Genomic DNA, 144,179 nt, shown 5'->3' on the forward strand with positions numbered 1-144,179 from the left:
ATTGACTCAGACTAGAAGTACCTCTTGCAGCTACACACAGACACAATTGAGTACACGAAGACTAGCTTGTATGTCCAATGATGTTGGAAATGATTTTGCTCATTTGGATCAAGATGATCAAAATGGTGCAGTAGTGTTCCTGTCTGACTGGTCTGCTGTTCACCAGTGCCAGTCTGAGCAGTGATGCTGTTTAGACAGTGTGCTTAGCTGTGACAATCTGACAATCATACAAGATTTACCTCAATTCAAACAATTTACAAAGATTAATAAAAATAAACTTGAAATCTTATACACGTTTTCTATTGCAGTATAACATTTTTTAATTACAACTGATACACCCATATACATTTCAACATATATATATATACTGTGTGATTTCAGATTTTAGATACTGATTAGTTCCATTATTGTACTCCAATTACCAGTAGAAATACAATGTTTTTATATTAAGATAAAGCTCTTTCAGTGAAGTAGCAGCATCCTACTGGCATGAGCAGGAGTCAAGAGGAGGTCTTGGCCATGAGAACAGGGTACAGAACAGTCACAGAGGAATCTGGCGTCTATCCGGAGGGCAGGTGGACGATCAGCCACCATTAATCTGAAAGGGGTAAGAAAAGAAGTGGGTTTAGGTGATCGCACTTAAGACGTGTTGAAGATTACACTATGGTGTGGTATTAACCTACACCACTAGGGGGCACATTTCCTGGAACAAAACCTTTTGCATTAAAGTAGTTCAGGTGGGTAGCTGTGTCAGCATGCGTAGGCTGCAAAGGAACAAGTAATAGGTTTATTCCATGCTGAAAAAAGAAGAAAGAAAACACAACGTTTTGGCCGTGGAGCCTTCTTCAGGTGTGAGCCCTGTCTTTCTCACACCTGAATAAACCTATTACTTGTTCTTTTACAATAAATCTGTTTTCATGTAAATGTGGTACTTCCCGTGTACAGGGAGCCCTACAGAAGCTTGGTCGCTGTCAGAAATGCGAACTGCAGCCCTGTCCTCCACACTGGTGTCAGGAGTTACTGAATAACAATGACTGAGCTGAAGTGTTACACTGTCACAACACTTTCCCACATGTCGTCCCAACGTTGTGATTAGGTTGTCTGTTCATATTCCACCACTGGGACTCCCCAGTGCAGGTCCTCCTGACCCTAGGATATGCTCTCCCCAGCATGGTGGTTTTACTCACTGGTGGATGCCGCCGTTGCCGAGGGTGTCGTGCTGCAAGTGAACTTGCTGTCGGCGTCCGTGCCTCTCGAAGTGTAAGGCACAAAGCCCGGAGTGACCGACCCAACCTGTTCGGAAATCCAGTCCTGGTACTGGGACACCCTGGTGTACACCCCGGGGAGGTTGGGACGGACACAGCCCTCTCCGACACTCACTACGCCAGCTTGGACCCAGAAGAAGTCCTGCTTGCAGACCAGGGGCCCCCCCGATTCTCCCTGTCCAGAGAAATGGAGACACAGCGCCGTCAGCAAAGAGGCAAGCGAGGCGCAGGTGAGGACAGAGACGAAAGAGGAGGACAAGCAATTGTATGACAATTTACATGACAGGTGGCTGCCTGCAGCGCTCCGGCACAGATCATGTTGGCAGTGACGCTGTTCGCTCCGAGCGCCACATCGTTCAGGCACCCGCACTGCCTGTTCCCAATGACGGGCAGCTGCACGTCCTGCAGGTTCTGGTTCCCTGGCAAAGGCAAGACAAGACCTGTTGTTCACTCTTGCAAAACCCCGACACTTCCACAGGGGTTTGCATCCTTTGTAAAAGAACCCAGGCTCATGTGTCTCCTGCCTTATCCACGATGTTGAGGAATCTTAAAGAAGTCTCATGGATCACCAGCAGTGCGTGTGCGGTTGACCGCAAGGGCCAGGCAGATGGCCCTGGAAGAGTGCGCTACCTCCATCGGCTGTGGTCCCCCAGCCGGTGACCCAGCAGTTGGTCCCGTTGTAGAAGGAGCTGCTCTTGTCGGCCAGACAGACGGGCTGGATGTAGCTGGTGAAGGTGACAGGACTGCTCAATCTCAGCAGGGCGATGTCATTGTTCCTGGACTGGGAGTTGTAGTGTGGGTGCACGACGATCCGGTGGACCCCTCTGGACACTTCAGTGGGGTTAGGGCCCACCTGTGTTAGCCTGCCCAGGTACACTGTCCACTGACGGACAAAAGTGGAGCTGAAGAGAGAGGGATCATGATTGTCAGAATTCACAGCCCCCCCATCACTTCTTTCATTGAAAGATGGGGTCCGTGTTTCTGCCTACCTTTGGAAGCAGTTGGCGGCTGTCAGCACCCACTGATTGTTGATCAGAGACCCTCCACACATGTGTCTCTTGTTCAGGTGCAGACTAGCCTGCCAGGGCCAGTACCCCTCCTGGACAGAGTGGTCCCCCACACTCCTGCTGCTGAGAACTGCCCAGCCACACACTGGAGGAATTGGGCAGAGACATAAAGGGAAGGAGTCATCTGCTACTTACGGAAGCCAAACAAGCCTGACGGATGAACAGTGGGAGTGGATTGTCACTTACCGACTGGTATTATGACAGGTGCTGCTGGTGTAAAAAGAGGGGTGGTCACAGGTGCTTTGGTAGTAATGTTCGGCATGCAATTAAAACTGCTGTCAGGGTCTGTGCCATTGGAAGTGAAGGTCACAAAGCCCACACTGGCCGACCCAACCTGCTCATTAATCCAGTCCTTGTACTGGGACACCCTGGTGTACACCCCTGGGAGACTGGGCTGGGCACAACCCTCTCCGAAACTTACAACACCAGCCTGAATCCAGGAAGAGCCCTGCTTGCAGACCAGGGGTCCCCCTCCATCTCCCTAGAAGGAGAACAAGCATATTTTGCACTACCCTTTATCTATGAATATGCAGACACATCTTAATTGAAAACTTATACAGACACATACTTTCCAGACACACAAGAAGAAGTTAAACGTGAAAAGGCTTTAATTTAATGTTTCCTTGTTGTAAATTAAACTGAAAGAAATTCTAAAGTGAACAGATACACATAACAAGGAGCAGAATAACAAAAACCCTAATAAACTCATGCAAAGAGATTAAATCAGACCCTATTATATACCACCAAAGTCATACCTAACTCACCAACATCAACACAGACCCTAAAACAGACCCGACTCATGAGACACTCCTCACACAGAGAGATTAATACAGACCCTCATACAGATCCCACAGACACTCCTCACACAGAGAGATGAATGCAGACCCTAATGCACTCCTCACACAGAGAGATAAATACAGACCCCAGTATAGACCCAGAGACACTCCTCACACAGAAAGATTAATACAGACCCTCATACAGATCCCTCAGACACTCCTCACAACACTAATACTGTATAGGCTTAATTAAAACTAATGCAGACTCGTATACACATATTTTACCATTTAAATATCACGCCAATTCTGAAAGAGTAAGAAGCAGAAGAGAGGACAGAATCTCAGAGGCAGTCAGGCTGTGCCTGTGCTACCTGGCAGGAGTCTTTGCCCCCCTGTCTCAGTCCAGCGCAGATCATGTTACTGGTGATGGTGAATTCAGAGTTCAGGCAGCTGCACTCCTGGTTTCCAATTACTGGCAGCTGCACCTCCTGTAGGGCACCTTGTTCTGGCAAAGAGCCTGCAAGAGACGAGAGGCTCCCACAGTTAGTCCTAAGAAGAACTCCTTTGACCTTGAGGGTTAGGAAGAAGAAGGTTGCAGGTTCCCCAGAACAGACTGCTGTATCCTAAGAACAACTGTTTTATGCATGTCAGAGCAGAGAGTTCAAGTCAGTTTTCAATGGCTTTGAGATTTCTGAATCAGCACTGCCTTAGGTGCCAACTGTAAAACATTTTGGAACAGCCAAGTTCACTTTTTCTCCTGCCATTCTGATTATGATGAAGGTGGTTATTAGCACTACCTGCTAAGTAGACGTGATGTGCTTTTATGATGGTAGTATAGCTTTTGAAGCACATCAGTCAGTTCATCGATCTGACTTCAGACTGCTCTTTCAATCCTGAATTGTGCATGTCTTGCAGATACTACTAGTATTCCAGCTACAATACTAGTGGTGATCAGAAACACACCTGGTTAGCTACAGTGCGAAGAGGAAGCACGACAGTTTGTGGACACTAACACAGAGGAAGAGCTGAAGGAAGACAAACATGAAGTGACTGTATGCAGATGAGACACTGACAAGGTGCGTTTGACTACAGCGTGTGAAGATGATGTTGTATTCCGGGGTTAGTGTGAAAGAAACAGTGGTGGTGGAGCTGTTTACTCAGGTTTTCAAGCGGGCTGCCCACCAATGTAGTTGAATCAGACTCACTGGAATCAATGGAAAAATGGAGAACTACTAGCAGCCAAACTACTGTTCATATGTCCAGATCAAACCTGATGAGAACCGGGCTCTGTATGTCAAGCAAAGCGCCAAGGATTACGATCTTTGATTGTGGCCACCATCAAAAATGAACGTAAGAACAGTGCAAAAATGTAGGATCCTAGTCTCTTACTATAACAGAAAAAAACAGTGGCTGAATTAAAGGAATTCCATAAAGCCAGACATTAAGATAGAAGCCTCAAATTAATGAAACCACGCCTGCTGGAGCACTGTAATTCTTCGTGTCCAGTCTGCTCAGCCCTGGCAGCAGTGGGGACTCACCTCCCTCTGCAGTCGTGCCATAGCCAGTGACCCAGCAGCTGGTGCCAGTGTAGAAGGAGCTGCTGCTGTCGGCCAGACAGACGGGCTGGATGTAGTTGGTGAAGGAGACGGGGCTGCTCAGCTTCAATAGTGCAATGTCATTTGTGAAGGTCTCAATGTTGTAGTTTGGGTGAACAATGATTTGCTGGACCACCCTGGATACTTCAGTGGTGCTGGACATAAATAACCTCTGCCGGCCCAGATACATCGTCCAGCTGCTGGGAGCACTATTTCTGCACAGAGAGAGCAGCTGTGAGTGTTAGTCTGTCTTCTGTCAACCGTGGTCAGGTTCCTCAGGGTCAACAATGATACTGTAAGGAAGTGTCGGAAAGTGTAGAGCCAGTGACTCAGTGAATGCACCAGTATAGCTGCATTCATGTCATTTGCAAATGGCATTTTTCGCATTGTATAGTGGTGTTCAAAGATAAAATAAGTAGATATAATAAGAGCTGTTCTTGACTAATTCTCTAACATTGATTTTCAATCCTCCAGCTGTAAGCGGGTGATTTAGCTTCTTCTAAAGCCATCTTCCCAATTAGTCATTTAATTACTCCTACTTGTGTCCATTTAAACTAACAGTGATGTAAATGGCTAAACATACTTAATCACACAAGCAGAAAAGCACAAAAAGGCTGCAATAAAATGACATCATCAAAAACATATATAATGGATCAACAGAATAGAGTAGGACTGTGTTGAAGAGAAACAAACACCTAAATCATGAAATGATTGTGGTCATGAAATGAAGCTGCAGTAGCTTGTGTTAAAACAGCGTAAGGTGAAAAAGGAAAAAGCAGTTTCAAGGAGTTCATGAATGTCACACTTCATGGGCATCTGGGAGATAACTGCTGGTGAACTGCTGGTTCCAAGCCTCAGGTCGTTCTTGTCACGGTTAGTTAAGATCTTCTTGTGTCTCCTTACCCTTCGAAGCAGTGCGCAGCAGACAGCACCCACTGACTGTTGATCAGAGACCCTCCACAAGTGTGATTTCCCCTCAGCTGCAGGATGGCCTGCCAGGGCCAGTAGCCCTCCAGGGCAGGCTGGCCCCCTACGATGCGGGTGTTGAGGGGCACCTGTCCGCACACGGGATAATCTGGACAGAGACCAAGATCAAATTTCAGGCGTTGAGTACGTGAATGAAAGCAAGCTCATGTGTCAAGTTAGTGACTGAGCCAAACTAGCGTCTACTACCTGGTGTAGGTGGGGCAGATGTGGTTGGAGTGGCTGTGGTGTTGCCTATGAGGGGCAGGCTGGAGCCCATAACGCTCCTCAGGAAGATCTCATACCGAGACACCCTGGTGAACACCATTGGGCTGAGGGTGTCAGTGCTGGCCGTGTGCTCAACATCAATGACGCTGGCCTGAATCCAGACAGAGCCCCGCTTACAGACCAGGGGACCCCCCGAGTCTCTCTGCAGGAGGAGCCGGAGATAGATGGTGAGAAAGAGACAGATACAGGTTGAGAGTATCGAAAGATCATGATTCATTGATTTGTTACCTGCTCCAGGTTCAGTGGCTCTGTGCAGATACTGTCGGCTGAGGCTGTATTCTCACAAGGGGTGATAGTTGTTTTCACTTGCTTGAGAGCCCAAGGGTCTGTAAAAACAGATACACGCGTGAGGTTTTTGAGCCCATAGGGAACAATGATCACTTCTTCTTTTCTTCTGGACAGAATCAATGCATCAAAGCCCCACTCTAAAAATGCTGGTAGTCAAGTATAAGTGATTAAGAAATGGCTGGATGAGTCTTTGGATCAATTAACTACTGAGTACCAAAGGTCTGTTATGAGCCAAATGACCTCCTCTTGTTGTTGCCTTTCTTATGTTCTGAGATGCAGATGGGTTTGATTAACTGGTAGGAGACACCTTTGTCAAGGATACAGTCTGTTCTGGGGAACCTGCAGACTCCTTCTTCCTAACCCCCCAAGGTCAAATTTCATTCTTTCATGTACCCCAGACATAGACAGGACAGTGGCACAGTGGTAAGCATTGCTGCCTCATAGCGCTGCCGCCCTGAGTTCAGTTTGTATGTTCTCCCGGTGTTCACGTGGGTTTTCTCCTGGTGCTCCAGTTTCCTCCCACAGTCCAAAGAGAGTGGTGGGTTAACTGGCCTTTGGGAAAGCTGGCCGTGGTGTGAGTGTAGGTGTGTCTGTGTTTGTGTGTTGTATCTGGCCCGCGATGGGCTGGTGCCTCATCCAGGGTGTACCCTGCCTTGCGCACATGGCTTACTGGGATAGGCTCCGGCTCTCCCGCGACCCAGAATTGGAAGAAGCAGTTAGAAAAAGGGTGGATGGACATACCCCATCCAGTAACCCAGCACTCAGTGCCAGTGGGGAAGGAGACGCTCGCCCCTGCCAGGCAGACGGGCAGGATGAAGCCAGTGTAGGAGACGTTCGTGTCCAGTCTCAGGAGAGCGATGTTGGTGCCACTGAGGCCACTGATCATAATATTCAGAACCCCCGCTGGTTTCTTGAAGACGTAAGACATGTTATTGAACATCCAGCCCAGATGCACACTCCATTCACTGACGTTGACAGGGCTGGAGAGACGGGGGACAGAGAAAGAAAATAAGAAAGGGAGTGGAATGGGAATAAACACGTGGCTGACATCACATTGGATGTCAAGTGGTGTTACAACAAGTGGAGCCTGGCTCCCCTTTGAGGGCAGTGTTGACTAGCGACTGTATCTGGTTCCTCCCAGAGCAAGAGTAAGGAGCAGCTGGAAAAGGCAGCATGGCCCGAGCTCTTGCACAGATTCAAGTGAGAGGCATCAGAGGAGATGGGCCAGCTCCAGTCTACCCATACATCTCAACATGCATCCTGTAGGAACAACTCTTGGATGCTGTGGCACTCCGCCTCCTCTAACCCTCTCTTTCCAGTGTCTTTGGTCCTCTTTTCCCAAAGCTTTCTGAAATACGGGGGCGGCCTACATAGCGTCTCCAGCCCCTTGAACCAGTCCCATACGTACTTGCAAAACTAGAGGGTCACTGCGGTGAGGGCAGCACTTCTTCAGGCCACAACTGTCTCATGCTGGAAATAAAATGTCTTCTGCAGCAAAAGCATCCATGATGAGCAGATTCCCACATCATTCATTCCAGAAAGTTAGCAGGCAGATTTTTTTTCCAATCCCATAATGCAGCACGAAGATCAACATTTTTGCTTACTCTCACCTTGTACATGTGCACTATGCATCTCGAAAGCACAAGCTGGCACTGTCAGTAATTATACTAATTAGTCATACGGTAATTATGCTGCCCTTATCTGATCACTAACAGACATGTTGTGTTGCCGGTGAGTACACAGGTTACCAGACATACCTCCTACAGCTGCTATTTGAATCTTGACAGGAGAGATGTGGGTATTAAGGATTTACATCATTTTCAACACAAATTAAAAATGTCTGTGAATGGGAGGCACTCTTGTTGCAAGAACTCCCACTGGTGATTGAGAAACACAGGTTCCCTGTCATCAGCACTAGCCTGTGGAAGTACAGAGAGATTGTGTTTCCTCTACCTGGGTAAGCACTGAGCAGCTGTCATCACCCAGTCACTGGAGATGAGGGTCCCTCCACACACATAATTCCCATTCTGGTGCAGGCTGACCATCCAGGGCCAGTACTCCTCCTGGGCATACTGACCCCCAGTGAGTAGTGGGTTGAGTCTGGGTCTCCCACAGACTTCAGCTTAAAGATACATTGAGAGAGAAGAGGTTTTAATACATCCTTCCTGACTCCTGGTCTACTGTGGATGCAGTGTCATTCTGTGTCATCTAAGGTATCTTTCTTTGTTCCTCCATTGTATCACCATTTTATGTCAGGTTACGGACACTGACTCAGCTCTGGAGTCTTACCTGTCCATCAGGAGGAGCTGTTGGGTGAAAGTTCATTGATCCTGGTACTCGTGGTGTAGCAGTTAGTCTTTCATCTTTGGGCCTATCCTTGTCTGTCAAACTTGTTACATAGCTTGGGTTTATCTTCGTCTAGTACCTCTTAAACTGGAACTTTGGTATTTGTTGAACATGTGTTTTTCTTTTGCAAATATTTGTCCTTAGCATATAGGGTACCTAAGCCCAAAGTTGACCAACAGTGGTTTTACACTTCATTTTTGCAACTGGTTTATTTTTTCTACGGCTTCTGTTACTATACTGGTCTTACTAAAGAGCGGCAGGCTTGTCTATATCTTTTGTGTTTCAGTGGGCCTTTTACAGGTGGGTCTTTACCTCCAATGATTTTATTTAGCAACTTTCTGAGATTCTTTCTGGTTTCACTCACTTGGGTTTGCAGTTGTTGTGGATCTGCAGGTAAAACTGCTGTCCGGGTCCGTGTCGTTGGAAGCAAAGGTGACAAATCCTGGAGTGGCCATCTCCACCTGCCTGTTGATCCAGTCTTGGTACTGGGACACCCTGGTGTACACCTCTGGGAGATTGGGCCGGGCACAGCCATAACCAAAACTCACAATACCGGCCTGGACCCAGGCGGAGCCCTGCTTACAGACCAGGGGCCCCCCTGAGTCTCCCTGGAAACAAAGAGATAAGGGAAAGTTGTTATAGATATAATTATAGTAAACATTCTCAAAGTTTCTTAACACTCTGCTCAGTCTGAGACAAGAAGAGAGTATTGTAGGATAAGGATGAGAAAAAGACAAAGTGTTCTTACATAGCAGGGGCTCTTCCTGTTATCCAGCAGTCCAGCACAGATCATGTCGTCAGTGATGAAGTTCACACCAAAGGTCAAGTTACTTATACAGCCACACTGACTCTTGCCAATGATCGGAAGTTGGGCCTCTTGTAGGGTCCAATTAGCTCGCAGAGATCCTGGAAGACAAGGCAGGTTATCAGTTCCTTGACTGTGCTTCAGATTTTTCATCTGTTACCAAGACCAGTGATTGCTCTTTGAAGTAGATCTCCCAATTCCCAACGCCCAGTTCCAGTTTTACCACTAGGCCACGAGCTGCAAGTTATGGAAAGTGTGTTCCCACTTCAGAAAACGTGGTTAAGTACACATACTGCAGGAGTTCTACACTTTTGCTGCCATTTTCATCCTAGATTTGTTTTGGGTTCATCACGTTATTAAGGTGCTTCACTAGAGTGAGTCAGAAGAATGTGGAACAAGCTGCCCAGCCATGTTGTTGGAGCTGATCCCCTGGCTTCATTCAAGACACAGCTGAATAAGGTCCTCCAGTCAGGGCAGCCGGTGTTTCTTTACACAGAGGGTGGTGGGATTGTGGAACTTTGTTCGTAACTCTTTGTTACGAACCTCGGAACTTACCTTCAACTACGTCTACTGTCTTGCCCGTCGGATTAGGAAGCCTTCTCGTTGGCCTTCACCATTTGGATCCCTGAACTGCCTTTTGACTATGACCTCAGCCTCGCCCTCTTCTGGATTGGAAACCTACTCGCCTACCAATTTTCTATTAACCTCGGAACTCGACTTGGACTTCGCTTCTTGTCTAGCCCTCCTAAGGTACCACAGGTTTCCTCAGCAGGTCACCCGTGACTCCAGCCATGTTGTTGAAGCCGATAGCCTGACTGCTCTCAAGACACATCTGGATGAGAACTACTGTAAATTCCAAACAGGTGAGATGGGTTGAAAGGCCTCCTCTCATTTGTATCCTTTCTGTGATTAACTTTGGGGCTGAGCGACCCATGTAAAAAGGTACAGTATATTTTCTTCATACATACTTTCAAAAGCAAGTTTATTCTTTTATTAAAATTTTTATGTATTTCTTCTTGTGAAGAAATGCCAATGAGAAATACCCATTGTACTCAGCTTTGTAACTCTACCCAACCCTCACCTAGCAAATTGGCAAATATTGCTATAAAAAAATAAGACTTTCTCCCTTAAAAACCATCATGCAATTGCAGGTGTGGTATTTTGTTTTAATTAAATGATACCTATCATTTATACCAACCACTTTCAGATGTGTCTCCCCAGCCAGCGACCCAGCAGTTGGTCCCGGTGTGGAAGGAGCTGCTGCTGTCGGCCAGACAGACGGGCTGGATGTAGTCCGTGAAGGTGACGGGGCTGCTCAGCCTCAGCAGGGCGATGTCATTGTTAAAATTCCTGATGTCAGAGTCAGGGTGCAAGATGACCTGTGTGACTGTTCTGAACTCCTCGTGGGGGCTGGAGTCCTCCTGGCTCTGCCTGCCCAGGTATACCCTCCACTTCCTGGTTTCAAGGTACCTGGAGAGAGAGAGGTCCTTGGAGGTCTAAAAGCACTTTAAAATCACGTTTGTTTCTGATCATGTAGAGTGCTAAGACGATAGGGTAAACAATCAACATTAGGGGGAATTCTACTAGCTTACCGATAGAAGTAAACACAGTGCGTTGCTGTCAGCACCCACTGGTGGTTGATCAGAGATCCTCCACACCTGTGTTGCCCATGGTAATGTATGCTGACCTGCCAGGGCCAGTACCCCTCTGGGGCAGAGTCACCCCCTACAATCCTGATATTGAGGGGTGCTCTCCCACACTCTGGAGGAACAGGACACAGAGACATTATTCTGGGTCAAGTGTTATACAAGCACATTTTCTATTAAACGTTTAATTAAACAGTCACCTACCACTGGGAGCTATTGGAGTCGCGTTGAATGGAGAGCAGGTGAAGTTGCTGTCCGGGTCCGGGCCAGTGGAAGTGAAGGTCACAAAACCTGGAGTTGCCGACCCAACCTGCTCATTAATCCAGTCCTTGTACTGGGACACTCTAGTGTTCACTCCTGGGAGACTGGAACTGATACAGCCATCTCTGTAACCCACAACACCAGCCTGAACCCAGGAAGAGTCCTGCTTACAGACCAGGGGACCCCCTGAGTCTCCCTGTTGGCAGAGAGACAGACAACAAGATGTGCTTAACAAGAGCATTTCTCAGAACGCAAAAAGAAATAAAAATTGAAAACATGTTATCATTTTCCTACAGCAAACTGCAGACCTTCATATCCAGTAAATGACTTTTGCTCATATACTGTAGATGATGTTTCCTGTGGGGAAGAAGTATTTTTAGAGGAGGTGCAGTTTGTACTGCATTGCCGTGTTCTGTGCACTGATCTTTATGGAGACTCCACGGGCCACCCAATTCACTATCACAGAACCCGAGACCCTGAGGAATAATAGGTTTCATATTGAGACTCTAAATCCTTTATGGATGATTTATAGACACTAGCTCACTGCGAGAGGAAGACCAATGATGGGCATCCTGACTGAACGCAAGCCTTAATGCTACAATGAGAAGCAGAGTTTGTACCTGGCAGGAGTCCTTGCCCCCCTGCACCTCTCCAGCACAGATCATGTTGTCAGTGGTGCTGTTCGCTCCGAAGGCCATGTCGTTCAGACACCCACACTGCCTGTTCCCAATGATGGGCAGCTGGACCTCCTGTAGGGTCTGGTTCCCTGGTAAAGGCACTGAGACAGATTGCTACTGCTGAAATCATGAGCACATTTGGAGACTGAGAGACTTCTGAAGCACAATCTAGCAGGTCAGGGTGACTTATATTGTTAGATGATTATTATTAGATTATTATTAGGAGAACCTCACAATTAACTGAGTTGATGAGTGTGCATTAGGCTTCTTCTCATGAGGGAAAAAGAGGGGTGGACAGAGAGTTGCTGCTTCACAGCATCTGACTCTATTTGACCATTCCCCAGATCAGAGTTCTCAGACTCAGCTCTTGGAAGGTATAGTGCAGAGGTGCACAATTCCAGTCCTCGATGGCCAGAAGACATACTTGAGTCTGACACCCTTGTTCTAGACTTGGAGCACATGCCATCCATAGGGTAGATGTACATATCTCTACTGCTTGAATCCATGGTACCAGGTAAGAGAATGGTCTTTATTTTAGGGGCTTTTGGTAACATAACGGAGCAACTGAGCTCTGCAAGACAGCTTTTGAACCTGTGTCATCTGGACAATGGAGCTGATACATGCAGAGTCAGTGAGTTGCTTGAGAACAGCCAGCATCCATATCACCCTGCAACACATAACTGGCAACCCACTGAAGCTAAGCAGGTTTGAGGTCTGTGTGGGTCCTAGTGCCCCAGTATAGTGACGGGGACACTCAACTGTAAAAAGGTGCCATCTTTCAGATGAGACGTAAAACCAACGTCCAGACTCTCTGTGGTCATTAAAAATCCCAGGGTGTTTTTTTAAAAGAGTAAGGGTGTTACCTGGATGTCCTGGCCAAATTTCCCCCTGGTCTTTACCCATCATGGCCTCCTAATAACCCCCATCTCTGAACTGGCTTCATCACTCTGCTCTCCTCCCCACTGAGAGCTGCTGTGTGTGAGCAGACTGGAGTTTCATCGAGGTGGGGGGACACACTGGTGGGGGTGGAGGGGATCCCCATGACCTGTAAAGAGCTCTGAGTGGAGTGTCCAGAAGAGCGCTATGGAACTGTAAGCAATTATTATTATTAAAACTCAGAGCTGCCCCATCACAGTGAGTACTGTACAGTATGTCATTAGAATACACACCATCTCCTACTGTGTAGCCCCAGCCAGTGACCCAGCAGCTGGTCCCACTATGGAAGGAGCTGCTCTTGTCAGCCAGACAGATGGGCTGGATGTAGTCTGTGAAGGAGACGGGGCTGTCCAGCATCACCAGGGCGATGTCGTTTTCAAAAGTCAAATCGTAACCAGGGTGCATGGTGATCTTCAAGACCCCCCTGACCACTTCATTGGGGTTGGAGCCCACCTGTCTCTGCCTGCCCAGATACACTCTCCACAGATGGGTACCAACATACCTGGAATAAGAGAGAGGTTACTCGCACAGAAATAAGTACCAAGAGCACGACCATGAATTCACTTGTGTTATTCTGATACAATCAACGAAATGTCACTGGGGCGATTGTGATATGGATACGATATGGATCACAGATCCCGGAGGGATATCACTCAGTTCTATGTACAAGGTGTACAAGGTGAAGCTGAAAACTGCAATGCATGTGTTATGCTGCAGTCCCCGAGAATCAGAGCCGTGGGGAAAAGCGAGCTAAGCTCCAAGCGCTGGGTATCAGAGTATCGGAGAGTATTGGCGTATCGGAGCAGCCTCAGGGATCTTCGGACGGAATGAGAGAAATGAGAGATTGATGAAGGCAGATGTGAGCAACGGAAGAAGGGATAAGCTGTTAACAAGAAGTAGAGAGAGGTAGAAAGTGCCTGGTAAACAGCAGTGGGGAAAACACTGAAACTGACTGTCTCCCTGTCGGCACTAGAGGGGACCGGCGAGCTGATGCCAACAGGCGACCGCAGGAGTGGTGTGGAAAGGAAAAAGAAACGGCCGTCAGCTTTCAGGCTGATTCCCTCAGCAAAAGTAACCGGCACAATCCTGGAAACCCTGGACAAGCTATGGAAAATGAAATGTCATTTTTCCAGACCTGGAAAAGTTTTGAAAAATTATCAAATGGTCTGGTAACACTGACGCCCTGTACAAGAAAGGTCAGAGCCAACTCTACTTTCTTAGGAGACTCAGGTCCTTTGGTGTGTGTGGAACACTGCTACACATTTTTTATGAATCAGTGGTGGCGGCGGCCATCTTCTACGCTGTTGTGTGCGGTGGCAGCAGCATCATGACAAAAGATGCAAATAGGCTCAATAAACTTATCAAGAAGGCTGGCACTGTGTTGGGGATGAGCCTTGACCCCATGGAGGTGGTGGCTGAGAGGAGAATGCTGACCAAGCTCACAGCCATCATGAACAACACCTCTCATCCGCTTCATGGGACTGTTACTGGGCAGCGGAGCACCTTTAGCAACAGACTGCTCCAGCTATGGTGTTCAAGGGAACGTTTCCGCAGGTCTTTCCTGCCAGCGGCTGTCAGGGTGTATAACGCTGCCCTAGGCTAGGACTGTTAGCCCTTCATTTGCTCGTCTATGGACAGCATGTTTGCTCCATTGTACTTTTTGGACAATCAGTCTGTATAAACCTATGCACATTTTGCACATATTTTATTGTTTTTACAGTGACTATGATCAGCACATTTTGCACACACCTATGTATTTATTTATTTTTATTTATTTTGTTGTCTTTTGTTTTATAACTATTCTGATGTCTGTTTTGGTTGTCTTGGGCTGGACTGCTGTAACACATCAATTTCCCTACGGGATTAATAAAGTATTATCTATCTATCTAAATACCCATGAAGTTTTGGAGAAGCCATGGAAGTGTGTCTTAATTGACCCAAAATGATCACGGCTGCATCATTTAACTTGGTTCATAAGTTGGCAAACTTTTAAAAAGAGGGGGCAACATTGCCGTTGCTGACTTGACACAGGATAGTGTGGCGCTAGACCCTCTCGCGGGAATTTTACAGTGAGCCGTGAGCTAGCCGTGCGCCCGGGTCAAAATGCAGGGTAAATGTGTTTTCAGTGACCCCTGGTTAGCAGATGGAAAATACAAGGTATGGCTCCAAAAAGATGAAAACCCAGGACATGTGAAATGTAAATTATGCAGGAAAAGAAGTTATGGATAAGTCATGGAACAGTTTGGGAAGTTTGAGTGGGAACTCTGCCGGCAGTAAAAGGGGCTGGTGAGCTTACGCTGATAAGGCAACTATAGGAGTGGAAAAATCCAAAAGGGCAGGAAAATGCAGCAGGGGGGAAAAAATCCCAGCTCATTCAGAGCTCGGGGACGAAAGGCTGGAGGCTGCAGCTCACTCAGTGAGGTGAGCAGAGGGAAAGCCTTAAAACACCTGATCCTGGAGCGGATAGCGGAACCATTGGCTGCCCGATTGCAGAAAAGGACGGATGCCTGGCAACCTGTCCCGACTGTGTCCACACGGGCACAGACTGGGGTTGAGACCATGAGTGGATGTGCTGGTTATCAACACCGGGCTGTGAGCCACTCCCAGCCTGGGAGGAGCAGGATGTGCACAGATGAGGGACTGGTTGTCCTGCAGAAGAAATCCAGTACTGATGAGACTGGATGGATGAGATGGGTGGAGTACCACAAAGATCTGTGTTTGGCCTACCACCCCTATTTTGCTAACATGGCAGAGCAGCTGAGCTTTCCATGTTGGATTTAAACCTGTGTCACCCATACCACGGAGATAATATGTACTGAGTCAGCGAGTTGCATACAAATGGCACGAATGCACAGACAGACACCCTGGACAGGACGCCAGTCCATCACAAGACATACACACACAGACACACACACACCCTAGACAGGATTCCAGTCCATCACAGGCCACACACACTCACACCAGGGCCAGTTTTCCCAGACGTCAATTAACCTACAGTACCAGCATGTCTTTGGACTGCGGAAGAAAAGTAGCCATGCCAGGTCTGGAATTGAACCCAGAGCTACAAGGCAGCACAGCCAAGCACTCCTAACCACTGCACCACCAATGAACACACACGGACTATAGAATTTAGACAAGCAATGTAATAATACATGCAGATATTAGCCCCGTGCAGGATGGCACATGGATGGGGGTGCGAACTGCATCATCGATATAAACGTGCAGTGGATTATGAGGGCTGGCCATGAGAAGAGGCATATTTCAAGGAAAGGAAGGAAAGTGAAGAGAATGCAATGTGTTAAAGGAAAAGAACAGGAAAAGGTTCATTCCATGCCAGAAGGTAAAGAAAAGAAACACAACGTTCCAGCTCTGGAGCTTTCGCCCTGTGTTTCTTTACCTCTCGGTGTGGAATGAACATTTACCATTTTCCTTTTTGTAGCCTGCACATGCTGACATAGCCCCCTACTTGAACCCTGTCAAATTACAGCTCACTTAGGATACTGCACCGCAGAAGGATATTACATCTCCAGAACCTGCAGCCAGAATAACTCCAGGTGTCCCGTACAGCTGCGCGGTAGATAAAGAACATTTCTGCAGCAGTGAACCGGAGAGATTATGGGGGCCCTTCATGAGGACACCACACAGTCCTGAGAGGTGTGGGTGTCAGGATAGCTTTCTTTCCGGACCCTATGAAGACGACTCAATCCAGGGATAAGGGAAGAAATCACAGAGAAAAAGGCATGCAGGAGACGGGAATGAGAACAGGGGGGGGCATGTCCATGGAGTGCTGGTGGTCGGGGGAGGACACGCCCCCCTGTTCTCAGGGATGAGTCCAAAGGGAAATCCAAAATGGGGCAAAAGTCCAAAGCCGGGTGATCTATCCAAGACAGACGATTAAAACCAGAACCAGGTTGGGACCGGCAGGGGAAACGGGAACAGGAACAGGAACAGGAACTAAAACCTTGACGGGACCGGGCACTTCCAGGTCCCGGGCTCACCTGGTACGGGAACCAATGCAGAGCCTGGAATAGCGGCAGCGTCTGGCTTTTAAGGGGGAACTGAAAAGGGGGCTGGAACAGGGAGCAGGTGCTGGAGATGAGTGGAAAAACAAGGGAGGGCTGGAGCGCCCTTAAGCGGAGGGGTTTGCGACCGTGACAGCGGGCATCTCTAGTTCAGCAGTGAAGCAGTGAAGCAAGGATTCGAGGCACTGCTATGAGTTATGAAGAGCGAATTGAGTATCTGCGTTACCAGATCAGCCGCCTAGAGCAGGAAACTGCTACTCAGAAAGCAGTATCTCTTTTTACTGAAAAAAAATCTTTGATCGGTTAGCTTTAGTCCACCATATACTGTAAGCATGGTAGGTCAAAGGAAATTGCTTGTTTGTACTCATTATTACGTTCATATACATTCTGAACATTTATTATTATCTTGGGGTGATGCAATTAATGGGGTGCTGCAAGGGCTTGTATCAGGACCACTGATTTCTCATTTAGAAACCTGATATAGTAAGAAAACAAAAGAGAAGCTGCAAGGGAAGATCAGAAAGATGTAGATAAAATTCAGGACTGGATAAACACCTTGAAAATGTTGATTAACATAACATAGAGAAGAGTGTGACGTGCAGGTAGCACGAAATGTACAGACTGTACGCAATGAGAAGAGTGGAGTTTGAAGAAGCTACACATAATTAACGCACATCATTTACATGTTCTGCACCCTGGAGGTCTACACAGGCACTACATGTACTACTTCGTCACACAGAAAGTGCACAATTAAAAATCAAATTGATTTTACGTAGGTTACTAAATCTACAGCTGTGTGAATTTTTATACAACTGCATTTTTTGTAGTATAGTTGCATTTTGGGGAAAAAAACAGCTAAGGTTTAATTCCGTGCTGAAAGGAAAAGAAATGTAATGTTTCGGCTGTGGGGCCTTCTTCAGAAGGTTGTAGTTCTTGTTTTGTTCTGTGGTAAAAAGAACAGGTCATTTATGACATCTAACAACATTAGAATCAGAGATCTGAAGTCCAGGCAGGATGAAATGCAGAAGACTGAAAGAACTGAAGCCAAGACTGAGAATAATGATTAAAACGCAGAAATCTCTATGGCCTCTAAAATAAATGTATACTTTACAATTTAGCCAATTTAACGTCTAGAGGTGCTGTTTCTGTTTTTTGCTTACTCTGTGAAGCAGTGTCCAGCCGACAGCACCCACTGGTGGTTGATCAGCGACCCCCCACACACATGGCTCCCACTCCAGTGCAGGCTGGCCTGCCAGGGCCAGTACCCCTCCTGAGCAGAGTCACCCCCCATGATCCTGGGACTGAGGGGCACCTGACCACACTCTTCAAGAACAAGACAGAGAGAGGAAACACGAAGACAAAAGCGATATATCGGCACTGCAATAGGAGTGGAAACAAGAGTGTCTGTTTCATGCACAACAGAATCAACCTGTTACCTACCAAATGCTGTTATGGGAAGACTACAGTTAATTGTCAGTGTCTGTGCCACTGGACGTGAAGGTCACAAAAGCCTTCATAGTTTCGTAATGTGTTTGTTAACTAACTGGATTAAGTGTAGTCAAATTTGGTGGTCAAACAACATGAGAAAGCAGTCTGTCATAATTGCTCTCAGTCTTGCTATTGCATGACCCTTGGATCCCCAGAATATGATTCTATCATCTGAATCTAAATGGAGTCACTTGATGTCGCATGCACCTTTTTAGAGCAGAACTAGAGACCACATCCAGCTGCAAAGTAATTCCAACTCTTGGAGAGCTCTGGAAACGCTTTATGTCATTATTACTGAAGGGCCCTGGCAAAAAGCTGAAGAAATTACAGCTCGACTGAATGGCCTGCAAGAGCTTTCCACAGAAAGCCTATAAGAAGAAACTAGGTGAGTGGTGTTGTTAACTGGAAAATATGACCTATTTTGTTATGGACATTCATATTTAATATATTGATTCACGAGGGACGGTGTTCAATCCCTTCTGCTGTTTATTAGAGGTGGATGGGTGGATTTGTGTTATCCTTTTCTCATACCACACACTCTCACGTTGGATATATCCTGGATTTTACTCACTGGGGCCTGCAGTCGGGGGGCTGGCAGTAGTTGTAGTTGTGGGACGGGCAGTGGTTACTGCTGCTGTGGCACCACAGGTGAAGCTGCTGTCAACGTCTGTGCCACTGGAGGTGAAGGTCACAAAGCCTGTTGCTCCCGACCCCACTTGTCCGTTAATCCAGTCCCGGTACTGGGACACCCTGGTGTACACTCCTGGGAGATTGGGACGAGCACAGCCCTCTCCAAAACTCACAATACCAGCCTGAACCCAGGCAGAGCCCTGCTTGCAGACCAGGGGACCCCCTGAGTCTCCCTAAAGACAGATAAAAGATTGTTAAAACAGGCAGACTGTCCACATAGTGTTGTCCACTGACACCAGTCTTGTGTCTGGTGAAACACCAGTACAGAGCATTGACCCAACAAGTGTGGTGCAGCTCATCACTTGTTTTAAACAGTGAGATGCTTAGAGAAAAGGCTTTTCCAGCTACCTGGCAGGAGTCCTTGCCCCCCTGCAGCACTCCCGCACAGATCATGTTGCCAGTGACACTGTTCGCTCTGAAGACCACATCATTCAGACACCCACACTGCCTGTTCCCAATGATGGGCAGCTGGACCTCCTGCAGGGTCGAGGGTAGAGTTGTCCCTAGAAGACAAGAGAGTCTGTTACTACCATAAAGTGCCCACAAGCTGGAACTCATCTCTGGGAAGGACAACTGTAGCAGGATCTGCTGAGCCATCATCTTTTAACCCTCCAGTGTCCCAGAAGATAAGATCTTTACAGGAATTTGAACATGTCGACCATAACAACCTTTACAAAGGTGTAAAAATCATGTACTCAAATGATCTGCAAATAGAGTGCAAGTGTTTATTTTCTGTGCTGATATTCCAGTAGGCCTTCTGGTGTGGTATATTATGTCAGTTCAGCTTGAAACCATCAGTTGAATTGGAAGAAAGGTTTTGGCAAAGGAGTGTGTTTCGTTGGGATACACTCACCACCTTCAACTGTGTCTCCCCAGCCAGTGACCCAGCAGCTGGTCCCATTGTAGAAGGTGCTGCTGGTATTAGCCAGACAGACGGGCTGGATGTAGTTGTTGAAGGAGACAGAACTGCTCAGTTTCATCAGGGCGATGTCGTTGTTGTTGGTTGAGGAGTCATAGTTTGGATGCTTGATGATCTGCTGGACCCCCCTGGACACCATGTTGGTGCTAGAGCCCATGTCTGTCACTCCCAGATACACTGTCCACTGACTTGGAGTCGTGGAGCTGGAGAGTGAAAGAGGGGAGAACGTGAGAAGACTGGAAATGTTTCTGACGGCACAAATAGTTCCTCACTAGCCAGTGTGACGTTACGCTCTTTTTACTTATTTTGTTTTACTCCCCTCCCTTGCAGGAATCCATTTTATTAAAAAGATTTAAGTTTCTCTCTCTGGATGGGTTGGAGAGAGAGTTACAGTTTTAAATGCCGCTACGGGACGTCCTGTGAAGAGAAGTGTGGAATAAACTACGGTGAATTTCTGGTTTGTAGTTTTTGGTAAACGTGAGACCTGTCAGGTTTGTCTATTTGGCTGCGGTGGGGATTGGGATTGTTGTGGCTCCTGTGTATTATTTTGTTTTCTGTTACAGCTCGGTTTAGTGTAGTAAGTTAGCTTGCGGAAGACTTTTCTTTGGCTTTGCCACCTTTTTTCTTCGGGAATCGGGTTTAGCGGGTTTTGGGGTGATAGTTAGTGTAGGAGTTGTTTGTTTTTCGTTCACTTTACCCCTGTGTTTTTTTTTACCTTAGCGTTTTCCCCATCCTACATCCTGTTGTTTGTATTCGCGTCTTATTAACCCTGACTCATCTGTTAGTCCCCATTTGCCCCCAGACTGAGCCATTTTGGGGACATAACAGTGAATGGACAGTGCAGGAAGAGAAATAGAGCTAATTCATCACTTATAATCATGAAACTCAGTAAGTCAGATTTACTCTGACACTTTAAGAGCTCATCAGCATTTTTCCAGTCTGTACTTTTCCCACTCAGTCCACAGTCATCACAATCTGCTGTTCCTGTCAGCACTGACAGAGGGGGTCCTGTTTCTTTCCTACCCTGAAAAGCAGTGCGCTGCAGTCAGCACCCACTGGCTGTTGATGAGGGTCCCCCCACATCTGTGAGCCCCATTCAGACGCAGACTGGCCTGCCAGGGCCAGGACCCCGGCTGGGCAGACTGGCCCCCAACGATCCTGGTGTTGAGGACAGCCTGTCCACAGACTGGAGGAACAAGACGACAACAGGAAAGATAAGTGATCTAATTATGTCTGAGTCTGGTATTTTATGAACAGATGAATCAAGCTGTGACCTACCAGGTGGTGTTAAGGTAGTTGGCAGTGTACTAGTTGGTGGAGGTGTCGTTGTTGTTGTCGTTGTAGAGAAAAGACTACAGTTATAATTGTCAGAGTCTGTGCCACTGGATGTGAAGGTCACATAGCCTGGAGAAGAAGCCGACCCCACCACTCCATTAATCCACTCCTGGAACCAGGAGACTCTGGTGTAAATCCAGGGAAAACTGGACTGGTAACATTCATAGCTCACAATACCAGCTTGTACCCAGGCAGAGCCCTGCTTACAGACCAGTGGACCCCCTGAATCTCCCTGAGAGAGAGAAACAGAGGCAGGTTACTACACACTTATTCACTTACTACAGTGTATGCACATGCAGGGAGAGAGTCAGGGATGAAGAAGCACTGTCAGAATGCTTTAATAGAGAGACTGAGTGTCTCTCTGAGAAGAAAGACAAGATGAAGACTGATAGTCCCGCAACACTGGAACTTCAGCAAGGCCGTGTGACAATACCCACACTCACAGTCTTGCCTCCTTCATGTGCACGTTCCTGCTCAAGTCTGCAAGGGCTCGGGGTGCCCCATTTCTATATTTGTGTTTCACAAGAGTGCTCAGGAGTGCCCCCAATGGGCCCTTACTGCTCCCTTCTCTGAAGTCTGCATCAGAGTGGACTCCCCTGAAGGGAATCACCCCCAATTCCTCAGGAGTGGAGTTAGAATTAGTGTTAGTAATTTTTTTTTTACAGATTTAAAACTCATTTTACATAAAAACAAATTCCATTATGCTATGTTCCTCATACTGTTGTTTCTGTACTGGGACAGATTAGATGAAATGTACAATATTTAGTACTGCAAAGCTTAAGTAGCATCAATGGACAGGATTTTGACTCGTGTGACCAGCAAGAGACTTTACCCAAGGGTGTCCCATTACCCTGTTTATAACGGTGAAGACTCACACACTTGAAATCCACACTCACACTACGTCACACAAGGGCGGTCTTGGAGGAAGGGCTGATGGCACAGTGTGAGGATTGGGACACGCCCTGAATTAGAAAAAGGAACAGAGGAACAGAGGAGGGGAGGAATAAGATGATGGAAAACACAAGGAGCAGCAAGTTTTCGTACATAGCAGGGGCCCTTCCTGTCTACCAGCACTCCAGCACAGATCATGCGGTCAGTGACAACATTCCTTCCATAGGTCAGGTTGCTGGCACAGCCACACTCTCCGTTCCCAATGATAGGCAGCTGGATCTCCTGGAGGGTCTGGTTCCCAGACAGAGGTGCTGGAAGACAAGAGAGATCCCAAACAGTGTGTGAGATTGATGGCTGATTGCTATTACCCAATTCTTCCTACTTTAAGGCATCTCCCACCTACCCAGTCTAACAGTAACAGTATCCCAGCAGCTGTTCAGTCTAATTCTTATAATGATGAACTGAGACAATGGCATATAAAGGGATAGTGTACTTTTTAGTTTTTGCATTATCTCTGGTAAGATCAGCGCTTTAAAAACCTCCCTCACTTACAGGAATGAACCAGGGAGACAGCTATAAGAGTGAAGTTAAGGTGGAGGGAGTGCAAGACTAGAATTTGACCTCCTCTTGAATTTCTGTTAAATATCATGAGTTGAATGTGACAGAACTAATATTTCCTTTTGGGATCTCACTCAATAAAGTTTAACATACCACAGGATGACCACATTTATTTAGAACATCTCTGTGGTGCTTTAAAAATTTTAGAGATATTGTGAAGCATCCAGTTATCACACAATAACACAGAATACTGGAAAAGCTCATATCTGCTCACAACTACAAACCCTACAACTACACACAAGGAGAATGAGAAAGTATTCTGCCCTGTCCATTTGAGTGCAGGTTGTTGCTTCCTCCCCAATGTCACCAGGACCCGAGAAACACTGTGCTGACCCATCCTACCCTAGGTCAATGACACTCAGTGAACTGAGTCGACAGCTGCTGGGAGCCACAGTCACAGAGCCCAGCCTGTGCTTGGAAGAACATCTTGACCAGTTGAGTCACTGCAGAAACACAGGCCTATCATCTTTTCACACGCTGCAAGTGCAAGACACTATGTGTTTGAGGAGGACATACTGTACTTTTATACAACAAGCACATCAGTCAAGTAGACTATTAATCAAGGAGATAAACTCACAGTTTCCAGCAGTGTATCCCCAGCCTGAGACCCAGCAGCTGGTCCCAGTGAAGAAGGAGCTGCTGTTGTCTGCCAGACAGATGGGCTGGATGTAAGCAGTGAAGGTGACGGGGCTGCTCAGTTTCACCAGAGCGATATTGTTCTCCCAATTCGAATAGTAAGATTCAGGGTGCAAGATGATCTGTGACACCTTCCTGGACACTTCGTGAGGGTTAGAGCCCACCTGTCTCTGCCGGCCCAGATACACTGTCACTTGACTGAAACCATACCTGGAGAAAGATGAGGGAAATTGCTAGCAGAAAATGGTATAAAGTAATTTGTGATCCTGCATGAATTCTAAAAGCTGCAGCTAGATCATTAACCTAATTTTCTCTATAGACTTCTACAGATACTGAGATCAGAATCTCTTTTGGTGCAGGACACTCCACCCAGAGCTGGGAAAGTGACTTCTTATGTCATTGTTAAATGCTAGATCTGAACACTGGAGCTGTGTTCACACTGCTGAAGTATAGTTCTGAAAGATCTTTAATTGGTCCAATTAATAGAATTTTTCTTCCAGTAATCTGAAGAAAGTCAGTACGTGTTTGGTTCAGGGATACAAGCAGATGTTTCGTAAATGCCACTGACAGTCCCAAAGACCAATAAAAACTTCACATACTTACCAGTACCAGTTCAAACAGCTGGCGGAAGTCAGGACCCACTGGTGGTTGATCAGAGATCCTCCACACCTGTGTTGCCCATAGTAATGTATGCTGACCTGCCAGGGCCAGTACCCCTCTGGGGAAGAGTCACCTCCCAATATCCTGGTACTGAGAGGCGCCTGCCCACACTCTGGAGGAAGAGGACAGCGAGACAAGAATAGTCGTGGCTACCTGTTTACTCTAAAACTAGTACGCCGGTATTAGTCTATAGTGAGTCAGTTACTTGACTACACCATCACCTACCACTGGGAGCTATTGGAGTTACGTTGAATGGAGAGCAGGTGAAGTTGCTGTCGGGGTCCGGGCCATTGGAAGTGAAGGTCACAAAGCCCGGAGTGGCCAATCCCACCTGATCTTTAATCCAGTCTTTGTATTGGGACACCCTGGTATACACTCCAGGAATACTGGAACTGATACAGCCCCTCTCAAAACTCACGATTCCAGCCTGAACCCAGGAAGAGCCCTCCTTACAGATCAAGGGACCTCCTCCATCTCCCTGGAGAGAGACACAGTCTTAATACAGACACACTGACTGGACACTCCAGTACATTAACACTGCACTGAGAGAGAGAGGGGTTAATACAGACACACTGAATGGACACTCCAGTACATTAACACTGCACTGAGAGAGAGGGGTTAATACAGACAAACTGACTGGACACTCCAGTACATTAACACTGCACTGAGAGAGAGGGGTTAATACAAACACACTGACTGGACACTCCAGTACATTAACACTGCACTGAGAGAGAGAGGGGTTAATACAGACACACTGACTGGACACTCCAGCACATTAACACTGCACTGAGAGAGAGGGTTTAATACAGACACCCTGACTGGACACTAAAGACAGGAGTATATACAGTACGTGTATATACTACTGTTTGTGTTACAGTACATTAATATAATTATATCGTTATTAATTTCTTTAGATTCCATATTATATTCCCTATTAATCAAATTCTAAAAGTATGCTTTTGTTTACTCTGATAATGAGCGTATTCGCAGAAAAGGTTAAAATGATCACTTTTCACAAAGTATATAAACATACAGTAATGTGGTTTATATACATGTAAGACTTTGATAAATAAAATGTTTAGGCAGAAATGACATACTGGTGTTTATTTTATCTTTAAACTACCAATACCAGCAATATACATTTTACATAATATGTTTATGTTCCTAAATTAATATCGTTTATGAGCATGTGAAAGGCATGGTGAATCGGAGATTCTCAAGACTTACTTTGCATGATCGGAAGCGAATGCGTGATTGGAACAACGAAATGCTGTGGTGTTACTTTTTGTCAATGAAAAAATATTATTTTTGTTTACAAAGACAGTTACAAAAATGTGGACCAGGGTTATACTTTGAGTTTACAGCTTGTCCAGGGTCATTCATTATTAAAACTATTAGTAATATCTTCGGTAAAGACTTTGATGCATAAAATATTTCTGCATAATTAAAATATTTATGATGAAGGTGGGAGGTTGTGTACTTTTGTCCAACTGAGCAATCTTGCTTTCATAAAATATATGAACTTCTTAATGTATAATGATTAACATGCTGTAATACATAGTTTAAATTTAAAAGTCTAAAGAGTATACAACTTAAATTCTTAATTGAATAAAGATTGTCCCTCAGCAGTGATCGGGATTCGAAACTGGGTGTTTTCTGGTGACAGCTCAAATGCAGTACATGAGAGGTTAAGCTTTATTAGCTCCTCCTGCCGGTTTTACAAGGTGATTCTGAATACTATTAAACATAATTTCATTTACATACGGTAATTTTAGGTATGACGTGTTAAAACGCGTTTGGATGCGACACGCCCACTGCTTTATACCGCAAGGTACCCCGCTCATTTTGAATGGCTGCATCTGTATATGTTACATTCCACATTTCTCCTCTAGAGGGCGTTTCTACCCGTTTCTGTAATTGATTCAGTTCTATTACCTCGCGGTGTGTCTTGTTTATATTTTGCTTTATAAGCCTGGCGTCTCCGCTGTTCCGGGCTCATCTTTGGAAGCCCGCCTAGCCCCAGGCCAGGAGATAGCCCGAGGGCATAGGCTTTCATCCTGACCTCCTGACCTCTGAGCCCGGGGCTCGGAGCGCCATATCCTCTGTGTTCCTTGTCCACGTTTCCCGTTCCCTGGATTTTAATTGTCGTCGTCTTGAATGGATCTCCTGGCGCTCAGATTACGGACTGTGCCCTGGGTGCCCCTTTCGGACCTGGTTGCCTTGGCGTTTCCTCCCGTGACCCAGATCACTACTGTCACCGCCCACTGTCTGTCTACCCAAATAAACCCTGCTGTGTTTTCCCCTGAAGTCCGTCTCTAGTCTCTTCCGGATTATACCGTCACGCGTAGGGTCTTTACAACACACCCCGCGGGTGTCTGACCTGGCTTCCGTGACAATATGAAGATGTGATGGTTGGATATACTTGGATAGAGAGGGACACAGGGACAGAGCAGTGTAAAAGACAAAGGAAGAGTTGGTACCATGCAGACGTCCTTCCTCCCCTCCAGCTCTCCAGCACAGATCATGTTTTCAGTCACGGCTTTTGGTCCGTAAACGGGGTCGATGTCACACCCACACTGCCTCTTCCCAATGATGGGCAGCTGGACCTCCAGGAGCGTCCGGTTCCCTGACAGACCAGCTGAAATACAAGAGGGGCTGTCAGACCTCCACGGGTCTCCCTGGTGATTGTTATACAAATCTGTAATTGTGATGAAAGCCAGTTTCTAATGAAACACAGCTGTTATATCAGATACTTATAGTTGCATATAGAATTACTGCATATGTATATAAATGCTTACACAGGTGGGTAGCTGTGTCAGCATGCGTAGTCTGTAAAGGAAAAAGGAATAAGTTTTATCCGTGCTAAAGAGAGAAGAAAGAAAACACAACGTTTCAGCTATGGAGCCTTCTTCGGGTGTCACACCACAGCAGAAACGTTGTGTTTTCTTTCTTCTCTTTTTAGCATGAAATAAACCCATTACTTTTTCCTGTATTGTAACAGGCTGTTGTACTGCACTGGGACTGTAGCTCCTATTGTAACAGGCTGTTGTACTGTACTGGGACTGTAGCTCCTATTGTAACAGGAGTGTTGTACTGTACTGGGATTGCAGCTCCTATTGTAACAGGACTGTTCTACTGTACTGGGACTGTAGCTCCTATTGTAACAGGACTGTTCTACTACACTGGGACTGGAGCTCCTACTGTAACAGGACTTTTGTACTGTACAGGGACTGTAGCTCCTATTGTAAGAGGACTGTTGTACTGTACTGGGACTGTAGCTCCTATTGTAACAGAACGTTTGTACTGTACTGGGACTGTAGCTCCTATTGTAACAGGACTGTTGTAGTGTAATAAAAAGAGCTCACACCTGAAGAAGGCTTCTCAGCCAAAACATTGTGTTTTCTCTTTTCTCTTTTCAATATGGAATAAACCTTTTACTTGTTCCTAAATGCTTACACAGATCACCATGGACGCTGTTCTACAAGAGATCACCATGTATCATATAATTAAAATTTTATACAACAATAAAAGTGCAAATAATCTGTGTAAAAGTGAAGAAGCTAAATTTGCGAGAGAGAAGATTTCTGTGAGGTCTGTGCAGTTTATATGCACCTTAAACTGAGCGTTGTAGGTTTTTAACAATTATTGAGGGGTTACACTCACTTTGTTCATCTGTGTTTCCCCAGCCTGCAACCCAGCAGCTGGTCCCAGTGTGGAAGGAGCTGCTGTTGTCGGCCAGACAGATGGGCTGGATGTAGCTGGTGAAGTTGACAGGGCTACTCAGCTTCAGCAGGGCGATGTCGTTGTTCAGAGTCCAAGAATCAAAGTTAGGGTGTATGATGATCTGGGTGACCCTTCTAGACACTTCATGTGGGTTAGAGGCCACCTGGGTCAACCTGCCCAGAAGCACTCGGTAGAAACTGATACCACTGTAGCTGTATGAGAAAGAGAGGCAAGATGTCAGAAAATAGAGAAATACCATCCCTGAGAGCACAGGGCCACCATAATTTAATAGTCCTTTCATGCACCATTAAATTCATGAAAGGCTTTAACTGGTCAAGTTACCTGTAGATGCAGTGTGCAGCTGTCAGCGCCCACTGGTGGTTGATCAGAGACCCTCCACACATGTGTTGTCCATAATAATACAGGTTAACTTGCCAGGGCCAGTACCCCTCTGGGGCAGCGTCACCCTGCATGATCCTGGTACTGAGAGGCGCCCGCCCACACTCTGCAGAAAGGGAACACAGTCCTCAGCTGTTGAGTGTCAGAATACAGCAAACCTCTGAATTTTGCGAACAGTTAACTGATACCCACCACTGGATACTACAGGAGTCACATTGAATGAGCTGCAGATAAAACTGCTGTCAGGGTCTGTACCGCTAGAGGTGAAGGTCACGAAGCCTGGACTGGCCAATCCAACCAGCTGGTTAATCCAGTTTTGGAACTGGGACACTCTGGTGTAAACTCCTGGGAGACTGGTACTGGCACAGCTCTCAGTGAAACTGACAACACCAGCCTGAACCCAGGAAGATCCCTGCTTACAGACCAGAGGACCGCCTGTATCACCCTGAATAAATAGAGAGACAGATCAATAAAGACATAAACACTGCGTTGAGAGAGAGGGTTTAATACAGACACAGACTGGACACTCCAGTACATTAACACTGCACTGAGAGAGAGGGGTTAATACAGACACTTATTGGACACTCCAGTACATTAACACTGCACTGAGAGAGACGGGTTAGTACAGACACACTGCAATATTAAAGGGTTCTTCAGTCTGTAGTGAGGAGGTGGCAGGAGAATGACATCATGTAAAATTGTAGATACAGCACTATAATTTGAACCTGGCAGAAGTCTTTCCTTCCCTCCAGCGCTCCAGCACAGATCATGCTGTCAGTGATGTTCTTTGGTCCCAAAGCCTCATCGTTCAGACAGTTGCACTGCCTGTTCCCCATGATGGGCACCTGGACCTCCTGCAGGGTCTGGGGATATGGCAGGGACACTGAAAGACAAGAGAGATCCAGCCCGGCGGTTTTCCTCTGAGATCAAAACTCAGTTTCTTTATAGGAGGATGCCTGAGACAAACTTGTTCGATCCATTAAAAGAGCAGAGGTTGATCTGGAAAAACAAGCATTGCTGGCTCTTTTGGGATATGACATCTGTATTTTCCTCAATTGTTAATTTGTAATAAATTGAAATAGCATAGTAGTGCCAAGATTTCAGTTTCCTGCTCCTGAATGACTGTTGGTTTAGCAATAGGTGCTTTGTAAATTCAATGAACATACAGTATCTCTGGTTTTGACACATCAAGGTGAAGAAAGGACTTATTATACAATTAGAAAAAGTAACACCTCAGGACGATGATCAGTATCTACATCTTGCAGGATACTGATTGCGAAAGATTAGCAAACGTATGATGTACAGTATCTTTTCTCCAAAAAGACCTCTTCTGTTGCCAGTATAAAGAATGCAAAGAGAGTACAGAATATGCTATTTTTATACAGATAGGACACAGCCCTGAGGAGACCCAACACAATTAAATTGTGATAGAAATCCATTTACCCTCACTCTTTGTATACCGTTGTTCAGAAACTCAAAAATTCAACCTACAATATCTAGTATATATACATTTCAGCAACTACGGGGTTCCTGTGTGTTAACCAAGGGACATATACAAACTCACCAAACTCATCTAAATTTCCCCAGCCGGTGACCCAGCAGCTGGTCCCAGTTTGGAAGGAGCTGCTGTTGTCGGCCAGACAGATGGGCTGGATGTAGCTGGTGAAGGACACAGGGCTGCGCAGTCTCACCAGGGCGATGTCGTTGTTCAGAGTCTGGTAGTTGAAATCTGGGTGTGGGAAGATCCGGGCGACTCTTCTGGAAATCTCGGTGGGGTTATAAAACATCAGACTCCTCCTGCCCAGGTACACTGTCCACAGCCTGGCCTCAATGTTCCTGCAGAGAGAGGTCACAGTTACGAGCGGTTATGTGTTAACCGCTGACACAGAGTTCCTTAACTGCAGTCCACAATTACACTTGTTCAGAGTGATTTAAGATCTTTCACCATCAAAAGAGATCAAATCTAAATCAAACCAGGAAAGGAGTCTTGATAATCTAAGTACCTATAGAAACAGCGTGCAGCTGTCAAAACCCACTGCTGGCTGATCAGAGACCCTCCACATGTGTGTTGCCCATTGTAATACAGGCTGGCCTGCCAGGGCCAGGACCCCTCTGGAGCAGAGTCACCTCCCACAATCCTGGGACTGAGGGGAGCCTTTCCACACTCTGGAGGAACAGGACAGACATAAGATCACTGGAGTTGAGTACAAGCAAACTATTCAATTTCTTTAAAGCAAACCGTTACCTACCATTGGGTGCGATTGGAGTGACGTTCACTGGAGCGCAGGTGAAGCTGCTGTCAGGGTCGGTGCCATTGGAAGTGAACGTTACGAAGCCCGGAGTGGCCAACCCAACCTGCTGGGTAATCCAGTCCTGGTACTGGGAGACCTTGAGGTAAACGCCTGGGAGACTGGGCTGATGACAGTCCAGCTCAGCTCTCACAATACCAGCCTGAACCCAAGCAGAGCCCTGCTTGCAGACAAGGGGACCTCCTGAGTCCCTCTGGAGAAATCAAAAGGAATCATTAATGCACAGACCAGCTTCCTGTTTAATTGTTAATTTAATGTGTTATTACAGAGACAGGTAATAGGTAATCAACATGCTACATGTTCAAACTACTGCATGAGCCTGTGACAATAATGAACCTGAAATGAGTGAGATATGGCTGACTGAGACTGATAGTGAGTAATTCTGTATTGTACTTTCAGGCAGAGCAACATAAGGTAACAGTGGTCTCAGAATCTACACTGGAGATCGAATCTACATAAGGAGAAAGAAAGCACTTTAAAGAATGATTAAAAAAAGCACAGGATCAAGTTTAAAAAAGCAATTTGAATGATTTGAAAGCTGAAATAAAAATGATTTTATCTTTAGAAGATTAAGAAGATTTTTATCTCAAGAATTCAATAGCACCCCTCAGGCAGGGGAATGAAAAAGTGCTGCATTAAATAATATCCACACTGAAGAGCCACAAGTGCTCGAAACACTAAAGATAATTCCCAGGGTCTTAATGAAAGCAGGAGTGTGTGTACCTGGCAGGTGTCCTTGCTCCCCTCCTGGACTCCAGCACAGAACATGTTGTCAGTGGTGCTGTTTGGCCCAAAGACCTCTGCGTTCAGACAGTCGCACTGCCTGCTCCCCATGATGGACACCTGGAGCTCCTGTAAGGTCTGAGGGTAGGGCAGGGAGCCTGGAAGAGAAGAGACACTGTCAGTCCCAGGACTAGGGGCTGAGGTCCTTCTCTCAGGCCAGCAGAGGATCTTCCAGGCATCTGTGTCACAACCTGCCCAACAGTGTCTTGCCACTGGGAACACTGCTCCCACGGAGGTGATAGTCATGGGGTTCTTGATTCTCTTTCTACATGACAATGATACACTAGGATGCCAGTTTTACTGTCGTAATTCACACGTTTAAGTGTAACCCAGCATGATAATCCAGTTCATCATTCAATTATTTTTCTGTTTCTGAGCTCTACTTCAGGTAGGAAACTATGGAATATGCCCTGTCTTTTTAACTCTTAAGATCTGAAGTCCACAGTGTACACAAGATTGATCCTCTCTCTATGAACTTTTATTGATCAATATCCCGTACTTCAGCAAAACTAGCAAACTGATGTGATCAGCTCCTCAACGCGTCCCACACACTGAAGAATAAGGAACAAAACATCTTCCCTTTCGTTCAGACTCTTCTACCGCCCAGATTCCACACCTCAGCTGTGGCTGATGCCCAAAGTAATTGATACCTCAAGAATGATGCTGTTTCCAGGAAGGGGTTATGTGAACAGCACTGAACTACACTCACCACCCTCATAAATGTTTCCCCAGCCTGCGACCCAGCAGCTGGTGCCTTTGAGGAAGGAGCTGCTGCTGTCGGCCAGACAGATGGGCTGGATGTAGCTTGTGAAGGAGACAGGGCTGCTCAGCTTCAGCAGGGCGATATCGTTGTTCAAAGTCCAGTAGTCAAAGTGAGGGTGCAGGACGATCTGTCTGACCCTCCTGGACACTTCATGAGGGTTAGAGCCGTATTGTGTCTGCCGGCCCAGATACACTGTCCACTGACTGAGATCACTGGTCCTGTAGAAAGAGATGAGCAGAACTATGTCTAAGATATTGCTTACCCTGCAACAGCAAACATAATGCAGTAAATCTCACTCGTAATGCAGATCTCAATTTAAACCATGAAAATCAGGAAAAAATCTAATTAATCTTACCTGAAGACACACTGGGCAGCTGTTAAGACCCACTGATGGTTGATCAGGGATCCTCCACACATGTGATAAGAATAATGCAGACTGGCCAGCCAGGGCCAGTACCCCTCTGGGGCAGACACCCCCCCCATGATCCTGGTGCTCCGAGGGGCTTGCCCACACTCTGCAGGACATGGACAGAGAAAGAGATGAGAGAGGACACCCTCAAGTGAACTGAGCAGAAACTAATGTGTCAGTTTCTCAATGGTTTTAATGGAAGTGTCACCTACCGCTCGGTGCTACAGCAGTAACACTAAGAGAGCTACAGTTAAAACCGCTGTCAGGGTCTGTGCCGTTGGAGCTGAAGGTCACAAAACCTGGAGTGGCCGACGCAACCTGAGTGTTAATCCAGTCCTTGTACTGGGACACTCTGGTGTACACATCCGGGAGACTGGAACGAGCACAACCCTGCCTAGAGCTCACAACACCAGCCTGAACCCAGGAGGAGTCCTGCTTACAGATCAGGGGTCCTCCTGTGTCTCCCTGGACATAACAGAGAGAGAGATGGACAGACATGGGGGTTAATACAGACACACTGACTGGACACCCCAGTATATTTACACTGCACTGAGAGAGAGAGGTTAATACAGACACTCTGACTGGACACTCCAGTACATTAACACTGCACTGAGAGAGAGAGGGGTTAATACAGACACACTGACTGGACACTCCAGTACATTAACACTGCACTGAGAGAGAGGGGTTAATACACACACACTGACTGGACACTCCAGTACATTAACACTGCACTGAGAGAGAGAGGTTAATACAGACACACTGAGTGGACACCCCAGTACATTAACACTGCACTGAGACAGAGGGGTTAATATAGAAAAAAAAGGTGAATAGTACACATTAAGGTTTTTTTTTAAAGAAAAGATAGAGAAAGTATAAAACCGAAAAGTATTTGTAAAGTGGTGTCTGTACCCAGCAGGTATCCTTGCCACCATCCAGCTCTCCAGCACAGATCATGTTTTCAGTGATGGTGATGGGGTTATTGGCATCTTCAGTAGTCAGACACCCACACTGCCTGTTCCCAATGATGGGCACCTGGACCTCCTTTAGCGTCTGGTTCCCTGACAGAGACACTGAGGGACGAGAGATTGACTTGCTGTTGGAATGGTGGCTGAAGTCCATTAGTGTGAATATCCCCGAGATGACCTAACACTAAGACCTGTAATTTTATTCTTAGCAGCTCCTAACCCCACAGTGTCTGGACATTACAGATGCAGCCACGTAAAACGCACCATGCAGCCAGTCAGATTGGGTGTCAAAACTCGTTGCCATGACAAGATGACTTTGCTGTCCCATGGTGTCACCCTGCCCAGAAAACTGCACTCCCAAAGAAGACTGATGGGTGGCCCTTGTGGAGCATTAGTAGGCAGTGAAAGTCAGCAGCATCACAATGAGCATGATATTTCTTGGACAACCACTCTGCAGTTCACAGTCAAAATGCTTTCTTGTTTTTGCTGATTTCACTCCCACTTCTTATCCAATGGCAGATAATTTTTTAAGAAGTTTTTCGTTCTCCCTTGACAGTTTGATGAATCTTAATGCAGTGTCACCTGTTCCTATACGCACTCAAGTGGTGATGTACTGTGTTCACTCATATTGGGGAAAACTTGGCGAATACCGCTCCCTGACTATTCAGATCTTTGTTTTGTCATAAACAGTACGTTTAATCTCATCTGTTCCCGTAGAAAAATGTAAGCATGGGGAACATAAACATCTTCATTCATGTTAAACAGGAGTGATTTAATTGGTTAAAAACTAAATAAGGTAAACCTGGCAATACATTTCTCAGTTTATTCAAAACTATGTGCTCTTGAATGTACAAAATACAACTATGTGCTCTTTCCATGTACAAAATACAGTACATACATGCCTTTTTCTACAGTAAACAGTGTTTTGAGTATGTGTTCTAAAATGAGGGGACTCAGCTAAATATTTATTAACTTTAACCTTTCTGAAATAATTTTCAGTTTTTGAAGGGTCTGTTTAAAATGGGACTGGAAGTACAAAGTGAAGAAGTTTGTAGGAATCTGGAACATGAGCTGAATACCTGGGCACCAACAAGCACATTTTCAGATGTCACACAGGAACGCAGAATATCCACAGATATCCGTACTGTACATCAACTGCAGTATTACTACCATTCATGTACACTGCCTAGATCAACAGTATAATGGCAAAGTGCAATATTATTCAATTTAATTGTTTTAAACTCCATGAAACTCCTGGTCTGATCCAAGCTTCATTCATAGCATGTACAGCAATCCTCTTTTCAGAAAAGCTTTTCAAAGCTAGGGTCTGTATTTTGTGTATTTATATAACATATGTTATGTTGTGAAGACGTATGATTATTAGTCTAAGAAAGTCTCAGATTAGATGCCGCTGTCATTTCAGGAACACCTAACACAACACTATCAATCTGTTTTGAGCTCTGAATGGCTGATTGCAGTGTTCCAGCCACAGCTGCAGTATACCACAGTTCCCGTTAATCCGAGATTTGACGAGCATTATGGATGTTCTACCAAGGTGACTTAGAAATTTACTCTTAGTGCCTCTCAGAGAAATCCAAAGCATGTTATCCAAAGCATGTTACTATGGGGCCCAAGTATGCAGCTACAGACTAAGGTAGGCTGAATATGAGCCTCGCTCAAGGGTACAACTGCACTGTTTCACCTGGGACCTGAACCCATAGCCCACCAGGTGAGAGCAGATACCTGACCACCAGCCCAGACCTGACAGTTCAGTCCAGCCAATCATGTCTGACCGGCATGAGGCGTTCACAGGCAGGACACGGAGACTCCACCCTGAAGGCAACCCAGCCTGGAATCGAACCCAGAGCTGTACTACGCCACTTCAAAATCACATGATGTGTAATTGGAAAAAAAAAAGGAGTAAGGAGAGTGGGGTGTTCGTGTTGTATCTACAGAGGATACAGCAAATAGCCCACAGTTGTTTTTAAGGGGTACGGCTGTTCTGCTTTAGCAAAGGGATGCAGTACGTATAAGAAATGAGCTCACCGCCATCAGCTGTGTATCCCCAGCCTGCGACCCAGCAGCTGGTCCCAGTGTGGAAGGAGCTGCTGTTGTCGGCCAGACAGATGGGCTGGATGTAGCTGGTGAAGTTGACAGGGCTGTCCAGCATCACGAGGGCGATGTCATTGTCTTGCCTGGAACTGTAATAATAAAATCCAGGGTGTATAATGATCGACTGGATCCTCCTAGACACTTCATAGGGGTTAGAGCCCACTTGTTGCTGCCTGCCCAGATACACCTGCCACTCAGCAAGAGTGTAGTACCTGTGGAAAGGAAAAGGATGTCAGCAGATCTGTGTATATCAACTGTGCTAATATAGTACTGAACTGTACTTTTCAAATACTGTCCTGGACAGCACTGATCCAGAATGACTAGTCTGTCCCTCAGAAAACTTACCAGGACCAGTACCAGTAGATATAGCTGGCAGACGTCAGGACCCACTGGTGGTTGATCAGAGATCCTCCACACCTGTGTTGCCCATAGTAATGTATGCTGACCTGCCACGGCCAGTACCCCTTTGGGGCAGAGTCACCCCCTACAATCCTGGGACTGAGGGGCGCTCTCCCACACTCTGGAGGAACAGGACACAGGGAGAAGAAACTGAATAGTGACCCAAGGAATATAGTATGAATCTGAACACATCTCCTTCATTAAAATGACAACCAACCTCCTGGCGCTATGGGGGCTGGCGCAGGGGTCGGGTAAGTGATTGATGGGGCAACAGGAGTGGTCAGTGGTGCTCTTGTAGTAACTGTAGGATCCGGACCACAGGTAAAGCTGCTATCAGCGTCTGTGCCACTGGAGGTGAAGGTCACAAAGCCTGTGACTCCCGACCCCACTTGTCTGTTAATCCAGTCCTTGTACTGGGACACCCTGGTGTACACCCCTGGGAGACTGGGACGGGCACAGCCCCTTCCGAAACTCACAACACCAGCTTGAACCCAGCCAGAGCCCCGCTTGCAGACCAGGGGACCCCCTGAGTCTCCCTGCAGACAGAGAAAATGATTAGAAGTGGCACTAACTGGCAGACAGCCCAGTTCTGTCCACTAACACTGAAAACAAGGCAGGAGATATGCAATGTCTGATTGATCAGACAATGTAGTGTGGGTGTAGCTTTGACGAAAATATGTTAACAATTTACCTGGCAGGAGTCTTTGCCCCCCTGCAGCTCTCCAGCACAGATCATGTTGGCTGTGATACTGCCTGAGCCAAAGGCCACGTCGTTCAGACACCCACACTGCCTGTTCCCCATGATGGGCAGCTGGACCTCCTGCAGGGTCTGGTTCCCCGACAGAGATCCTAAGAGGCAAGACAGTGTGATAGTACTGTACCTAACCTGTGAGCCCTCATGGATCAGAAAAGCCAGCACAAAAGTCATCCCAATAACCATTCCCAGTTCCCAGTTATGGGAAGCTTGACTCCCTGGAGGGTTTGGTTCCCTGACAGAGGAGCTGGAAGGTCGCTGTCATATTTGTGATACTCAGTCCAGTATCTAGGGCCACGAGGTGGGGCTACAATATCTCAGAAGGCTAAAGGAATAGTCCAGCCTCAATTACAGTTCAACAGATATTAGTAGCTCTTCACTAGATGCCAATGAGATACACTCACCACCTTCAGCTGTGTCTCCCCAGCCAGTGACCCAGCAGCTGGTCCCAGTGAAGAAGGAGCTGCTTCTGTCAGCCAGACAAATGGGCTGGATGTAGTTGGTGAAGGAGACGGAGCTGCTCAGTCTCAGCAGGGCAATGTCATTGTTGTTGGTTGAAGAGTCATAGTCTGGATGCACGATGATTTGCTGGAGCCCCCTGGACACTTCGTGGATGTTGGGACCCGTCTGTGTCAGCCGCCCCAGATACACTTTCCACTGACTCGCAACCACAGGGCTGAAGAGAGAGGGAGGAGAATAAACTGTTATAATGGCCTGATTGGGAACTGGAGCTGCATGGAGAAAACTAACAGGAAGAAGAAAGCGGAGACATGGGAATTGTTCATGTGTCCTGAAGCTTCATTATTCAGTATTGCTGTCTTTAAAGCCATTCCTGTCACTGGAAAACGACCTGTAAGTCAGAAATCACCTCTGTTACACTGCCAGCAGTTTCAATCTGCAGTGATCACTGTGAACATTGATACAGTATAAACCACCTATGTTACACTGTGAGCAGTTTCAATCTGCATGATCACTGTGAACATTGATACAGTATAAATCACCTCTGTTACACTGCCAGCAGTTTCAATCTGCAGTGATCACTCTGTAAACTGATATGGTATAAATCACCACTGTTACACTGTGTGTTACACTTTCTGTCCTACCTTCCAAAGCAGTGAGCAGCTGACAGCACCCACTCAATGTTGATCAGAGTCCCCCCACATGTGTGGGACCCATTCCAGTGCAGGCTAGCCTGCCAGGGCCAGTACCCCGCCTGCGCTGACTCACCCCCCACGATCCTGGGACTGAGGGGCGCCTGACCACAGACTAGAGGAAGAAGACGACAGGAAAGATAAGTGATTGATGTCTGAGTCAGCTATTTTCCGAACAAATGAATCGAACTCTGACCTACCAAGAGGTGTTAAGGTAGTTGGCAGTCTACTGGTTGGTGGAGGTGTCGTTGTAGAGAACAGACTACAGTTATAATTGTCAGAGTCTGTGCCACTGGATGTGAAGGTCACATAGCCTGGAGAAGAAGCCGACCCCACCACTCCATTAATCCACTCCTGGAACCAGGAGACTCTGGTGTAAATCCAGGGAAAACTGGACTGGTAACATTCATAGCTCACAATACCAGCTTGTACCCAGGCAGAGCCCTGCTTACAGACCAGGGGACCCCCTGAATCTCCCTGAGAGAGAGAAACATAGGCAGGTTATTACACACTTACTCACTTACTACGGTGTATGAACATGCAGGGAGAGAGTCAGGGGTGAAGACGCACTGTCAGAATGCTTTAATAGAGAGACTGAGAGTCTCTGAGAAGAAGGACAAGATGAAGACTGATAGACCCGCAACACTGGAACGCGAGGCCGTGTGACAATACCCACAGTCGTGGTCTTGCCTCCTTCATGTGCACGTTCCTGCTCAAGTCTGCAAGGGCTCGGGGTGCCCCATTTCTATATTTGTGTTTCACAAGAGTGCTCAGGAGCGCCCTCAATGGGCCCTTAATGCTCCCTTCTCTGAAGTCTGCATCAGAGTGGACTCCCCTGAAGGGAATCACCCCTAATTCCTCATGGAGTAGAGTTAGTGTTCGTAAATTTAAAACTCATTTTATGTAAAAACAAAATCTCATTAAGCTACTTTAGATTCATACTGTATGATTTCTTGTTACAAAGTTTTGACATAAAGTTTTTAGTTCATCACCTCATTTAGACTGATGAATATTAATTTACCTGCAGAGTGTTTTGTTCATGGAATATGTAATAGTACAAAGCTTTGAGGTGTGGCCAAGTTTATCTCATTTACTATACTGGGAATGAATGTGAATGAACGCGCTATATTCCTCGTACTGTTGTTTCTGTACTGGGACAGACGAGATTAAATGTATTTTGTAGTACAAAGCTTTAGTAGTATCAAAAGACAGGAGTTTGACTCGTGACCAGCAAGAGACTTTACCCAAGGGTGTCCCATTACCCTGTTTATGACAGTGAAGACTCACACACTTGAAATCTACACTCACACTACGTCATACAAGTGCGGACTTGGAGGAAGGGCTGATGGCACAGTGCAAAAATTGGGACACGCCCTGAGTTAGAAACAGGAAAAGAGGAACAGAGGAGGGGAGGAATAAGATGATGGAAAACACAAGGAGCAGCAAGTGTTCGTACATAGCAGGGGCCCTTCCTGTCTCCCAGCACTCCAGCACAGATCATGCGGTCAGTGACAACGTTCCTTCCATAGGTCAGGTTGCTGGCACAGCCACACTCTCCGTTCCCAATGATAGGCAGCTGGATCTCCTGGAGGGTCTGGTTCCCAGACAGAGGTGCTGGAAGACAAGAGAGATCCCAAACAGTGTGTGAGATTGATGGCTGATTGCTATTACCCAATTCTTCCTTCTTTAACGCATCTCCCACCTACCCAGTCTAACAGTTAAAGTATCCCAGCAGCTGTTCATTGTAATTCTTATAATGATGAACTAAGACAATGGCATATAAAGGGATAGTGTACTTTTTAGTTTTTGCATTATCTCTGGTAAGATCAGCGCTTTAAAAACCTCCCTCACTTACAGGAATGAACCAGGGAGACAGCTATAAGAGTGAAGTTAAGGTGGAGGGAGTGCAAGACTAGAATTTGACCTCCTCTTGAATTTCTGTTAAATATCATGAGTTGAATTTGACAGAACTAATATTTCCTTTTGGGATCTCACTCAATAAAGTTTAACATACCACAGGATGACCACATTTATTTAGAACATCTCTGTGGTGCTTTAACAATTTTAGAGATATTGTGAAGCATCCAGTTATCACACAATAACACAGAATACTGGAAAAGCTCAAATCTGCTCACAACTACAAACCCTACAACTACACACAAGGAGAATGAGAAAGTATTCTGCCCTGCCCATTTGAGTGCAGGTTGTTGCTTCCTCCCCAATGTCACCAGGACCCGAGAAACACCGTGCTGACCCATCCTACCCTAGGTCAATGACACTCAGTGAACTGAGTTGACAGCTGCTGGGAGCCACAGTCACAGAGCCCAGCCTGTGCTTGGAAAAACATTTTGACCAGTTGAGTCACTGCAGAAACACAGACCTATCATCTTTTCACACGCTGCAAGTGCAAGACACTATGTGTTTGAGGAGGACATACTGTACTTTTATACAACAAGCACATCAGTCAAGTAGACTATTAATCAAGGAGATAAACTCACAGTTTCCAGCAGTGTATCCCCAGCCTGAGATCCAGCAGCTGGTCCCAGTGAAGAAGGAGCTGCTGTTGTCTGCCAGACAGATGGGCTGGATGTAAGCAGTGAAGGTGACGGGGCTGCTCAGTTTCACCAGAGCGATGTTGTTCTCCCAATTCGAATAGTAAGATTCAGGGTGCAAGATGATCTGTGACACCTTCCTGGACACTTCGTGGGGGTTAGAGCCCACCTGTCTCTGCCGGCCCAGATACACTGTCACTTGACTGAGACCATACCTGGAGAAAGATGAGGGAAATTGCTAGCAGAAAATAGGGCTCGGGGTGCTAGCAGAACAATTTGTGATCCTGCATGAATTCTAAAAGCTGCAGCTAGATCATTAACCTAATTTTCTCTATAGACTTCTACAGATACTGAGATCAGAATCTCTTTTGGTGCAGGACACTCCACCCAGGGCTGGGAAAGTGACTTCTTATGTCATTGTTAAATGCTAGTTCTGAACACTGGAGCTGTGTTCACACTGCTGAAGTATAGTTCTGAAAGATCTTTAATTGGTCCAATTAATAGAATTTTTCTTCCAGTAATCTGAAAAAAGTCAGTACGTGTTTGGTTCAGGGATACAAGCAGATGTTTCATAAATGCCACTGACAGTCCCAAAGACCAATAAAAACTTCACATACTTACCAGTACCAGTTCAAACAGCTGGCAGAAGTCAGGACCCACTGGTGGTTGATCAGAGATCCTCCACACCTGTGTTGCCCATAGTAATGTATGCTGACCTGCCAGGGCCAGTACCCCTCTGGGGAAGAGTCACCTCCCAATATCCTGGTACTGAGAGGCGCCTGCCCACACTCTGGAGGAAGAGGACAGAGAGACAAGAATAGTCGTGGCTACCTGTTTACTCTAAAACTAGTACGCCGGTATTAGTCTATAGTGAGTCAGTTACTTGACTACACCATCACCTACCACTGGGAGCTATTGGAGTTGCGTTGAATGGAGAGCAGGTGAAGTTGCTGTCGGGGTCCGGGCCAGTGGAAGTGAAGGTCACAAAGCCCGGAGTGGCCAATCCTACCTGATCTTTAATCCAGTCTTTGTACTGCGACACCCTGGTATACACTCCAGGAATACTGGAACTGATACAGCCCCTCTCAAAACTCACAATTCCAGCCTGAACCCAGGAAGAGCCCTGCTTACAGATCAGGGGACCTCCTCCATCTCCCTGGAGAGAGACACAGTCTTAATACAGACACACTGACTGGACACTCCAGTACATTAACACTGCACTGAGAGAGAGGGGTTAATACAGACACACTGACTGGACACTACAGTACATTAACACAGCACTGAGAGAGAGGGGTTAATACAGACACACTGACTGGACACTCCAGTACATTAACACTGCACTGAGAGAGAGGGGGGTTAATACAGACTCACTGACTGGACACTACAGTACATTAACACTGCACTGAGAGAGAGCGGTTAATACAGACACACTGACTGGACACTACAGTACATTAACACAGCACTGAGAGAGAGGGGTTAATACAGACACACTGACTGGACACTACAGTACATTAACACAGCACTGAGAGAGAGGGGTTAATACAGACACACTGACTGGACACTCCAGTACATTAACACTGCACTGAGAGAGAGAGGGGTTAATACAGACACACTGACTGGACACTACAGTACATTAACACTGCACTGAGAGAGAGAGGGGTTCATACAGACACACTGACTGGACACTCCAGTACATTAACACTGCACTGAGAGAGAGAGGGGTTAATACAGACACACTGACTGGACACTCCAGTACATTAACACTGCACTGAGAGAGAGGGGGGTTAATACAGACTCACAGACTGGACACTAAAGACAGGAGCATATAACGATGTGATGGCTGAATACAGCACTCTTCAATACTGAAGTCTACCAGAGGGACACAGGGACAGAGCAGTGTAAAAGACAAAGGAAGAGTTGGTACCATGCAGACGTCCTTCCTCCCCTCCAGCTCTCCGGCACAGATCATGTTTTCAGTCACGGCTTTTGGTCCGTAAACGGGGTCGATGTCACACCCACACTGCCTGTTCCCAATGATGGGCAGCTGGACCTCCAGGAGCGTCCGGTTCCCTGACAGACCAGCTGAAATACAAGAGGGGCTGTCAGACCTCCACGGGTCTCCCTGGTGATTGTTATACAAATCTGAAATTGTGATGAAAGCCAGTTTCTAATGAAACACAGCTGTTATATCAGATACTTATAGTTGCATATAGAATTACTGCATATGTATATAAATGCTTACACAGGTGGGTAGCTGTGTCAGCATGCGTAGTCTGTAAAGGAAAAAGTAATAGGTTTTATCCGTGCTGAAGAGAGAAGAAAGAAAACACAAAGTTTCAACTATGGAGCCTTCTTCGGGTGTCACACCACAGCAGAAACGTTGTGTTTTCTTTCTTCTCTTTTTAGCATGAAATAAACCCATTACTTTTTCCTGTATTGTAACAGGCTGTTGTACTGCACTGGGACTGTAGCTCCTATTGTAACAGGAGTGTTGTACTGTACTGGGATTGCAGCTCCTATTGTAACAGGACTGTTCTATTGTACTGGGACTGTAGCTCCTATTGTAACAGGACTGTTCTACTACACTGGGACTGGAGCTCCTACTGTAACAGGACTTTTGTACTGTACTGGGACTGTAGCTCCTATTGTAACAGGAGTACTGTACAGGGACTGTAGCTCCTATTGTAACAGAACGTTTGTACTGTACTGGGACTGTAGCTCCTATTGTAACAGGACTGTTGTAGTGTAATAAAAAGAGCTCACACCCGAAGAAGGCTTCTCAGCCAAAACATTGTGTTTTCTCTCTTCTCTTTTCAATATGGAATAAACCTTTTACTTGTTCCTAAATGCTTACACAGATCACCATGGACGCTGTTTTACAAGAGATCACCATGTATCATGTAATTAAAATTTTATACAACAATAAAAGTGCAAATACTCTGTGTAAAAGTGAAGAAGCTAAAATTGCGAGAGAGATTTCTGTGAGGTCTGTGCTGTTTATATGCACCTTAAACTGAGCGTTGTAGGTTTTTAACAATTATTGAGGGGTTACACTCACTTTGTTCATCTGTGTTTCCCCAGCCTGCAACCCAGCAGCTGGTCCCAGTGTGGAAGGAGCTGCTGTTGTCGGCCAGACAGATGGGCTGGATGTAGCTGGTGAAGTTGACAGGGCTGCTCAGCTTCAGCAGGGCGATGTCGTTGTTCAGAGTCCAAGAATCAAAGTTAGGGTGTATGATGATCTGGCTGACCCTTCTAGACACTTCATGTGGGTTAGAGGCCACCTGGGTCAACCTGCCCAGATACACTCGGTAGAAACTGATACCACTGTAGCTGTATGAGAAAGACAGGCAAGATGTCAGAAAATAGAGAAATACCATCCCTGAGAGTGCAGGGCCACCATAATTTAACAGTTCATCCATGCACCATTAAATTCATGAAAGGCTTTAACTGGTCAAGTTACCTGTAGATGCAGTGTGCAGCTGTCAGCGCCCACTGGTGGTTGATCAGAGACCCTCCACACACATGTTGTCCATAATAATACAGGTTAACTTGCCAGGGCCAGTACCCCTCTGGGGCAGCGTCACCCTGCATGATCCTGGTACTGAGAGGCGCCCGCCCACACTCTGCAGAAAGGGAACACAGTGCTCAGCTGTTGAGTGTCAGAATACAGCAAACCTCTGAATTTTGCGAACAGGTAATTGATACCCACCACTGGGTACTACAGGAGTCACATTGAATGAGCTGCAGATAAAACTGCTGTCAGGGTCTGTGCCGCTAGAGGTGAAGGTCACAAAGCCTGGACTGGCCAATCCAACCAGCTGGTTAATCCAGTTTTGGAACTGGGACACTCTGGTGTACACTCCTGGGAGACTGGTACTGGCACAGCTCTCAGTGAAACTCACAACACCAGCCTGAACCCAGGAAGTTCCCTGCTTACAGACCAGAGGACCTCCTGTATCACCCTGAATAAATAGAGAGACAGATCAATAAAGACATAAACACTGCGTTGAGAGAGAGGGTTTAATACAGACACAGACTGGACACTACAGTACATTAACACTGCACTGAGAGATAGGGGTTAATACAGACACTTATTGGACACTCCAGTACATTAACACTGCACTGAGAGAGAGGGGTTAATACAGACACGCTGACTGGACACTCCAGTACATTAACACTGCACTGAGAGAGAGAGGGGTAAATACAGACACACTGACTGGACACTCCAGTACATTAACACTGCACTGAGAGAGACGGGTTAGTACAGACACACTGCAATATTAAAGGGTTCTTCAGTCTGTAGTGAGGAGGTAGCAGGAGAATGACATCATGTAAAATTGTAGATACAGCACTATATTTTGAACCTGACAGAAGTCTTTCCTTCCCTCCAGCGCTCCAGCACAGATCATGCTGTCAGTGATGTTCTTTGGTCCCAAAGCCTCATCGTTCAGACAGTTGCACTGCCTGTTCCCCATGATGGGCACCTGGACCTCCTGCAGGGTCTGGGGATATGGCAGGGACACTGAAAGACAAGAGAGACCCAGCCTGGCAGTTTTTCTCTGAGATCAAAACTCAGTTTCTTTATAGGAGGATGCCTGAGACAAACTTGTTCGATCCATTAAAAGAGCAGAGGTTGATCTGGAAAAACAAGCATTGCTGGCTCTTTTGGGATATGACATCTGTATTTTCCTCAATTGTTAATTTGTAATAAATTGAAATAGCATAGTAGTGCCAAGATTTCAGTTTCCTGCTCCTGAATGACTGTTGGTTTAGCAATAGGTGCTTTGTAAATTCAATGAACATACAGTATCTCTGGTTTTGACACATCAAGGTGAAGAAAGGACTTATTATACAATTAAAAAAAGTAACACCTCAGAACGATGATCAGTATCTACATCTTGCAGGATACTGATTGCGAAAGATTAGCAAACGTATGATGTACAGTATCTTTTCTCCAAAAAGACCTCTTCTGTTGCCAGTATAAAGAATGCAAAGAGAGTACAGAATATGCTATTTTTATACAGATAGGACACAGCCCTGAGGAGACCCAACACAATTAAATTGTGATAGAAATCCATTTACCCTCACTCTTTGTATACCGTTGTTCAGAAACTCAAAAATTCAACCTACAATATCTAGTATATATACATTTCAGCAACTACGGGGTTCCTGTGTGTTAACCAAGGGACATATACAAACTCACCAAACTCATCTAAATTTCCCCAGCCGGTGACCCAGCAGCTGGTCCCAGTTTGGAAGGAGCTGCTGTTGTCGGCCAGACAGATGGGCTGGATGTAGCTGGTGAAGGACACAGGGCTGCGCAGTCTCACCAGGGCGATGTCGTTGTTCAGAGTCTGGTAGTTGAAATCTGGGTGTGGGAAGATCCGGGCGACTCTTCTGGAAATCTCGGTGGGGTTATAAAACATCAGACTCCTCCTGCCCAGGTACACTGTCCACAGCCTGGCCTCAATGTTCCTGCAGAGAGAGGTCACAGTTACGAGCGGTTATGTGTTAACCGCTGACACAGAGTTCCTTAACTGCAGTCCACAATTACACTTGTTCAGAGTGATTTAAGATCTTTCACCATCAAAAGAGATCAAATCTAAATCAAACCAGGAAAGGAGTCTTGATAATCTAAGTACCTATAGAAACAGCGTGCAGCTGTCAAAACCCACTGCTGGCTGATCAGAGACCCTCCACATGTGTGTTGCCCATTGTAATACAGGCTGGCCTGCCAGGGCCAGGACCCCTCTGGAGCAGAGTCACCTCCCACAATCCTGGGACTGAGGGGAGCCTTTCCACACTCTGGAGGAACAGGACAGACATAAGATCACTGGAGTTGAGTACAAGCAAACTATTCAATTTCTTTAAAGCAAACCGTTACCTACCATTGGGTGCGATTGGAGTGACGTTCACTGGAGCGCAGGTGAAGCTGCTGTCAGGGTCGGTGCCATTGGAAGTGAACGTTACGAAGCCCGGAGTGGCCAACCCAACCTGCTGGGTAATCCAGTCCTGGTACTGGGAGACCTTGAGGTAAACGCCTGGGAGACTGGGCTGATGACAGTCCAGCTCAGCTCTCACAATACCAGCCTGAACCCAAGCAGAGCCCTGCTTGCAGACAAGGGGACCTCCTGAGTCTCTCTGGAGAAATCAAAAGGAATCATTAATGCACAGACCAGCTTCCTGTTTAATTGTTAATTTAATGTGTTATTACAGAGACAGGTAATAGGTAATCAACATGCTACATGTTCAAACTACTGCATGAGCCTGTGACAATAATGAACCTGAAATGAGTGAGATATGGCTGACTGAGACTGATAGTGAGTAATTCTGTATTGTACTTTCAGGCAGAGCAACATAAGGTAACAGTGGTCTCAGAATCTACACTGGAGATCGAATCTACATAAGGAGAAAGAAAGCACTTTAAAGAATGATTAAAAAAAGCACAGGATCAAGTTTAAAAAAGCAATTTGAATGATTTGAAAGCTGAAATAAAAATGATTTTATCTTTAGAAGATTGAGAAGATTTTTATCTCAAGAATTCAATAGCACCCCTCAGGCAGGGGAATGAAAAAGTGCTGCATTAAATAATATCCACACTGAAGAGCCACAAGTGCTCGAAACACTAAAGATAATTCCCAGGGTCTTAATGAAAGCAGGAGTGTGTATACCTGGCAGGTGTCCTTGCTCCCCTCCTGGACTCCAGCACAGAACATGTTGTCAGTGGTGCTGTTTGGTCCAAAGACCTCTGCGTTCAGACAGTCGCACTGCCTGCTCCCCATGATGGACACCTGGAGCTCCTGTAAGGTCTGAGGATATGGCAGGGAGCCTGGAAGAGAAGAGACACTGTCAGTCCCAGGACTAGGGGCTGAGGTCCTTCTCTCAGGCCAGCAGAGAATCTTCCAGGCATCTGTGTCACAACCTGCCCAGCAGTGTCTTGCCACTGGGAACACTGCTCCCACGGAGGTGATAGTCATGGGGTTCTTGATTCTCTTTCTACATGACAATGATACACTAGGATGCCAGTTTTACTGTCGTAATTCACACGTTTAAGTGTAACCCACCATGATAATCCAGTTCATCATTCAATTATTTTTCTGTTTCTGAGCTCTACTTCAGGTAGGAAACTATGGAATATGCCCTGTCTTTTTAACTCTTAAGATCTGAAGTCCACAGTGTACACAAGATTGATCCTCTCTCTATGAACTTTTATTGATCAATATCCCGTACTTCAGCAAAACTAGCAAACTGATGTGATCAGCTCCTCAATGCGTCCCACACACTGAAGAATAAGGAACAAAACATCTTCCCTTTCGTTCAGACTCTTCTACCACCCAGATCCCACACCTCAGCTGTGGCTGATGCCCAAAGTAATTGATACCTCAAGAATGATGCTGTTTCCAGGAAGGGGTTATGTGAACAGCACTGAACTACACTCACCACCCTCATAAATGTTTCCCCAGCCTGCGACCCAGCAGCTGGTGCCTTTGAGGAAGGAGCTGCTGCTGTCGGCCAGACAGATGGGCTGGATGTAGCTGGTGAAGGAGACAGGGCTGCTCAGCTTCAGCAGGGCGATATCGTTGTTCAAAGTCCAGTAGTCAAAGTGAGGGTGCAGGACGATCTGTCTGACCCTCCTGGACACTTCATGAGGGTTAGAGCCGTATTGTGTCTGCCGGCCCAGATACACTGTCCACTGACTGAGATCACTGGTCCTGTAGAAAGAGATGAGCAGAACTATGTCTAAGATATTGCTTACCCTGCAACAGCAAACATAATGCAGTAAATCTCACTCGTAATGCAGATCTCAATTTAAACCATGAAAATCAGGAAAAAATCTAATTAATCTTACCTGAAGACGCACTGGGCAGCTGTTAAGACCCACTGATGGTTGATCAGGGATCCTCCACACATGTGATAAGAATAATGCAGACTGGCCAGCCAGGGCCAGTACCCCTCTGGGGCAGACACCCCCCCCATGATCCTGGTGCTCCGAGGGGCTTGCCCACACTCTGCAGGACATGGACAGAGAAAGAGATGAGAGAGGACACCCTCAAGTGAACTGAGCAGAAACTAATGTGTCAGTTTCTCAATGGTTTTAATGGAAGTGTCACCTACCGCTCGGTGCTACAGCAGTAACACTAAGAGAGCTACAGTTAAAACCGCTGTCAGGGTCTGTGCCGTTGGAGCTGAAGGTCACAAAACCTGGAGTGGCCGACGCAACCTGAGTGTTAATCCAGTCCTTGTACTGGGACACTCTGGTGTACACATCCGGGAGACTGGAACGAGCACAACCCTGCCTAGAGCTCACAACACCAGCCTGAACCCAGGAGGAGTCCTGCTTACAGATCAGGGGTCCTCCTGTGTCTCCCTGGACATAACAGAGAGAGAGATGGACAGACATGGGGGTTAATACAGACACACTGACTGGACACCCCAGTATATTTACACTGCACTGAGAGAGAGAGGTTAATACAGACACTCTGACTGGACACTCCAGTACATTAACACTGCACTGAGAGAGAGGGGTTAATACAGACACACTGACTGGACACTCCAGTACATTAACACTGCACTGAGAGAGAGGGGTTAATACACACACACTGACTGGACACTCCAGTACATTAACACTGCACTGAGAGAGAGAGGTTAATACAGACACACTGAGTGGACACCCCAGTACATTAACACTGCACTGAGACAGAGGGGTTAATATAGAAAAAAAAGGTGAATAGTACACATTAAGGTTTTTTTTAAAGAAAAGATAGAGAAAGTATAAATCCGAAAAGTATTTGTAAAGTGGTGTCTGTACCCAGCAGGTATCCTTGCCCCCATCCAGCTCTCCAGCACAGATCATGTTTTCAGTGATGGTGATGGGGTTATTGGCATCTTCAGTAGTCAGACACCCACACTGCCTGTTCCCAATGATGGGCACCTGGACCTCCTTTAGCGTCTGGTTCCCTGACAGAGACACTGAGGGACGAGAGATTGACTTGCTGTTGGAATGGTGGCTGAAGTCCATTAGTGTGAATATCCCCGAGATGACCTAACACTAAGACCTGTAATTTTATTCTTAGCAGCTCCTAACCCCACAGTGTCTGGACATTACAGATGCAGCCACGTAAAACGCACCATGCAGCCAGTCAGATTGGGCGTCAAAACTCGTTGCCATGACAAGATGACTTTGCTGTCCCATGGTGTCACCCTGCCCAGAAAACTGCACTGCCAAAGAAGACTGATGGGTGGCCCTTGTGGAGCGTTAATAGGCAGTGAAAGTCAGCAGCATCACAATGAGCATGATATTTCTTGGACAACCACTCTGCAGTTCACAGTCAAAATGCTTTCTTGTTTTTGCTGATTTCACTCCCACTTCGTATCCAATGGCAGATAATTTTTTAAGAAGTTTTTCGTTCTCCCTTGACAGTTTGATGAATCTTAATGCAGTGTCACCTGTTCCTATACGCACTCAAGTGGTGATGTACTGTGTTCACTCATATTGGGGAAAACTTGGCGAATACCGCTCCCTGACTATTCAGATCTTTGTTTTGTCATAAACAGTACGTTTAATCTCATCTGTTCCCGTAGAAAAATGTAAGCATGGGGAACATAAACATCTTCATTTATGTTAAACAGGAGTGATTTAATTGGTTAAAAACTAAATAAGGTAAACCTGGCAATACATTTCTCAGTTTATTCAAAACTATGTGCTCTTGAATGTACAAAATACAACTATGTGCTCTTTCCATGTACAAAATACAGTACATACATGCCTTTTTCTACAGTAAACAGTGTTTTGAGTATGTGTTCTAAAATGAGGGGACTCAGCTAAATATTTATTAACTTTAACCTTTCTGAAATAATTTTCAGTTTTTGAAGGGTCTGTTTAAAATGGGACTGGAAGTACAAAGTGAAGAAGTTTGTAGGAATCTGGAACATGAGCTGAATACCTGGGCACCAACAAGCACATTTTCAGATGTCACACAGGAACGCAGAATATCCACAGATATCCGTACTGTACATCAACTGCAGTATTACTACCATTCATGTACACTGCCTAGATCAACAGTATAATGGCAAAGTGCAATATTATTCAATTTAATTGTTTTAAACTCCATGAAACTCCTGGTCTGATCCAAGCTTCATTCATAGCATGTACAGCAATCCTCTTTTCAGAAAAGCTTTTCAAAGCTAGGGTCTGTATTTTGTGTATTTATATAACATATGTTATGTTGTGAAGACGTATGATTATTAGTCTAAGAAAGTCTCAGATTAGATGCCGCTGTCATTTCAGGAACACCTAACACAACACTATCAATCTGTTTTGAGCTCTGAATGGCTGATTGCAGTGTTCCAGCCACAGCTGCAGTATACCACAGTTCCCGTTAATCCGAGATTTGACGAGCATTATGGATGTTCTACCAAGGTGACTTAGAAATTTACTCTTAGTGCCTCTCAGAGAAATCCAAAGCATGTTATCCAAAGCATGTTACTATGGGGCCCAAGTATGCAGCTACAGACTAAGGTAGGCTGAATATGAGCCTCGCTCAAGGGTACAACTGCACTGTTTCACCTGGGACCTGAACCCATAGCCCACCAGGTGAGAGCAGATACCTGACCACCAGCCCAGACCTGACAGTTCAGTCCAGCCAATCATGTCTGACCGGCATGAGGCGTTCACAGGCAGGACACGGAGACTCCACCCTGAAGGCAACCCAGCCTGGAATCGAACCCAGAGCTGTACTACGCCACTTCAAAATCACATGATGTATAATTGGAAAAAAAAAAGGAGTAAGGAGAGTGGGGTGTTCGTGTTGTATCTACAGAGGATACAGCAAATAGCCCACAGTTGTTTTTAAGGGGTACGGCTGTTCTGCTTTAGCAAAGGGATGCAGTACGTATAAGAAATGAGCTCACCGCCATCAGCTGTGTATCCCCAGCCTGCGACCCAGCAGCTGGTCCCAGTGTGGAAGGAGCTGCTGTTGTCGGCCAGACAGATGGGCTGGATGTAGCTGGTGAAGTTGACAGGGCTGTCCAGCATCACGAGGGCGATGTCATTGTCTTGCCTGGAACTGTAATAATAAAATCCAGGGTGTATAATGATCGACTGGATCCTCCTAGACACTTCATAGGGGTTAGAGCCCACTTGTTGCTGCCTGCCCAGATACACCTGCCACTCAGCAAGAGTGTAGTACCTGTGGAAAGGAAAAGGATGTCAGCAGATCTGTGTATATCAACTGTGCTAATATAGTACTGAACTGTACTTTTCAAATACTGTCCTGGACAGCACTGATCCAGAATGACTAGTCTGTCCCTCAGAAAACTTACCAGGACCAGTACCAGTAGATATAGCTGGCAGACGTCAGGACCCACTGGTGGTTGATCAGAGATCCTCCACACCTGTGTTGCCCATAGTAATGTATGCTGACCTGCCACGGCCAGTACCCCTTTGGGGCAGAGTCACCCCCTACAATCCTGGGACTGAGGGGCGCTCTCCCACACTCTGGAGGAACAGGACACAGGGAGAAGAAACTGAATAGTGACCCAAGGAATATAGTATGAATCTGAACACATCTCCTTCATTAAAATGACAACCAACCTCCTGGCGCTATGGGGGCTGGCGCAGGGGTCGGGTAAGTGATTGATGGGGCAACAGGAGTGGTCAGTGGTGCTCTTGTAGTAACTGTAGGATCCGGACCACAGGTAAAGCTGCTATCAGCGTCTGTGCCACTGGAGGTGAAGGTCACAAAGCCTGTGACTCCCGACCCCACTTGTCTGTTAATCCAGTCCTTGTACTGGGACACCCTGGTGTACACCCCTGGGAGACTGGGACGGGCACAGCCCCTTCCGAAACTCACAACACCAGCTTGAACCCAGCCAGAGCCCCGCTTGCAGACCAGGGGACCCCCTGAGTCTCCCTGCAGACAGAGAAAATGATTAGAAGTGGCACTAACTGGCAGACAGCCCAGTTCTGTCCACTAACACTGAAAACAAGGCAGGAGATATGCAATGTCTGATTGATCAGACAATGTAGTGTGGGTGTAGCTTTGACGAAAATATGTTAACAATTTACCTGGCAGGAGTCTTTGCCCCCCTGCAGCTCTCCAGCACAGATCATGTTGGCTGTGATACTGCCTGAGCCAAAGGCCACGTCGTTCAGACACCCACACTGCCTGTTCCCCATGATGGGCAGCTGGACCTCCTGCAGGGTCTGGTTCCCCGACAGAGATCCTAAGAGGCAAGACAGTGTGATAGTACTGTACCTAACCTGTGAGCCCTCATGGATCAGAAAAGCCAGCACAAAAGTCATCTCAATTACCATTCCCAGTTCCCAGTTATGGGAAGCTTGACTCCCTGGAGGGTTTGGTTCCCTGACAGAGGAGCTGGAAGGTCGCTGTCATATTTGTGATACTCAGTCCAGTATCTAGGGCCACGAGGTGGGGCTACAATATCTCAGAAGGCTAAAGGAATAGTCCAGCCTCAATTACAGTTCAACAGATATTAGTAGCTCTTCACTAGATGCCAATGAGGTACACTCACCACCTTCAGCTGTGTCTCCCCAGCCAGTGACCCAGCAGCTGGTCCCAGTGAAGAAGGAGCTGCTTCTGTCAGCTAGACAAATGGGCTGGATGTAGTTGGTGAAGGAGACGGAGCTGCTCAGTCTCAGCAGGGCGATGTCATTGTTGTTGGTTGAAGAGTCATAGTCTGGATGCACGATGATTTGCTGGAGCCCCCTGGACACTTCGTGGATGTTGGGACCCGTCTGTGTCAGCCGCCCCAGATACACTTTCCACTGACTCGCAACCACAGGGCTGAAGAGAGAGGGAGGAGAATAAACTGTTATAATGGCTTGATTGGGAACTGGAGCTGCATGGAGAAAACTAACAGGAAGAAGAAAGCGGAGACATGGGAATTGTTCATGTGTCCTGAAGCTTCATTATTCAGTATTGCTGTCTTTAAAGCCATTCCTGTCACTGGAAAACGACCTGTAAGTCAGAAATCACCTCTGTTACACTGCCAGCAGTTTCAATCTGCAGTGATCACTGTGAACATTGATACAGTATAAATCACCTCTGTTACACTGTGAGCAGTTTCAATCTGCAGCAATCACTGTGAACACTGATACAGTATAAATCACCTCTGTTACACTGCCAGCAGTTTCAATCTGCAGTGATCACTCTGTAAACTGATATGGTATAAATCACCACTGTTACACTGTGTGTTACACTTTCTGTCCTACCTTCCAAAGCAGTGAGCAGCTGACAGCACCCACTCAATGTTGATCAGAGTCCCCCCACATGTGTGGGACCCATTCCAGTGCAGGCTAGCCTGCCAGGGCCAGTACCCCGCCTGCGCTGACTCACCCCCCACGATCCTGGGACTGAGGGGCGCCTGACCACAGACTAGAGGAAGAAGACGACAGGAAAGATAAGTGATTGATGTCTGAGTCAGCTATTTTCCGAACAAATGAATCGAACTCTGACCTACCAAGAGGTGTTAAGGTAGTTGGCAGTCTACTGGTTGGTGGAGGTGTCGTTGTAGAGAACAGACTACAGTTATAATTGTCAGAGTCTGTGCCACTGGATGTGAAGGTCACGTAGCCTGGAGAAGAAGCCGACCCCACCACTCCATTAATCCACTCCTGGAACCAGGAGACTCTGGTGTAAATCCAGGGAAAACTGGACTGGTAACATTCATAGCTCACAATACCAGCTTGTACCCAGGCAGAGCCCTGCTTACAGACCAGGGGACCCCCTGAATCTCCCTGAGAGAGAGAAACATAGGCAGGTTATTACACACTTACTCACTTACTACAGTGTATGCACATGCAGGGAGAGAGTCAGGGATGAAGAAGCACTGTCAGAATGCTTTAATAGAGAGACTGAGTGTCTCTCTGAGAAGAAAGACAAGATGAAGACTGATAGACCCGCAACACTGGAACGCGAGGCCGTGTGACAATACCCACAGTCGTGGTCTTGCCTCCTTCATGTGCACGTTCCTGCTCAAGTCTGCAAGGGCTCGGGGTGCCCCATTTCTATTTTTGTGTTTCACAAGAGTGCTCAGGAGCGCCCCCAATGGTCCCTTAATGCTCCCTTCTCTGAAGTCTGCATCAGAGTGGACTCCCCTGAAGGGAATCACCCCCAATTCCTCATGGAGTAGAGTTAGTGTTCGTAAATTTAAAACTCATTTTATGTAAAAACAAAATCTCATTAAACTACTTTAGATTCATACTGTATGATTTCTTGTTACAAAGTTTTGACATAAAGTTTTTAGTTCATCACCTCATTTAGACTGATGAATATTAATTTACCTGCAGAGTGTTTTGTTCATGGAATATGTAATAGTACAAAGCTTTGAGGTGTGGCCAAGTTTATCTCATTTACTATACTGGGAATGAATGTGAATGAACGCGCTATATTCCTCGTACTGTTGTTTCTGTACTGGGACAGAGGAGATTAAATGTATTTTGTAGTACAAAGCTCTAGTTGTATCAACAGACAGGAGTTTGACTCATGTGACCAGCAAGAGACTTTACCCAAGGGTGTCCCATTACCCTGTTTATGACAGTGAAGACTCACACACTTGAAATCTACACTCACACTATGTCACACAAGTGCGGACTTGGAGGAAGGGCTGATGGCACAGTGCAAGAATTGGGACACGCCCTGAGTTAGAAACAGGAACAGAGGAACAGAGGAGGGGAGGAATAAGATGATGGAAAACACAAGGAGCAGCAAGTGTTCGTACATAGCAGGGGCCCTTCCTGTCTCCCAGCACTCCAGCACAGATCATGTGGTCAGTGACAACGTTCCTTCCATAGGTCAAGTTGCTGGCACAGCCACACTCTCCGTTCCCAATGATAGGCAGCTGGACCTCCTGGAGGGTCTGGTTCCCAGACAAAGGTGCTGGAAGTCAAGAGAGATCCCAAACAGTGTGTGAGATTGATGGCTGATTGCTATTACCCAATTCTTCCTTCTTTAAGGCATCTCCCACCTACCCAGTCTAACAGTTAAAGTATCCCAGCAGCTGTTCATTGTAATTCTTATAATGATGAACTGAGACAATGGCATATAAAGGGATAGTGTACTTTTTAGTTTTTGCATTATCTCTGGTAAGATCAGCGCTTTAAAAACCTCGCTCACTTACAGGAATGAACCAGGGAGACAGCTATAAGAGTGAAGTTAAGGTGGAGGGAGTGCAAGACTAGAATTTGACCTCCTCTTGAATTTCTGTTAAATATCATGAGTTGAATGTGACAGAACTAATATTTCCTTTTGGGACCTCACTCAATAAAGTTTAACATACCACAGGATGACCACATTTATTTAGAACATCTCTGTGGTGCTTTAACAATTTTAGAGATATTGTGAAGCATCCAGTTATCACACAATAACACAGAATACTGGAAAAGCTCATATCTGCTCACAACTACAAACCCTACAACTACACACAAGGAGAATGAGAAAGTATTCTGCCGTGCCCATTTGAGTGCAGGTTGTTGCTTCCTCCCCAATGTCACCAGGACCCGAGAAACACCGTGCTGTCCCATCCTACCCTAGGTCAATGATACTCAGTGAACTGAGTTGACAGCTGCTGGGAGCCACAGTCACAGAGCCCAGTCTGTGCTTGGAAAAACATTTTGACCAGTTGAGTCACTGCAGAAACACAGACCTATCATCTTTTCACACGCTGCAAGAGCAAGACACTATGTGTTTGAGGAGGACATACTGTACTTTTATACAACAAGCACATCAGTCAAGTAGACTATTAATCAAGGAGATAAACTCACAGTTTCCAGCAGTGTATCCCCAGCCTGAGACCCAGCAGCTGGTCCCAGTGAAGAAGGAGCTGCTGTTGTCTGCCAGACAGATGGGCTGGATGTAAGCAGTGAAGGTGACGGGGCTGCTCAGTTTCACCAGAGCGATGTTGTTCTCCCAATTCGAATAGTAAGATTCAGGGTGCAAGATGATCTGTGACACCTTCCTGGACACTTCGTGGGGGTTAGAGCCCACCTGTCTCTGCCGGCCCAGATACACTGTCACTTGACTGAAACCATACCTGGAGAAAGATGAGGGAAATTGCTAGCAGAAAATGGTATAAAGTAATTTGTGATCCTGCATGAATTCTAAAAGCTGCAGCTAGATCATTAACCTAATTTTCTCTATAGACTTCTACAGATACTAAGATCAAAGTCTCTTTTGGTGCAGGACACTCCACCCAGAGCTGGGAAAGTGACTTCTTATGTCATTGTTAAATGCTAGATCTGAACACTGGAGCTGTGTTCACACTGCTGAAGTATAGTTCTGAAAGATCTTTAATTGGTCCAATTAATAGAATTTTTCTTCCAGTAATCTGAAAAAAGTCAGTACGTGTTTGGTTCAGGGATACAAGCAGATGTTTCATAAATGCCACTGACAGTCCCAAAGACCAATAAAAACTTCACATACTTACCAGTACCAGTTCAAACAGCTGGCAGAAGTCAGGACCCACTGGTGGTTGATCAGAGATCCTCCACACCTGTGTTGCCCATAGTAATGTATGCTGACCTGCCAGGGCCAGTACCCCTCTGGGGAAGAGTCACCTCCCAATATCCTGGTACTGAAAGGCGCCTGCCCACACTCTGGAGGAAGAGGACAGAGAGACAAGAATAGCCATGGCTACCTGTTTACTCTAAAACTACTACGCCGGTATTAGTCTATAGTGAGTCAGTTACTTGACTACACCATCACCTACCACTGGGAGCTATTGGAGTTGCGTTGAATGGGGAGCAGGTGAAGTTGCTGTCGGGGTCCGGGCCAGTGGAAGTGAAGGTCACAAAACCCGGAGTGGCCAATCCCACCTGATCTTTAATCCAGTCTTTGTACTGCGACACCCTGGTATACACTCCGGGAATACTGGAACTGATACAGCCCCTCTCAAAACTCACAATTCCAGCCTGAACCCAGGAAGAGCCCTGCTTACAGATCAAGGGACCTCCTCCATCTCCCTGGAGAGAGACACAGTCTTAATACAGACACACTGACTGGACACTCCAGTACATTAACACTGCACTGAGAGAGAGAGGTTAATACACACACACTGACTGGACACTCCAGTACATTAACACTGCACTGAGAGAGGGGTTAATACAGACTCACTGACTGGACACTAAAGACAGGAGCATATAACGATGTGATGGCTGAATACAGCACTCTTCAATACTGAAGTCTACCAGAGGGACACAGGGACAGAGCAGTGTAAAAGACACGGGAAGAGTTGGTACCATGCAGACGTCCTTCCTCCCCTCCAGCTCTCCAGCACAGATCATGTTTTCAGTCACGGCTTTTGGTCCGTAAACGGGGTCGATGTCACACCCACACTGCCTGTTCCCAATGATGGGCAGCTGGACCTCCAGGAGCGTCCGGTTCCCTGACAGACCAGCTGAAATACAAGAGGGGCTGTCAGACCTCCACGGGTCTCCCTGGTGATTGTTATACAAATCTGTAATTGTGATGAAAGCCAGTTTCTAATGAAACACAGCCGTTATATCAGATACTTATATTTGCATATAGAATTACTGCATATGTATATAAATGCTTACACAGGTGGGTAGCTGTGTCAGCATGCGTAGTCTGTAAAGGAAAAAGTAATAGGTTTTATCCGTGCTAAAGAGAGAAGAAAGAAAACACAACGTTTCAGCTATGGAGCCTTCTTCGAGTGTCACACCACAGCAGAAACGTTGTGTTTTCTTTCTTCTCTTTTTAGCATGAAATAAACCCATTACTTTTTCCTGTATTGTAACAGGCTGTTGTACTGCACTGGGACTGTAGCTCCTATTGTAACAGACTGTTCTACTCTACTGGGACTGTAGCTCCTATTGTAACAGGAGTGTTGTACTGTACTGGGATTGCAGCTCCTATTGTAACAGGAGTACTGTACAGGGACTGTAGCTCCTATTGTAACAGAACGTTTGTACTGTACTGGGACTGTAGCTCCTACTGTAACAGGACTGTTGTACTGTACTGGGACTGTAGCCCCTATTGTAACAGGACTGTTGTAGTGTAATAAAAAGAGCTCACACCCGAAGAAGGCTTCTCAGCCAAAACATTGTGTTTTCTCTCTTCTCTTTTCAATATGGAATAAACCTTTTACTTGTTCCTAAATGCTTACACAGATCACCATGGACGCTGTTTTACAAGAGATCACCATGTATCATATAATTAAAATTTTATACAACAATAAAAGTGCAAATACTCTGTTTAAAAGTGAAGAAGCTAAAATTGCGAGAGAGATTTCTGTGAGGTCTGTGCTGTTTATATGCACCTTAAACTGAGCGTTGTAGGTTTTTAACAATTATTGAGGGGTTACACTCACTTTGTTCATCTGTGTTTCCCCAGCCTGCAACCCAGCAGCTGGTCCCAGTGTGGAAGGAGCTGCTGTTGTCGGCCAGACAGATGGGCTGGATGTAGCTGGTGAAGTTGACAGGGCTGCTCAGCTTCAGCAGGGCGATGTCGTTGTTCAGAGTCCAAGAATCAAAGTTAGGGTGTATGATGATCTGGCTGACCCTTCTAGACACTTCATGTGGGTTAGAGGCCACCTGGGTCAACCTGCCCAGATACACTCGGTAGAAACTGATACCACTGTAGCTGTATGAGAAAGACAGGCAAGATGTCAGAAAATAGAGAAATACCATCCCTGAGAGCACAGGGCCACCATAATTTAACAGTCCTTTCATGCACCATTAAATTCATGAAAGGCTTTAACTGGTCAAGTTACCTGTAGATGCAGTGTGCAGCTGTCAGCACCCACTGGTGGTTGATCAGAGACCCTCCACACATGTGTTGTCCATAATAATACAGGTTAACTTGCCAGGGCCAGTACCCCTCTGGGGCAGCGTCACCCTGCATGATCCTGGTACTGAGAGGCGCCCGCCCACACTCTGCAGAAAGGGAAGACAGTGCTCAGCTGTTGAGTGTCAGAATACAGCAAACCTCTGAATTTTGCGAACAGGTAATTGATACCCACCACTGGATACTACAGGAGTCACATTGAATGAGCTGCAGATAAAACTGCTGTCAGGGTCTGTGCCGCTAGAGGTGAAGGTCACGAAGCCTGGACTGGCCAATCCAACCAGCTGGTTAATCCAGTTTTGGAACTGGGACACTCTGGTGTAAACTCCTGGGAGACTGGTACTGGCACAGCTCTCAGTGAAACTGACAACACCAGCCTGAACCCAGGAAGATCCCTGCTTACAGACCAGAGGACCGCCTGTATCACCCTGAATAAATAGAGAGACAGATCAATAAAGACATAAACACTGCGTTGAGAGAGAGGGTTTAATACAGACACAGACTGGACACTACAGTACATTAACACTGCACTGAGAGATAGGGGTTAATACAGACACTTATTGGACACTCCAGTACATTAACACTGCACTGAGAGAGACGGGTTAGTACAGACACACTGCAATATTAAAGGGTTCTTCAGTCTGTAGTGAGGAGGTGGCAGGAGAATGACATCATGTAAAATTGTAGATACAGCACTATAATTTGAACCTGGCAGAAGTCTTTCCTTCCCTCCAGCGCTCCAGCACAGATCATGCTGTCAGTGATGTTCTTTGGTCCCAAAGCCTCATCGTTCAGACAGTTGCACTGCCTGTTCCCCATGATGGGCACCTGGACCTCCTGCAGGGTCTGGGGATATGGCAGGGACACTGAAAGACAAGAGAGACCCAGCCCGGCGGTTTTCCTCTGAGATCAAAACTCAGTTTCTTTTTAGGAGGATGCCTGAGACAAACTTGTTCGATCCATTAAAAGAGCAGAGGTTGATCTGGAAAAACAAGCAATGCTGGCTCTTTTGGGATATGACATCTGTATTTTCCTCAATTGTTAATTTGTAATAAATTGAAATAGCATAGTAGTGCCAGATTTCAGTTTCCTGCTCCTGAATGACTGTTGGTTTAGCAATAGGTGCTTTGTAAATTCAATGAACATACAGTATCTCTGGTTTTGACACATCAAGGTGAAGAAAGGACTTATTATACAATTAAAAAAAGTAACACCTCAGGACGATGATCAGTATCTACATCTTGCAGGATACTGATTGCGAAAGATTAGCAAACGTATGATGTACAGTATCTTTTCTCCAAAAAGACCTCTTCTGTTGCCAGTATAAAGAATGCAAAGAGAGTACAGAATATGCTATTTTTATACAGATAGGACACAGCCCTGAGGAGACCCAACACAATTAAATTGTGATAGAAATCCATTTACCCTCACTCTTTGTATACCGTTGTTCAGAAACTCAAAAATTCAACCTACAATATCTAGTATATATACATTTCAGCAACTACGGGGTTCCTGTGTGTTAACCAAGGGACATATACAAACTCACCAAACTCATCTAAATTTCCCCAGCCGGTGACCCAGCAGCTGGTCCCAGTTTGGAAGGAGCTGCTGTTGTCGGCCAGACAGATGGGCTGGATGTAGCTGGTGAAGGACACAGGGCTGCGCAGTCTCACCAGGGCGATGTCGTTGTTCAGAGTCTGGTAGTTGAAATCTGGGTGTGGGAAGATCCGGGCGACTCTTCTGGAAATCTCGGTGGGGTTATAAAACATCAGACTCCTCCTGCCCAGGTACACTGTCCACAGCCTGGCCTCAATGTTCCTGCAGAGAGAGGTCACAGTTACGAGCGGTTATGTGTTAACCGCTGACACAGAGTTCCTTAACTGCAGTCCACAATTACACTTGTTCAGAGTGATTTAAGATCTTTCACCATCAAAAGAGATCAAATCTAAATCAAACCAGGAAAGGAGTCTTGATGATCTAAGTACCTATAGAAACAGCGTGCAGCTGTCAAAACCCACTGCTGGCTGATCAGAGACCCTCCACATGTGTGTTGCCCATTGTAATACAGGCTGGCCTGCCAGGGCCAGGACCCCTCTGGAGCAGAGTCACCTCCCACAATCCTGGGACTGAGGGGAGCCTTTCCACACTCTGGAGGAACAGGACAGACATAAGATCACTGGAGTTGAGTACAAGCAAACTATTCAATTTCTTTAAAGCAAACCGTTACCTACCATTGGGTGCGATTGGAGTGACGTTCACTGGAGCGCAGGTGAAGCTGCTGTCAGGGTCGGTGCCATTGGAAGTGAACGTTACGAAGCCCGGAGTGGCCAACCCAACCTGCTGGGTAATCCAGTCCTGGTACTGGGAGACCTTGAGGTAAACGCCTGGGAGACTGGGCTGATGACAGTCCAGCTCAGCTCTCACAATACCAGCCTGAACCCAAGCAGAGCCCTGCTTGCAGACAAGGGGACCTCCTGAGTCTCTCTGGAGAAATCAAAAGGAATCATTAATGCACAGACCAGCTTCCTGTTTAATTGTTAATTTAATGTGTTATTACAGAGACAGGTAATAGGTAATCAACATGCAACATGTTCAAACTACTGCATGAGCCTGTGACAATAATGAACCTGAAATGAGTGAGATATGGCTGACTGAGACTGATAGTGAGTAATTCTGTATTGTACTTTCAGGCAGAGCAACATAAGGTAACAGTGGTCTCAGAATCTACACTGGAGATCGAATCTACATAAGGAGAAAGAAAGCACTTTAAAAAATGATTAAAAAAAGCACAGGATCAAGTTTAAAAAAGCAATTTGAATGATTTGAAAGCTGAAATAAAAATGATTTTATCTTTAGAAGATTAAGAAGATTTTTATCTCAAGAATTCAATAGCACCCCTCAGGCAGGGGAATGAAAAAGTGCTGCATTAAATAATATCCACACTGAAGAGCCACAAGTGCTCGAAACACTAAAGATAATTCCCAGGGTCTTAATGAAAGCAGGAGTGTGTGTACCTGGCAGGTGTCCTTGCTCCCCTCCTGGACTCCAGCACAGAACATGTTGTCAGTGGTGCTGTTTGGCCCAAAGACCTCTGCGTTCAGACAGTCGCACTGCCTGCTCCCCATGATGGACACCTGGAGCTCCTGTAAGGTCTGAGGATAGGGCAGGGAGCCTGGAAGAGAAGAGACACTGTCGGTCCCAGGACTAGGGGCTGAGGTCCTTCTCTCAGGCCAGCAGAGGATCTTCCAGGCATCTGTGTCACAACCTGCCCAACAGTGTCTTGCCACTGGGAACACTGCTCCCACGGAGGTGATAGTCATGGGGTTCTTGATTCTCTTTCTACATGACAATGATACACTAGGATGCCAGTTTTACTGTCGTAATTCACACGTTTAAGTGTAACCCACCATGATAATCCAGTTCATCATTCAATTATTTTTCTGTTTCTGAGCTCTACTTCAGGTAGGAAACTGTGGAATATGCCCTGTCTTTTTAACTCTTAAGATCTGAAGTCCACAGTGTACACAAGATTGATCCTCTCTCTATGAACTTTTATTGATCAATATCCCGTACTTCAGCAAAACTAGCAAACTGATGTGATCAGCTCCTCAACGCGTCCCACACACTGAAGAATAAGGAACAAAACATCTTCCCTTTCGTTCAGACTCTTCTACCGCCCAGATCCCACACCTCAGCTGTGGCTGATGCCCAAAGTAATTGATACCTCAAGAATGATGCTGTTTCCAGGAAGGGGTTATGTGAACAGCACTGAACTACACTCACCACCCTCATAAATGTTTCCCCAGCCTGCGACCCAGCAGCTGGTGCCATTGAGGAAGGAGCTGCTACTGTCGGCCAGACAGATGGGCTGGATGTAGCTGGTGAAGGAGACAGGGCTGCTCAGCTTCAGCAGGGCGATATCGTTGTTCAAAGTCCAGTAGTCAAAGTGAGGGTGCAGGACGATCTGTCTGACCCTCCTGGACACTTCATGAGGCTTAGAGCCGTATTGTGTCTGCCGGCCCAGATACACTGTCCACTGACTGAGATCACTGGTCCTGTAGAAAGAGATGAGCAGAACTATGTCTAAGATATTGCTTACCCTGCAACAGCAAACATAATGCAGTAAATCTCACTCGTAATGCAGATCTCAACTTAAACCATGAAAATCAGGAAAAAATCTAATTAATCTTACCTGAAGACGCACTGGGCAGCTGTTAAGACCCACTGATGGTTGATCAGGGATCCTCCACACATGTGATAAGAATAATGCAGACTGGCCAGCCAGGGCCAGTACCCCTCTGGGGCAGACACCCCCCCCATGATCCTGGTGCTCCGTGGGGCTTGCCCACACTCTGCAGGACATGGACAGAGAAAGAGATGAGAGAGGACACCCTCAAGTGAACTGAGCAGAAACTAATGTCTCAGTTTCTCAGTGGTTTTATGGAAGTGTCACCTACCGCTCGGTGCTACAGCAGTAACACTAAGAGAGCTACAGTTAAAACTGCTGTCATGGTCTGTGCCGTTGGAGCTGAAGGTCACAAAACCTGGAGTGGCCGACGCAACCTGAGTGTTAATCCAGTCCTTGTACTGGGACACTCTGGTGTACACATCCGGGAGACTGGAACGAGCACAACCCTGCCTAGAGCTCACAACACCAGCCTGAACCCAGGAGGAGTCCTGCTGACAGATCAGGGGTCCTCCTGTGTCTCCCTGGACATAAGAGAGAGATAGACAGACATAGGGGTTAATAAAGACAGTTGACTGGACACTCCAGTACATTAGCACTGCACTGAGAGAGAGGGGTTAATACAGACACAGTGACTGGACACTCCAATACATTAACACTGCACTGAGAGAGAGGGGTTAATACAGACACACTGACTGGACACTACAGTACATTAACACTGCACCGAGAGAGAGGGGGGTTAATACAGGAAAAGGTTAATAGTACACATTAAGTTTTTTTTCTGAAAAAAAGAAAAGACAGAGAAAGTATAAAATTGAAAAGTATTTGTAAAGTGGGGTCTGTACCCAGCAGGTATCCTTGCCCCCATCCAGCTCTCCAGCACAGATCATGTTTTCAGTGATGGTGATGGGGTTATTGGCATCTTCATTAGTCAGACACCCACACTGCCTGTTCCCAATGATGGGCACCTCGACCTCCTGCAGCGTCTGGTTCCCCGACAGAGACACTGAGGGACGAGAGATTGAATCTGTGTTCAATTGATGGCTGAAATCCATTATTGAGATGTTCTATCTAGGTAACCTTTTTGTTCTTAGTTCCTCTCAGAGAACAGCTGCCCAACAAAGATCCAAACATTAATTTTAGGAACTCATTTGGCGGAGTTACTAAAGAGTAACTAAATGATTAAAGCATGTTACTATGGGGCCCAAGTATGCAGTTGGGCCTCTGACCGAAGCAGGCTGAGTATGATTCTCACTCAAGGGTACAACTGCACTGTTTCACTTGGGACCTGAACCCATAGCCCACCAGGTGAGAGCAGATACCTGACCACCAGCCCAGACCTGACAGTTCAGTCCAGCAAATCATGTCTGATCTGCATGAGACAGTCACAGGGAGGACACGCAGACTCCACCCTGAAGGCAACCCAGCCTGGAATCGAACCCAGAGCTGTACTACGCCACTTCAAAATGACATGATGCATAATTGAAAAAAATTAAGAAGTAAAGAAAGTGTGGTGCTCGTGTTGTAGTAATCCACAGAGAAGATGTGTTGTATCTATAGAAAACACAGCAAATGGCCCACATTGCTTTTAAAAACTAAGGCTCTTCTGCCTTAGCAAAGGGATGCAGTACGTATAAGAAATGAGCTCACCGCCATCAGCTGTGTATCCCCAGCCTGCGACCCAGCAGCTGGTCCCAGTGTGAAAGGAGCTGCTGCTGTCGGCCAGACAGATGGGCTGGATGTGGCTGGTGAAGGACACAGGGCTGACCAGCCTCACCAGGGTGATGTCATTGTTAACTGCATAATAGTAGTAATTAAATCCAGGGTGCACAATGATACTTTGGACCCTCCTTGATACTTTGTAGGGGTTAGGGCCCACTTGTTGCTGACTGCCCAGATATACCTTCCAGTAACTGAGATCTGAGTACCTGCAGAAAGACAGAGGTCATTGCTAAAATTGTGCATAACGTCAACTGTGCTCATCTAGCATCTTTCTCGTCAAATACTGTTCTGGGCAACACTGATCCAGAATGACTAGCCTGTCCCACAGGAAACTAACCAGTAATTGTAGATACAGCTTGCAGCAGTCAGGACCCACTGGTGGTTGATCAGAGATCCTCCACACCTGTGTTGCCCATAGTAATGTAGGCTGACCTGCCAGGGCCAGTACCCCTCTGGGGCAGAGTCACCCCCCACAATCCTGGTACTGAGCGGTGCCTTTCCACACTCTGGGGAAACACAAGAGACAGATGGGAAGAATTGTCTGATGTGCGTCTGAATTTTAGCAAGTATCTGCAATTTACTGATGATTTCAGCTGTAACCTACCACTGTGAGCTATTGGAGTCGCGTTGAATGGAGAGCAGGTGAAGTTGCTGTCCGGGTCCGGGCCAGTGGGAGTGAAGGTCACAAAACCTGGAGCTGCTGACCCAACCTGCTCATTAATCCATTCCTGGTACTGGGACACCCTGGTGTACACCCCTGGGAGACTGGGCTGGGCACAACCCTCTCCGAAACTTACAATACCAGCCTGAACCCAGGCAGAGCCCTGCTTACACACCAGGGGTCCCCCTGTATCGCCCTGGAGACAGAAAGATGGGTTAAAAAGATGCTGCCTGTATTTAAATGACTGGCAGCACTTTTCAAACTGGGCCGACTCACATATAACAGGAAATAATGGGAGAATGGTAAGTGTGTCATAAAAACACAGGAACAGGTACAGTACACTATGTAGCTTTCTTCAGGTGTTTATTTTCTTTACTTTTCAGTGTGGAAAGAACCTTTACCTGTTCCTTTGGAGCCTACGTGTGCTGGCACGGCTCCATAATCAAGCAGATACAGTACGGCTGTATAGTGTCACGGGTGTCGGAAGGGATGAACTGTGGAATGGCAGGAGAGCGGAGAAAGACCCTATGCGTAGTGCTGGGACGGGAGGTTAGCCCGGGCTCAGCAGTGCAAGAGTTCAGGAAATGTCGTATAGAAACCAATGCCCTCAGGTCGCGGATGGAGCAGCGACCTGGTGCTAGGCGGGTCTCAGGACATCTTAACGTCAATGCTGAGCGAAGGGGAATGAGTGACCTGGAAATATATAACCCCAGAGTGAGAGACACCGGAAGGACAGAGCAAAGCACAGGAAACTAGGGACAGGACAGAGTGGGAGCACCCTCTGGCTGCAGAGGGCGTGACTTATAGTAGATTTATAGAGGATATATAGTAAAGGTTTCTTGATATTTTGATAGTCCAGCAGAGTGAGGGACACAGAACAGAAGCAGAAAAACAAAAAGATGATGGGGTGGCTGTACCTGGCAGAAGCCTTTGCCCCCTTCCAGCACTCCAGTACAGATCATGTTGGCTGTGATGCCGCCTGAGCCAAAGGCCACGTTGTTCAGACACCCACACTGCCTGTTCCCCATGATGGGCACCTGCACCTCCTGTAGGATCTGGTTCCCTGACAGAGACACTGACAGACAAGGAAGATTGTCATTACCCTGTCCTTGGCTGAAAACCACTCTTTGTAAACCTGAAGAAGCAATCACTCTTCTTGCATGTTTGAGTTCTTTGCTAAAGTTTTTCCCAAAACAGACCCTGGTTCTGCTCTGTCTGAGGAGCTGTCAGGTGAGCAACGATGTTCCTTAGCCATCTTCACCTGTGGCAACACCACAGGTCCCAGGTGTTTCTCATGAGCTTTATTCCCTAGCCTTTGTTGGTGCTTCTTTCATTGAGGAGAAGAATTCAAGGAGACTGTCACATTTGGGGTAAAACTTCACCTGACATCATAATATCTCAGATGAGCTCTTACTACTGGTTTGTATGAACACGTGTTTTACCTATTGCTGGTGATCAAGTTAGTTCTGATTGACATCAGCAGTTAATCCATTTAATTGTCTCTCACACATTCACAATCGCATTTCTCCATTTGTTGGACTAGAAAATCTAGTTCCAACCCTCAGAGAAGTGGCAACAACACACAAATATCAACTACACCAACGGTGTCTTCCCATAGCTGATTTCCAGCAAGCTTCAAACTCTGGTCTATGATCGAACACAAGGGGCTGTAGAGCACAATAAAACACTTTGCAACCTCATGAGCCAGATAAATAGAACTGGTCTTGCACTTTTCAGGATAGGGGCAGTTTGGTTAGAAACACTTGTTTTTCAAAAATGTTGAAGGTTTCAATACTCTGTTTGTTTATGGAGACACCTTCACTCTTGCATGTGCATGTCTGTACCTGTATGTTAATTCTGCTGTTTCACTACAGGCCAGCTGGTTGTTCCTGGGCCAGTTTGAGGACTGTGATAAAAGCCACTTCACCCCCGATTGTCATTTAAATCTAGAGCCTGAGAGTATGAGTTACAAGGAACAGACAGGAGCATCCTTTCATTAGCATGTGCCATGCCAGATGTGTGGTTCTTAGTAGGATACACAATACAGAGCAGGAATAGATCATCCTAAAGTTGCAAACATTGTGTAACATAGCTGGAAAAGAACTGATCGTACTGAGTTATAAACACACCTTGCAAGATGTTCTTTAATAAACCTGCTGGGAAGTGGTGATTTTAAAATACTGCACACAGGAAAACTGCACAAATTAGCTGATTACTGGAAACTCAGTGCCTATACTTAATATTGTAAAGCAATAACCTTAAACATCTTGCACTATACAGTATACAGTAGCTTTCCTATTATTATACTTTAGTTTCTCTGTTGATGTGAGAGATTTCACCTTCCAGTGTTTTTTACAGGAAAGGGTGATGTGTCAACTTACCATCCTCAGCTGTGTCTCCCCAGCCAGTTACCCAGCAGCGGGTGCCATCGAGGAAGGAGCTGTTGTTGTCGGCCAGACAGATGGGCTGGATGTAGTTGGTGAAGCTGACAGGATTGTCCAACCTTATCAGAGCGATGTCATTATTTTTTATTCTAGAGTCGTAGTTTGGGTACCACACGATCTGCTGAATCGTCCTGGACACTTCATTGAGGTTTGAGCCCACCTGTGTCTGCCTGCCCAGATACACTGTCCATGGGACACTATAAGTAGTGCTGGAAAGAAAGAGAAAGATCACTTAGCTCTTTACACTGCCTAAGTGTCTAAAACCTTAAATATTACACCGTCCGTTCTCATCAGACTTAATCTCAATGCCGTTATGCTCATGAGTGTCAATCAGAATAGAGTAATCAGTTTCTCTCTCAATCCTTCAGTTCAATACCTCTTTTTACTTCTTTTCTAAACATTCCGTCAATCAAGCTCCAAGCTCAATCAAGGTTGTACTGACATCATCACACATAGACAAGAGCACTGTGGTCATTCTCCCCTCAGTTCCGTTGGTAAACTATAGAAAAATTCCTTCTGAATCTGTAAAACCATTGCGCAACACCTCTGCCACAATAAGCACCGCAGATTCTTGTTGGAGTTTATTTAAACACCTTGTTGCTTACAGCAGTCCACACAAATTAATTTTGTTTTCAAACTCTGCCATTTGCAAGGGGTAACATTTATTTCTGACTCCAAGCTCACAGGCCACAGAAGGACAAGAAGGTTGGAAAGAGTTGGAAAGGGGTCAAAATCATCAGTACTACCAAAATGTAAAGCCCTGGCTCAGCACTCATAACCAGTGTTCCTGTTTCTCCTTACCCTGAAAAGCACTCTGCCGCCGTCAGCACCCACTGCTGGTTGATCAGGGATCCTCCACACCTGTGACGCCCATAGTAATGTAGGCTGACCTGCCAGGGCCAGTACCCCTCTGGGGCAGAGTCACCCCCAACAATCCTGGTACTCAGGGGTGCTCTCCCACACTCTGGAGGAGACGGTGGAAAAGATTCAGATGGTTCTGGGGTAGTAATAGGGAGAGCAGTCATAACGGGTCCTGTAGCAGTAGTAGAGGGAGTGGTTGTAAGTGGTGCTGTCGTAGTAGAGGGAGCAGTGGTCACAGGTGCTGTTGTAGCAGTTGAGGGAGCAGTGGTCACAGGTGCTGTTGTAGTAGTTGAGGGAGCAGTGGTCACCTGGACCCTGACAGCATTAGAGGAACCACAAGTAAAGCTGCTGTCAGTGTCTGTGCCACTGGAGGTAAAGGTCACAAAGCCTGTGGCTCCCGACCCCACTTGTCCGTTAATCCAGTCCTGGTACTGGGACACTCTGGTGTACACCCCTGGGAGATTGGGCCGGGCACAGCCATTTCCAAAACTCACAATACCAGCCTGAACCCAGGCAGAGCCCTGCTTGCAGACAACAGGACCTCCTGAGTCCCCCTGGAGACAGAGAGAGATCACTGTGAGAATAGGAACAGACCGACTAACTGTAGATCATCGTCTACTTACACAGCCTGACTAAAAAACAGAAACACTGACCCAACAAGATCGTAAAAGCGCAGGGCAGCTCGGGAATGCACTGGAGCAAGAAAAAAGGCACACAGGGAAAAGGCTTTTCCAGCTACCTGGCAGGAGTCCTTGCCCCCCTGCAGCACTCCAGCACAGATCATGTTGGCTGTGATGCTGTTCGCTCCAAAGACCACATCGCTCAGACACCCACACTGCCTGTTCCCAATGATGGGCAGCTGGACCTCCTGCAGGGTCTGGTTCCCTGACAGAGACACTGGGAGACAAGACAGTTTGTTAATACCTAATTCACATGCCCATACTTTGGCACACACATGTCAGAGTGGGAAAAGGAGCAGGATCTGCTGAAACCTTGATTTCAAACCTAGCAGTGCCCTCTCGCTATCCATTGACCAATACAGTATCCATGTTTATACTTACCAGTGTCATATCACTGCTCTATCACCACCACAGTATCATCATTCTGACCTACCAGTGTCCCATCACTGCTCTATCACCACAACAGCATTATCATTCTGACCTACCAGTGTCCCATCACTGCTCTATCACCACCACAGCATTATCATTCTGAACCACCAGTGTCCTATCACCGCCCTGTCACTTGCGAAGTATCCTTGTTCTAATCGGTGCACTTCCACAGACAGCAAAATAGGGATTAATGAATATTAACTGCTACCCGATGCCCTGACTAACATGGAGATACACAAATGCTTGCCTCTGGAATGGGTGCGTATTTGACCATCTGCCCCTTTTCTTCAAACTTCAAACAGCTGAGTGGGCACAGACTGGAGTAACAATGCAGCTCTAACACTGACAAAGCATGGTGTGTTCATGGGAAAAAAGTGACAGGGAAACACTGGACTGGAGGTTGAAGATGTCCAGGTCAGGTCAGATCCTTCTCTCCTTTTGGGGGGCTAGTGATAGACCAGCCCTGGAAACTCAGGGGACCCACATATCTGCTGCTACATCTTTACTTCATTGAATCCTTAATTGAACTATCAATTTAATCCATGAGAACCCTTGCCAGCTTTTCTGCTATCTAAAACCTGTCGATCACAAGTTACTTTTGAGATGCAACAGTAACCGTGTTTTTGCTAACTGAAAACAGTTGAAGAGTCCTAACTGATTGCAGTATTACGGTAGGTCAAAGAGGTTGAGGTTGAGGGTTCTATTACTTCAATGAGGTTCAGCTGAGTGCTCGGCTGGAATTAAAACCAGCAGATGTGGTGATCTCAAGGAATAGGGCTGGGATCACCTGGATTAGCACATCAGTACGTTCTCAATTTAACCTTTTGTAGATTATATAATAGATCAACACTGATCCTTCAAAACACATGTGGATTGAGCCACTTATAGAGCACCAGCTCTTTGTACCATAACATGCCATAGACTGGTCCACTTCACCAAAGGGATACACTCACCCCCCTCAGATGTGTAGCCCCAGCCAGTGACCCAGCAGCTGGTCCCAGTGTAGAAGGAGCTGCTGCTGTCGGCCAGACAGATGGGCTGGATGTAGTTGTTGAAGGAGACAGAACTGCTCAGCCTCAGCAGGGTGATGTCGTTGTTTTGGGTGATGGAGTCATAGCCTGGATGCACGAAGATCTGTTGGACCGACCTGGACACTTCGTTGGGGTTGGAGCCCACCTGTGTCAGACGGCCCAGGTACACTGTCCACTGACTCGCTATCAGGTAGCTGGGAGAGCAATGGAGGAGGAAGGGAAGAAGTTGACAATGCGCTGGATCACATTACCAATGCACTGAAGCTTTAGCCTGGCTGCCTCGCAGGGCTTGGGCTCTAGGCACAATCCCTGAGGTGTTATCTGAGTGGAGTTTCTATGTTCTCCCTGTGATTGTGTGATTTTCCTCTGATAGTTCAAGTTTAAATTCAAGCTTATTTGTCAATCCAGCCATATATAAGTATAATACAGAGGAGCGAGATATCGTTCTCCAGGTCTACGGTGCGAATACAGACAAGACACTGACAAGACAATGCTATAGACAATGTAGACACAGACATTTCTGGCAGGGTACAGGGTACATACAGTGCAAAGTGAATAGTGCAAATTGTGAAAAGAATACATCAGACAGTATGCCTGATATTAGGCAAAAAAGAACTAAGTTTCCACATTTGGAGTAGGTGCAGTAGGTACCAGGGTGTTGAGGAGCCTGACAGGCTGTGGAAAAAAGCTGTTACGGAGTCTGGTGGAGCTGGCCCGTGTACTGCGATACCTTTTACCAGATGGTAGGAGGGCAAAGAGGATGCAGGAGGGGTGGGAGGGATCGTTCACAATACTGGAGGCTTTGTGTGTACAGCGTTTGTGATATATGTCCTGAACGTTGTTAGAAATTGTTAGAAATTAAACAGTTAAAAATGAGATGGATGGATGGAAGTTTGTCATGTTTTAATTTTAGTTCAGTTTTTATTTCTTTGTCATTAATGAAAATCTTGAGTACTGTTTTGTGTCTTAGGTTTTCAGTAAACAGTCTCTATTGCTACAGTGAATAATTTAAAAATCCTTCAGTGTACAGATGCAGCCACTCAGAATGCACATACTGTAATTTCTTAGAAATGCCTGTAACGCAGGGTGGTATGTTATTTGATTCACTGACTAAAGACAGGGGGCACTTGTGGTGCATTAGATGTTAGTGAAACAGTTGCTTCTGTTTCTGTTTCCTTACTGTTCATCATCTTTAAATCCACTTAACATGGGATATTAACATGGAAAGTTGTAACTAAAGGGAAAATGATTGATAGATGACAATAAAAATAAAAGAAGCATAACATCTCTGAACGTCATAAGCTTGTAGCTAAAAATAAAAAAAAAGTTTTTCCAACTTCAATATAAAGATTTTCTGCATCAAAGTCCATCTTTAACTTGGTCTCTTACTGTGGTTATATACTTAAAAAGAAGGTTTTGAATATAGATTTAGAATAGTTTTGACAAGCTCATCGTAAATATATTAAGTTTATATACTTTATAAAAAAGCTATAACCTTTTTTCTATGAATACTTGTCATTATTGTAAAAAAAGCTGTAGCACTTTTAAAAAAACACTTAATAGGGAATATTAATATGGAATCATGTAACTAAAGAAATTTTGGTAGCTGAAAATAAAAATAGTTTCTGAACGTCATTAAGAATATTAATTTCTGGATCTAAATGTAACATATTTCCATAGCTGGTAGTAGTTTCTTCGTAAACATCTCCATTCTTTTCTTTGACTTGTTCTCTTGAGGTTATTTGGGATTATTCTGGAAACATTTTGATATCTGTTTTAACTATATTACTGAGTGATGCTTTGGTACAGTAGAGTAAGTGTATGCCTATTACCAAGAATGTCCAGGGTTCGATTCCTGGTCAGGACACAAATTTTATTCTTAACAAATGAAGACCCTTTTTTTAAAAAATAAAATAGTAAATAATATGTACATTATATTGACATTTTTATTATTTTTATATATAACATCTTGTTAGAAGTAATATTAATAAATTAATAACATGAATAAACATGAATGAGTCAGCGAAGGTGAATACTGTCCATGGTGGGAGTAAAAACCTGTTCTACCTGTTCTACAGCTGTAAAACGAAATTGTATATAAATTATAATCTAGAATGACAAAGTGGTATTAAAAAAAGTCTGGAACCAAAGTATAATATATCTGAATATTATTTACAATATTAATTTTTCCAGAATAAATACTCATTTCAAACTGCTTGTATTTTATTCAGGGCGATTTGTCATTGTTGTTTTCACAAAACAACTATTTCTGAGACACAGTGTTTCAGATGTCAATAACTTTGCGAGCACAGTGCATATGGTGTTCATAGTGCCATCAAACCACAGGCATTTTGAAGATTGTGATTTGAGGAGATTGTCACAGTATTTATTTAAACAACATTTAGTACCTGGTTGCATGTTTAGAAACCTTAGTTTCTTTGTTTATGCACGGCCTTGACTAAAGAGGATCCATGGTGTAAACGAGTTCATAATGTGAAAATTACTATTCAGATCTATTGAGGCGAAGCGCCATATGAAGAAGAATAGCACAACCTCAGAATCCTTGAGTGAGTAATGGTTTCAACCGCTCTTTAACTTGTGAAACTTTCTGTACTGTATGTTTCGTTTTTACTCAGATAAAAACATATGTAACTCTTTTGACAGGAGCTCTTTTTAAATAAAAGCCCTTCTATAAAAAGAAGGTTTTGAGTCTAGGAAAGAGCTCAGGTAAACCTGATTCCCTGATTTCCTCAGGTAAAAAGAGACTAAAGAAACCCGCCTTTCTGCCTTGCAACATTTCTCAAACTGCTCCGAAGCCAAACGCAGAGTAAAAGCCCCTAACCTGAATGATCATGATGGACAAACCATCAATTGTCCCTACACAGCACCTGTAATACAAAGGAAAAACTAAAGCAAGCCCAAGTGCATGCACACACCGAGGAAAGAAATACTGGCTCCACAAAATGGATCAAAGATCCCAGGCCAGCCCTCAAATACGCTCCATCCCCACTATATTTACGACAAGGTAAAAGTGAGGAGCAACATGAAAGCAGGATATGACTAACATGCAGACACAAACTGAATAACAATACAAAGTGTTTTTGCAAGAATAGCAACTACAAACGTTTAAAAAAAGTGCTTCCAAGATAAAGATCACAGTTATACACTTCTTCATCCTAGCGTTAATCCTGCATCGGCAGGGTCCGCTTGTCGGCACGCCCCGTCTCCATTTGGCGCGGTCATAAGTTTCTTCCGGGGTGACGTTCACTTTCCGCATCTCTTCAGTGATCCGATCCATCCGAGCCATAGACCCTGCAGGCTCAGGCGGATCGCTGTCCGTGCCACCGTGTGCTCGCCACTTCTCATCACATGTCCATACCATCGCAGTCTTCCTTCTGGCATCTTCTCCGTTATTGGTGCCACTCCCATGCGTCGACGGACATCGTCATTGCGGACGTGGTCAGATCTTGTTAGGCCGAGACACCACCGGATCATCCTCATTTCCATGACACGGAGGGCCTGCTCCTGCCTGGAAGTTGCTGGCCAGCATTCCGATCCATACAGGGCGACAGGGCGGACAACGGTCCTGTAAACTTTGGCCTCGAGTCAGATTGGCATCCGGCGATCTCAGAGAACGCCGGCGACCTGGCGCCACTTCATCCACGCCGCGTTCACTCGGGCCCTGGCGTCTGGGAGGGTGTTGCCATCGCTGCTGCTGATGGAGCCGAGGTATTTAAACTGCGTCACTTTCTTGAGATCTTCACCGCTGATGCTGATAGTTCCATCCGTTTGAGGGCCGCGCTCCACATACTTGATCTTCTTGGTGTTCAACCGCATTCCATGCTCGTCCAGTCGGATCTTCCATTTCTGCATTTGGTGTTATTATATTATAACTTACACTCTGTGGGCACTGCACTGTGAGGGATGCTGCCCACTAACCCCATTTCCCGAAAACGTCCCAGGGCCAATTTCATGTTGCTGGATACAATTTTATCTTGCCTTGTGAAACCAAAAATCCAGAATTTTGTCAACATCTACTTAAGGTAGGCTGAGTAATTACACCATGTTAAATAGCGCCGTATAATCAGAAAAAAACGTGATCTCGGCAGGCATTAAATACAGTAGGGTTAATAACTTCTTTTCTAAAAGATCTCAGATTTGTTTTAAAATTTGCATCTGTTGTAACTGTTACTGTGAACAAAATTGCAATTCTCTCACAATAAATTAATATGCACAGTAGATTCACATTTCTGATAATTGTACATACAGTATCGCAGTATGTCAAATATTAATATTAATAATAATGTAATAACACGAATAAACCACCAGACCAACAATCTCCAGGGTGCTCGTAAAGAGCAAGGGAATTCAAAGATGCCTTAAACGGAAATCGCAATTGAGGTTTGTTATGCGTATACAGCATTAAGAAAACAAAGTCGCACTTGTAGTGCATAGCACCAATTTCAGTTTTATTTTTCTGATGCAGCACTAGAGGGCATGTTGCATTCTGGCACATAATATCCCTGCAGCAGGGGGAAGGGAAACTGTTGTGGGCTTTTATTTTCACTCTCTGTCTTCAACACACATTCCCAAAAGTCACTGATGCATCCTTAGCCTAGGAACTCCAATTCCCATGAACCCCACAGGAATACTTAGTGGCAGCGTCTACATTTCCTGGTTACTAAGTTATTCCTGGTTTTAATCTGGTCTTTTAAATACAAACATTTTAAGCAAGTAATATCTTTGTTAAGTAATATAATTGTTATCTTATAATTTAAAATGAGAATTACATTATGAAATGAAAAAAAGAAGAAAGAGAACACAACGTTTCGGCCGTGGAGCCTTCCCCGTGGAGCCACACACCTGAAGAAGGCTCCACGGCCGAAACGTTGTGTTCTCTTTCTTCTTTTTTTCAGCATGGAATAAACCTATTACTTGTTCATTTGCAGCCTACACATGCTGACGCAGCTACCCACCTGAACTACTATATTGACATTTTTATTAATTGTATATATCACAGAATGTTAAATACGTATTTTACATTCACAATCTCTTAAGCCCATATCAGTGCTGGGGACGTATCTGATTTTAAATTGAGAGAGAAGAATTAGGTTTTAGGTTTCCTAAAACTGGTTTATTGTCTAACATTGCGATTGTTATACATGTGTGATGTGGCTGTTGGGGCTATTCACAGGTTCAGTTTTGGCATTTTCACATTGAAAGAAATAAGCATGTGCTGTGTTAATGTCAGTAGTTTTACAATGAATCAAATATGCATTTTTATTTATCTGTGGAATAGTTTGTCTTACATATTGTTAAGTCACACTGTTAGACTAGATACTGCAATGAGGAAGAAAAATCACACACAGGACTTTTTTCTTTTTTTTAAGTTGTTAAACCACTTTCTCACAACTTGTAGTGGGGGTGTAAATGTAACAGTGTGCGATGTCGTTTAAAACCATCAGCCACGTAAATCAAATACAAAGACTATGATTCACAACATGTCACACACACACGCGAATCCCATGAGGTCGGATTCACAGGTACACTGAAATAGTAGAGCACACGGCAATGAACAGCAGTGTGATCGTATACTGTATAAATATACTGTATATACAGTATGATACCATGGTGGTTTTAAAGCCACTACAGTACAGTATGTGTGAAAAATCCAAATTTAAAGTAAAATTGGTTTCTGATTACTTGTGTATGTCAGAAAACATATAGATTATGTTATTGAGGATGTAGACCTCAAAGAAGCACATTGCGTTTACAACAAGCTACAATAATAAATATCCAACTAATCAATTTTGTTTTTGTAACATAGCCCTTCTTTTTTAAATTTAATTTAATATTCAAGATACTCCCAAGATATACCATCAAACTGCTATACCACCAGTGGGGAGAAAAAAGCTTCTCAGTGACAATTCAACTAACCCGACTTTTACCTCTGTCTTCCAGCATGTAGATACAGGAGCAAGCCAGACCCTCACTGTCTAAGTGAAAGTAAAACAGAAATGTTTTGTCTCTTGACAAATGGCGAGCTGGGGTGTTTTGTAAACTGGGAGCTACTATTAACAACACGGCCAGAGCAGTATTTCTTCAGAAAAGCACGAATGTTACGGTGATCACACTTAACACGAGCATCTAAACCTCTCTACTAGACAACGTCCTGGTTCTTCCACTCTATACTTTTATTGCAGCTGACTAAACTCTGCATGGGTAAAAAAGAACAATACTTGCAGGTCCCATTCTCTGTCCTTTACCATATACAGTATAAGCACATCAGGGCAGACAGACCAGATGAAGCAGATTCCTGCGGGACAGGATCTGCAGGTGCTGTAGGAAGACAGACTGTGAAGGTGTTGGTTACAGCTCCCTGTGAGGTACACTCGCCAGCAGCACAGCCATTTCCTCCAGGAGCCTTTGCACCAGAGTCAGGGGGAGATGGGATCTGAAACGTACATTCTGGAGGGCTCCCATAAGGGCATAAAGATCCCGCCGAACACACGGAGAACGAATCAAAGACTATGATTCACAACATGTCACACACATGTGAATCCCATGAAGTTGGATTCACAGGTACATTGAAATAGTAGAGCACACGGCAATGAACAATGTGTGATCGTATACTGTATAAATATACTGTATATACAGTATGATACCATGGTGGTTTTAAAGCCACTACAGTACAGTATGTGTGAAATATTTTTTCATAATCAAAATTTAAAGTAAAATTGTTTTCTGATTACTTGTGGATGAAATTTGCATTCAGACAACATATAGATTATGTTACTGAGGATGTAGACCTTAAAGAAGCACATCGCGTTTACAACAAGCTACAATAATAAATATCCAACTGATTAGTTTTGTTTTTGTAAAATAGCCCTTCTTTTTTAATTTAATATTCAAGATACTGTGATATACAGCACTGTATAAAATTAATAAAAGTCTAAACAGTATACAACCTAAATTCTATCATTGGAAAAAGTCCCAAGGGCTTCAGCATTGACTGAGATGTGAAACCTGGCTTTTTCTGACAACCAGGCTTTTTCAGATGACAGCATTGCTCCCACATGCCACGATAAACATTCACTGTGCCACCTGGTGGTTTTATACAGTATTGCAGTCTGACAATAGATTATTTTTAAAAAGCACAGTGCGTGTGGTACTGTATGTACACCTCAATCTACTGCATTATTCACCATGCATTCTGAATGGTTGGATCTGTACTGCCTTAATTTGAAACAAGGTAAGATGCAAAGTAATCACATTGAAATGTGTCTTAATAATATTTAGTCTATATGTAGCATTTTTACATTTTTATAAATACTTTGTACCACAGACCTGATATAATAATATCAAGGTCCAGAAATAGTTGGTTCAAATTTTGGTGATGAAAAAACCCATCACCTCATGAGGGACTAAAGCTTTCATCCTGATTTCTGGGTAAAAAAATCAGTGAATCTGCAAGATGAAGATTACACAGTTCCAGAAACATCAACACTACATGAATTAACTGCTTAGTTTTTATTTTCTCTCAGGGCAATACCAGCTTTAAAATATGTATTTCCTGCTCTGCCAGTCTGAGCACTCTCGCTAAAATCACAGGCACTTTCTCTTAATTACAACCTTTAATGTGTCACTGTCACTCCCAAATGCAGTTTCAGGGCCTTCACCCGAAAGTCATTCCACTGCCTGTGGAGATACTGCTGAGTGAAAGGTCCTGCCTTACCTCCTGAAGCAGTGAGCAGCCGTCAGCACCCACTGGGTGTTGATCAGAGTCCCCCCACATGTGTGGGCCCCATTCCGGTGCAGGCTGGCTTGCCAGGGCCAGTACCCTGACAGGGCCGACTCACCCCCAACGATCCTGGAACTGAGGGGCGCCCGCCCACAGGCTGAGGGTGGCAAAGAGAAAGAGATCCCATTACTAAAGGGGTTTCTTTGATCTACTGCCAAAGCTGACCAGTCCATTCACTGATTGCATGATATTTAATTAAAGTCCCTGTTTGTGGCATTTGCTCAGTTATCCGTAAATCCTCTTGTACTGTTCTGTTATTATTCTGTTATATCCATGCTATGTCTCCTGTCCTGTTGTGTGTGTTTATTACCGAGGGATTCTCTGTGATCTCCTCTCTCTCACTGTGTCTCCTATCCTGTCATGTGTGTTTATTACTAAAGGGTTCTCTGTTGTCTCCTTTATCTTTTTGCCTACATTTGGAGTGATTTTAAAATATGATTGTCATTTTTCAAAAAAATGTTAAGAGTAAAACTCATCTTACCATAAGATGTTTGAGCCTGTGACTCTGAAAAGAAAAAAGCAGAAAAACATTAAGACCCAAATTAATTACAAGTAGAGGCAAAAATAGAAAATGACAAGAGGAACTGGAGTGTTCTGAGCTGCTTATAGATTCACAAACACACAAGGAACCCACAATCATCTGATCATCACTGCAGTTGGGCCTGGGTATCCTCAACTGGTTGCACAACAGCGCCTCTCCATGGCAGGCCACAACGTGTCTGAGAGCCACAACATGACTCCCTTGATGACATCACCCACACTGGAACAAGCTCCGCCTTGGCATTATACAGATCACTCTTCTTCCACTAAATGCTGCGATACCACTTATAAAAAAGCACAACAGAAATCCTCTTCCTATTTCTGTTTTCCTATTCCTAATCCTACTGTATTCCTTCTATAATTCCATCCAAAAGCTTTTCTACTTTCTATTGTCTTTACTTACTGTCTCACTTGCTGGTTTGGTAACATCAGTGCCATTGATTGTAATAGTTTGGGAAAATTAGTCAAAATTTGTAGCAAATGAATTGGGGCCAATCAGATTGTCTCAAATATCCTCTACAAACAAAAGGAAGCAAAGAAAGCAAAGTGTACTATGGATTGTATTTCTCACCCCCTGCACTGCGAGTTCACACTTCTGTCTGGGAGACGCCTCTGCGCCCCCATGCATGATCCTAACAGAAACAGGAAATCTTTCATCCCCACTGCAGTATCTCCTTCACACAATGTGCTGTAACCATCCTCTCCCTTATCTTGCTGTAACACTGTTGCACTGACTTCTTGGTTGGTACATTTCGCCTGTCATTGTGTTGTTATGTTAGGAGTGTGCTGTACAACAAAGTCCCCCAAATGGGACAATAATGCTTGTCACCAGCTTTAGGTTTTTGGGAATTCACATCTCTAAAGATCTAACCTGGACTGTGAACACTGACTCTATCATGAAGAAGGCTCAGCAGCGCCTCTATTTCTTGAGGTGCCTCAAGCGATGGGGGATGCCAGTACATGTGTTGGTGAACTTCTACTGCTGCAACATCGGGAGTGTCCTCACCAACGGGATCACTGTGTGGTATGGCAATACCTCTTCGCGAGAAAGAAAGGCACTGCAGAGAATGTTCAATATGGCCCAGAAGATCATCGGCTGCGGTCTCACCGAGATTAAACAGCTCTATGAGGACCGCTGCCATGGTAGAATTCTGGCCATCACAGAGGACAGTCACCACCCCGGGCATGAGCTCTTCACCCCACTGCCTTCAGGCAAGAGATATAAGAGCATACGGACACTGACCACCAGATTCTTCAATAGCTTCTATCCACAAGCAGTGAGATTGGCGAACACATTTAGCCACGCCCCCGGACCACACCTACACAATCACCATCTACCTCTTTATGATTTTTTATCTATTGCACATCTCCAGTCATTGTTTACACGTCTGTATTGTTTACATTCAAACTGTCTACATGTTTACTTGCACATTGTCTACTGTTTGTATATTGTCTTGATGCACTGTTTGCACTTTGTTTTGTTTTTTACACTTGTTTTTACAATCGAGAGACTTTCTGTAAGTAAGAATTCCATTGTACCAGTACCGGTTACATATGGCAATAAAGTTCAAGTTCAAGTTATGTTAGGAGTGTGCTGTACAACAAAGTCCCCCAAATGGGACAATAATGCTTGAATTGAAGTGAATTAAAAGTGACCCTTTGCAGCTTGCGCCACTAGGAATGATGGATAATATCATGAATAGAAACGAATGGGTCTGTGCAGGACATTGCCAAGATATACCACCAAACTTCTATACCACCAGTGGGGAGAAAAAAGCTTCTCAGTGACAATTTAACTAACCCGACTTTTACCTCTGTCTTCCAGCATGTAGATACAGGAGCAAGCCAGATCCTCACTGTGCAAGTGAAAGTAAAACAGAAATGTTTTGTCTCTTGACAAATGGCGAGCTCGGGTGTTTTGTAAACTGGGAGCTACTATTAACAACACGGCCAGGGCAGTATTTCTTCAGAAAAGCACGAATGTTACGGTGATCACACTTAACAAGAGCATCTAAACCTCTCTACTAGACAACGTCCTGGTTCTTCCACTCTATACTTTTATTGCAGCTGACTAAACTCTGCATGGGTAAAAAAGAACAATACTTGCAGGTCCCATTCTCTGTCCTTTACCATATACAGTATAAGCACATCAGGGCAGACAGACCAGATGAAGCAGATTCCTGCGGGACAGGATCTGCAGGTGCTGTAGGAAGACAGACTGTGAAGGTGTTGGTTACAGCTCCCTGTGAGATACACTCGCCAGCAGCACAGCCATTTCCTCCAGGAGCCTTTGCACCAGAGTCAGGGGGAGATGGGATCTGAAACGTACATTCTGGAGGGCTCCCATAGGGGCATAAAGATCCCGCTGAACACACGGAGAACGAATCAAAGGTCGCAAATCTGAAAAGCTGCAATAAAAGGCGCAGTTGAGAGTCAAACAGCAGCCACAGGCACAGCTTCTCTGTGAGATTTAGGGAGACATTTCCACAGACACGGGGCTGCACTGCAAAGGATTCCATCCTCCACTGAGCAAAGCCTTGTACACTTAGAGGATCGGGTGACCCCGTGGTCTGTGAAAGAGTATATCCTGCATCAGACAAGACCTTCATCTTCCCTTACAAGAGGGAGAAAAAATCTCAAAGTCAATGTTGAAACACAGGTCACCGATGTGGCACAGCATAGGCAGGCATTACAAGCTGAGTTCTGAACATACTGATGCTCGCTTAATCCTTTAAGCATGTCCTGATAAAGACTGAGAGAACAACTGCGATGGACTGTGCACTACCCAGTACCCAGCAGAGAGTGTATCCCCACCTCTCTGCTTGCCAGGAAAGGCTCCAGCTCCCTGCTGCCGATCCTGTACTAGAGGAAGCAGATAGATAATGGATGGCTGGAATTCCAGACAATGCAGCAGAGGAAGAGAATGAAGGTTGGGTTTTGCCTGGGCTGGAAACTAGACCTCCAAGAGACCCACTAATGAGGCTGAGCTCAACCTGTGCCCGGAAGCAGACCGGTCTGGAAGTGGTATTCAGGCCATGGCAGGAACGCGTGTCCAGAGAAAGAAGACAGGGAAAAGGGATGAGAAACAGGTCCTAGAGAAGGAAAAACAGGGCTGGGGGGGCTGTGAGAGGAGCCGAAGAGACCCTGGCAAGGTCAGGAGCACCTTGCTGACCGAGAGGACAAGCTGGACGATCCCAGTGCCCAGACTGAGGGATCAATTGCAACAGAGTGCGGACTCTCAGTCTGAGTGGCAGAGCCGCTGGTACTTCTTCTGCTGGTACCATGCAGGCAGGTGCTCAGTGTGCCGTGAAATATTCAAGAAGGAAATTCAAAGATGGGAAAACCTGTCTGACATGCCTGATTGGGAACCGGCAGGTTTAGCACAAAACACCGAACAGAATGCAAGCAAGAAACCAGACCAGGAGTTGCGCACTTGGGTCCTCGTTGTTTTTTTTTCACAACGCTTTGCATCACGTTCAAGCCAAGTTCAGGGAGTTGATTAAGGCCCAACGCAGTGTACGGGACTGGAGCCATTGCCGGTACATTAGTTGTCCATTTCGCTCCCCGTCCTACCCGAATATCTTCTTAGATTGGAAAAAAGTCAGTACGTCGTGTTTGTCAGCTGGAAGATCGAGACGTCATGGCGAGCTCTGTTGCCTGTGCTTGTCTCTGTATGGATGGAGAATTGCCTGAACAAATGGATTTTTGGAATCAATATATATTTTTTTTGCGACCCACTTCCTTTTTCCCCACAGCGAGTAAGCCCACAGCCTGACGACAGACGTGCAGACGGTCACACAAAGTCGGTGAGCCAGGCGCGCCGGCGGACGAAAGCTAAGATTCACGCAGACAAACGTGTTAAGGCCCAAAGATTACATACCCTGCCACCGAGACACCTTACCTGTCAGCAACAGCAGCAAAGCCAGGAGTGGCAGTGCTCTGCCATGCAGAGCCATGGTTCACAGTGTGACTTTCCTGAACTGTCACTCTGTATATCAACCGTCTGCTTTCTCTTTCTCCCTCTCTCTCTCTGCCCATGAGCAACTCAGCACAATACCTGACCGTCACACACCTGCTCTACCCTCCCTTTCCCTGCTGCTCTCTCTTTCTCTCTCACTGCTCATTTGTATGCAGGCTCAAAGCACATTACTAGTGCACTATCAACCAGTGCATCTAAAAGAGAATTCCTCAGAAATAAACACACAACAGAACAGGAGACACAATGAGAGAGAGGATATCACAGAGAATCTCTCAGTAATAAACACACACAACAGGACAGGTGACAAAGTGAAAGAGAGGAGATCACAGAGAATCTCTCAGTAATAAACACACACAACAGTCCAGGAGACACAGTGAGAGAGAGGAGATCACAGAGAATCTCTCAGTAATAAACACACACAACAGTCCAGGAGACACAGTGAGAGAAAGGAGATCACAGAGAATCCCTCAGTAATAAACACACACAACAGGACAGGAAACACAGTGAGAGAGAGGAGATAACAGAGAATCCCTCAGTAATAAACGCACAATAGGACAGGAGACACAGTGAGAGAGAGGAGATCACAGAGAATCCCTCAGTAACAAACACACAACAGGACAGGAGACACAGTGAGAGAGAGGAGATCACAGAGAATCCCTCAGTAATAAACACACAACAGGACAGGAGACACAGTGAGAGAGAGGAGATCACAGAGAACCCATCACTAATAAACACACACAACAGGACAGGAGGCACAGTGAGAGAAAGGAAATCACAGTAAATCCTTCAGTAATAAGATCAAAGTATTGAGTATACAGTATATACACGTTAATTAAACATGTCTGGTGCATTTCTATTATTGTTACTGCCTTTGGTTGCTGACACACTACTTTTTCACAAATTGTTATCCCCACTGAAAGATTAAAGACTTATAAATGTCCCTTCATTCACTCCCTAACCTCAAGGACACTATACGCCCCTACCACTGACAAACCTGTTTCTCAACATTCCTACTGCTTATAAGACGCTGTGAAGTGTAAATATTTAGTGGAATTCTGGAGTTTATTTAAATGTATCACGTGCCCACTGGTGTATTTCAAGCATGTAAGCACACTTTAGAAATTTGGTTCGGATTTGTTTCACTCAAGCACTTCCTGTATACGACCTGACCAGTTTAAAAAAAATATTTCCTCTCAATGCTTTAATTAAGGTTTGCATTTCACCACTGTGCTGTCTTTGTCAGTGGCTAGGTACACCTACTGTACCTGCTCCTGTAAGCAGAGCTGTTTTGTGTGGCCTTATCGCTCCAGGTTAATCCTAATCTGGGACAAGGTTTGTAAAATTCCCCTGTGATTCCTTGCTGATTACTATCATCTCTCAGGTTTTGAACAGCTTTGACTGACAGTGGGGGGATAATACACAATTACTGTTTTATGATCTAACTCATTAAACTAATAAAAAAAACTGTGAGCTTTTAATGTTCACACCTGTAAAACATAAAACCCCATGTTTTAGTTAGGTTTTGTTTGGTTCACTATTGCAAGTACTGTTACTGTTGTCGCAGGGTGTCATTCATATTGTAGTGGTCCTCCCTAAATTTCCCTCTGTTCAGTGGACGGCGGTGCAAAGAGAGAGGCAGGAGACTGGAACTGCGGCTCAGTGGTTTATTGCCCTTAGGGATACAGGGGCAGGCTAGTCTCTCGGGGCAGAAAGGCAGGAAAGGGCACGGAGCCGACTGCTCTGTCAGGGGTTTGGTGCAAGAATGGCAAGAGGGTGGAAAGGGGTCCCCTATTTCTAATAGGAGGGGAGAAAGGGGTACCCCATTTCTAACAGGAAGTGGGAAAGGCGAAGTGAGTCTGCTGGAACTGGGCAGGCTGGGGATCAAATCCTCACACTTACAGGGCAGCCCGCTTCTGGGACGCTGCAATATTCCATAAGGGAAGCAGCTTCTAAACTGTACATTAGTTTCGGTTTAGAAGAAAATAATTTACTAAAGACTTAGATGTTGAAACATAAGCAGTTCCGTTGCTTTTACAAGAAATTGGCCAAAAATGACTACTTAAGTGTGCTTAATTCATTGACTTGCCACTTTTAATTTTACATTGATAGTGATCTCATCACGATGTTTTGCAGAGTATGTTCAGTATGTCTGTATAAATTAACAAAAGGTTTTATATTTGCTCACATGAATTCCTAACCAGAACCGTCACCCTTACAGGACCAGAACCGGCTCACAGTGGGCTCGCTGTCCAACGTTTCTAACACTAACAGGCGCTAAATGCAGTGACAGATCAGTATTGAATCAAATAATGTATTTTCCCCCACTTTTTTAAAAAACTGCAACGGTACAAACGTTTCGTACAACGTTACTTTTTCTTGACGCGGGGGAGAACTGCGGACAGGCAGGTGGAGCCATGTACACGAACTCGGATGCCTGATTCTCACTCCCACGATATTTATTTTATCTTCGGTGATTTACAGCCCTTTCATCGTGCAATTTTAAACCTTTTGAGTGGGTAAGTTGTTATTGTACTTATATATTAACAGAGCAAGTATTTGTGGTCATTACGGACGTTTTCAACATTGAGGAAACAGAGGTTTCGTGTGGCCTGTGTTAGTCTCTCGAATAGTTAAGGATTAACCATAATATTTGCCTTTTATCTGATTACTATACAATTGTATATTTTAATGGAGTTTGTGGTAATACGTTCTTCCTTCTTCAGATCCAACAGCGGCGATATATTTACACCGTTACCTTTATAGTTTGAAGAGGCAATTCTAGCATTTCCATATGGTAAACCCGCTATTTTACCTCAGAAAAGTACGATTTAATGCATTATGTCTAAATTTTACCACAGTAAAAGGTGACATTTCGCTTACGGGTTTGACGCCGTCTTCAGCGTCCCTGGACCGAACTTTTTCGCGCCACTGGCCTCTGTTTGAGCCTAACGCATCTGACTCGCGCTAGAGCGAACAACTCGGACTGCTGTCTTCTGGATTTAGGTAATTTTTCGAATTATTTAATTATAATTCTTAGCATTTTAATTATATCCTAAACGCTTCCAAAATAGATTCCCGTGTTTTCTAGTTGAGGGCACCTTTAACGAAGTGACTGTTTTGATTAATCAAGCGCAAGAGACCTTGAAAAAACCCTGTGAAGTTTTCATCCAGCCCTGACGACTTTTTGAATTTATTGCTAACCTCCCAATTTTTAGAAAAGGGAGATATAAGGCGATCTGTTAACCATCCCTGCACTGTTTCTTTCAGGAATAGATTAGTTTGAGACCTCTGACTTAAGATTACAAATACTCTCTGCCTAAGATAGACATACATTTTTAAAGGAATTGCTTTCAGAGAAGTTTATTATTAGAGAATTCATATTAATAATGTATTTAAGGATTGTAAAGCACTGCAAGATGATTGTTTCAAAAGGTGCTCAATTAATATTGTTGTAACTAGAATGCATCCCTTTATTATGTTTAAGAATTGATACCCTTTTTGTTTGTGTAAAATGCCTCCCTGTATAAAGATGAAAGTGTGTGTAAGTTTCAGGTTTTTCATAAAACAGAGTAGTTTTACAGCCAACAGTGGGTTGGATCTCTCCAGAGAATGGGCCGTTATGACCTCAGCACTGCCATACAGACTTATTATTTATTTTTGCATCATTCACCTTTGTGCTGGCAGAGCTTGAATTTCTGCGCGTGATTGTTGGTATGCCACACAATTGTAGTTATTCCCGCAAATCCAGCATTTATAATGCGAGAATGTCCTGCACGTGTTTATTGGCAAGCCATCTCCCAGGTAGAATCAGCGTAAATCAATCCACACATATCAATCAATCCTCTGTCAGATTGAGTTTTCCCAGCATGTTGCAAAGCACTACTGCATAATTCAGTGACATTGCGCTCTTTGTGTGGTTGTGTTTCACATCTCACACTTGTTATAGGCCAATGGATAGGTATAGAAAACAGAATGATTTGGATTTGGATTTTTTTCAATGGGAAATCTTCAACATCTAGTTAATAAACTCGATAAAAAATGGAATGTTGGCTGAAAAGAAAATCTGCTTCCGAAGAAGGTGAGCCCCCACAAAACACTGCACCAGACCCTGAAAAATGTAATGACGGTGATGAGGAGATTCACAAAAGAAACAGGAAGGAGAAAGCTCGCAAAGATAGGTTTCAGGCAAGTTGGCTGAAAATATATCCATGGCTCGAAATTAAAGATGGAGAAATGAGCTGCTTAGTTTGCAACATGTTCAGTAGTGTGAGGTTTACAAAAAGTCTACATTAATTAGACACTCGAATGCAGTTGCTCATAATGTAGCACTCAAAAGAAAGAAAAGAAAGAATGCTATGGTTAGGGTAATCTACAGATGCAGCCATTCAAAATGGGTGAGGTATTTCGCGGCATACCGCGACACGCCCACCAGGGTATCATGCGGTTCACGTGTGTCACGTGACTAACTATCCGGTGTCGCCTTGTAAAACCGCCAGGGGGAGCTTAACCTCTCATGTACAGCATTTGAGCCTTTAATTTTGAACTGTGTATTACAGCATGTTAATCATCAGTCATTAAAATGTTGGTATATTTTATGAAAGCAAGATTGCTCAGTTGGACAAAAGTACACAACCTACCTTTATCAGAAATATTTATGCATCAAAGCCTTTACTGAAGATATTACTAATAGTATTAATAATGGATGACTTTGGACAAGCTGTATACTCAAAGTATAATTTCTTTAGCACATTTGTACAAGCACTTGGAATCTGTCCAAGCCATACTTTGTCAGGCATTTTGTTTTACTTCAATGGGCATAAAAACTTCCTTGCTTTTAACAGGGCGTTTCATAATTTCTAACTACGAAAATGATTTAAAATGCGACACCTATCATTCAACTAGAGCTTAAAATATCACAAGGAAAAATACACACCAGTATTCCATTTCTCCCTAAACATTGTAAGCTTCGAAGTCTTTAACTAACGTGATACCGGAGTCAACAAGCATACTTTTAGAATTTGATTAAAAGGGAATATAATATGGAATCGCATATCTCAAGAATTTAATAACGGTATGATTAGATCCATGTACTGCGGCAGGGCTGTGTAGGGCTGTTTCGCCTGCCTGCTCATGTGAGCTGTCTTGTAGCCGACTGGTCTAGGTGTGTGCCTGCCAACGGGCAGGTTGTGTGCTCGAATCCAGCTGGTGCTGGACCTTCCAGTTTTATTTATTTATTTTTTAATCGCGTAACATATTACCGTATGCAAACTGTACTGTATACAGTATGTATATGTATATTTAATGTCTTAACTGTGCCCGTTTAAGTATTGAATATTCATATCTAATTTTACCACTGAAGGGAAATCTTAACATAAACATACAGTATATGGCTGGTCTCGGTTCTTTAAAGAAAACATACACACCAGTATTCCATTTCTCCCTAAACATTGTAAGCTTCGAAGTCTTTAACTAACGTGATACCGGAGTCAACAAGCATACTTTTAGAATTTGATTAAAAGGGAATATAATATGGAATCGCGTATCTCAAGAAATTAATAACGATATAATTATATTCATGTTGCAAAAGAACTGCAACGGACATAAAAACTCCCTTGCTTTTAACAGAGCGTTCCATAATTTCTAACTACGAAAATGCCAGGTGAAAGGATTTGTAAACATATTTTGTTAAAGCAAGTCAGTTTTTTCTGCAACACATAAAATACATTTTTCCAAGAAAGGTTAGCCTTTGTCACTAATGAAACCACTAAATAAAGACATAAATATAGAAATCTTAAGATTTGTTTTATTTAATGTTGGTAGCAGGATGAACTGTCAGAGTGTATATTTTGTTCGCAAAGTTGCTGCAAGATGTTAACAGTGAAAAAGGTATTTAGAAATGAGTTATTTCAAGATGAAAAAGAAAACATACACGAAACATGGTTTCATTACGACCAGAATCGGTCTTGAGATATTTTTAACTTGATTTACAGTATTTGAGAGGTATGTCTTAACACCGATACTACAGTGCTTAAGTACTGCTCACGTATATGTTTCTAGGTTTATATTATGCATTTCATACGGTCAAATTACTTTTGAGCAACTAATAAGAAGCGCGAAACGGTATGCATTTTACTTTCGTTTTGTGCTGGGACCCGTGGATTGATTAGAGATATCAAGTACATACAAGTCATTTTTTAAATGTTGTAGTTCGTCTTGAAAAAATGTTACGAGTACATCATCTATCAACAATCACACAGGTTCTGTTTCCATATTGCGGATTTTGGTTAGGCATTATCAAATCCAGTGGCGCTGTTAGTTTACTGAGTCCCATGTCACATGGTCTGTGATTGAAACCTGTAAAACCGGTTTAATTCGTCACAGCCAGCACTCTTCAGGTGTGAGGGTCTTCTGCTCAGAATGAAACGCTAAAATGTTTGTGTATATTCTAATGGTAGTGGGGGCAGGGTGTGTGGGAACAGGTTTGGTTGAAATTGCATTAGAGATCTATGTTCTTCACACCTGAAACATTTTCTCTGAAAGCATTTTCTTCGCAGTTTAACCGATCTTGTTACAGCATGTTACAGTTTACTTTTATTAACCATATTAATTTTAAGTGCTTAATGTAAAATCTTGTAAAAATATATTTTCATTGTTCAAATATACATTAAGTCTGACTATCATATAATAAGTTAAATACAAAACTAAGGAAAAAATAGGGTTAAATATAATTCAAAATATTTTGCTAACAATGTTAACTGTTTATGAATAATAAAATGTATTAACTGAGGAGTAGGATGGCACAGTTGTTAGTATGTTTTTTGTTTTGTTTCTTTTTCATAAATACAACAGTAGTACCTGATGTCTCAGTGGCTTTCAAAATTAAATTATGCAATAAATAACCACATGTAAGACTCTGATGCTTAAAATGTTTAGGGAGAAAGTGGAATACTGGTGTGTATTTTTTCTTTAAACTACCAATACCTGCCATATACAGTCTGTAACGTAGGGATTTCTATATGTCTTTATTTAGTGGTTACATTAGTGACAAAGGCTAAACTTTTAGCTTCAGTAACGTGTACATATCTCCCCTTTTTATAAAACGACATGGTTGAAAACTGTTCCAGAGCCACTGTTGTTTCATCAGTGAAAAGTACATCATGAAATGCCTCTCCCTGTTCAATCCACTGGAAAAAAGAAAAGGAGCATAAAGCTTCTGGTGGTCATAAACGATATTCATTTAGGAGCAGCATCAGAGGTATGTTTTTAACTGCACTGCATTGGAGAGAATACCATAGTGTGTTTTTTTTTTACTCCCTGGCGGAAACTGGCTTCCAGAAGAATCAGTATGGCTCAGAGATTAAATAAAACTTCACTCGCACCAAACAAATGTATATTTCTAAATATCACAACATGATCGAATTTAAGTCATTTTAATAACAATGAATAGTCACCTATGCGTTACAATATAAACATTTATATTGATTTAAATCGCGTTTAAATCACCTTTATTTAAAACCCATAAATAAAGCTGATACTGTTTAGACTTTCAATTATTTAAAACTGTATTAAAGCAGCACAATACACAATGCAACGTAAATCGCTATCTTTGTCTTCTGTGTAATAATGTTCACCTCTCTGTCCAGCAAATTTACAGGTTAAAAACAATACTGTTAGGCTGGGAAAACTATTTTTTTAAGAAATACAAAATGAGATATAATGATATGTTCCGGCTTAGACATTAACGAAGAGCATAACGCGTGTACTGTATACACTGCAAGTACAACCCCCCTCTCTGCAGGAGTGCTGGCTGTGACAAATTGAACCGGTTTCATGGGTATTTTCAAAGTAGGAGGCGAGATTTCCAGCGAAAGACACCTCCCCCCCCTCAAAAACCCAGTAAGTACAGTACTTACTAGTTAAAGGCTAGGCTCCCGACTACGGCGAAAGGAACCCTTCTTTCATTAGAATACAATGAACATATTTTAGCCCTGAATGAATTAATAGCAAACATGGTTTACATAAAAGACATTTTTCCAAGAAAGTTTAGCCTTTGTCACTAATGAAACCACTAAATAAAGACATAAATATAAAAATCTTAAGATTTTTAAAATACATGACTTTGCTAAAATTTATTTGAAAATAAAAACGATTACAACCGCCAGGGGAGAGAGAGAACAGGGGAGGGATGTTGGTTTTGCATAAGGGGCGGGGCTATGGAAATTAGGTCTGTTTGGGAATGTGTAGTTACATGTTCTGGCTGTTTGTGAATTATCGTTGTTGAGTATGGAGTGTTGAGGTATTGATTTTGTGTAATGCTTTATGTTGAAAATTGGGGTGGATTTTGTTTATGATAAACAGGATAAACTGGGATGGGAGGAAGGTTTGGTTTTGCATAAGGGGCGGGATTATGATAATTGGAGGACTTTGCGAGAGTAAAATGGTTTGATATATTTGATTTTGTATTGTGGTTGTTATCTATGTTTTTGGTTGGTATTATGTTTATATGGTTGTTTTTGTTGGTTGGTTGTTATTATGGTTATTAATAATACGATCTATAGTTGAAATCTGAGCCTAAATAAAAAGAAAAAGCAAGTGATTAGGTTTATGAGCAATCTAATTACTTATTCGTTTAAAACGCTATATAAAATAAAGTTTATTATTAATTTGCTGGACAGAGCGGTGAACATTATTATGCATAAGACAAAGATAACGATCCTGATCAGTTTAGAAATCTGTGTACGCTGTAAGGTTTTTACTTCTTAAACTTTTAAAATACACGTTTTGAATAGAAAGAAATCCTCTTCCTGGTACAGTATGTATAGCAAACCAGCACGTCTTTTTTCTCCAATCAGAGGGGTGTCAGATGGTGTCAGCCAATCACCATTCTGCGTTGGGTAGCAACGGGTGACTGTTCTCAGGCGGAAGATGTAAACAGCTTAATGTTCGTGTTAAATAATTTTTTTAAATTCAATTAAACGGGCACAGTTAAGACATTAAATATACATATACATACTGTATACAGTACAGTTTGCATACGGTAATATGTTTATGTTACGCGATTAAAAAATAAATAAATAAAACTGAGGTCCAGCACCAACTGGATTCGAACACACAACCTGCCAGTTGGTAGTCACGCACCTAGACCAGTAGGCTACAAGACAGCTCACATGAACAAGCAGGCGAAAAAGCCCTACACAGCCCTGCCGCAGTACACGGATATAATCATACCGTTATTAAATTCTTGAGATACGCGATTCCATATTATATTCCCTTTTAATCAAATTCTAAAAGTATGCTTGTTGACTCCGGTATCACGTTAAAGACTTCGAAGCTTACAATGTTTAGGGAGAAATGGAATACTGGTGTGTATTTTTTTCTTTAAAGTACCAAGACCAGCTATATACTGTATGTTTATGTTCCAAAATTAATATCGTTTATGGCTTTCACACGCGTTACAGTATGCTCCTATTCTTTTTATGCTCAGCTACTAAGATTTCCCTTCAGTGGTAAAATTCAATATCTACAACGGGCACAGTAAAGACGTTTACTGTAAGTCTTTCTACGACAGACCAACGGACCACGAGTGCCCCTGTCGGTCAACCAATCACGTACTGCGGTGCCGTGCGTTATCTTGCGTCATACTGAGCGATGTCACCTGCGGTACGTGTCTGTAACGCGCACTTTGAATGGCTGCATCTGTAAGCCGTACCAATGGAGTGTGAGGAACAGGTTACTTAAACCAGCGTACTTTGTTGCAGAAAATGAATTAGCCAATTCAAATTTCGTTGAACCTGTGAGATTCATGAAAGAAGTGGAATGCCCCTCTTGAAGCATCTTAAGATTGATGGATCAAACTATGGAATCTCTCTGAAGGTCAAAGGTTTTTCAAAAATGCATCAAGCTATCGAGAGCACACTCTTAGAAGTGGTAGATGCCTCTGTAGGGACAAGGCCTGTGTTTTTCTTAGTATTGGATGAGTCCACTGATAAAAGTAACAGTAAGCAGCTTGTGTACCTATGTAAGGTACTGTACATACACAGAAAACAAGGTGAAAACAGTTTTTGAGAAACTCTGAAATTGCAGATGGAAGGGCAGAAACCATTTTTCAAGATGTAAAGCTAATGAGTGAAAAAAAATTAAATGGAAGCAAACTTGTTGCAGTATGGAGTTACTGTAATGTCAGAAAGCAGCCAAGGAGTTGTTCAAACACTCAGCGAATAATTCAATTCAGAATTAACCGGATTGCTGATAGTGATGCAGCCAGATCTGTGGAATAAGTATAAAAGTTCCTGCAAAACTTGAGGGCATTTATTTTCAGCAACTCTGCTATAAGAACCAAGAAGCTCCATGAGTGGCAGAAACAACTGGAGGAGCTGACACTGACGTTTACTCTGCCACATACAGTGAGGTCGTTGTCCATTCGAAATGCAGTGTCGAATTGGATTCATGGCACAAAACAGGATTAAAGCAAAATTCAGAAGTCCACTGAATAATACAGACATCACAATTTGTTGCTTATTTCATAGATTGGGCCTCCTTGAGGACAATTTAATTTCAACAGGGCAGTTACATGTATGAAGTGGAAATAAATGAAGAGGACTAGAGAGAGAATAGGGCTAAACTGAGGGAGACAGCACAGAGACTGAGGAGAAGAACAATGTATATAGTTTAGAGAGAGAACACCTGAGCCATATGGAGAGGAGAGAGCAAGAAGGAGGAAGAGGAAATACTGAGAAGACAACAGTTTCTTGTTCCTTTAATGGAGAGGAGGTTGACAATGAAAGACAGATCGGCAACAGGGTAGGACTGCATTTACAATGATAGTACCCTCACCCCACCCCATGAGTTTTATTTAAAGACGGAATCCCCCCTCATTCTCAAAAATGAATTTCAAGCCATGGCCATTAAAGAAGACCTACATACACGCTGATTTTTGTTACAGCCCAGCTTAATTACTCCATAAAAGTCTTAATTGAAATAACAACAGTTAAAATGGCATTTTCCTGTCTGTTTAAAAGCTAAAAACAGTCACACTGTTAAAATCATTAAAATCACTGAGAGCTCGTGTGAAACAAAACCCAGTCATATTCCTCCAGGGCCAGTACTGCAAACTGATGTAATTAAGTGATTGTGCACAAGGCTGTAGTCTTGCTGCAGACATAATTTAAATGCATTTCTTTGTTATTTTGCACAAATGCTGAAACAAAGCCAGCATCCTCTCCTGATTTCTGAATCTGTGTCAGAGTAATTTCAGAGGCGAATGCCCCCTAGTGGCCATCTTCTGCAGAGACTCCTCCTTTCACATTACTCTGACACACCACTGGTGACAGGTGTCTGCTGTTCTTGGAGGCTTGTCTACAAGTTTGGGAGCAATTGCTCCTGACCTAGAGTGAATGTCCACATATCACTGTAAGGGGTGGAGAAACACCCAGGAGAGCTGGAAAGTCATGGATCTGGCTGGGTGTGTCCATGGTTTTATTATAATTAAAGCACCACAAACCCATTGCCTGGAAGGAAATCAACCATCAGGTTTGGGACCCTCAGGTTTCTTTTCTCCCCCTGGAGTGTTTTTAGTTTCCTCTCCTCTGTGTCCACATGGTGAAATGTAACTTTATGGTTCACTGCAATACAAGACTGTGAAGTGTTCTGTAGCAGTCTGTTTTGAAGGCGGCTGAAGCAGATGAAATACTGATTGATTCATTCATTGATGTATACTGTATACCTACCTATTGGACTTCTATCATTACTCTCCCTTATTATCTCCCTTCATTTGTCTCCTAACTGGATCTTCTGCAGGACAGAACCTATTCATATATTTGGGCCCAGTGGGGGTTGATGTATGGCAAATACCTGTGACTGCAGAATTCCTGTGGTGATAAACAGATACTCCTTCATCTTTTCTTTTTTTCTTTTTTTTTAATTGCAGCATACATTATAAGAACATAGATTTACACAATACAGAAGATATTTGGATTGTAAAACGTTTTGGATACATTAATTAGCATACTGTTTCTTTTTGTATATTTCAAAGCAGGCAAAATCAGAAACAAAAATCTTATTTAGCTATCATGTATCATCAAATATCATAAGCTCCCAGCATGAAGTGATAATTAAAACACTAGTGTGTTAAAAGACAGCCAGGAAAGACAACAGTACAAGCCCTCTTCATGGCTCAGATACTGATTCAGGTAGTGGTTGAGAAAGCTACTGGTTGCAATGTTGCAACTTAAATTGTGCAGTTGTGTTCATAATGTGGTCTGTCAAACAGTGTGTGCAGTCATAGGTAAGTGCTGACTTTTGTTTTGTTAAATCTTCAGAATATTCACATATATTGTTTTGGTTAAATATGCTTTATGGAATTAAAAAGTGCTTAATTGTATGTTCATGTGTAGAACTCTGTTGATATCAGTATTGGCAGTATTTTACACTGGGTTATTCACCAGTTTAAGTACATAAATAATCTTTGTCAAGTGCTTTGTCAGCAAAATCTCTTTCTTAGTGCAACAAACACTCCTTCATCCCAGACGTACAGTAGATAAGAAATTCCAGAATTCAATTCTGCAGTTAGGCTGAAGTACTTAGGGGTACAACAGGATCCTCTGCTCTTTCAGATCTATGGAATTCAACCAGATGCAGCTGCTGTGTTTGGCCGAGGGTATCAGTTGAAAGAGGGCGTGGTCACTGTGTGGACATCAAGGTGACCAGCAGTAAGGGCAGGGATACCAGGAAGAAAGCAGAATGGGACTTTTGGGGAGCAGCATATGAGCTGGGCTTGGCAGTGGTGTCTGTCTTGGGAGTTACCACAGGCAAGTTGGGTACATTTGCCCGTAGGAAGGTCACAAACTGTGACACCTTGACGAAAGATCCGACTTTTACTGCGCGGACCTGAGCACCGCTGAGCTTGACAGAGGAAGCTGTTTCGTTAACGGCAATGACACTGGCCTGAACCCAGGCATCCTGCTTACAGACCAAGGGACCCCCAGAGTCTCCCTACACAGAGAGAGAAAAATGGTGGGGGTCAGCACAGAGACAGACAGAACAACTGACCACCTCTATTATTATTATTACAGTATAAAACATCCCCAATCAAGCATTGTGCCAGCAGTACTCCAAAAAATAGTCAGAAGAGCAATAGAAGAAGGAATATAGGTAGGGTTACCTGCTCGAGGAACAAGGCATCAATACAGATGCTGCTGTCTGAGGACGCAGTCGCACACGGAACAATCGTTGTGTTTAATTGCTGTAGGGCTTGTTCTCCTGCGGTCACAGAGACACATGTAGAATTTAATTTATTACAACAACAAGAAGACATTTCACCCTTCACGATTTCTTTCAGATAAATAGGACACTGGTCTTTTGCTACCAAACCTGTCCTAAAGAATACTGATACCCCTGCATACAGCTGTGCAGGATGGAGCAGTCTGTGTGATCCACCTTAATCATGGACACAACAGCACTGCCCACAGTGGGGAACTGGGGAACCCCACCGCAAGGAATTCTGGTACGCCTGTACACAGCTGTGCAGGATGGACCAGTTTAAAAGAAATACCTTGATCAATGATAAAACAGCACTCCCCACGCTGTGAAAGTTCTATCCCAATTTCTAACCCTGAACTTTGACCTTATATCCCAGACTCACCTGTCCCAGGTGCATTGCCCCAACCGGTGACCCAACACTTAGTGCCAGGAGCAAATGAGATTCCCTCCCCTGCCAGACAGGCTGGTAGGGTGTAGTCAGTGAAGGAGATATTGGCATCCAGTTTCAGGAGGGCAATGTTGGTGCCACCTTGCTGGCTGGATTTAACATCCAGGACCCTCAGGGATCTCTCAAATGGGTTCGAACCATTTTGCTTCAGTCTTCCTACATAGACCCTCCATTCGCTGAGATTTACAGAGCTGGAATGGTAGAGAGAAAGTTGTACAAGCTATATTTACATGTCTTTGTATGTAGAGTTTAATGCTAGACTTCCACTATCATGGCCATCAGTAAAGTGAATCAGCTGCACTTAACACGCAACTCAGTTCAAAGTCAAAAATGTCTCTTTCATAGACAGATTGTTTTAAGTAGTAAGCTAAAGAAGCTAAAATATTACTTCCTTTCTGCATTTTCTGTACTTGAAATCAGTGTTACTCTGTGTAGAATCAAGTTTACCTAGTCAATAAAAGATTATGTGTCTTGTATACTGAGGAGATGTTAATTCATAGTTGAAATATCTGATTTTGTTGTAAATATGCTGTCCAAGAATTCTAAGACAAAATTATCATTTTGCTTCTCTCCCAGTGAAAAAGAATCTGAATGATGTTTCTAAGAGCCAGCTATTCTGGCTGATTTGTTCGTGAAGGCTACCAAATAGTAATATTATCAACAAATCAACTAACATCTTTTTGTTTCATGTCAGACTTCCTATTCCTTTGTAACACGCCTCTGTCTTAGATACAGTGCTGAGTTTGTTCCATTTCTCTCTGTGTAGTTACATTAATGCCCACCGCCCAGCCACAAATCACTGTAACTAAGAAGCTCTTCCAGCCCTTTGCAGATATTCCTGCAATAAGTTCTCCTGCTTGAAATGATGCATACTTTTTTTTAAAAAGGGTTCATTTCAGAGCACCATTGTTTTTACATTGAGAAAAGACAAAGCGGTGATCCCCATTTGGCTAAGATGCCGCCATACTGTCTGGAGACTTGTACAACCAGATGAGCTGACCTCAGTCAGAAAGGCTTTTGTTAAAGAGAGCCCTCCATCGGATACAGACTTCTGCATTGTACATCTGGCTCTGTGTCACCTTTTCCCAGTGCCATTCCTGCATTGACTCGAGTGCTAATATCTGTGGTCACTTCTAGATCAGCACCAGGTTCTGGTTGGGGAAGGACATCCATGTTATTGTGACTAATGACTAATTCATACTGTGGTTTCCTCAGCAGTTCGTGAAAAAGCACTGTTTCAACAGCAGGGGCTGGTTAGATTCTTGTTGTCTTTACCTGGGTAAGCACTGTGCAGCTGTCAAGACCCAGTTGCTGGCGATGATGGTTCCTCCACACGCATGTCTGCCATTCTGGTGCAGGCTGACCATCCAGGGCCAGGACCCCTCTGAAGCTGGCTGACCCCCAAGGAGAGGCGTGTTTATTTTGGGTCTCCCACAGATATTTACTGCAAGACACGAAGACACAGCAGTCAACTCTAGAGGGACCAGACCAGGGGGCACAACTCCAGTCTCTGGTTTTCCTTCCACCTCTAATTACCTAATTGAACTGAATTAAAATTATTTTCTTAGTTTGACGTGCTGAAGTCTTTTCATGTTCTGTATAAGATGGAAATAATAAAAAGTATAAATAAATAAAAGTATAATAAATAAAAGAAAACTATAAAACCTGCTGAACAGCTTTTCTTGAGGACTGGATTTGGGTTCCTCTAGACTAGGCACATATTTCTGACATCTTGTCTCTTGCATAGCATGTTGAACCAAATTTACAGTTGTTTCAGCACATTTCCTCTGTTATCTTTTGTTTATTCTGTGACGTGTCAGCCATTTCATTGAGTTTAATCGCACAAGCCTCTTTACAACAGAATATGCAGGATATCCTCTGTAGCACTACAACTACATCAGTAGTGATGGTAGTGGATGGTATCTTTTGAGACCGCACATCTTGTGGTGCCTGGGCCTGGATAAAATCTGCAAATCGGATATTTGCAAATCCATTTCCTGATCATCACGTAGTGGTAGAAAGAAGCATTTGGCAAGCCAGAACAACAGGGGATTGGAGTTATGTGAGAGGTTGGTGGTTGGTTGAAAGTAGGGTTTCATTCGATGCGGTTTTCAATTTCTACTCGTCCTTCACTATCAAAAATAGAAAATAATGAGTTCTTTAATCATTAACTTTCACTGATTTTAGAAAGTCATCAGACTGAGGAAGGGGGACTGAATATTCTGCGAGTGATGACCCTTTGGCATCTTTTCAATCTTTGAAGCAAAATTGGCTAGACATTAGGTGCTGCCATTAGTGTTACAGTTCAACCCTGTTGGTGACCCCTGTGAGACCCATGGCTAGAAAACCATGGGGACTTGAGATCTGCCTTAGCTATAGATTTGGCTCCTCAAACTTTTGGAATTTGATGTTCGATCTATAGCGATGACAGAAAGGAAAACTAGGAGAAATGAAAGAAGCCCAGGTGAGCCAAAGGGCTAATTTGGGTCTTATTACATTCTTGTCAGAAATATCTGGTATTGTACTCACGGGGTGCTGCAGTAGTTGTTGTAGTCATTGATGTTGTTGTAGTAGAGGGAGCAGTGGACACTGGTGCTGTAGCAGTAGAGGGAGCAGTGGACACTGGTGCTGTAGCAGTAGAGGGAGCAGTGGATACTGGTGCTGTTGTGGTTGGAGTTACAGTGGTGTTGTCTACGAGTGGCAGGCTGGAGCCCACAATGCTCCTCAGGAAGCTTTCATACCGAGATACCCTGGTGAACACTCCTGGGCTGAGGGCACGTACAGCGGTGCTACTGCGGTTGCCAGTGATGGCTGTCTGGTTAACATCAACAACACTGGCCTGAATCCAGACAGAACCCTGCTTACAGACCAAAGGACTGCCTGAGTCTCTCTGCAGGAAGAGCAAAACAGAATGTGAGAAAGAGACAGATACAGGTTGAGCATATGGATAGATTATGATTCATTGATTTCTTACCTGCTCCAGGTTCAGTGGCTCTGTGCAGATGCTGTCAGTGGAGGACACATTCTCACAAGGGGTGATTTTCATTTTCACTTCTTTCAGAACCAGATTTTCTGGAAAAAACAATATAGAGATAGGATTTTAGTGGCTACTGGGACTTTTCTTATCTCAAAATGGGACACTGATCCTTTGTAGCATAAAATACTGCTAGTTCCCCCCATGACCATTCCTACTGGTTGCACCACTGGCCGTGATCAGTCAATGTGAGACACCTTTGTCTGGGATACAACAGTCAGCACAGGGCAACTTGCAACCTTCTTCTTAACCCTCAAGGTTAAATTTCATTCATTTACATACCCCACACTTTGTCCCAGCTGGTAACCCAGCATTCGGTGCCAGTGGGGAAGGAGACACTTTCCCCTGCCAAGCAAATGGGCAGGACGAAGCCAGTGTAGGAGACGTTCGTGTCCAATCTCAGGAGGGCGATGTTGGAGCCACTGAGGCTGCTGGTGGTAACATCCAGAACCCCCACCGATCTTTTGAAGGCATAAGAGATGTTGCGGATCGTCAATCCCAGACCCACACTCCATTCACTGACATTGACTGGGCTGGAGGGACAGGAGACAGATGGAGAATAAGAGAGACAGGTTATATACACATGATTGACATCAATTCAAATACCGCAGGGAGAGTGTCTAAAACCATAACCAATCATTAGTCTAACATAATTTTTAAGGCAATATGCTATTCAGCAGTGACACTTTAACCAGAGGACACAAGTTCAAAACTACTGGGGAAAGCGCACTGAGAACAGGAGACACTTCTTTACCGAAAAGGTTTTGAGAGTTTGAAATAAGCTATCCAGCCATGTGAATATCACATTTTAGACACAGCTTTGTCACAATCAGGATAAGAGACTCATATGTTCACAATGGGCAGTGGGATTGTGGAATGATGAAATGAAAATAGACCCTAGTAAAATGTGAAAGCAAATACAATTAACAAGTAATTTGAAAAGGATCTGGTTCTACCTGGGTAAGCACTGTGCAGCTGTCATCACCCAGTTGCTGGCAATGAGGGTTCCTCCACACACATAATTCCCATTCTGATGCAGGCTGACCATCCAGGGCCAGTACTCCTCCTGGGCATACTGACCCCCAGTGAGTAGTGGGTTGAGTCTGGGTCTCCCGCAGACTTGAGCTTAAAGATGTATTGAGAGAGAAGAGTCAACTACAGGTGGAGCAGGCTCAAGTTTCCAGCTTGTGCAATCTCCCTGGTTGTGTGATTCTGTGTGATTTTTACATATCACCCTCAGCATTTAGTGGGTGTTTATACTGCAAGTGTTTCTACTTATTTTTCTGTACTTTTCTTAGTGTAGGTTACCTTAATACAGGTTGTAGAGACCACCCTGAGTATTGCTTTTGACAATTCATTCTGTTTACTGAAGGTAAATGTAGGCCCAAGACAAGACTCATTCATAGGTTTGGGTGAACTCATTTCATCACATCCTACATAAAGAAATTGCTCTTGGCAAACTTACAACTACATCAACCTAAGGTTCCTCTATCGGACTAGTGCTCTACAATAGCCAGGTATCTATAGCATGAGTGACTGACATTCTGTTTGAACTGGTTTAACTTGGTTGAACTTGTCATGTTGCCCAGTAAGAACATAGAATCATCTATCACTGAAATGCCAGTTTGTACGCCCAAAGAGCCTCTGTCACCAAACAAGCCTGCACTGCCTCTTAACTCATCGGTTGCCATAACAATGTGATTGGGACAGAGGCGAGTTCCACTGATAAGATAAGATTTTATTGTCCCCTGAGGGAAAGTTTTTATGGACACCCAGCACTCCTGTATATTTAAATAGAATGCAAACCAAAAAAGAAGAAAAGAAAAACATTTTGCATTATTCTATTACAAAAAAATAAGAAAAACATTGCACATCACTGGTGCACAATTAAACATTAACTACCTTGATCACTGCGGATATTTAAGACCTGTGATGACAGTCTTACTCGCTTAGTCATAGGGGGTTCACTAGTCTCGATGTTGTCTAACTTTATGCTCTCTTGTTGTCTTTCTCCGGCTTGCCGCTCTCTTGATTTGGACCTTGTTTCAGGACTTCCCTTGCTCTGTTGCTGGTTTCTCACGTGCTTCAACCCTGACTGTTCTAACCTTGCTTTTGGACTGCCCTTAATGTTTCTGCCTGGCCTGTCTCTTGGATTTCTCCCATGGATCACACTTCACAATTTCACCCAGTGAAACCACCGGGTTTAGACCTTAGCTTCAGCTTTGGAATCTCTCACACATCACCCTCAGTGTTCTCAGTTGGATTCAGCCTCCCATCTCCAGTCCGCTGCATTTCATCAGATGTTACACCGTCTAGTACAGGGGTCTCAAACACACAGACACTCGGAAGTAATTATCTGCGGCCAGCAATGACTCACTTGGACTAACAAAAAGTGACTAATAAAGTTCCACCACCTGTCCTGAATCACACTCCGTAAACCGATATCCATTTTCGTTCCAGTTCCGTTATTCCTTAAATCCCAACTCGGTGCAAATTTTGCTATCCATTCCATGCCTTCCGCCTTCTCGCATCCACTTACTAGCTTCTGCACCGCTGAGCTCTTCTGGGTCATTTATATATTTTGCTTCCTCATAAACTTCTACTGTTTTCTATATTGTTGGTGAGGGCCCTTCCTTTGATAGATCAGCTGACTTTTTCCCATGGCCATCTTGCTCAGGTCCATTCAGAGTATTTTAAGACTATCATTACGGAAATGCCTCTCGTTGATGATCCTCCCACGGGTGATCTTACAATACATTTTGTGTTCTATGGATTCATTTTCAATAATCGCCATAGAAATATTATTTTTCTTATTTTTTATGCCGCTATTATTTTTATTTCCAGTGAAGTTACCATTTGTTACCTAAGCAACAGTTCTAGTTAGTATGTAATTAAAATTCTAATTCGTACATGCTAGCTACTGACAGTAGTTAGGGCTACTAAAATATTTTACTGTCTAACAATAGGTAGTATATTTATGCTTTTATTAACCGTCAATAATATCATCATCGTTGAGAACGATTGCAGAAGAGAAATGAATTTTCCAAGTGGGGAAAAATTTATATTTTGTCACAGAGATGAAGGATAAAATCCAGTGTCTCGTTTGTCTGCAGTCTATTTCGGTGCTAAAGGAGTATAATGTATGCATTACGTATGTATGTATTACATTACAACAGGATGCATCGAGAACAGTATAAAGAGATAACTGGCAACATGCAAGATGAAAAAGTTCAGCAACGCAAAGCAGCTCTTGCAAAACGTAACTTTTTCACAAATATTAACAAATCAAGTGAAGATTCCATAAGAGCAAGCCTCATCATCAGTGAAATGACAGCAACCGTACACAGAAGGCCAGTTCATAAAAGATTGCTTTATAAAGGCAAGCAAGATTTGTTTCCCCGATAAAAAGAAAGTGTTTGAAGGCATAAGTTTGTCTGCAAATACAGTTGCCAGCAGGATTATTGAATAAGCCACTGATGTTCATCAGGAACTGGTTGTAGTTGCAAAACATTTCAAAGCATTTTTAATTGCCCTTAATATAGTCAGTCCTGAGCTCTTAATTATTTTTCATTGGCCTGAGGAATTTCACAGGGGAATGGAGGGCTTTCACAATAAATGTGCTGTCGAGACCAAGGCACTTTTGAGAAGAAAGTAAATGTTGCTGTGAATGGGTATAACACTAATAATACTTAATATTCCAGAATACCTCGCTTTGACTTCCTAGTGATTATTTTTAGAGGCCATCAGTGTTGATGGATAACTTTCATTCTGGTCTCTGTCATGTTCTTCTGAGACATATCCTGGCTTTTACTCACTTGCAAGTGCACCAGCTGTTGAAGGGCAAGTAAAACTGCTGTCAGGATCCATGCCATTAGAATCAAAACTGACAAATCCTGGAGTGGCCATCTCGACCTGCCTGTTGATCCAGTCCTGGTACTGGGACACCCTGGTGTACACTCCTGGGATATTGGGCCGGGCACAGCCATAACCAAAACTCACAATACCGGCCTGGACCCAGGCAGAGCCCTGCTTACAGACCAGGGGCCCCCCTGAGTCTCCCTGGAAACAGAGAGATAAGGGAAACTTGTTATATATATAATTATAGAAAACATTCTCAACAGTTTCTTAACAGAAGAAGAGAGTATTGGAGGATAAGGATAAGAAAAAGACAAAGTGTTCATACATTGCAGGGGCTCTTCCTGTTATCCAGCACTCCAGCACAGATCATGTTGTCAGTGATGAAGTTCACACCAAAGGTCAAGTTACTTATACAACCACACTGACTCTTTCCAATGATGGGCAGTTGAAGTTCTTGTAGGGTTTTGTTATTTGGCAGACTTACTGGAAGACAAGACAGATAATAAGTTCCCAAGCTAAATATGTCTGATTGCTGGCTAAGATCCACCATTAACATGTTACGTCGTCTCTAGCGGTAGCTGAGAGCCATGGCTCACAGATGGGACCGGGAGTCCAATTGCAGGAGCTTGGTGGAGAGGATCAAAGGATGAACAGAGATGTGCTTTGTTATGGTGGACAAAGGTCATAGAAGACTAATGTTTCAAGCAGGCAGATGGATGCAGGAATGGCATTGCGGGATCTGTGCTTTATACTGGGATATTGGCAGGTTTTAGGTTTAGGTTCCAGGTCTCAGGTTTTAGGGTTTCAGGTTTTCAGTCTTCTACATATCTTAGAGCAGAGCTGAGTATAGCACTATCTGGGTAGCTCAATGACAGACCCCCTTTCCGGTGGCATCCCATGGATTAAATAGGGAATCTGGATTAGATTAATGGGGTGATTGGGTGTCTGATTGACAGGGGGATAGGTGCATGAATGGACCGCATGAGCATGTTCGAATAGGAGCTCCTGCGGAGGAATACGATTGCTTGTGGTAATGTTGCAGTCTCTCCAGCCTGGGAATGACATAACACCGATAACATAACAAACACTTCCCTCTCCAGCAATCCAACACCGCACAACCACTGGGACCAACACTGTAAGCCATGATAATTGCTTCTCTGGTATTATCACAACAATTTGACCACTACTTTATGTTCCTGTGGGAGTCTTCTGCTTCTCGACCCATTGCCCTCTCTCCAGGTAGCTCTCACCCAACTTTCTGGCAGTCAGTCCCACTGCCTTCTCAACTCTCAAGATCTCTCAGAGACTTAGAAAGTTCTGCACTTGGGTTTCAGCCTGTCAGCTTGCCACAGGGAAAATGAATCTCATTTACAAATATACTGTCACCATTAGTCTTCCTGGTTTTGTATACCTAAAAACCCTCAAGTAGCGTCTGGTTTAGCAAAGCAGTAAACATAAGTGAGATACACTCACCACCCTCCGCTATGTTTCCCCAGCCAGTGACCCAGCAGCTGGTCCCAGTGTGGAAGGAGCTGCTGTTAGCTGCCAGACAGATGGGCTGGATGTAGTCTGTGAATGTGACAGGGCTGCTCAGTTTCAGTAGGGCAATGTCATTGTTTAAAGTCATATAATCAAAGTTGGGATGCAAGATGATCCTTTCAACCCCTCTGGACACTTGGTGGGGGTTAGAGCCCTCCTGACTTTCCTTGCCCAGATACACCTGCAGTATCATGGAGCTAATGCTAGAATGAGAAATGTCATTAGTCAGTTGTGCTCTGATAGAAGTTCATACAGCATGTTTCACAGACCTATTTTTAAACCACCAAGATACAAGAGGTTTAAACGGGTTTAATTACCCGTATGTGCAGTGTGCGGCTGTCAGCACCCACTGTTGGTTGATCAGGGACCCTCCACAGAAATGGAACCCATAATATTGCAGGCTTGCCTGCCAGGGCCAGTACCCTGCTGGAGCAGAGTCACCCCCTACGATCCTTGGATTAAGGCGTGCTTGCCCACACTCTGCATGAACAGGATAGAGAGAGAATGTTAAAAAGGGTCTGTTGACCGAAAGCAAACTTGAGTAGCAGACTGAAATAAAATGGCACCTACCACCAGGTGAAATTGGAGAAGGCACAGGAGTGGGATCTGGATTCAATGAACTGCAGGTTACATTGCTGTCAGGGTCTGTGCTATTGGAGGAGAAGGTCAGAAGACCTGGAGTGGCAGACCCCACCTGTTCATTGATCCAGTCCTGAAACCGGGACACCCTGGCGAACACCGCAGGGAAACCGGGACGGGCACAGCCCACTGCAAAATTCACAATGCCAGCCTGAACCCAGCTTGAGCCCTGCTTACAGACCAGGGGTCCCCCTGAGTCTCCCTGCAGAGAGAGATAATACAGAAGCATTACCTGATAGCCCTTTACTGTATATTAGGTCTGTAGGTGGCATGAAAGAAAGAATGCGATCGTGACAGAGGACATTGACTGTCTTTAAACATTTTTGACTTGTTTCTTTGTGTTACTTAATTCACTTTTTAATGTGCTAATTTTTTATTAAATTATGAATAACTACATCTTTTGAACTGTTTTTCACTGGGATGATAAAAAGCTCTACAAATGAGTGTGGTAATGTTTGTGTTTAAGATTTATAATTGAAACTCAGATTTATTTGCTGCAAGGAGCCTGTATTGACCTAGTCTTCCACATCTATTAATTTTGCTCTTAATGAGACAATGACTTTCCTTTCTTCAGTAGAGAAGACACTTCAGTGGTGACTTGTTAATTAGGTGTACATCGCCTTGTATTCTGTAATTGTAAATATTATAACTCATCAGAACAGGCAGACAATTTCAAAGAATAATGTGGAGAGAAGAATACCTTTCTTATATTTACACACTGAAGAAGGCTGAACAGCAAAATACATTTGAACTTACAATAAAAAGAAAAAGACGATTGTGAGTACTACCCTTTTCATCATTTTAAACTGTTGTGGTATTCCCAGTGATTTTTAGACAATTTAATTCTTTGAGTAATGTTTTGCCTGGTATTTCAATTCAGTATGTTTCCTAATGTGTTTCTGTATGGATTTATTTCTGAAGACTCCCTGAATGAAAGTTCCAGACACCAAGTGTGAAACGGGAACAGATGGAGGGTGAGAAAGAGCACAAGAAAACAAAAAGAAATTTTACCTGGCAGGAGCCCTTCCCTCCCTCCAGATCTCCAGCACAGATCATGTTGTCAGTGATGAGGTCTGGTACAGGGATCATGTTATAAAGACAGGTACACTGTCTGTTCCCAATGATGGACAGCTGGACCTCCTGTAGGGTTTGGTTGCCCGTCAGAAACACTGAAAAACAAGACAGATTGTCATCTCTCAGACAGTGGGCCTGCATGGCAGCTGAAGTTCATCATTAAGACCTGTTATTTTCCCTTTTCAGAAGTTCTCTCAGACACCACCGCCAGTGTCTCCTCAGTGGAAACTGCCAACTATGCTTAACAAATAAAGCAGGCCCCATTCCTACCCATTGCCTTCTCTTCAACAAGGGATTTATGTCAATAGAGCATGCTCACCTCCCTCAGCTATGTTGCCCCAGCCAGTGACCCAACACTGGGTGCCGTTTTGGAACGAACTGACATTGCTTGCCAGACAGATGGGCTGGATGTAGGCAGTAAAGGAAACAGGCTTGTTTAGTCTAAGTAGGGCAACGTCTTTGTCGAAATTGGAATACCCGGGGTGCGGGATGACCATTGTGACCATTCTGGACACTTCATGAGAGTTTGATCCAAGTTGTGATTGCCTGCCCAGATACACTGTCAACTGACGTCCGTCAGAGATCCTGGAGAGAGCGAGAGGTCATTAGTACAACTCTGTCTAAACTCAAATACACTTATCCTCAATTATATCTCTTCAGATCAATATACTTCCACCTCCAGATCACACTTTAACTCCAACCGTCAAAAGACAAAGTTTGGAACAAAGTTTAATTGGTTTATTTACCCATTGACACAGTGTGCAGCTGTCAGCACCCACTGGTGGTTGATCAGGGACCCTCCACATATGTGTTGCCCATAATGATGTAGGCTGGCCTGCCAGGGCCAGTACCCCTCTGGGGCGGAGTCACCCCCCACAATCCTGGGACTGAGGGGCGCCTTTCCACACTCTGGAGGAACAGGCCAAAGAAGATATATAGGAAGAAATTAACTTTGAAAGATCTGAATAAAAATCATACTTCTCTTTTTCCTTAATTTACTTACCACTTGGCATAATTGGAGTTGTGCCCAATGAGCTACAAGTAAAATTGCCATCAGTGTCGGTGCCATTTGAAGTGAAGGTAAGCAGTCCTGGAGTGGCTGACCAAACCAGCTCATTAATCCAGTCCTGGTACTGGGACACCCTGGTATACACACCAGGGAGACTGGAAGGAGTACAGCCATCTCTGTATTTCACAACACCAGCCTGAATCCAGGCAGAGCCCTGTTTGCAGACTAGGGGACCTCCTGAGTCTCCCTGGAGAGAGAGGAGAGGTGTGGTGGTTAATACAGACACTGGACACTACAGTACATTAACAATGCACTGAGAGGGGGGGGTCCAGACACTAATACAGACAACATGCTAAAGGATTTTCAATCTATCTCCTTATTACCTTATTGTCCTGATTCCAAGTGAGAGTGAGATGTAGCCATCCATTACATTATTAACGGTCATTGCAACCCTATGTGTTTTCCAGAAACATTTCAGAAGGCAGTCCATGTGCGCACCAGACATGCTCAGAGAGACAATTTAACCAGTTAACCCTTAACCTAGCTTATATATTTTTGGAAGTTGTCAGGAAAGCAGAGCACCTGGCAAGCACCCAGGTGAACTTAAGGAGAACATTCACACTCTTCATAGAGGGTAAACCATTTCAAAATTGATCTGACGATATGAGATATGAGGCACTAAGCGGTCGGAGAGAAGGAGAGTTGAGGAGACAAATAGAAGAAGAGGAAATGTGTGTACCAGACATGTGGCATTCCCCCCATCTGGTACTCCTGCACAGATCATGTTTTCAGTGATACTGTTCACTCCAAAGGCCTCAGCATACAGACACCCACACTGTCTGTTTCCTATGATGGGCACCTGGGTCTCCTGTAGAATCTCAGCATAAAAACCTGAAAGACAAGTCAAGTCAAGTCGTTGTCAGCTTTCTCTCTCTGCCGTGATCCCAGTTTATGGCTCAAATTAGTCATTGAGTCATTGCTTACCTCCCAGGTAACCAAACATCTCCGGCACTGGCAAGATAGCGACGGTTTACAGAAAGCTCTCTTGTTGTGTGATTGTTTTAATGTTTATTTATACGTTAATACTCTTGTTTTGTGTTGGACGCTCAATATCTGTCATTACTTATGACAGACAAACGCTTTTAAACCTGAAGACAGACTCCTTAGGGTCATCAAACAACTTTTTGCACGTACCGGACCCAACCTGCTGGATGCGGCGAACAACAACAACAGGTGGGAAGACGCAAGGGGAGACGAGGCAGCGTACTAGTGCGACTACGAAGGCGTCTGCACAGACCACCGCTGCCATCTATTTTGTTAGCTAATGTTCAGTCACTGGACAATAAGATAGATGAGCTACATTGCTGGATCAACGCGGAATAAGACCTGAGGGAATGCTGTGTTTACGCTTTCACTGAAACCTGGCTGAATGCATGTGTCCCAGACACCGCCATTCAGCCAAAGGGGTTCACCATTTATCGGATGGACAGAAGCCACCAAGCAACTGGCAAACACAAAGGAGGAGGCGTTTGCTTCCTGGTCAACAGCAAATGGTGTACCAACGTGAAGGTAATCTCTAAATCATGCTCACCGAATCTAGAGCACCTGACCATAAAATGTCGACCCTTTTATTTGCCGAGGGAGTTTTCCGCCACTGTTATCACAGCCGTTTATATTCAACCTCAAGCCTGTGAGGAAGCAGCACACAGCGAACTCCACGACATAATCAGCAAGCACGAAAACTACCACCCGGAAGCCGTCTCAATTGTATTCAGGGACTTCAACCACTGCAATCTGAGGAAAGTAGTGCAAAAATACATTCAGCATGTCACTGTACCAACAAGAGGGGGCAATATTTTGGACCACTGCTACACAAGAATAAAAGGAGCATACAAAGCACTTCCCAAACCGAGTTTCGGTAAGTCGGATCACATCGCTCTCCTGTTGCTTCCTGGATACAAACAGAAGCTGAAGCATTGCGAAGAGGTCAGTGCGTTGTTGGTCTGAGGAGGCGGAAAGCAGGTTAATAGACTGCTTTGATAGTACAGACTGGGACGCATTCAGAGCTCCCAACACAGATTTAAATGAGTATACGGATGCGGTCACCAGCTATATTAAATACTGCACTGTTATTTGTGTACCAGAAAAGAAAATTGGGTCATTTCCTAATTAGAAACCGTTCGCAATAAAATAAAACCGTTCGCAACAACAACATTCGCAATAAAATAAAAGATAGATCCAGTGCATTCAAATCGGGGGACAATGAGCTGTACAGGAAATCACAGTATGCATTAGAGTAAGCCATAAAACATGCCAAACGGAGCTACAGAGTGCTGCTTGAAACGCGGTGCGCTGACACCCGGAGGCTATGGCAGGGATTGCAGTCAATCACAGGCTACAAGGGCTGCAACCAGGAGATTGACACAAACAACACATCCCTGCCGGACGAGCTGAACCATTTCTATGCCCGCTTTGATGCTCTGAACACGGGCACTGCTGAGAAGACCCCAAGTGTGCAGGGTCAGTTTGTTCTCAAACTCTCAGAGCAGGATGTACAGAAGACTCTGAGCAGGGTGAAAATCCATAAGGCTGCAGGGCCTGATGGAATACCAACCCACGTCCTGAGGACATGTGCAGCCCAGCTGACCACAGTGTTTACGGGCATCTTTAACTCCTCCCTGTCACAGTCCATGGTCCCAACCAGTTTTAAAAAAAAACACTATTGTTCCACTCCCCAAAAAGGCAAAAGTGACGTGCCTGAACGTTTACCGCCCGGTAGCATTAACATCTGTGGTGATGAAATGCCTGGAGAAGCTGGTGTTGTCACACATCAACTCCTCCATCACAGAGTCCCTGGACCCCTTGCAGTTCGCCTACCAGAACAACAGATCAGTTGATGATGCTGTCTCCCTGGCTCTACATACAGCCTTGGAACACCTGGACACTAAGAACTCGTATGTGAGAATGTTGTTTGTGGACTACAGTTCAGCATTCAATTCCATCATACCCAGTCAACTGGTGACAAAGCTTAGGGGATTAGGTCTGTGCAACTCTGCAACTATCTCCTGGACTTTCTTATCGAGAGACCACAGGTGGTGCGGATAGGCAATAAAACATCAACACCACTCACCCTGAGCACTGGAACCCCACAAGGCTGCTGAGCCCAAGGTTGTACTCCCTGTTCACTCACAACTGCACAGCAAGACACAGCGAGAACCGCATCATTAAGTTTGCAGATGACACCACTATAGTAGGCCTGATCAGCGATGATGATGAGTCCACCTACACAGATGTGTGTTGGTGAACTTCTATTGCTGCACCATCGAGAGCATCCTCACCAACGGGATCACCGTGTAGTACGGCAGCACCTTTTCGCGAAAAAGAAAGGCACTGCAGAGAATGGTCAATATGGCCCAGAAGATCATCGGCTGTGGCCTCACCGAGATTAAACAGCTCTATGAGGACCGCTGCTGTGGTAGAATTCTGGCCATCACAGAGGAATGCATTCTTTGCACTTTGTGTTTTTACACTTGTTTTACAATCGAGAGACTTTCTGTAAGAATTCCATTGTACCAGTACATGTGCCGGTTACATATGGCAATAAAGTTCAAGTTCAAGGTAGACCCCCCTCCAGGTAATTCTGCCACACCCACCCCAACAGGTCCCTACCACAGGGAGCACTGCTAGCACTAAGCTAGCAGTTACAGAGCTGTCCTTTACTTACAGGAGACCATTACCTAAGTTTATCTTTGTAAATATACCACAGGATGTTGAGATATTACCCATGATGCAGGGTAGAGAGGGGTGGTTTGAAAATTATTTCCCTGTGCTTCACTACATTGGACCATGGGAATACCGTGACAAATGGATGTTTATGATGAATATTTACTGCAGGGTGTCTGTATAGTTCACAGAAGTAAATTGTAGTGAAGGTGTGTTGAAGCTTCACAATAATTACAACAATAACAAATGTAAAGACCATAATAAAACTATTTAAAAAACCTTCCTGTCATTGTCATACCTGCTCACACTAAAGGTCTCTGCGTTTCACCAGGAGCCCTTATCCCACAGGTGGATTCCCTGATCAGCCATTGACCACCTGATGTGGAAGAAGATCCATCCCACCTGCTCACATTCAGTTTAGGGCTAGTTAAAATAATCTCCTGCTGTGCTCTGAGGCGCAGCTATAGTTATCCTTTGCTTGTCTTGGCATCCTCTCATTACTCACCTCTATGCTTTGACAATGTTTGCTTGACTTACAGATTTCTGGATCTCCCTGCTCTGTGGTGTTTACCTTGTGTGGACTTTCTGGTTTCTGCCTGTGATTCTCCCTGCGGTTCTTTTGCCTGTGTCTTCTGGTCTCAACCTGGTGCCTTCCTTCTGATTATAACTCTGGACCATGTTTTACTTTCACCTGCTTTGCACTTCTCGCCTGACTGACTGCTTACCCTTGTCTGAATCTGGATCCATCCTCAAGCCTCCGATCGCTTCTTATTGTAAGAACTGCTTCCCACTCATTAGGGAACAGTTCTTTGAAATGACCTAGTATTGTTTAATATCTTAAGACATTAATATGAAAGTGTTGTTTATATTATATTTGTAAGTTCTGGGAATTAATATGAACTTGCCATTTCTACAAAGAAGAACATCTGCTTTGTATAAGTTAGCAGCCATAGACAGCTGTTTCCATATTATTATTGGTCATCAGGGCAGTACAGTCTGACCTGTGAAGCAGGCTCATATGTGCATCTTACACTGAACAACCTTCAATATTTCAGTTTTTGAACAGTAAAGTCCCTATGAATTGTTCTTTAAATATTAAGGATACTCACTATATATGTCATCTGTGTTGCCCCAGCCAGTGACCCAACAGCTGGTACCAGTGCTGAAAGAGCTGCTGTTGTCAGCCAAACAGATGGGCTGGATGTAGTTGGTGAAGTTGACAGGGGTTTGCAGTCTCAGCAGGGCGATGTCATTCGTGAAGGTCGTAGAGTTGAAGTCAGGGTGCAGAATGACCCGTGTGACCTTCCTAGACACTTCGCTGGGGTTAGAATTCATCTGGTTCTGCCTGCCCAGATAAACTGTCAACTGTCTGTTATCACTGATCCTAAGAGAGGGAGAGATCATTATCACTGTTATGTCTAAACTACACTCTGTTACTCAGATATACTTTCAGAAGACTGGAGTGAAAGTAGCTAAAAAGAAAATAGCTGTAGAATAGAGGTCCTTAGATACAGTCCTGGATAGAATGGATTATTAATCCATCACATTTTGTAAACATCATTTAATCAAAACCAAGAAAAAGGTTAAACGGATCCAGTTACCTGTAGACACAGCCTGCAGCAGACAGCACCCACTGGTGGTTGATCAGAGACCCACCGCACATATAGTACCCAGAGTAATGCAGACTGGCCTGCCAGGGCCAGTACCCCAACTGGGCAGATTGGCCCCCTGCAATTCTGGTACGGAGAGGTGCCCGCCCACACTCTGGATTGACAGCAGGGAGACAGAGGAAGATGGGGAGGATGATCTATTGAAAGGCTGTATGATAGTAAATTTCTCTGCTTCCTGATGATTTAGATAAAATATCACTTACCGCTTGAAGATATTGGGGTACTGCTTGGTGGACTACAAGTGAAGTTCCTCTCAGGATCTGAGCCATTGGAACTGAAGGTGACAAAGCCTGGAGTGGCCATCCCAACCATCTGATAAATCCAGTCTTCATACTGGGACACCCTGGTATACAATCCAGGAAGGCCAGTCTGGCCACAGCCCTCTCCTGGCCTCACAATACCAGCCTGCACCCAGGAAGAGCCCTGCTTACAGATCAGGGGTCCCCCTTCATCTCCCTGGAGGCAAGGATAGTGAGGTAGGTGGTAAATACACACTGACTGACTGGACCTACAGCACATTTACACTGCACTGTGAGAGTGGGGTTAATACAGACACACTGACTGGACACTCCAGTACATTAACACTGCACTGAGAGAGAGGGGTTAATACAGACACACTGACTGGACACTACAGTACATTAACACTGCACTGAGAGAGAGAAAAACATCTAAAAAGCATTTCTTGACAATGTTCTGAATTGAACAGGACAATAAAAGCGGAAGAAGAAGTGTCTGTACCCTGCAGGTATCCTTGCCTCCATTCGGCTGTCCAGCACAGATCATGCTGTCATTGACCGAGCCTGGTCCGTAGTTCAAATCATAAAGACACCCACACTGCCTGTTCCCAATGATGGGCAGCTGCACCTCTTGCAGGGTCTGGTTCCCTGGGAGAGAAACTGGAAAAGAGGTTGACAGATTTTGTACCCAGTTGGTGGCTGAAATCCAGAATGATGGTTTGGTACCCTTTATAGCAGGATCTCATAGTCATCGCCACTATACTCACCCTATCATTGTCCACCCACTAAAAACATTGTTGTCAGTGTCCCCAAACGTACGTGAAGAGGTTGGACCAAAGGGATATTACCATGATGCGGGGTATGTAAAAGACATATTTCGGAGAAAGTGTTGCAGTAGTGAGGATAGGAGATCTTTCCTCACTAGCGGACCCCAATTCTTCCTCTTCCATCTATGATCACACTGAACTTTCTCTCGTGTCCTTTCACGGGATTCAAAAATACCATAGAAGACTCAAATCTGGTTCCCAATCTCCAAGTACCCAACAATCAATTTATCTCTTACTAATCTCTCAAATCATCTGAAAATCTCTGCCTTCCACGGTTCCCCTGGGAATCCATTTCTGACTTACATCTCTTTTGTCCACTTTTCACTTCCCCAGTCTCACATTCACTTTTATTTCTCCCTGCCTCACCCCATGTTTATTTGTCCAATACTCCTACTCTCTGCCTCCTATACACATGATGAGACTACTCAACCAAAGTGCTGATTTTTCTTTTACCCTTTCATTGCGGAATTACAGGTTGATTCTAATTGTTCCTTTGCAGTTTGCAAGCTGTCACAGCTCCCTGCACAAGCCTCTGCAGTGTGTGTGACTGATGAGAGGGGATAAACTCACTGAATTCAGATGTGAAACCCCAGCCAGCGACCCAGCAGCTGGTCCCAGTGTAGAAAGAGCTGCTGTTGGCTGCCAGACAGATGGGCTGGATGTAGCTGGTGAAGGTGACAGGACTGCGCAGTTCAAGCAGGGCGATGTCGTTGTTTGAACTGGAATAGCCAGGGTGCAGAATCACTTGCTTAACCTTCTTGGATAATTCCTGGGGGTTGGGGCCCACCTGTGTCTGTCTGCCCAGGTACACCTTCAGCTCACTTGTCCTGGAAAGAGAAAAAGGTAATCAGTATTGCTCTGTTTCTCCAGCACTGTATGCAGTGTTCCTCAGTTACAGTGCGGTACTACAGTGTGATGAACCCACATGAAGATCCTTAGGGGTCGCAGTCGGACTTACCAGGCTGAGTAGACACAGGTTGCAGCCGTCAGCACCCACTGCTGGTTGATCAGGGATCCTCCACATCTGTAATACCCAAAGTAATATATGCTGACCTGCCAGGGCCAGTACCCCTCTGGGGCAGAGACACCCCCCACAATCCTGGTACTGAGAGGGGCTTTTCCACACTCTGGAAGCAGAGGACAGATAGATAAATATAACTTAAGTACTTACATGAAAATTATTACATTACATTTGATTTAACCATGCTATCACTTACCACTGGGGGCTACTGGAGTAATTTTGAATGGAGAGCAGGTGAAGTTCTTGTCAGGGTCTGTGCTGTTGGAGCTGAAGGTCACAAAGCCCGTAGTGGCCAATCCCACCTGAGTGTTAATCCAATCTTTGTACTGGGACACTCTGGTGTACACACCGGGGAAATTGGGCTGGGCACAACCCTCTCCGAAACTCACAACACCAGCCTGAACCCAGGAAGGGCCCTGCTTACAGACCAGGGGACCCCCTGAGTCTCCCTGCAGAGAGACAGAGAGATGCGAGGACCCAAGTTATTATTTGAACAAAATAATATTTTTTTTGTAGACTGAAACATATTTTACTCAGCAGTAGGTGTGCAAAAGATGGAGAAAGAGAATTGCAAGGGCACCCAAGAGACTTTGTCAGATTCGTCAACTCTTAGCACACTGACTGAGAGGGAGAGGGACAGCAACAAAACCATAAGAAGTGTCTTAACCTGGCAGGAGTCCTTGCCCCCCTGCAGCACTCCAGCACAGAGCATGTTGCCAGTGACACTGTTTGCTCCAAAGACCACATCATTCAGACACCCACACTGCCTGTTCCCAATGATGGACAGCTGGACCTCCTGCAGGGTCGAGGGTAGAGTAGCTCCTGAAAGACAGGACAGATCATTAAGTGTCAGGAAGTTACATCTGCATCCGGGAAGCATGATTTCATTGACTGACTCTAGACAGCTATATCACCCTGCAACTCACTACAGCCAACTCACTGAAGCTCAGCAGTGTGAGCCTGGCTAGTACCTGGATGGGAGACTCCTGAGAAAGTTAGGGTTGCTGTCAGAATAGGTGTTAGTGAGACCACTAGGGGACGCTCACCCTGCGGTGTGTGGGTGGGTCCTGAAGTATGGTGAAGGTAATATTATACTGTAAAAAAAGTGTTGTTCTTCAGGTGAGACATAAAACCAAGTTCCATCATTAAAAATCCCACAGTGTTTTCTCAAAAACATTCGGGGTGTTGTCCTGCTGCCCTGGGGCGGGGGCTTGGGCTGGCCAGCGCGAGGTCCCCCCAAAGCATGGGGCCCTGGGTGGCCACCCCCTTTGCCCCCCCTTGAGCAGGCCCTGGGACCACATATTGGTGGTGGAGGTTAGTCCTCATCACCTGAAAAGTGGTGTGAATGGAGTCTCGAGGCTAAATTATTATTAGTTTAATGTATAATTCTAAAAGTTATATTTAGACGTACATATAAAAAGGATTTTATACCATTTAATAATTTAAACCTTGTGTTCAACATAAAAAATAATTTTCTTTGTACAATTTTGTTTTTCCAGAAACTTTATATGGATTGTGTAAATTGTAATTAAAACAAGCATGTCAAAACTTTCCCAAAATAATTACATAATAAGTGATCTAGTTAAAGACCTGGATGCAGAGAATGTTTATGAAGGTGTACCTTATTTTTAGCCACCATTCACAGCAATATATGTATCTTATATTTATATTCGTGAATAAACATAGTTAATGAGGTTTAGAGATGTTAAAATAAATTATAATAACTTTATTGTATGTTATTATACTTTGGTTATTTTTATTTTTATCTTCTGCAATTTGCCTTTAGTTACATGATTCCATATTAATATTTCCTATTAAATGGATTTAAAGTACAGTAGAAAGACAAATAAAGTTGTCGGTTCATCAACATCTAACGCACCACATGTGCCACCTATCGATCTTCTTTAGGCAGTGAAAAGTTACATTCAGTGTGCCGAATGATGCTGTGGCATGTTGTGATGAGCTTGCCGTGGACAAGACCTTTGCCACACATTCTGAGTGGTTGCATCTGTATATATTTATATGGTTGAAATTGAGTGGCCTGTGTTGGCACAAGGAGATGAGACTCATAGAACAGTCACACCTATAAGCAGGACTGTGTGGAGCGCGATGCCAATGAGATCCACTCACCATCCTCAGCTGTGTAGCCCCAACCAGTGACCCAGCAGCTAGTCCCATTGTAGAATGAGCTGCTGTTGTCGGCCAGACAGATGGGCTGGATGTAGCTGGTGAATGAGACAGGGCTGCTCAGTCTCATCAGGGCGATGTCGTTGTCCTTGGTGACAGAGTTGTAGGCAGGATGCACAATGATCTGCTGGACCGACCTGGACAGTTCGTTGGGGCTGGAGCCAAACTGTGTCAGCCGGCCCAGGTACACTGTCCACGGATAGGTGTTCAGGGGGCTGGAGAGAGAACGAGAACATAAGTTCTGCCTCAATGTCTAAAGTCTGTCATGCTGTCCGATCGTCAACATTTCTGTGTTTTAATTGGTCGATGGCAGTATTCTGTCTGGACCAATCGTGGCTCTTGGCTCAGCTTAGCTGGAGTGCTGTAAATATTGTGAGAGTGCACGGGTTTTAGACTGCACCTTTTCACCAGCTCCAAGTCCTATATATCTCTGATGGAGATAGAGAGCCAGTGTGAAGTTGCTCCATTGTCGGATCTTCTTATCAGAAGGTTTAGGGTGAGTGTTAAGAAAGGGGTGTGCCTGAAGTGAGGACTCATGGCGTGGTTCTGGCATGGCTCTGGCATGATCACCTGATTAGCCGCGTGAGCTTTTGATTGTCCTCTCAATTACCGGCGTTAGTACTGATACATTTTCACTCGGCTGTCAGGGAAGAGTGAGGGGGCCAATTTTCTCATCTCCGGGGCCCTCTGGGGGCGACTAGTGGACTCAGGAAGTGAATTTTTCTCCTCTATGTCTCAAAATATACAGTAGATGCATTTTTTGTATACAGGCAATAGGAGCACACTGAGCGTGTCAGTCTGTTTTTACCCCTCCCTCTGTGGGCAGAGGACTTGTCACTGTCAGGCGCTCAGTCTGCTGGTGCTGGAGAGTCTGTGCCAAATTTGGGTTCTGAGCAGTAAAAGCAGAAGAACGCTGACCTTCACTACCGTGGACTCAAGTTGGAGTTGTGTGGGAAACCAGATTTGAAGAAGTGCTTTAAAGTTTGAGCCATCTTTTGGCAGCATGTTTTTTTTAAAACAGTTATCACCACCTTTACCTTACTATACTAATATTAGAAAACACTAAACAGAACAATTGCCTGTGAATTCTGTAATGACATTTGAGTTTTACTTTTCGAGGGGTTACTGACAGGCCGACAACAAACTGCTCGTTCCTGTTTCTCCTTACTCTGAGATACAGTGTGCAGCCGTCAGCACCCACTGCTGGTTAATCAGGGATCCTCCACATGTGTGTTGCCAATAGTAATGCAGGCTGGCCTGCCAGGGCCAGGACCCCTCCTGGGCAGGGTTCCCCCCTACGATCCTGGGATTGAGGGGCACTCGCCCACACTCTGCAGGTACAACACAGAGAGAAAGAAAGACCTGATCAGTCCAGATGATAACAAACACAATTAATCAAATAATAAATCAAACATTCATCTACCATTTGGTGCTATGGGGGCTGGCGGAGGGGTGGGGTAAGTGATTGATGGAGCGACAGTAGTGGTCAGTGGTGCTCTTGTAGTAACTGTAGGATCCGGACCACAGGTAAAGCTGCTGTCAGCATCTGTGCCACTGGAGGTGAAGGTCACAAAGCCTGTGACTCCCGACCCCACTTGTCCATTAATCCAGTCCTTGTACTGGGACACCCTGGTGTACACCCCTGGGAGACTGGGACGGGCACAGCCATAACCGAAACTCACAACACCAGCCTGAACCCAGGCAGAGCCCTGCTTGCAGACCAGGGGACCCCCTGAGTCTCCCTGCAGAGAGAGAGAGAAGACTGTTAGAACAGGAACTGACTGACAGACAGCTCATTACTGTCCACTAACTGAAGAAAAGACAAGATAGACACAATGTATGAGACAGTGTGGGTCTAGGTCTGAGTTCATGGCCCCTAGTCTCCAACCGGCCACTTTTCACATGGAGACAAGCACCTCCCAGCACCATTAGAACTCGATTGGGGCAGCTGTCCATGTCCTCACTTAATGGGTGATTACCTCAACACCTCCTGGATACTTAAGCCCTGTCCAAAGTCAGATGCTCTGTCATTGAGTTTCCTACTCGCTTATGGGAGTGCTCCTCACATAAACCAGCTTGCCAGTTAGACTTTGAGGAGTCTTCCTGAATCACTCTGACTCCCTGATTCCAATAATGAGATAAAACCTGTAGGTCATCCACATTTCCATCTGTCTTCTTGTTGCTACACATCCTTAGCAACCAACCAGATCAAGTAGGTGGTTGCGTCAGCATGTGTAGGCTGCAAAGGAACAAGTATAGTTGTATTCCATGCCGAAAAGAGAAGAGAAGAAACACAATGTTTTGGCTGTGGAGCCTTCTTCGGGTGACACACCTGTTACCTGAAGAAGGCTCCACAGTCGAAACGTTGTGTTTCTTTCCTTCTCTTTTCAGCATGGAATAAACCTTTACTTGTACCTTTGCAACCCTTTCAGCCAGCATTCCCTGCTCTCACCTGTCAGCTTTGCTTCACTGAGTAAATTCCTAAGTCAGTCATACAGATGCGTCATTCTCCAGGTCAGTGCCGTATGGCAACACATACGATGTACACATACAAGGAAAGTTACCTGGCAGGAGTCTTTGCCTCCCTCCAGCACTCCCGCACAGATCATGTTGCCAGTGACACTGTTTGCTCCGAAGACCACATCATTCAAACACCCACACTGCCTGTTCCCAATGATGGGCAGCTGGACCTCCTGCAGGGTCGAGGGTAGAGTTGTCCCTGGAAGACAAGAGAGTTTGTTACTTCCATAAAGTGCCCACAAGCTGGAACTCATCTCTGGGATGGACAACTGGAGCAGGATCTGCTGAGCCCTCATCTTCTAACCCTCCAGTGTCCCAGAAGATAAAGATCTTTACAGGAATTTGAAAATGTCGACCATGTCAACCATGTCAACCATTTTACACAGGTGTAAAATCATGTAGGCTCAGATGATCTGCAAATAGAGTGCCAGTGTTTATTTTCTGTGCTGATATTCCAGTAGGCCTTCTGGTGTGGTATATAATGTCAGTACAGCTTGGAACCGTCAGTTGAATTGGAAGAAAGGTTGTGGCGAAGGAGTGTGTTTCGTTGGGATACACTCACCACCTTCAACTGTGTCTCCCCAGCCAGTGACCCAGCAGCTGGTCCCATTGTAGAAGGAGCTGCTGGTATTAGCCAGACAGACGGGCTGGATGTAGTTGTTGAAGGAGACAGAACTGCTCAGTTTCATCAGGGCGATGTCATTGTTGTTGGTTGCAGAGTTATAGTTTGGATGCTTGATGATCTGCAGGACCCCGCTGGACACTGTGTTGGTGCTAGAGCCCGTGTCTGTCACTCCCAGATACACTGTCCACTGACTTGGAGTCATGGAGCTGGAGAGTGAAAGAGCAGAGAACGTGAGAATGGCACATATAGTTTCTGACTGACCAGTGTGAATACACAGTGCAGGAAGCATACAAAGAGAAATAGAGAATTTATCAATTCTAATCACGATTTACTCTGACACTGATGACTTTAAGAGCTCATCAGATTTCACAGTCATCACATTCTGCAGATCCTGTCAGCACTGTACATACTGAGAGAGGGGGTCCTGTTTCTCTCCTACCCTGAAAAGCAGTGCGCTGCAGTCAGCACCCACTCATTTAAAAGCCACTACAGTGCAGTATGTGTAAAATATATTTTCATAATCACAATTTATAAAAGTTGGTTCAAATTTTGGTGATGAAAAACCCCATCACCTCATGAGGGGCTAAAGCTTTCGTGCCGGGTAAAAAAATCGGTGAATCTCTAAGATGAAGATTATGGGTTTCCAGAAACGTCAACACTACTGTACATGAATTCACTGCTTCAGTTTTTATTTTCTCTCAGGGCAATACCAGCTTTAAAATATTTATTCCCTGCTCTGCCAGTCTAAGCACTTTCGTTAAAATCACAGCAGCTTTATCTTAATTACAACCTTTGATATGTCACTGTCACCCCCAATTACAGTTTCAGGGACTTCACCCGAAAGCCATTCCACTGCCTGTGGAGATACTGCAGAGTTAAAGGTCCTTCTGCCTTACCTCCCGAAGCAGTGAGCAGCCGTCAGCACCCACTGGTTGTTGATGAGGGTCCCCCCACATCTGTGGGCCCCATTCAGACGCAAACTGGCCTGCCAGGGCCAGGACCCCGGCTGGGCAGACTGGCCCCCAATGATCCTGGTGTTGAGGACAGCCTGTCCACAGACTGGAGCTTAGAGAGAAGAAGGAGCTCCGTTAGTGTGAGTGTTTCTTGCTGTTTCTTGCTTTAGTAAAGACTAAGCAATTGGCTGATTATTTTGATATTTCACTTCATTTTTTGTGAGATGGACATACATTCCTACCATTTTATCAAATCAGAATTGATCAGCTGGAGAGTATATTGGCTGCTGTGTGTGATGGGCCAAACAAGCTGCCTATCTCCTGTCTCTCTCACTGTGTCTCCTATCCTGTTGTGTGTGTTTAATACTGAGGAATTCTCTGTGATCTCCTCTCTCTCAATGTGTCTCCTGTCCTGTTGTTTGTGTTTATTACTGAGAGATACTCAAGATTCATCTGTATTATTTTGAAGCGATGCTACTCCTTTTTTACAAACAATATTCTTACCAGTCTGGGCTTGTGATTCTGAAAGGGAAGAAAAAGAAAAGATTAATTAGAGAAATTATATCATATAATATTATATGTTTATGAAATTATTAATTTACAACAGAAGTGAAGGACACACTGGATTGAGAGCTAATTGATGGACTGTAGTCAGCAAGGCTGGACACACTACATCAGCCCCTGTGTCTTTTTCCAAATATCAGAGACTCATCAAGCGATCGTGCAGTTATGCCATTGGATCAGGAATCTAATAAAAACTCATTTTGGTGTTTCTCCAGTCATCTCCGTGTATCAGGAATCTAAAAGACGGATCGTGTTTATTCAGTTATGCAAGTGTAGCAAGAATCAGGAATCATCAGGCTGTTTTTCCAGTTATCTGAGTATATCAGAAACTAACAGTCTAGCCTTCTCCTTCTTGGAGTTTTCAGTTAAGTCACACAATTGCCAGCAGCCATATCACTCTGCAACTCACAACTGGCAACCCACTGAAGCTAAACAGGTGTGAGCCTGGTCAGTACCTGGTTGGGTGACCTCCTGGGGAAAAAATAAGGTTACTGCTGGAAGAGGTGTTAGTGGGGCCAGCAGGGGGTGCTCACCCTGTGGTCCATGTGGGTCCTAATGCCCCAGTATAGTGACGGGGACACCATACTGTAAACAGGTGCCATCCTTCGGATGAGACATAAAACTGAGGTCCTGACTCTCTGCGGTCTTTAAAAATCCCAGGGTGTTTCTCAAAAAGAGTAGGGGGTGTCACCCCGGTGTCCTGGCCAAATTTCCCCCTGGTCTTTACCCATCATGGCCTCCTAATAACCCCCATCTCTGAACTGGCTTCATCACTCTGCTCTCCTCCCCACTGAGAGCTGCTGTGTGGTGAGCATTCTGGTGCATTATGGCTGCTGTCACGTCATCAAGGTGGATGCTGCACATTGGTTGTTGTGGAGGGGAATCCCTATTAAAGTGCTTTGAGTGGAGCGTCCAGAAAAGCGATATATAAGTGTAAGTAAGTATTATTATTATTAATTTAAAAAATACTTTTGGATTAAGATGAGATCTTATCTGCATTTACAAGACATGTAGATATGAAAGGAATCCAGATGCATGAATGAAGGAATGTTTCTGGGAATGAGGAAATGTTTCTCTGTGAAACTTGCACAGGAATGTCTTGCTGTCTCCTGGGTGAAATGGACATTTTTTAGACGAGAAGGAGGACATTAATGTTGAACCCGTGTGTCAAGTTGTGAGCTCCTAACCTTTTCACCTCCACATTTTGTCCAGCTCTATAGACACCAGCAGGGTTTGTCTAGTTTGAACCCATGTCCCTGTTCCTTCTTCCTTAAATCAATCCATGCCTTTTCTTACCATTTTATCCAATACAGGGTCACAGGGGAGCTGGAGTGTATCCCAGCAAGCAGTGAGCACGAGACAGGGTACAGACAGAACACACACACACACACACACACACACACACCAGGGTCAGTTTTTACTGACCTACCGGTATGTCTTTGGACTGTGGGAGGAAACAGGAGGCCCTGGACGAAACCCACGCAAGAACGACGAGAACATACAAACTCCACACAGACAGCCTCCCAGGAATTGAACCCAGGGCCCCAACATTGAAAGACAGCAATGCTCATTACTGTGCCATAGTCCCATCTCTTCCCTATGTACAATTTCTTATTCCTCATTCCACTTTATCATTCCTTCTCCATATACTGGTGTTTTCCTAACCGCTATTATTTCTTTAGCTGTGCTCTTTACTCTCTGTTGTTTGGCAATCTTTATCATTTTAATACATCTTAGACTTGTTTTGGCTTTTTTTTTCCATTTTGTGAATGAACATAAAACTTCAGTTGGGGGCCAATAGGCAACGTGGCTCCTGAGAATCCTCGATAGCTGTTATACTGTCAGCTGGAGACACTTCAGCAGTGAATCAGCTGGAAGAAAGAGCTAATCCTCCTTGTCTGTGGTTTGGAGAGGTTGTCAGTGTCTCCAGTGGGAGTGGAATCAGGAGTGACAGGGAAACGAGCCGAGATATGATCTCCCTGATGAGATTGAGAACAAGCCTGCACGTGTGATTATACATACCGATCATACATTACACATGTGATTATACTTGTGCAGGCCCGCATGCCTTTCTCCACATCAAATAAGGGAGAGATTGGTTCAAGGGGAAAAAGCAGGGTGGATTAAAACGTTAGAAGGAGGAAACTGCCAGAACAGCTGAGAGGCTGGGTGCCAAGATCCTCTCTTTCGCTGGTTGAAACGGCTCAGGACAGACTGACCGACCCTAACAGACAGACAGGTAGTTGAAACCTTTGTAGTTTGAAACGAAGTTGAAGTGAAATAAAATCCCAAACTTGTGACTAGAAATAATATGCAAATATTCCAATGAAGCAACTTCTTAGCTCAATTAAGGCTTCAATTATCTAATTAAAGGGGGGAAGGAAAGAAACCCAGCGGGTGTGGGGGGGGGGCACCAGGACCAGAACTGCGAACCACTGGTCTATGGAAACCAGTTACAGTAATGATATTGAGATGTGATATATGTAGATATATACACATATAGATGTGGCGAATAATGTGTCCATAAATCAACTACACACAGTTGACTTATTTCTAAACACTCTTGATATTATTTTCTAACTGCTTCTAACCACAGACAGGTGGAGCCACACTGAACCATACAAAGAACAGAAATTTTCAGTTTTCAAAAGGAACAAGGAAAAAGCGAACATCAAACATCAAATGTCACTAGAAAGTGGTTTCAGGTACCGGGCCCACCTCCAGCACAGGTACAGCCTGGATACAGCCTTGAATGAATCTCCTGCGCTGATGGGCCCAAGGAACTGAATCTCTTCAGTCCCGAACAAGATAACCCAACAACAGAACCCTCAGGCAGTGCCAATGATACTGCTGAAAGTGTTAGAATAAATCAGTTCATTCAATTTTCAAAGTACATTATGACATTTCTTCTTAGGTATTATTGTGGATTTTTTCACATTCTTTACCAGTGTTGTTGTAATTTTTAGTTATTTCATTGTACTTCGTAGTACTTGTTTCCTGTTTCTGTGTATAAGTAAAAGATGTGTTTCTGAGCACTGTCAGTCACTCTGGATTTGTTATCAAAAAAGAAAATTATTTTTATTCATCAGCCTCAGAAGTAACATCTGCATGACACCTCTTACCTGAAAAATGATTTCCGTGAATTCTAACGAAACATGGTTAAACCAGGCTAAACCAGGAAAAAGAAATTCCAGCTGGGCAAGTTTCGTAACCTTTTGCAGAAAAAACCTGTGATTCCAGCAGTACGCAGTACGGAATGCTGTACCAAAGTTTTGAGAGCCACGTCCTGTTTAAGGTCTTTCAGTTCGGATCTGGAAAAACACTGAAATTGAAGACCTGATGGGGACACGTGCTCTCAAAGCCAGATTTTCAAAGTAGAACTCGGTGGCTCAGTGTGGTGACTGGGGACACTGTACTGTGGAAGGAGCAGTCCTTCAGATGAAATGATAAACTGAAATTCTGACTAAGTGATCGATAATTACAGATCCCAGGCTCCTGATGGTAAGATTATGGGTGTTGAAACCCAGTTTTTTTGAGCAAACTCCACCTCATCATCATCATCATCATCATCAGTAGTATCTATGTTGTTTTGATTACTCCCTGTGAGTTCAGGAAGGTGATTTTCCTGGTTGCTGCTCGACAACCTCGCACTTGGAAAAAAACGGTTCCAATATCCCACTAAACTTGAACCATAGCAGCAAAACAGGGAGTGATGTACAATCCTTCTAGCAGTTACTGGAGCTGTCTGTAGCATTTTTACCTCAGATCTTTGCCCATTCCTCTGAGCTCTGCAAGTGTGAGCCTTTGACTTTTTTATAATACCATTTCAAACAAGCTGACTTGGAGAAGAAACCACTTGATAAAACTGCCGAACAGCTACAGATCTTTTCCTACGAAATCATCTATGAATCCATCTGAAATTTTAGCAGTTTCTCTTCCCATTAGTGATCCAGAATACAACCCGAATCATGGACGCTAAGCTGATCGTTGTAGAGCAGTGCTAGCGACACACCTGTAAGAAGGAAAGGCCACCAGTTTGGAATGACAGCATGATAAACTGATCAGAGAAGAGAGAATGGCCAAGTCAGACGTGGGTCAATTGTCCTAGGGTTGCGACAATCAGACAGAGTTCAGCTGCATTGTGGGTTCAAAAGGCTTTTGAGGTACATCAGCCCCATTTCTCACATTGCTTCTAGAGGGAAATGCACTCTGGGTTCCTAGAAGCCTGCTTACACATGAAATGTGAACACAAGCCCTTTGTAATTCGGTACTTCCTGTACTTACATTACCTTGGCCACAGAGAGCTGTGATAGCTTGCATTATATCATATTGTATCAAGAGCCTTTTACTGCCACTTTACTGATGCTTTCCTGCTACTTTACTCTGACTCCCCCTTGACCCTTGATTGGAAGAAGCGGTTAGAAAATAATATCAAGAGTGTTTAGAAATATGGCAACTGTACGCAGTTGATTTATGGACAAGTTATTCAATATCACATCTCAATATCATTACTGTAACTGGTTTCCATAGAGCAGTGGTTCGCAGTCCTGGTCCTGGTGCACAACCCCCCCCCACACACACACACCTGCTGGGTTTCTTTCCTTTCCCCCTTTAATTACATAATTGAAGCCTTAATTGAGCTAAGAAGTTGCTTCAGTGGAATATTTGCATAGTATTTCTAGTCACAAGTTTGGGATTTTATTTTACTTACAAAATACAACGGTTTAAGCTCCAACATGTTGTACTTCTGGGAACAAACAAAGACAATGAATGGGTTTTGATTGTGGAACTGAGGGCTCTGCTGGAACAAAAACCAACAGGTACTTGTCTTGTGCCAGAGTTCAGCTTGTCGGGAAATGAACGGGATCGAAGTAGACTGAATCTTGTATTCCAGTGTTGCTGTTCTCAACCATTTAGTAACACATTTCCTCAAAACCAAGGAGAAATATGTTTCCTGCTTAGGCAGGATGAAGCTACCTGCTTCAACATAAAAGTGGCTTGATTGTTATTGAAGAGCAGGTATAAGCAGGTTGATCAACTTGGCCAGATAGCAGCAAATCGTACTAAATACTAACTAAACGTGTTTTCCAGGACACCTTGCTAGCGTGCAGTAAGATATTGGCAGTACAGTATGTTGATGTTCTGCTTGAGTGGCGGTGCAGCGCTCCAGTGCCTCTGTTACCCTTGTATGTCTGCGTTCTCCCCCACAGCTCACACTGCACTCCAGGACCCCTGATTTCACAGAGCCCTGGAGTCAGCGCTCGTTCAGAAGGCGACTGGCAGCAGTGTAGCCCGATGACAGAGGTAGTGAGAAATCCATCTCGGGTTCAGACACTGCTGTGTGTGTTTATCTGGATACACTCTCTCGACATCTAAAACAGGGGTTCCCAGTCCTGGCCCTGGTGACCCACATACCTGTTGGTTATTGCTCCAGCAGAGCCCACAGTGACACAATCAAACCCTTCATTGACTTAAGGTTAATTTGAACTGTTTGCTCCCAGCTCTTACACATGTTGGAGCTCTGCCCTTCGTATTTTGAAAATGAAATAAAATCCCAAACTTGTGACTAGAAACAAAACGCAAACACTCCAACAAAGCAACTTCTTAGATCGATTAAGTCTTCAATTATTTCATGAAGGTGGGCTGGACTGAAACCCAGGAACAGGATTGGGAACCAGTACTCCAAGCACTGTTCTTGTACTTTCCTAGAGATGTCAGCCACCAGCTTTATAGGTGTAAAGGCTCTGGATCTGAACCTTGAAATGATTTCCACCAGTCTAGCGCAGTGAAACACAGTGCTCGCTTGGCAAAACTATTGCAAAACCCTTGGATCCCTTAATAAAGTCAGTACAAAGTGCAGTAAGAAACGACTAACTTGTAGAGGAAGACTGTGGCAGATGACCACCTCCAGAGGAACAGAAGCTACCATGAAACGAGAAGGATGGCGTTGTTTCAGCCAGTCAAGTTAATTGATCTGGCTGACACTTGGTTTTTGGATCCCTTGAGTGCCGATCACTTCAGTGAGACACAGACACAGCTGGTAGAGTCTGTGACTGGCTCTCAGGTGGATCTGCTGCAGATCTGAAGTGATCGGCCCAGGTCAGGACTGAAGAGAAGGCTGGCGGACTCAGAGACACGCCGACACTGACTGGGCAACAGACCCACAGAGAAACACACAGGTGCGCAGGCAGACAGGTGCGCACACACACACTCACTGACAGACAGGTGAGAGATAAACCGCAGCCTACCTGTCACTGACAGCAGCAGAGTCAGCAGGGAGAGTAGTTGGCCCCGCAGTGCCATGGCTTACAATGGGACCTGCCTCCACTGTCCCCTGCTTTTATCCCTGCCTGTCACCTATCACCTGCCTGATACACTCCACCCTCCCTCTTCTCACCCTCCCCTTCTCTACTGCTCTCTTTCAAACTTCCTTACTGAGGCTCGAAGCAGATCCAGATTCTATTGATCTCCCACTTCTCACTACTCACCCAGTCAGTGTGTTTGAAATAAACACAGAGAATCCATCCTTCATAAACACACACAAGAAGACAAGAGACACAGTGAGAGAGGAGATAACAGAGAATCTATTAGTAATAAACACACACAACGGGACAGGAGACACAGTGAGAGAGGAGATAACAGAGAATCTATTAGTAATAAACACACATGACAGGACAGGAGACACAGGGAGAGTGGAGACAACAGATACAAACAGGGCTCACACTACTGGTGGAGCTCAAAGTAACAATTCCTCTGTCAGCCCCTTTTTATTTTTAAATAAGTTTTGCTTTTTTTTTAAGCCCTGATGCACACCATCATTCATCAAGAGCTTGTCAGAGACACACAGCTTTTTAAATGTGAGTTATGCCTTTAGCAGTAGTTTAACTTTCACAAGAGAAACTGAGATTAAAAGTCCCATTGTTTCTGCAGTGAGGGTATGCTGTCCGACCAGTGACGTGACAAACATTTTCCGTACTAATTCCATTCTATTGCATTGTCTTGTATTATCTAATTCTGAGAAAGGGCAGGTTTTTTTTTTCTGTAGTTCCTGGTAAACCTGTATCTTTTTCTACAGAGTTTCCTGCCAAGCCCCAGTCCTGCAGGTTTGAGGGGTCACCAGTAAATTCCCAGTTTTTAATGGTATGGTACAATTCCCATTGTGATCCATTAGATAGGTGATTTGTTCAATTCAATAACTGAGAGATCATTTTATGAATAAAGGCATCCAAGAATCAGGTGCTTTGTGTTCTTTTTTTAAGAACAATCATTTTTGGCTCAACCTCACTTGGTAAAGGGGGGAGCCTCCTGATTGTGGGATGAGGAGGCTGGGACCCCCATTTAGAGAGGAGCGGGACCCAGGGTAATTGCACAGGGGAAATTGGGGTGCAGGAAGGATGATGGAGAATGGAAGTAAGGACTACTGATCTGTGTCTTAGGTGTTCAGTAAACAGCCTCTATTGCTACAGTGAATGATTTTAACATGGGATATTCATATGGAATGTTGTAACTTATAGCTGACAATAAAAATAAAAGAAGCATAACGTCTCTGAAAGTTATAAATCTGGAGCTAAAAATAAAAAAAAAGGTTTTCCAACTTCATCATAAACATTTTCTGCATCAAAGTCAGTCTTTAACTTGGTCTCTTACTGTGGATATATACTCAAAAAGAAGGTTTTGAATATAGATTTGGAAAAGTTTTGATGTGCTCATCCTAAATATATTAAGTTTATATACTTTATTAAAAAGCTATAACCTTTTTCTATGAATACTTTTCATTATTGTAAAAAAAGCTGTAGCACTTTTAAAAACGAGTTAAAAAGGAATATTAATATGGAATCATGAAACTAAAGAAATTTTGGTAGCTGAAAATAAAAATAGTTTCTGAACGTCAGTAAAATATTAATTTATGGATCTAAATGTAACATATTTACATAGCTGGTAGTAGTTTCTTCTGAAACATCTGCATTGATTTCTTTAACTTGTTCTCTTGTGGTTATTTTGGAAATATTTGGGTTCGATTCCCGGTCAGGACACAAATTTTAATCTTAACAAATGAAGACTCATTCTCAAAAAATAAAATAGTATATAATATGTACACTATACAAGATAAGATCACTTTATTGGCTATATACAATCTCTTGTATGAGGAATATGTCTTCTCACATACCCCAGCTTACTCTCCATGAAACACACAGACAGGGACAGAAGCTGGGGGTCAGAGTGCAGGGTCACCCATTTATATGACACCCCTGGAGCAGCTGGGGTTAAGGGCCTCGCTCAGGGGCCCAACGTTGTAGGATTCCTCTGCTGGCCACGGGATTTGAACTGGCAACCTTCCAGCCACAGGCACAGAGCCACTGCACCGTCCCAATTGATGTTGAGATTTTTATTATTTTCATATATCACATCTTGTTAGAAGTAATATTAATAAATGAATAACATGAATGAGTCAGCAAAAGACAATACTGTCCATGGTGGGAGTAAAAGCCTGTTTACAACAAGCCTTAAATTAAAGACCTCTGGATCCAAAGTATAATAACATCTCTGAACATTATCGTCAATATTATTTTTAAAAATGATAAATACTCATTTCAAATTGCTTGTATTTTATTCAGGGTAATATGTTGTTGTTTTCACAACCTTCACTTTCTCATTAAAACAACTATTTTTGAGACACAATGTTTCAGATGTCAATACCTTTGCATGCATAGTGCATATAGTGAACGTAGTGCCTTCAAACCACAGGCGTTTTGAAGATCGTGTTTTGAGAACATTTTCACAATTTTTATTTAAACAACATCTAGCACCTGGTTGCAATTTTAGAAACCTTAGTTTCTTTTATTTATACGCATCTTTGTGCGGCCTTTTTTCACATAAGCATAAGCATTCCCCTTATGCATGTGCTGTCTTGATGTTAGTGTTAGTTTTACAATAAATCAAATACGATTTTTTTTTTATTCCTGAAATAGTTTGTCTTACATATTGTTAAGTCACACTGTTAGACTATGTACTGCAATGAGGAGTGGGGGTGTAAACGTAACAGTGTGTGATGTGATGTAGTTTTAAAACACCTAAATCAAATACGAGAACAAAGGGTATGATTCAGAATATGCCACATACAGAAATCACATGAACCCATATCCACAGATACACCGAAACAGTAACGTACACATCAGTGAACTGCAGTGTGCTTGGTATACTATATAAATATACTACATATACAGTTTGAGACCACGGTCATTTTAAAGCCACTACAGTGCAGTATGTGTAAAATATATTTTCATAATCAAAAGTTAAAGTAAAATTGTTTCCTGTTTACTTGTTGATGAAATTTGGAAATACTTTGTACCACAGACCTGATATAATAATATCAAGGTCCAGAAATAGTTGGTTCAAATTTTGGTGATGAAAAAACCCATCACCTCATGAGGGACTAAAGCTTTCATGCTGATTTCTGGGTAAAAAAATCGGTGAATCTCTAAGATGAAGATTACAGGGTTCCAGAAACGTCGACACTGCATTAATTAATTGCTTCCGTTTTTATTTTCTCTCAGGGCAATACCAGCTTTAAAATATGTATTTCCTGCTCTGCCAATCTGAGCACTCTCGCTAAAATCACTGGCGCTTTCTCTTAATTACAACCTTTAATGTGTCGCTGTCACTCCCAAATGCAGTTTCAGGGCCTTCACCCGAAAGCCATTCCACTGCCTGTGGAGATACTGCTGAGTGAAAGGTCCTGCCACTATTGTGTTATTATTCTGTTATCTCTCTATCTCTATGTCTCCTCTTCTGTTGTGTGTGTTGATTGCTGAGGGATTCTCTGTTGTCTCCTTTATCTTTTTGCCTATATTTGGAGTGATTTTAAAGATTTAAGATGGTCATTTTTTTAAGTCAAACTCATCTTAACATAAGAAGTTTGAGCCTGTGACTTTAAAAAGAAAAAAGCAGAAAAAACATTAGGACACAAATCAATTACAGGCAGAGGCAAAAATAAAATAAAATGACAAGAGGAACTGGAGTGTTCTGAGCTACTAACACACTCACAAACACAGAAAGTGTGTTTTGTGGTCGTTGGCTCTGTGGCTAAGGATCTGCGCCTGTGGCTGGAAGATTGCTGGTTCAAATCCAGTTGCCAGCAGAAGAATCCTACTGTATTGGGCCCCTGAGCAAGGCTCTTAACCCCAGCTGCTCCAGGGGTGCTGTATAAATGGCTGACCCTGCGCTCTGATGCCAAGCTTCTCTCCCTGTCTGTGTGTCTCGTGGAGAGCAAGTTGGGGTATGTGAAAAAGACAAATTCTTAATACAAGAAATTGTATATGGCCAATAAAGTGTTATTAATTTGTCTTACAAGGAACCCACAATCAGCTGAGTGTCACTGGGGTTGGGCCTGGGTATCCTCAACTGGCTGCACAACATTGCCTCCCCATAGCCTCCCAGGGTACACATGAGTGTTTAGTGTCAGCACTGATAACCACAACCAAGCTATCTCAAGGTAGATATAACCATCCTAACTTTTCATTGAAAGGCTTTTTTGTAGAAAAGTAATTACAGACTACTTTTTCACAAATTGTTATCCCCACTAAAAGATGAAAGCCTTGTAAATGTCCCTTCCTTCCCTGAAACCTAAAGGATACTATCCACTCCTGTCACTGATAAACCTGTTTCTCAACATAAAATGCTCAGAAGTGTGACTCCTTGCATGTCTAACATAACTAATATTTAATATATTAGTATATATTTCAGAGCACTTCCTCATGCTTGACTTGTGGAAAGAAACAGGTTATGATGTAGGTCAGGGGTGTGTTGAAAGACATATGGGCATACACACGCACACACATGCACACACATGTCCAGTAACACTTACAAGTCCACTCGTGAGACTGAAGAACCCGCCGCTCAGAAATGCTATTTTCTGCCTTCAGGTTGGCATACCAGAAACATGGGCAGAGCAAACTCCTTCTGAGAGTATATATGCCCCTACCAGTGACAAACCTGTTTCTCAACATAAAGCTCTCAGAAATGTGACTTGCATGTGTCTCCTTGCATGTCTTACATAACTAAATGTATATATTTCAGAGCACTTCCTCCTGCTTGACTTATGGAAAGAAACAGGTTATGATGTAGGTCGGGGGTGTATTGATGGACATATGGGTATACGCACATGCACACACACATCCAATTGCACTTACAAATTCACTCGTGAGTCTGAAGAATCCTCCACTCAGAAAGTTCTGCCTCCAGGTGGCGTACCAGAAACACAGACAGAACAAACTCCTTCTGAAAGTACATAGAGACAGTGGTGCACTTTCTTCTGCACTGTGGCAGATATTCTGATATTCTGGGATTAGAGAAACATTCTTCCCTAAATTCAGAAATCTAATCCCAGAGTTCCCACACCTGCCAGAATCACAACGGGTCCTAATCCGACTGGGAGAGGGAGGAGGGAACTCAGTTGAACTGGCAACCCAGTATGTGATCTCCTGTCCCAGCCTGAGGAACAGTGAGGCTGTGTCCCAATAATGCTCCATATGTTTACATTATATGTAAATTATATGTATAGATATGTAAAATATGTATATATTTTATGATATATCTTCGTTGTAAATGTCTGTAGATTTTATTTTATATTTATTTTTTGTTTTGTTTCATGTTAATTTTATTTGCTTTTACAACACTGATTGTACCCATCAGTCATGCCAATAAAGCACCTTGAATTGAACTGTAGTCCCACCCTCCACCATCAGTAACCTCTTCTAACAGGAAGGGGGAAAGGGGAAGTGAGTCTGCTTGAACTGGGCAGACTGTGGATCAAATCCTCAGACTTATAAGGCAGCCCGCTTCTGGGACGCTACAATATTCAATAAGGGAAGCAGCTTCTAAACTGTACATTAGTTTCGGTGTAGAGGACCTTAAAATAATTTACCAAGTAAAGACTGAAGCGTTGAGACATAAGCAGTTTCATTGCTTTTACAAGAAATTGGCCAAAACTGACTTCTGAAGTGCGCTTAATTCATCGACTTGTCCCTTTTAATTTTACATTGATAGTGATCTCATCACGATGTTTTGCAGAGAGGCGGAGCCTTCAGTTATGTTTGTATAAATTAACAAAGTGTTTTATTTTTGCTCACATGAATTCCTAACCAGAACCGTCACCCTTACAGGACCAGAACCGGCTCACAGTGGGCTCGCTGTCCAACGGTTCTAACACTAACAGGCGCTAAATTCAGTGACAGATCAGTATTGAATCAAATAATGTATTTTCCCCACCTTTTTAAAAAACTGCAACGGAACAAACGTCGGTACAACGTTACTTTTTTTCTTGGCAGCAACGCGGGGGAAAACTGCGGACAGGCAGGTGGAGCCATGTACACGAACTCGGATGCCTGATTCTCACTTCCACGATATATATTTTTTAATTTTCTCCTCGGTGATTTACAGCCCTTTCATCGTGCAATTTTAAAGCTTCTGAGTGGGTAAGTTGTTATTTTTTAAATGTATTAACAGAGAAAGGGTTTGTGGTCATTACGAACGTTTTCAACATTGAGTAAACCCAGGTTTCGTGTGGCCTGTGTTAGTCTCTCGAATGGTTAAAGATTTACCATAATATTTGCCTTTTATCTGATTATTATACAATTGTGTATTTTAATGGAGTTTGTAGTAATCCGTCCTTCCTCCTTCAGATCCAACAGCGGCGATATATTTACACCGTTACCTTTATAGTTTGAACAGGCAATTCTAGCATTTCCATATGGTAAACCCGCTATTTTACCTCAGAAAAATACAACTTAATGCACTTTGTCTAAATTTTACCTCAGTAAAAGGTGACATTTCGATAACGGGTTTGACGCCGTCTTTAGCGTCACTTTATTTTCGCGCCACTGGCCTCTGTTTGACACTAACGAATCTGGCTCGCGCTAGAGCGAACAACTCGGAATGCGGTCTTGTGGATTTAGGTAATTTCTCGAATTATTTAATAAGAATTTTTAACCTTTTAATTTTATCCTAGACGCTTACAAACTAGATTCCCGTGTTTTCTAGTTGAGGGCACCTTAACGAAGTGACTGTTTTGATTAATGAAGCACAAGAGACCTTGAAAAAACCCTGTGAAGTTTTCATCCAGCCCTGACGACTTTATGAATTTATTGCTAACCTCCCAATTTTTAGAAAAGGGAGATATAAGGCGATCTGTTAACCATCCCTGCACTGTTTCTTTCAGGAATAGAATAGTTTGAGACCTCTGACTTAAGACTACAAATACTCTCTGCCTAAGATAGACATACTTTTTTAAAGGAATTGCTTTCAGAGACGTATATTATTAGAGAATTCATAGTAATAATGTATTTAAGGATTGTAAAGCACTGCAAGATGATTGTTTCAAAAGGTGCTCAATTAATATTGTTGTAACTAGAATGCATCCCTTTATTATGTTTAAGAATTGATACCCTTTTTGTTTGTGTAAAATGCCTCCCTGTATAAAGATGAAAGTGTGTGTAAGTTTCAGGTTTTTCATAAAAACAGAGTAGTTTTACAGCCAACAGTGGGTTGGATCTCTCCAGAGAATGGGCCGTTATGACCTCAGCACTGACATACAGACTTATTTATTTTTGCATCATTCACCTGTGTGCCGGCAGAGCTTTAATTTCTGCGCGTGATTGTTGGTATGCCACACAATTGTAGTTATTCCCGCAAATCCAGCATTTATAATGCGAGAATGTCCTGCACGTGTTTATTGGCAAGCCATCTCCCATACAGAATCAGCGTAAATCAATCCACACATATTCTCTGTCAGATTGAGTTTTCCCAGCATGTTGCAAAGCACTACTGCATAATTCAGTGACAATGCACTCTTTGTGTGGTTGTGTTTCACATCTCACTTGTTATAGGCCAATGGATAGGTATAGAAAACAGAATGATTTGGATTTGGAATCGGTTAAGGTTTTTTAATGGGAGATCTTCAACATTTAGCTAATAAACTCGATACAAAATGGAATGTTGGCTGAAAAAAAAATCTGCTTCTGAAGAATGTGAGCCTCCACAGAAAACTGCACCAGACCCTGAAAAATGTAATGACGGTGATGAGGAGATTCACAAAAGAAACAGGAAGGAGAAAGTGCGCAGATAGGTTTCAGGCAATTTGGCTGAAAATATATCCATGGCTCGAAATGAAAGATGGAGAAATGAGCTGCTCAGTTTGCAACGTGTTCAGTAGTGTGAGGTTTACAAAGTCTACATTAATTAGACACTCGAATGCAGTTGCTCAAACGAAAGTGTGAGGAGGAATCAGCTAAGAATGCTATGGCTGGGGCAATCTAAGCCGTACCAATGGAGGATGAGAAACAGGTCACTTAAAGCAGTGTACTTTGTTGCAGAAAACGAGTTAGCCAATTCGAATTTCGTTGAAGCATCAAGCTATGGCAAGCACACTCTTAGAAGAGTTAGACGCCTCTGTAGGGAGAAGGCCTGTGTTTTCTTAATATTGGATGAGTCCACTGATAAAAGTAACAGCAGCTCATTACTTATATAAGGTACATGCACAAAAAACAAGGTGAAGCAATCTTGTTGCAGTATGCACAGATGGGGTTACTATAATGTGAGAAAGCAGCCAAGGAGGTGTTCAAACACTCAGCGAATAATTCAATTCAGAGTTAACCAAATTGCAGCTAGCCAGATGCAGCCAGATCTGTGGAATAAGTATAAAAGTTCCCACAAAACTTGAGGGCATTCTTTCAGCAACTCTGCTATAAGAACCAATAAGCTGCGCGAGTTGCAGAAACAACTGGAAGAGCTGACACTGACGTTTACTCTGCCACATACAGTACAGTGAGGTCGTTGTCCATTCGAAATGCAGTGTCGAATTGGATTCATGGCACAAAACAGAATTAAAGCAAAATTCAGAAATCCACTGAATAATACAGACATCACAACTTTGATGCTCATTTCAGAGCTTGGGCCTCTTCAAGGACAGTTTAATTTCAACAGGGCAGTTACATGTATAAAGTGGAAAGAAATGAAGAGGACTAGAGAGAGAATAGGGATAAACTGAGAGAGACAACAAAGAGACTGAGGAGAAGAACAATAATGTATATATTACATTATTATAATATACCCCCTTTCAATAATGTATATAGTTTAGAAAGTGATTATCTGAGGTACAGTGCATATAAAAAGTCACCACCCCCTTTCAAGATGTTCACATTTGTTGCCCTAAAGAAGGCAAATAAAATTAGGCTTTTTTCAGTTTTATTTACAAATTGTACTATGCAACATCCAAGTTAAAAAAGGCAACATTTCTGAAAAAGTAAAAAAGTAGAATATTTAGGTTGGATAATAGAACACCCCCCTGAGTTAATATTTGGTGGAAGCACCTTTTGCTTGAATTACAGCCTTGAGTCTGTTTGTATACATCTCTACTAACTTTGCACACCTAGAGGAAGGAATATTTGCTCATTCCTCCTTACAGAATTGTTCAAGCTCAGTCAAAGTGCGTGGTGACTGTTGATGGACTGCCCTCTTCAAGTCATTCCAAAGATTTTTGATGAGATTTAAGTCAGGGCTCTCACTAGGCCACTCAAGTACATTCACCTTTCTGTCCATCAGCCACTGTATGGTTGCATTGGCGGTGTGCTTTGGGTCATTGTCATGTTGAAAGGTGAACCATTTTCAACTTCCTGGCTGAGGGCTGCAGGTTTTCTTCAAGACTTGTATTTTGCACCACCCATCTTCCCTTCTATCCTGGTAAAAGAAACACCCTCACAACAGGATGCTGCCACCACTGTGCTTTACAACCTTGGCATTATTAGAAGCATGCTGTATCCAAGTGAGCTAACCAGCCACCTCTGATGTAATAAAGTGATTGTGTTCAAGGGTGTAGTCGTGCTGCAGAAATAATTTTAATGTGTTTCTTTGTTATTTTGCACAAACGCTGAAACAAAGCCAGCATCCTCTCCTGATTTCTGAATCGGTGTAAGAGTCATTTCAGGGGCGAATGCCCCCTAGTGGCCATCTTCTGCAGAGACTCCTACTGTTGCATTACCCTGACACACCACTGGTGACAGGTGTCTGCTGTTCATGGAGGTTTGTTTACAAATTTGGGAGCAATTGCACCAGACCTAGAGTGAATGTCGAAATATCATTGCAAGGGGTGGAGAAACACCCAGGAGAGCTGGAAAGTCATGGATCTGGCCAGGTGTGTCCATGGTTTATTATAATTATAGCACCACAAACCCATTGCCTGGAAGGAAATCAGCCATCAGGCCTGAGACCCTCAGGTTTCTTTTTTCCCCCTGGAATGTTTTTATTTTCCTCTCCTCTGTGTCCATATGGTGAAATATGGCTTTATGGTTCACAGTGAAGAAATCCAAAGGGATACGAATTTTGTGCCCTGAGAAAAATACAATGGGCCCTGTTCTCATAATTATCCTTAGCCTTGGTGAGTAGCTGGCTGATGGCTGCAATCGCTCTTGACTCTCATGAGTGTCTAACAGACGTTCCATTTTGAAACTAAATGTTCTCTTGGTACACAAACAGTTGAAACTACTAAGAAAATACCTTGTAGATTTTCTGCTGGAATATCTGCTGTTGTTTTGGCTTTCTCTTATATAACTAAATTGATTAAATCTCATTGTATAAAAAGGGAAACACTGCTGTATTCATTTTCAGCTACATTCAGAACTGTATTCTGTTCTGTGCTCCTGTATGCAAACATAAAGGTCTGCTTTCCTGCTCAGTTCAAGAAGCTGATCATTGACTGATTTCTACAACAGCTAAACAAGACTATAAAGTGTTCTGTAGCAATCTGTTGTGAAGGCAGCTGAAGCAGATGAAATACTGATCGACTGATTCATTGAAATATATATACGCACCTAATGGAGTTCTATCATTACATTTCCTTATTATCTCCTGTTATGGACAGGTTCTGTAGTCTGTGTCGGGTTTTGTAGTAGACCCTATGTGATGCGATGAGAGCTGGAGGAAACAGGAGGCAAGTATGGGAAAACACACAGGGGTTTAATGGTGCACAAAATAATAGTGACAGTCCGTGAGACAATGAGCAGAGGAGACAAAGAATGGCATCCAAATCCGAGCAGGTCCAAAGGCAGGTCAGGGCACAGTCCATGAGTCCATCAGCAATAAATCCATCCTCTGACGCGTCAAGGTTAAAATCCCCGGGAACGGGGAAAACACAAATACACTAAAAACATGGAGGTCCTAGGATGACATGGCGAGTTCCTCCAGGTCCCGGCCTCAGGAAATGTGAGGTGTCGGGGATGAGGTCTGAGCCCTCAGGAGACGGACGTATGGTATCCTGGTGCTAGGCGGGCCTCACGACATCCGTACCCTAATGTTGAGCCCAGAGGACTAGAGGAGCTAGACATTAAATAGCAGTAGATGTAACAGGCTACATCTGGGGAACATAGCAACAATCTTGGAACTAATGACAAGAGTAGTGGAGCGCACTCTAGGGGAGGAATGTTGGCTGTGACAGTCTCCCTTCATTTGTCTCTTAACTGGATTCTCTGCAGGACTGAACCTATTGCTATATTCGGGCCCAGTGGGTGTTGATGTATGGCAAATACCTGCAACTGCAGAATTCTTGTGGTGATAAACAGATACTCCTTTATCTTTTCTATTTTTTTAATTACATTGTTTTGGAAAAAATCAGCACACATTGCAAGAACATTGATTTACATAGATAGAAGCTATGTGGATTCTAAAATGTTTACTATACAGATATATAAATTAACATACTGTAATTCATTTTGTATATTTCAAAGCAGGCAAAATCAGAAACAAAAATCTTTTTTAGCAATCATGTATCATCTTTGTCAATAATCTTAACAAATAATCTTAGTTAAGTGCTTTGTCAGCAAAATCTCTTTCTAAGTGCAACAAACACTCCTTCATCCCAGACGTACAGTAGATAAGAAAGTCCAGAATTGAATTCTGCAGTTAGGCTGAGGTACGTAGGGGTACAAACTGTTTTCAGATTTATGGAATTCAACCAGATGCAGCTGCTGTGTTTGGCCGAGGGTATCAGTGAAAGAGGGCGTGGTCACAGTGTGGACATCCAGGTGACCAGCAGTAAGGGCAGGGATACCAGGAAGAAAGCAGAATGGGACTTTTGGGGAGCAGCATATGAGCTGGGCTTGCTAGTGGTGTCAGTCTTGGGAGTTACCACAGGCAGGTTGGGTACGTTTGCCTGTAGGAAGGTCACAAACTGTGACACCTTGACGAAAGATCCGACTCTTACTGCGCGGACCTGAGCACCGCTGAGCTTGGCAGAGGAAGCTGTTTCGTTAACGGCAATGACACTGGCCTGAACCCAGGCATCCTGCTTACAGACCAAGGGACCCCCAGAGTCTCCCTACACAGAGAGAGAAAAATGTTGGGGGTCAGCACAGAGACAGAACGACTGACCACCTCTATTATTATTATTACAGTATAAAACATCCCCAATCAAGCATTGTGCCAGCAGAACTCCAAAAAATAGTCAGAAGAGCAATAGAAGAAGGAATATAGGTAGGGTTACCTGCTCGAGGAACAAGGAATCAATACAGATGCTGCTGTCTGAGGACGCAGTTGCACACGGAACAATCGTTGTGTTTAATTGCTGTAGGGCTTGTTCTCCTGCAGTCACAGAGACACACGTATAATTTAATTTATTACAACAAGAGGACATTTTACCCTTCACGATTTCTTTCTGATAGGTGGGACACTGGTCATTTGTTACCTAACCCTGTTCTAAAGAATACTGATACCCCTGCATACGGCTGTGCAGGATGGAGCAGTCTGTGTGATCCACCTTATCATGGACACAACAGCACTGCCCACAGTGGGGAACTGGGGAACCCCACCCCAAGGAATTCTGGTACGCCTCTACACGGCTGTGCAGGATGGACCAGTTTAAAAGAAGTACCTTGATCAATGAAAAAACAGCACTGTCCACGCTGTGAAATCTGTATCCCGTTTTGTAACCCTGGACTATATCCCAGACTCACCTGTCCCAGCTGTGTTGCCCCAGCCGGTGACCCAACACTTGGTGCCAGGAGCAAATGAGATTGCCTCCCCTGCCAAACAGGCTGGTAGGGTGTAGTCAGTGAAGGAGACATTGGCGTCCAGTTTCAGGAGGGCAATGTTGGTGCCACCTTGCTGGCTGGATTTAACGTCCAGGACCCCTAGGGATCTCTCGAAGGGGTTCAAACCATTTTGCTTCAGTCTTCCTACATAGACCCTCCATTCGCTGAGATTTACGGAGCTGGAATGGTAGAGAGAAAGTTGTACAAGCTATATTTACATGACTTTGTATGTAGAGTTTCATGCTAGACTTCCACTATCATGGCCATCAGTAGTGGACATTAAAGTGAATCAGCTGCACTTAACATGCAACCTTCTTGTTTACTCAGTCCAAAGTCAAAAATGTCTCTTTCATAGACAGATTGTCTTAAGTAGTAAGCTAAAGAACCTAAAATATTATTTCCTTTCTGCATTTTCTGTACTTGAAATCAGTGTTACTCTGTGTAGAATCAAGTTTACCTAGTCAATAAAAGATCATGTGTCTTGTATACTGAGGAGATGTTAATTCACAGTTGAAATATCTGATTTTGTTGTAAATATGCTGTCCAAGAATTCTAAGACAAAATTATCATTTCGCTTCTCTCCCAGTGAAAAAGAATCTGAATGATGTTCGTAAGAGCCAGCTATTCTGGCTGATTTGTTCATGAAGGCTACTACATAGTAATATTTATTAACAAATCAACGAACATCTTGTTGTTTCATGTCAGACTTCCTATTCCTTTGTAGCACGCCTCTGTCTTAGATACAGTGCCGAGTTTGTTCCATTTCTCTCTGTGTAGTTACATTAATGCCCACTGCCCAGCCACAAATCACTGTAACTAAGAAGCTCTTCCAGCCCTTTGCAGATATTCCTGCAATAAGTTCTCCTGCTTGAAATGATGCATACTTTTTTTTAAAAAGGGTTCATTTCAGAGCACCATTGTTTTTACATTGAGAAAAGACAAAGCAGTGATCCCCACTTGGCTAAGATGCCGTCATGCTGTCTGGAGACTTGTACAACCAGATGAGCTGACCTCAGTCAGAAAGGCTTTTGTTAAAGAGAGCCCTCCATCGGATACGGATTGCTGCACCTTCTGCATTGTACATCTGGCTCTGTGTCACCTTTTCCCAGTGCCATTCCTGCATTGACTCGAGTGCTAATATCTGTGGTCACTTCTAGATCCGCACCAGGTTTTGGTTGGGGAAGGACATCCATGTTATTGTGACTAATGACTAATTCATACTGTGGTTTCATCAGCAGCCCGTGAAGAAGCACTGTTTCAACACCAGGGGCTGGTTAGATTCTTGTTGTCTTTACCTGGGTAAGCACTGTGCAGCTGTCAAGACCCAGTTGCTGGCGATGATGGTTCCTCCACACGCATGTCTGCCATTCTGGTGCAGGCTGACCATCCAGGGCCAGGACCCCTCTGAAGCTGGCTGACCCCCAAGGAGAGGCGTGTTTATTTTGGGTCTCCCACAGATATTTACTGCAAGACACGAAGACACAGCAGTCAACTCTAGAGGGACCAGACCAGGGGGCACAACTCCAGTCTCTGGTTTTCCTTCCACCTCTAATTACCTAATTGAACTGAATTGAAATTATTTTCCTAGTTTGACGTGCTAAAGTCTTTTCATGTTCTGTATAAGATGGAAATTAAAAGAAAACTATAAAACCTGCTGAACAGCTTTTCTTGAGGACTGGATTTGGGTTCCTCTAGACTAGGCACATATTTCTGACATCTTGTCTCTTGCATAGCCTGTTGAACCAAATTTACAGTTGTTTCAGCACATTTCCTCTGTTATCTTGTGTTTATTCTGTGACGTGTCAGCCATTTCATTGAGTTTAATCGCACAGGCCTCTTTACAACAGAATATGCAGGATATCCTCTGTAGCACTATAACATGCCATCAGGAGTGATGGATGGTATCTTTTGAGACTGCACACCTTGTGGTGCTTGGGCCTGGAAAAAATCTGCATATCAAATCCAGTCCATTTCCTGATCATCACTTAGTGGTAGAAAGAAGCATTGGAGTTATGTGAGAGGCTGGTTGTTGGTTCAAAGTTTGGAAATTGAAAACGGCATCGAATGAAATCCTATCATCCTTCACCATCAAAAATATAAAATAATGAGTTCTTTAATCATTAATTTTCACTGATTTTAGAGAGTCATCAGACTGACAACATTACTTATGAACGTTCTCAGTGTGATGACCCTGTGGCATCTTTTCAATCTTTGAAGCAAAATTGGCAAGAGATTAGGTGCTGCCATTAGCGTTACAGTTCAACCCTGTC

General features: G+C 44.2%; 5 protein-coding genes across 5 annotated transcripts in view; all 5 read right to left on the minus strand.

Annotated features, from left to right (window-relative positions):
- Positions 1 to 304: 304 nt before the first annotated feature.
- On the minus strand, positions 305 to 66,324 carry LOC148833981 (uncharacterized). The gene is given in 97 exon segments (XM_088915714.1): positions 305 to 598; positions 1,188 to 1,440; positions 1,545 to 1,684; positions 1,896 to 2,167; positions 2,255 to 2,417; positions 2,519 to 2,813; positions 3,480 to 3,625; positions 4,647 to 4,918; positions 5,607 to 5,778; positions 5,877 to 6,096; positions 6,183 to 6,280; positions 6,984 to 7,222; positions 8,196 to 8,364; positions 8,953 to 9,196; positions 9,337 to 9,494; positions 10,592 to 10,863; positions 10,986 to 11,154; positions 11,244 to 11,496; positions 11,921 to 12,078; positions 13,147 to 13,415; positions 18,096 to 18,258; positions 18,995 to 19,286; positions 19,462 to 19,616; positions 19,967 to 20,235; positions 21,056 to 21,218; positions 21,311 to 21,599; positions 22,412 to 22,569; positions 23,454 to 23,722; positions 24,116 to 24,284; positions 24,398 to 24,650; positions 26,653 to 26,810; positions 27,836 to 28,107; positions 28,238 to 28,400; positions 28,487 to 28,739; positions 29,020 to 29,177; positions 29,859 to 30,130; positions 30,298 to 30,460; positions 30,544 to 30,796; positions 31,327 to 31,484; positions 32,096 to 32,367; positions 32,505 to 32,664; positions 32,771 to 33,023; positions 33,468 to 33,616; positions 35,210 to 35,311; positions 35,570 to 35,847; positions 35,981 to 36,155; positions 36,351 to 36,570; positions 36,726 to 36,883; positions 37,193 to 37,464; positions 37,892 to 38,054; positions 38,140 to 38,416; positions 39,396 to 39,553; positions 40,438 to 40,706; positions 41,113 to 41,281; positions 41,395 to 41,647; positions 42,416 to 42,573; positions 43,550 to 43,821; positions 43,952 to 44,114; positions 44,201 to 44,453; positions 44,856 to 45,013; positions 45,695 to 45,966; positions 46,134 to 46,296; positions 46,347 to 46,632; positions 47,163 to 47,320; positions 47,932 to 48,203; positions 48,341 to 48,500; positions 48,607 to 48,859; positions 49,301 to 49,449; positions 51,043 to 51,144; positions 51,403 to 51,680; positions 51,814 to 51,988; positions 52,085 to 52,403; positions 52,559 to 52,716; positions 53,026 to 53,297; positions 53,726 to 53,888; positions 53,974 to 54,250; positions 55,234 to 55,391; positions 56,276 to 56,544; positions 56,938 to 57,106; positions 57,220 to 57,472; positions 57,749 to 57,906; positions 58,840 to 59,111; positions 59,242 to 59,404; positions 59,491 to 59,743; positions 60,024 to 60,181; positions 60,862 to 61,133; positions 61,301 to 61,463; positions 61,547 to 61,799; positions 62,330 to 62,487; positions 63,099 to 63,370; positions 63,508 to 63,667; positions 63,773 to 64,025; positions 64,347 to 64,507; positions 65,152 to 65,429; positions 65,627 to 65,729; positions 65,828 to 65,967; positions 66,305 to 66,324. Coding segments are annotated over 97 exon segments (19,872 nt in total). The 3' UTR covers positions 305 to 593.
- A 180-nt stretch (positions 66,325 to 66,504) lies between these two features.
- Positions 66,505 to 69,409, minus strand: LOC148833982 (testisin-like). Its single transcript, XM_088915395.1, has 4 exons — positions 69,130 to 69,409; positions 68,266 to 68,537; positions 66,802 to 66,959; positions 66,505 to 66,577 (listed from the first exon to the last, which is right to left on the minus strand). The coding sequence occupies exons 1-4, from the start codon at positions 69,351 to 69,353 to the stop codon at positions 66,533 to 66,535; spliced, it is 699 nt and encodes a 232-aa protein (XP_088771521.1). The 5' UTR covers positions 69,354 to 69,409; the 3' UTR covers positions 66,505 to 66,532.
- On the minus strand, positions 69,402 to 83,679 carry LOC148833983 (serine protease 27-like; the record flags this gene model as incomplete). The annotated part of the gene is made up of 6 exons (XM_088915715.1): positions 83,572 to 83,679; positions 79,612 to 79,635; positions 79,065 to 79,227; positions 71,252 to 71,523; positions 69,929 to 70,086; positions 69,402 to 69,743 (listed from the first exon to the last, which is right to left on the minus strand). Coding segments are annotated over exons 1-6 (1,014 nt in total), but the record flags the coding sequence as incomplete, so codon positions are not given.
- An 11,866-nt stretch (positions 83,680 to 95,545) lies between these two features.
- On the minus strand, positions 95,546 to 129,155 carry LOC148833984 (uncharacterized). The gene is made up of 34 exons (XM_088915384.1): positions 129,082 to 129,155; positions 122,774 to 122,791; positions 122,213 to 122,381; positions 121,254 to 121,522; positions 120,736 to 120,890; positions 119,595 to 119,913; positions 119,340 to 119,502; positions 118,115 to 118,386; positions 116,652 to 116,806; positions 116,181 to 116,433; positions 115,922 to 116,090; positions 115,534 to 115,790; positions 114,639 to 114,796; positions 114,104 to 114,356; positions 113,832 to 113,994; positions 113,340 to 113,614; positions 109,247 to 109,398; positions 108,502 to 108,754; positions 108,245 to 108,407; positions 107,818 to 108,083; positions 107,436 to 107,593; positions 106,356 to 106,626; positions 106,103 to 106,265; positions 105,720 to 105,988; positions 104,572 to 104,729; positions 104,204 to 104,447; positions 101,345 to 101,513; positions 100,671 to 100,921; positions 100,329 to 100,426; positions 99,884 to 100,244; positions 98,630 to 98,798; positions 97,289 to 97,545; positions 96,809 to 96,906; positions 95,546 to 96,639 (listed from the first exon to the last, which is right to left on the minus strand). Exons 1-34 carry the CDS (start codon positions 129,134 to 129,136, stop codon positions 96,328 to 96,330), a joined length of 6,915 nt encoding a protein of 2,304 aa, XP_088771510.1. The 5' UTR covers positions 129,137 to 129,155; the 3' UTR covers positions 95,546 to 96,327.
- Positions 129,156 to 139,821: 10,666 nt separating this feature from the next.
- Positions 139,822 to 144,179, minus strand: part of LOC148833985 (uncharacterized) — a 22,561-nt gene continuing 18,203 nt past the window's right edge. The window contains exons 30-33 of the mRNA XM_088915716.1: positions 143,205 to 143,373; positions 141,832 to 142,088; positions 141,363 to 141,460; positions 139,822 to 141,197 (exon numbers count right to left, since the gene is read on the minus strand). Coding sequence (XP_088771842.1) covers positions 140,886 to 141,197; positions 141,363 to 141,460; positions 141,832 to 142,088; positions 143,205 to 143,373 — 836 coding nt within the window. The 3' untranslated portion in view covers positions 139,822 to 140,885. The remainder of the gene's footprint in view (positions 141,198 to 141,362; positions 141,461 to 141,831; positions 142,089 to 143,204; positions 143,374 to 144,179) is intronic.

The sequence above is a fragment of the Atractosteus spatula genome, chromosome 5 (assembly GCF_055471065.1).
Source record: "Atractosteus spatula isolate fAtrSpa1 chromosome 5, fAtrSpa1.hap1, whole genome shotgun sequence".
Taxonomy (NCBI): domain Eukaryota; kingdom Metazoa; phylum Chordata; class Actinopteri; order Semionotiformes; family Lepisosteidae; genus Atractosteus; species Atractosteus spatula.

Bases quoted from the DNA above. Each gene is read 5' to 3' on its own strand.
- LOC148833982 (XM_088915395.1), bottom strand. From the start codon at position 69,353: ATGACTGCTCTCCCTATTACTACCCCAGAACCATCTGAATCTTTTCCA. The intron at 66,960-68,265 runs GTAAGTTGACAC...CTTGTCTGTCAG, and splicing joins GGGAGACACAGCTGAGGATG to TGTCTCTGTCAGGGAACCAG. The intron at 66,578-66,801 runs GTACAGCCACCC...ATATATTTCCAG, and splicing joins GGGGCAAAGGCTTCTGCCAG to GTCACTCATTCCCCTTCGCT.
- LOC148833984 (XM_088915384.1), bottom strand. From the start codon at position 129,136: ATGGCACTGCGGGGCCAACTACTCTCCCTGCTGACTCTGCTGCTGTCA. The intron at 121,523-122,212 runs GTAAGGCAGAAG...TTCACTCTCCAG, and splicing joins GCTGCTCACTGCTTCGGGAG to CTCCATGACTCCAAGTCAGT. The intron at 116,091-116,180 runs GTAAGTGATAGC...CTCTGCTTCCAG, and splicing joins TACTCCAGTAGCCCCCAGTG to AGTGTGGAAAAGCCCCTCTC.